We start from the raw sequence: 144179 nt of genomic DNA on the forward strand, positions 1-144179 counted from the left end.
TGATTCAACATTTTGTTCATTAGAGCCAATATCGTCTCTCACAACTGCCCTGATATCATCCTTTATTATCAGAGCTACCTCACCTCCTTTCCCTTCTTGTCTATCTTTCCGAATTGTCAGATACCCCTGTATGTTTAATTCCCAGTCTTGGCCACCCTGCAACCACGTTTCTGTAATGGCCACCAAATCATACCCATTTGTAATGATTTGTGCCGTCAAATCATTTACTTTATTTCGAATGCTGTGTGCGTTTAGGTAGAGTGTTTTAATACTAGTTTTTAAACCATGATTTTTAGTTCTGACCCCTCCTGCAGCCCGTTTATATTCATACATATTGCCCCTTCCTATTACCTTGTGGTTTACACTTACCCCAGTGCTACACTGCTCTGTTGCCTCCTGCCTTTTGCATTCTTTATTGGGGTCCTGTTCATCTGAGCTCTCACCCACTCTAACTAGCTCAGAGCCCTCTCCTGGGTTCCGAATACTCCTCGCATTGAGGCACCGAGCTTTCATGCTTGCCTTTTTATTACACTTTGACCCTTTAGAATTTTGATGTACAGTGGCCCTTTTTGTTTTTTGCCTTGGGTTTCTCTGCCCTCCACTTTTACTCATCTCCTTTCTGTCATTTGCTTTTGTCTCCATTTTGTTTCCCTCTGTCTCCCTGCATTGGTTCCCATCCCCCTGCCATATTAGTTTAACTCCTCCCCAACAGGACTAGCAAACACTCCCCCTAGGACATTGGTTCCGGTCCTGCCTAGGTGCAGACCATCCGGTTTGTACTGGTCCCACCTCCCCCAGAACCGGTTCCAATGCCCCAGGAATTTGAATCCCTCCCTGCTGCACCACTGCTCAAGCATGTCAATCGCAGAGAGTGAAGAGGCTATTCACGACAAAAGGAAACATTGTTTGTGAGGCTATGGGGAAAGAGCAGGGGAGTGGGATTAATTGGATAGCTCTTTCAAAGAGTTGGCACAAGCATGATGGTCCAAATGGCCTCATTCAGTGCTCTTTGATTCTATGACTCAGGTCAAGATCAATGAAGGTTTGACAACTCAGGATGCAGTTTGAGTGACTGGAAGAACCCACCAAATTGAGCAATATGTTATATGACACAAGATAAACCTGCATGATTTCTTCAGGTAGAAATGAAAATTTAGCCCTGAAAAATATAAATCCTGTACCTGAGCTAAGTATTATATAATCAGTTGGCTCACATATGCTTCTCAATAACACTGACATCAACTAAAAGTTTCTTCTTAAAGAGGACTACATTTCTCTTTCAGTCACTAGAGATGAAATGGAAGAACGGGGATATACTTGACATTGTACCTAGCCATTTGAGTAATCACAAATGATTGTACATGTCAAATCCATTCTGCAAACAACATCACAAGAGATTGCCTGCAAAAAAGAACTGTAAATCTATGCAAGCAACATGCCAACCATAATGTTTAGCAGGATAACAATAGTTGCGGCAAACCTATACACATGACTGCACGATGACTTGAGCAAAGGAATAAGAAACAGGTAAGAAACAGGTCACAGTAATTCAAAGGATGGATAATTAGGTAATACAATGGACCGATGTACTTCACTTTTGAAATATAACTCCTCTGATGTACAATGCACTCTGGTTAAAGTTTAAAAAAAATCAATGTTGCTATACTGGGTACTGAGCAGATTGCGGGAAGAAGGTGCTAGTGTTGTCACTGAGGCTTACATAAAAACTGTCAAAAAAAGTTTTGTGTGCCTAATTACTTAACCTTCTTGTTTTAGTGGGCTACAGTGTCAGCTTAGCAACAATGGGTTGTAGACCATTAACCTGAACTAGCAAAGGGTTTTGAAAACAAGATCTGAAGTATTCGAGCTAAATACTGCCGTGGGTGATTCAATACTGCCACTTACTAGCTTAGACTATTAAAGGTCATTGTGCATGGTGATCTTATTACTAAAGCTAACAAAAACTGGTAGATAACAGTTTTGCTGAGAGTTAAATTCTCAGGTTGACATTGCATTCTCTAATGTAGCAAAAGTATGGGCACATTGAGCTGGAAGTCCATAGATTGATAGAGATCAGAGGGTTTAAATATCAGGTGAAAGGGGATAAACAAAATTCATCAATTTGATTAAATGGTCTTCAACTAAAAGGTGCATATCTGCATGTAATTGCCACTCATATGTTTAAAATTAATGATGAAACCCGTCTATAATGTCCATTACAGTTATTAACATTAGATATTAGAACTAACATTAGATAATCATTTAGTTATGTGCCATTTGACTCTTCACAATTTGTTAGACAGGTTTCATTATAGTTTGTAACTTATTAGACCCAAAGTGATCCAAAACTTATTGGAATCACTGGATCATATACCTTAAAGCTACTGATTTAATATGGAAGTTAGGCTCATCAGACCAGGGAAATCAGAGTTGGAAACATAGCCAATAAATTGGTAGGAAAATTAGATAAATGGATGCAATGTCACTGGAGCACCAAGGAGATTGAGTTTTCAGGTTCAAAGCCAAGGACGTCATATGGACAAAAGCAGAAAATGTAATCTAAGAAGAAAAAAATGCACAATCTACCTGATAGTCACCTCAGTTACAGCCGGGATACCAGAAGTATGTTCGATGAGGCACTGCACAACTTTTTAGGTGCACCACTGAATAAAAGACAAATGAAACTCAAGATTATGCCAAGAGGGAAGCATTTTCTTAAAGACATTGACACAGAATCTAAAAATTCCTAACTGACCCTGAAATTTACATTTAAGCTCACAAGTCCAGTTGAACTGGTTCAGTTTGGGACCTTTCAGATTTTCTATTCAGTATGATGCATGGCTGAGTCTTGGAAACAAAAATTATGCTCAAATGCTGCCAGATTGTCCCAAGGATGCTGCTAAGAAATTAGGCAGTAGATCAGCTCAACAGAAAGTAGTGTACATCAAGCACAGGCACTGGATGGTGTGTAGCGAGGCAAACGACAAAACCTGGCACAGTATATAAAGTTAGTGTGAGCCAGAAATGGAAGATTACCTCTCCTGAAGGACACACGAGCAAGAGAGCACTTACCTGTGGATTCCACCTTCGGAGCAAGGGAGACATTTATCTCTTTTATCTTTCTCAAGGAATGTGTTATTCTGCTACTGGACAGGGCACTCTTTTCCCAGGTACCTTATTGCCTCTGAACTTTCAGTCATGTCGGCAATCAGGAAAGCTGAGTCTAGTTGTAAAAATGTGATCAATAATAATTCATATTGTGTGTGTGTCAGTAGTAGAGGGTTGATGTTCTCACAATATGATGAGCTTCACGGCACCACTTTAAATATCAGCACAGTTCAGCAATTAGCAGACAAATCATAAGGTGGAAACCCTGTCTCATTTGAATGCACAATATCGATGCTCAGCAAATTCCCTACAGCCCTGTACAGTAATACTTCACTTGGTGAATACTCTGTAAGCACTAATTTACAGCAAAGCATTTTTGCAAACACTGCACTAAAAGTTTGCTGAAATATTCAAATTTCCAGCTCTGATCAAGTTCAGTGGCAGTAATGGTCTTAAGATTAATTGGAAAAACAGTAGATATAAAAACTGCACTAGGCTGGCTGATATATTATATGTTACAGAATAAACCCCCAAATTACAACACAAGAATAACAAGGCTACGGTGTTACCGACCTAAATACGGAAAATAATGTTTTGCGGACAAAATAATTTTTACTCTTGTCAGAATTGATGGTTTCTCATTATCATTTTCAGCTGGAAATCAAAAGACAGGACACAGATGGCGTGTCCTAAAAATTGACAAGAGTGTATGCTTAAAACAAGGCTATTATTTCCATGATTTACTGCACTGTCGCTACAGTATAAATCTGTTTACAAGCTCTTGTACCAAATCCTTTTAAAAATGTTTTTGGTGGCATGTTTGCATAATTAACAAAGAACTGACTTCTATCAGGGGGGGAATTTTTCTTCAAACCACACAGACCACAGCACAGAAAAGCAGTAGCTTAATTGATGGGGGTGAATGTAGGAAAAGAAATACTTCCTTTTTGCATTTGTGTTTATGCAGCTGTTGTTAAAAGCTAAAAAAAGATAATTAAATCGAAAGTCCAGGAGAAACCCAGTCTTCAAAGCAAAAGCTGGTATTCTCAGGACACTGGGCTTCAGCAGAGACTGTGGGTAAGGTAGAAAGCATTGATGTCATAGGTCACATTCCTGTATTTCATTGGGCAAATCTCCTGCACACTTTGGTGATTGCTGACTAAGGATATTGACGCAAAATGAAATGAGTGAAAATGCCTTTGAGTTGTGTAAGTGATGGCAGGGAGAGCAGAGGCGGTGGCAGGGAAAGTGAGCTGACCCACTGCTGACACTTATTTCGAAGAATTTTTAAGAGTATACGCTAACCTGAATCTGACATCTGCTCATAGTCAGTTATGCATAGCAGGACTTAATGAATGTTATAGTTTGTCCCTGCATTTAACAGAAGTAGGGCTGGCTCAGCAGACTGGAGAAGGATGTATTTTCTGTATTATATCCAGAAAAAAAAATCTTTCATTGGAAAGAATAGGATTAGCTTTTTTTTTTGACTGCTGGTGGGAGAGCGGAGTAAGACTCACAGATCTTCATTCCACATATGCTCATACATACACCACCATGTCAGCATGTTTATGACCTTATTAGCAAATATCTATTTACTATTTGCTTGAGGATGGAGTCTCCAACACCGATTGAGTGGAGCTAAATTATAGAACAAATGGGAATCTTTTCAACCTTCCCCGCCTCTAGGCCAGATCCAAGGTCGTCCTATCCTCTATCATTGAATTACAGTAGGCAGACACTGCTTGCGTCTGCACACACTTGGAGGCTGAACTCCAAGCCATCGTCAACACCTTCACCGAGGTGTATGAGAGCATGTGCCTTACACTAAACATCCGTAAGACAAAGGTCCTCCACCAACCTGAACCCGCCACACAGCACTGCCCCACCGGTTATCAAAATCCACGACGAGGCCTTGGACAACGTGGACCACTTTCCATACCTCGGGAGCCTACTGTCAACAAGGGCAGACATCGACAAAGAGGTCCAACACTGCCTTCAGTTTGCCAGTACAGCCTTTGGTCGCCCGAGCAAGAGAGTGTTTGAAGACCAAGACCTCAAACCCAGCACCAAGCTTATGGCCTACAAGGCAGTAGTGATACCCGCCCTCCTATATGGCTCAGAGACATGGAATATGTACAGAAGACACCTCAAAACACTGGAGATGTACCACTAGTGCTGCCTCCGCAAGATCATGCAAATTCATTGGCAGGATAGGTGCACCAATGTCAGTGTTCTCGCTCAGGCATTGACTACGCTCCATCAGTTCCGTTGGGTGGGACACATCGTCCACATGCCTGACACAAGACTCCCAAAACAAGCACTGTACTTGAAGCTTTGATGCGGCAAATGAGCCCCGGGGGGGGTGGGGGGGGGGGGGGCGGGGGGGGCAAAGGAAAAGCTTCAAGGACACCCTCAAAGCCTCCTTGAAAAAGTGCAATATCCCCACCGACACCTGGGAATCCCTGGCCCAGGACCACCTAAACTAGACGAAGAGCATCTGGGAAGGCACTGAGCACCTCGAGTTTCATCGCCGAGAGCAAGCTGAAGCAAAACATAGACAGCGGAAGGAGCATGCGGCAACCCAGCCTTCCCACCCACCCGTCCCTTCAACCAGAGTCTGCCCCTCCTGTGACAGAGACTGTAGGTCCCGCATTGAACTCTTCAGTCGCCTCAGAATTCATTTTTAGTGAGGAAGCAAGTCATCCTCGACTACGAGGGACTGCCTAAGAAGAAAACTATGTGCTTGAGAGAAGCAACTCTCCATTTTCACATGAAAGACTCTTCTTTCTCTCTGCAGGTACCTAACGTGGGTGTGTCCAATGCTTGGATTGCACTGGGGATTGCTATTTTGTCCCCATCATTCTTTTTCTTCCTCTATTTTATTTTTCTTCCTTCCTCTTCCAAAGGCATTGACTTTTGTTGGATTACAGTTCCATGGGCGCCAGCTGCCCTCGTGTACAATGCCTATATGTTCACTATTTATCTGTGAGCCTTGAGAGTGAGCATCGGCATGGGAGATGGTGGCTGGGGCGGGGGGTGCGGGGGGGGGGATCTGTTTGACTATGTCACAGATCACAGCCAACTATGATCCTGTCCCCACCCAACATCCACATGCACGCACACTTTCCAACAGAAATCACTGGAAAAGTATCAGGAGAAGGAGCCCTTACCGACCTTTTGTTACCCGAGGGGTACAGTTATATCCCTACCACACCCGGGCTAGGATGAACTAACTCAGCAGAGACTAGGGATTGAACCTGGGACTTCCATTAGTGTGGACTGCTCAGTTCCACATTGGCCAGAGAATTTACTAACTGAGCCAGCGGCAGATTTCATTCTGGACCATTCTTGCACATCTCATTGTATCTGAGTTCAGAGCAAACTGCTGGAGGTCTCAGACGAGGTAGCTCTCCCACCACCAACCACTCCCCCACCCCCCCCCCCCACCCCTCCCCTTCTTGGCTGTAGATGTGAGGTACAGGAAAAATTTCTCACTCTGAAAAAAACTACAGTTATGCCCAAACAAAATTGTTCCTTCGAACGAGGATGACTTGCTTCCACGAGTTCACAGGTGTTTCGATGAAGGACCTGATGTTCCAGTCCTGAACTCCAATTGAGGGGGTGCAACATGCCTGTACGTGGATTTTTTTTAGCGTGCAGTGACCATTGCACACCAGCTACCACATGGGCTTGACAGAGCTAGGTCTTGGTCCAATGGCAAGGGTTAACCAAGACGACTGGAGACCTGCTCTGCTGCATGGACCTAGCACGCACACAGTGTGGGCTAACCCGGGCTGCCCCTGGGCCCTCGGCTCTTCTGGGCCCCGTACCCTCATCTGTCGCACCTCCGCCACAAACACTCGCCGCTCCTCTGCCCCGACCTTCCCACTCCTTTGTACCTGGGCCCTGCCAATGTTCCTGCCCATGTTCCAAAATGGAGACCAGGGTTTTGATGACGTCACCCAGCCGCCCATCTCAAAATCCTTGGAGCAGTTCGCGCTGGATGTTAAAGTGGTATGCCACTCCAGCTCTTTTATAGCCCGATCTGCGAAGCTGTTCTCTCGCATCTTAGAAGACATGAGAGGGAGGTACGTTTATGCTTGAGGATGTCCTGCTGTAGACCGAGGGACACCCACCTGGACATGTCAGAGGAGATTTCTCCACCTAGGTGGCAGTTGCAGAAATGTGCCAACTCCTGAGTCAGATCTTCAAGACAAGTTTCACGGCAGGGACAACTCTGCCAGTGGTTGTCAAGATGATCATAGCCGTAAACATTTATGCTACTAGAGTCTTTCAAGTAATAGAAGTGGATATATGCCAAATTTGGCAAGCACCAGTGCGTGGCTGCAGAAAGTAACTGCCTTGATCAGGAGGGTAAATTTCTTCATCACTTCTTCCATGCAAAGAAGCCAGAATCACAAAAAAACAGTGCAAGTTTTCCATATGATGTCCATAGAGTGCAGAACATTATTGATACCACACCTGGTCATATGAGCCCTTACCTCAATCCCACAGCTTTCATGAACAGAAAGTGACTCCATTCCATTCATCTGAAGTTTGTAATCATAGCCACAAAACCTATCCATGTGAACACCTTCTATCCTAGTAGCAGTTGTCACACCTTCAGTTTGCACCAATGTATGGTGCCAGCATAGCAGTAGAAAGAATAATTTTTTTAGGACCAGTGATGTATTCTTCATCCTCTGCTCAGAATAGCAATGTAATGAGGCACATGCAGCCATCATGTTCATGTTGGAACTTTATCTAAAACAAATAGATATTTGGACACATTAAAGTGCTGCTTGTGAAATTTGGTATGTAGCCCATAAAGGTGGCAAAGAAAACTATAGTGTGTTGTATATTGCACAACCTCTCCATATAAAGACACATTACCATGGAGCAATTGTAAATGGATCCCAGTCACAACCATTGACACCAAATCCTGAGACAAAGTCTGAAGACATGCCGGATGAACTCCAGTTGCAGAAAGGAAAAGTCTTAATGCTGAATTTAAATGGTAAGGCATTCAGCCCTGTCTACATGTGGCTAATAAAATGGGTCAGTATATTATTCCCACCATAGTCTCTGCTCTTTCTTAATTACTATGGATACAATCCATTCAACTGCTGTCATCTTATTCCATCCCATATCAGGTGAATTCCCAGGCACGGGTGAACTGAAACCCATTCTGTTGCTGCTTGTGGGAGCTTGTCGTGTGCAGATTGGCTGCTGTGTTTCTTACATGACAACAGTCTTTCTTTCTCTCGCTCTTACACTTTATTTTTCTTTCTTTCTTTCTCTCTTTCTCTCTTTCTTTCTTTCTTTTGTTCTTTCTTCCTTTCTTTCGTAAGGCCTTCTCTAAACCTAATCTAAAGGATGTTAGACATAGCTGCTGAATAATCTGCTCTAATCCCTCTTGAACAAAACGGAGCCCATTATTTTTCAAAAATACATCATCTGGAAGTTGTACGAGACACTGCAAAGAACAGTATTGACAAGGATCCTGTTAAAGTTTATATATGCAGCTATTTTATTTATATATGTTCTTCTCAATCATTTGGATTTAATTTTCTGCATACAATACAAGTTCAGTACAGCATCCATCAACTGGCTTTGCTGCAAAGGTCCCAAATGGATGATCGCAGCTGAGATCCCTGGTCTGTTCAGATGTAGCTGACCTCTGCAGGGCAGCAGTAGGGGTACTACAATGGGCCTAAGAGCTCCTGTGGAACAGCCACTCCTGATTGCTCATCAGTGACCCCTGCTGGAGAATGTGTACGTGTTGCAACGAGGAGAAGACAGGTTGGGCTTGACGATGCTGTCCCCTCTCATAGTTGAATAGCGTGCCAACACTCAGTGAAGATGAACCACTTGGATGCAGTACTTGACACTGGTGCTGACACCAGTAGAACCCCTCCCAGTGAGCAGTCAGCGCGTTCAACAGAAGAATGGACAAAATTGACTGACTGAAAATGTTTAAAGGACACTTGTGCTCGTGGAAATGTGTCATTCGCAATGTGGAGGATGAGCATTTATTTTTATGTGAATGCTTTCTCTCTGGCATAAGTTGAGCACCTGCTTCCATCCTGACAGCAGAAGTGCCAAGTCAGTTTTGGTCTGGTTTCCTCCCATTCTTATGTATGCATGCTTGTATTGTTATATGATGTCTGTAACACTGAATGTACTCTTACACTGTACACACTTACTGTACACCAGAGGGTGCTGCTGCTGGAGACCTAAGGGTTAGCTACACACTGAGGGTAACCCAGTATAAAAGGGAGCTCACAGCTTGGTATCCTCACTCGAGGAGCTGCAAATAAAGGACTACAGTCTACACACAAGTACCATACCCTGCCTCGTAGAGTCATTACCAAAGATACACAACAACTGGCAACGAGGTCACGAACTACATGCTCAGCATGTCGAATCTCAGCAACTTTCAGCAATTTACCGATGGGGAAGATTGGGATGCTTTTGTAGAAAGATTGGAACATTTCTTCATAGCCAACGACCTGGATGGGGACACACCGACTACACGACCGAACAAGTGCAGGGCCATCCTGTTTAGCAGTTGTGGGCCTACCATTCATTGTCTTGTCAGGGACTTGCTAGCCCCGGAGGAGACAACCACCAAGAGCTATGAGGAACTTGTAACACTAATACAGGAGCAACTAAAACCAAAAGAAAGCATCGTCACAGCCAGGTACCGGTTCTACACTAACCGGCGACCCGAAGGCCAAGAAATTACTAAGTAAATTGCAACATTGAAGAAGACTAGCTGCACTGTGTGATCTTGGAGACCACCTTAATGAAGCACTAAGGGACATATTTGTCATCGGAATCGGCCACGAGGGCCTCCTACACAAATTGCTCTCTGCAGTCATCACAGTCACCCTGCAGAAAGAATTCAAGTGAGCCAGGCCTACATGGTTTCGGTTGGCGACTCCAGGCGAATACTGATCCAGGACTCTAAACCGGCGAACGCAATGCACCACATGGCTACTTCTAAAGGCAGAAATGCTGCCCTGAGTCCCGCAACCCTGAGTCTGCCACATGGGGCAAACCGAATGGCCCCGTGCTGACGCTGTGGAGGAAATCACAGGACCCACCAGTGCCGCCACAAAGACTATACATGCAAAGGCTGCAAAGAAAAAGGGCACCTTCAGAGAACGTGCAGAAAAAGCTTTACTCACCGCATCACTGAAGAGTTGGCTGATCACCGAGGCTCTGACACAGATGAAGATGAAGCTGCTCAACCCCTGGAAGAAGAGTATGGAGTTTATATCTGCTCCACCAAAAGTTCTCCGTGGACGAAGGAAGTAGATATCGACGGGGTCCCAGTTTCCATGGAGATCAACACAGGGGCGAGCCAATCTTGATGAACCAAACGACCTTTGAAAAAATTTGGATGAATCCCGCCACTCGACCAAAACTGTCTCCTATCCAGGTGCATTGCTCACCTACACCAAAGGTAAAATCCAAATCGTTGGCAGCATGGACTTCCAGGTCTCCCAGGGCGGCATGTTGAACAAACCCCCCTGTGGATTGTTGCCGGAGATGGTGCCACGCTGCTGGGAAGCAATTGGATGAACCCGATCCAAATCAGTCGAAGTGGTAATGGTCTCCGGGCTCCAGCAATCAACATCGAACATGGATCTATCGCTGCAACTAGAGATCCCACTGTCCAGTTCGACTTCGCGGCAAAATCTCCAGGACCACACCACGGTGAAATCTCCCGGACCGAAAACCCAAACTCCACCTTCCGGGCCGGGGTAGGACTCCAAGAGGCGAACATCATCAAAAGAAGTGGATTCCTGACGTCCATGGCTGAACCTGAGGAAGAAAAGGTCACCACAGTCTACCTGAAGGAGAGCCAGAAGATGGTGGCTGCACCACGAGTAGAAGAACCTAAAATCAAAATGGCCGTGACCAGATCACGAAGGGCAGCATTGCAGGAGCGACACATGACACCGAGCGGCCAATCAGATTGGAAGGCTCCCTTAAAGGAGACCGGTAACAAAAAAAAATTAAAGGGACAGTTTCAACTTAAAGATGACAGGGACTTTAAAGCTAAAAATGCAGTAAAAGGGTGCAAGTATGATAATGTAACCATGAATTGTGATGCTGGTGTAACTAATGTGAAAAATGAAATGAATGCTTGTGTAAGTAAGGTTAAGAACAAGCTTATTATGTGTGATTATGACAGAGTTTGAAATGCCTAATGAAATCAAAATCTGGTGAGACCATGATACCAAAAAGTGATGCAAATGCTGTTATTAACAATGTAAAGGCAGTCAATAATATAGACTCGACTATGTATGACCAGAGCCGTAGGGTCATGTATACAGGTAGAACACTGTTAAAGGACACTGGGTTCTACAGGGACCATGCAAATGCTAGAGGAATCCCCCTGTGGGAGATCCCCAGGTCCAGCTGGCTACCAGACCATGTAGCCTGTACCTTTGGAACTAGTGTGATGCCCCAGGAAGGACACACACATACCCAGTGGGAGCAGACCCACTACAGGGACAGTGGTTAATGGGCAGCACAGCCACCACCACTGGAAACCTGCCCTACACCCCCTGGCCACAAGGGCCAACACCAGGAGCGAGAGGCCAATACCCTCCAGCTTTCCTGGAAAACCCTGGGATGACCAGACTCTCATCCCAATTAGAGGACAAGGAGCCCACAAAGTCCTGTGACCCTGCCCACCACCACACAACTACCAACATCACAGAGTATGCACCCTACCCACTGCTGCAATGGCTACCCTACTGAGGGATCCCACAACAGTGGCACCCACATGGTCTGTGTGTGAAGTGGGGGGGAAATGTATGAGGCCAGCCTCAAGTACAGGGATCACACTTGGCACCCACACAACCCTCACCACAACCTCCTATAGCTCCCCACTGATCACCTATCCAGGTCATTACAATAAGGACTTGAAAAATGCTTAGGGGGGGAGTGTTGTTATGTATGCAGGCTTGTATTGTTATATGATGTCTGTAACACTGAATGTACCTTACACTGTACACACCTTACCTGTACATCAGAGGGTTCTGCTGCTGGAGACCTAAGGTTTACCTACATACTGGGGGTAACCCAGCATCAAAGGGAGCTCACAGCTTGGTGTCCTCATGCGAGGAACTGCAAATAAAGGACTACAGTCTACACAGTTTAAGTATCATACCTTGCCTAGTGGAGTCATTACCAAAGGTGCCTGCATACACTACACCCATTACCCCCACCGTTTCCCCCCCAACCCCCGCCCCCTGATCCCCCCTCCCCACCCCCAAGTTCTGTAGCTGTTCTCACAATCTCACTGAAAACATTCAAAATCTGATATTGTGCTTTCCAAAATCAAAAACGATGATGCAGCAATTACATTTCCTTTACAAGTACAAAATATCACAATAGCAACTTTATACAAACAGAAATTTTATCTTGCTGTTTTTTTCTGCTGTAATTGGGTATTTACGGGGCCGGGGGGGTGGGGGGGTGGGGGCAGGAAGGGGCAGTGCTAACTCAAGGCTTTGAGCCATCTAACTCTATAATTTCTCCAAAATTTATTACTGGAACTTGGCAGCCCCGTGATAGAAACTTAAAGCAATTGGAGTTGGTCTTTGAAGGTACAGTAAGTCCTTGGCTGCAGTTCCCTGTAAATTTCATAAGGTGTTGTGCCTGGAACACAGGGCCTGCTTGATTTAGTGAGTCCCTCACTCATTTTCCACACGGGGGGAAAAAAACGCTAAAATAAATAGAGAATGCCGAGCAGTTACACAACAAAGCACAGGCTGCTGCTGTGAACAGGTCAGGTTTCTTTGCTCTTTTGAGTCATGGTCCATCGTCGCAGAGGAAGAATTTCCATGCAAAGGTTTAAATTTAATTTATTAAAATTCTTCTCTATTACAAGATAAAGATGCACTTTAAAATATAGTTTATGTATACAAGTGTAACTGCATTTTAATGGCTGACTCTATTGCCTAGAAATTACTGTCAGTGATATCAACAGAACCAGGACATTTATCTGTCTGTTCATAGAATCATAGAATGATACAGCACAGAAGAAGACCATTCAGCCCATCATGCCTATGCCGGCTCTTTGAAAGAGCTATCCAATTAGTCCCACTCCCCTGCTCTTACCCCATAGCCCTGTAAATTTTCCTCTTCAAATATTTATCCAATTCTCTTTTGAAAGTTATTATTGAATCTGATTCTACCATCCTTTCAGGCAGTGCATTCCAGACCATAACAACATGCTGTGTAATTTTCTTTTCCTCAGATCTCCTCTCTTTTTTTTTTGCCAATTTACTGAAATCTGTATCCTCTGGTTACCGATCCTTCTGCCACTAGAAGCAGTTTCTCCTTGTTTACTCTATCAAAACCCCTCATGATTTTGAACACCTTTCTCAAATTTCCCCTTAACCTTCTCTGTGCTAAGGAGAACAACCTCAGTTTCTCTAGTCTTCATCCCTGGTACCATCCCAGTAAATCTCCTCTGCACCCTCTGCAAAGCCTTGACATCTTTTGCTAAAATATGGTGCCCAAAGTCGGCCATAATGCTCCAGCTGCAGCCTAACCCATGTTTTACAAAGGTTTAACATAACCATTGCTTTTGTACTCGATGACTCTACTTATACAGCCAAGGATCCCATATGCCTTTTTAATAGCTTTCTCAATTTATCCTGCCACCTTTAAAGATTTGTGTTCGTACACCCCCAGGACTCTCTGTTCCTGCACCCCATTTTAAAATTGTACCATTTCATTTATATTGCCTGTCCTCATTCTTCCTACCAAATGAATCACTTCACACTTCATTACATTAAATTTCATCTGCCATGTGTCTGTTATTTTAATAGAGTCGCTAACCTAGTAACTAAGCTCTTTTAAATAACTTGGGGATGACGAGAGTAGTACGGAAATGCAAAGGATCATCTTGGTGTCAGTAGAGGGATCGTCTGCCACACGTGGTTCACTGCAAGCCCAGCTCTCAGATGTTGCTGGAACTAAAATTTAGGGCTCACTGTGAAACCCCCTTTCAGCTTTTTCATGGTCGTCTTAAGTTCATGTATTAATGAAGAAAATATGCCATCTTTGACCGTTTTGTGTACTTTTTTTTTCTTGCCACCTACAGAGATTACTTCTGAGAATGATTCCATGGTTCATATAAGGCCATACAGCAGGTGTTATAAGGTATCTAAACAATTATGTACAGTTAAATAGCACTACACATGGACAAGGGCCTGGATTTTCCTCCAATTGCTTGCTGTTTTGGGATGGATTTGGAGCAATAAATGGAGTAAAACACATTCTGAGGTAACTACCTCAAATTTCTGACAAAGGCTATATTACATGACTGAATGATTCTCCCCCAAAAAGCACCGTTCCCCTCCATTACCCAACAGGAAGCCAATGTGCCCCATGGAAGAAGATGCCACTAGCCACTCTGACCCATTTCTCCCAGTCTCCTCCTCTTGTGCTATGACGAGGCAGGTGGGGATATGGAAGAGGCAAGACTGGAGGCTTTTAGATTGAGCTATAACAGAAGATGTCTCTTCCCTACATGCTCATACCCATTCACAAGGCTCTACATGGCAAGAAGGTCTTATTTAGACTTTTATGACCATTAGTGCTATTGGGGAAACGTGTCAACTGCTGGGTTTCTACAGGTACATGGAGCAATTGGTTGAACATGTGGCACTCAAAGCTCCATTTGACACCCACCCCTCAATTTTATGATAGGAAGGCTTTCATCCTAATAATATCCAGCTAGTGTGTGATGCTAATCATCTTACCCTGCCAGACACCCAAGAGGCTCCCATGACGCTTTCCCCGTGTGGCAATCTACCGTACCAACCCTCATGTCTCAGAGCCAAGTATCCAGATGATTCATTGGTGATCAGGGCTGTCCAGAAGGATAATTCTGGTGAAGTCCTTACGTGAGTCTCAAGAACGGTTGTAGCTTGCTGCGTTCTGCATCATCTTGCACTGAAGAAAGGTTTTCTCTTTCCAGAATTTGAAGGCAATAATGGAGAAGAGGGAATGGAAGGACCCACTTCCCATAGGAAGGAGAGAACATGGGGTAAGATGGACGGCAGCCAGACAAAAGGAGGGCTCAACTGATAGCCCAGAGCTTTCAATAACCAAATAAAGTCCCTCACTGTCAGATACTTTTGCCAAGTTCTTCATAAGACAGAAGCCCACATTACCATTGCCATCCTTAAAACCCCCAACAAGAGAAAGCTTACGCATAAATGATCACAGAGCTTTATGTGCTCAAGTCGTGTCTATTTCACAGAACACCATATTCTCCAAAAAATGTCATTAATTCCATTCACTCTATCTAAAATGACTTCGTAACACACTGTTTAGCCTCTGTTGTAGCTAACTTACTTGCTCATACTGTTAATTACTACTCCTATGAGATGGTCCCTGAGTGAGATGAGGTTGAGCGATAGGTGGCTGGGATAATCAGTCTGAAGCCATAGAAGACTGGAGCGACTCACGTCTCAGGGAAGCAGGTGTCTTAGAAGGATCAGCTTCCAGCAGCTTTTCTCTTCCCATGGCACGGGGTGCCGGGCCATGTATGCAGTTTTCTCATGTTAACCTTTAAGGCACAGATTCAATATCACTCTCTTGGAGGCCCGGTAAAAAAAAGTCCTGTTCAAAACATGTATGGCAGAAATGTTAGCTGCCATTCCAGGGGCCACTAATGTGGGGAGAAGCTGTTCCTAGTCTTGACGCCACAGAAATCTCTGAGGTTGAAACAGTCTGCAGGTTGTGGGAAATTGTACGCAATTTGTTGCAGATGCAGGGAGTGGACTCCTCCCATTTGTTCATCATCTCAACCACATGTGTGGAAACCATCACCGCTGCCTCCACATGAGATGGAGGCTCCTGCTTTGTTTTCTGTAGAAGCCAAGAATGGTTGTTTCTCCATCCTCCTTGAAGGAATGGCCCTCTCCACCTCTTCTGCTTCCCGGTGCTCATTCTCACTCGCGCTCAGTGCTTCACCCAGTAACAGCATCTTTGGACTCACTAACTTTGTCCCCTGAATGGGAGTTTCTGTGTCAGTGGAAAATCTGCCAATACCAAATGCGCTGCCTGTGGGCAGCTTGTCAATCCGGGGGGTGTACACGCCAGTAGGTCTGCCAATTTTGAAGGGCAGGCCGCAGCACCTTGAAATGGAGGGGTGGAAGTATTGGGAGTGAAAGGAAGTTTTGAAGAGGAGGCAACATCTTGGAAGCACATCACAGTAGCAAGGATATTCATTGTGGAAGCCTTTAAGTCTCAATGTACACTCAAAATGGCCACCCACATTGGGTGGGTGGGAGCAGGAACTGGCGGTAATCTAAAGGGCAGAAATTAAAATGCAACGGAGATCATAACTACCCCAGATAACATATAGTTATGAGGCTCATGCCTGTGGCAGCTCAGGCAACCTAAATCGTCATCGGCCAAAAATTATAACAGGCAGGAACCCAGTAGTAAGTTAGAGCTTCAACCGGTCGTGCTATTTTTGACCAGTTCTGCCTCATTCATGAGCTCAAAAAGGGAGGCGAATATAACCACCCTCCAGTCCGCACCCCACCCATGTGTGGAATGCTTTAAGAACTGAGGACACATCCTGAGAGTGAGAAGAAGCTGTGACTGCAGAGCAGATTGTGAAAGAGTAGCTTGAATGGTGATCTTCCAGCTACGGACCACCAGGAACTAAGGGCCCAAAATTCCACATTGCTGTTTTTTGCCGTTATTTGAGATTAACGGCCATTTTTTTAGTCCAAAATAACAGCAAAAAAAAGTCCAAAGTTTCGCCAAAATTATGTTTCATTTTGGCGCAACGCAGAAACACCTCTGGTTTTGAGGGTGGAGTTAATCTTTTGCGCTGAAAAAGTGAGGACCCCGTTCTGCGCATGCCCAAGCATTTAGGTTTCCAGGTTAATGCGAGGCACAATGGGAGGGAACGAGCTGTCTCTCTCCGGTTCCTGGGTGTGGGATGAAGCAAATGTGGGCTGAGGGCTGCTTTTATATAATTGTATAGAGGGAGCTTACTCTGAAGGAGCTAACCCATCCTGTACCTGCTCTGGGAGGTACAGGTTTTGATGCTGAAACAACTGGCCCTGCCACGGCCGCCCCTATCCCTGGCCAAATGGCCCGCTGAGTGTTTGATCACAGTAAATATTAAGTCCTAAAAATAAAATAACTTTCTTTTATAAAAAAGTAATTCAAAGACAATATTACCCAGCTGGGTAGCTCAGAATGTGGATTCGCCCCTCAGGAGTCGGTTTTAATAAAAAGTCCACTTTTCACACCTACTTTGGTTTCTCTCATGTGGGGACTTCCCTTTTTAATGTTTTTGAATGCATTTCCATCAACGGCAAAGTAAACCTCACAATTTAAACCATTATACCACCCCTGATGCTGCTCATATTCTGTCCAATGTCTGATTTTGGATTTTGTTTTTCAAAAATGTGTCAAGAGATAGTGCAGTGAATCTGGAAAAAAAACATTTCCTTCTTTTCTTTACCACCATTTCAAATGTAGTTTCCTTTCTTTTCAGATTACCCTATCTCACACGTCATATCCCCTCTGAGAATGCAGGGCATTTGCTAATGGTACTCTTGAATCACTCACTATTCTTCTTCTTCATAGGCAGGCCCCCGGAATCGAGGATGACTTACTTCCACACTAATATGAGTTCTCAGGTGACTGAAGAGTCCAATGCAGGACCTACAGTCTCTGTCACAGGAGGGGCAGACGGTGGTTGAAGGGACGGGTGGGTGGGGTGCTTGGGTTGTCGTGTGCTCCTTCTGCTCTTTGCGCTTGGCTTCTGCGTGTTCCCGGTGAAGCCTCGAGGTGTTCGGCACCTTCGCGGATGCTTCTCCTTCACTTTGAGCGGTCTTGGGCCAGGGATTCCAAGAGACGGTGGGGATATTACATTTTTTCAAGGAGGTTTTGAGGGTGTCCTTGAAACATTTTCTCCGCCTTCCAGGGGCCCACCTGCTGTGACGTAGCTCAGAGTAGAGTACTTATTTCGGGAGTCTATTATCGGGCATGCATAGCCATCTATCGGAACTGATTGAGCATGGTCAATGCCTTGATGCTGGGGCTGTTGGCGTGAGCGAGAACACTGACGTTGGTGCGCCTATCCTGCCAATGAATTTGCAGGATTTTGTGGAGGCTGCGTTGGTGGTACTTCTCCATTGCTTTGAGGTGCCTACTGTACATAATCCATGTCTCTGAAGCATACAGGAGGGCGGGTACAAATACTGCTCTGTAGACGGTGAGCTTGGTGCCGGGTTTGAGATCCTGGTCTTTGAACACTCTTTTCCTCAGGCGACCGAAGGCTGCACTGGCACACTGAAGGCGGTGTTGGACTTCATCATCGAAGTCTGCCCTTGTTGACAGTAGGCTCCCTAGGTATGGGAAGTGGTCCACAATGTCCAAGGTCTCGTCATGGATCTTGATAATTGGGGAGCAGTGCTGTGTGGCGGGTGCAGGTTGGTAGAGAACCTTTATCTTACAGATGTTTAATGTAAGGCCCAGACTCTCATATGCTTCAGTGAGGGTGTCAACGATGGTTTGGAGTTCGGACTCCGAGTGTACACAAATGCAAGCATCATCTGCATGTTGTAATTCAATGACAGTGGTTGGTACAACCTTGGATCTGGACTGAAGCATCGGAGGTTGTACAATTTCCCGCTTGTCTTGTAGATTAACTTGTTAAAGATGAGGTGACGCATTGCAGCGAGGAAGGTTGAGAAGAGCGTTGGTGCAATGACACAGCTTTGATTGACCCTGGTCTGTACTTGTATTGGATCTGTGCTGGATCAGTTGGTAAGAATCATGGTTTACATGTCTTTGTGAAGCAGGTGGAGGATGGTAACAAATTTTTGAGGGCAGCCGAATTTGAGAAGGGCACTCCATAATCCCTCGTGGTTGACAGAGCCGAAGGCCTTGGTGAGGTCAAAGAAAGCCATGTACAGAGGTTGATGATGCTTCCTACATTTTTCTTGGATTTGTCGCATGGTGAAGATCATGTCCATTGTGCCCCTTAGTGGGCGAATCCGCATTGTGACTCTGGGAGGAGCTCTTCAGCCACAGTGAGGAGACGATTGAGGAGGATTCTTGTGATGATTTTCCATGCAGCAGATAGCAGGGAAACTCCTCTGTAATTACTGCAGTCGGACTTGTCACCTTTCTTGAATATGGTCACAATTACGGCATCTCTGAGATCCCCTGGCATGCTCTCCTCTTTCCAGATAAGAGAGATGAGGTCATCGATTCACGCCAAGAGTACTCCTCTGCCATGCTTTAGTACTTCGGCAAAGATTCCATCTGCTCCTGAGACCTTGTTGTTCTTCAACCTCCTGCTGGGCTGGGATTGTGCCAAGGTGGTGACAGGTAACATGCTGTGGGATGGAGTCAAGGACACTCACATCAAAATCAGAGTCTAGGTTGAGGAGATCTTCAAAGTGCTTCTTCCAGCGGGCACTGACTGCCTCTCTATCCTTGATGAGCACCTTTCCACTCTTGGCCAGCAGTGGGGTAGTGCCTTGGGTGCTTGGGTCCAAGGTGATTTTGACTGTGCTAAAAAAATTCACGTATGCCATGATTGTCGGCTAGTTGCTGGATCTTCTGCGTTTTTCCCCCACCATCTGTTCTTTAGGTCCAGAGTTTTATGTTGGACCTAGGCCTTCAGTTGTCTGTCTTTCACTTGAGTGGTGGTGTTGTTTCAATTCAAGAATGCCTTGCATTTGTGGTTTATTAGCTCCTGTCGAACCAGTCTATGGGCCAGACTTTCAGCTTCATTGTTACCGATTTTCTCGGCGTTACAGCTGGTTTTTCGCCTGGCGAGAGTTTCCACATAAGTTTTTTAACGTTGTCGCCCACATCTGAAGTCGCCCTCCAGGACCAAACGTGCAGTGCCGAGAACAACCGCCAGGCTGTAAGTTTGGCCTCAACCGCCGACATCCAGATCGCCGAGAGACCCGCCCTGTAAAAGCTGCTTAAACAGGGCGATAAGGGGAACCCTGCAAATAAAGGTAAGTTAAAGGTTATTTAATTATTTAAAAAAAAATTTAACACAGCAATTAGGGTTAAAACTGTCTTAGGAGTGCTTTGTAAGTGTTTTTTTTCATGAAAATTGTTTTTAAAGTTTTCCCCCTCCATAGGCCCAACCGCAGCCTCAGTCTAAATTTCATTACTTATCATCCATTCTGGTAACGACCACCCATTTGTCTAACTTTGCACTTACCCACTGAGAATGAGTGTGCAATGCTTAAAAAGGGAGTTAGATGAAGTCCTTACTACTCGGGGGATCAAGGGGTATGGCGTGAAAGCAGGAAGGGGGTACTGAAGTTTCATGTTCAGCCATGAACTCATTGAATGGCGGTGCAGGCTAGAAGGGCTGAATGGCCTGCTCCTGCACCTATTTTCTATGTTTCTATGCTCATTTTCTCACCGGGCGATCAGTTCTATTTACTTTTACCTTCAAAATGGAAATTCTCGCCAGCTTTTTTCGGCGAACGTTAGCAATCCTTCTCAGCAGGCAATCAGGCGTTGAGGGCCTTTATGTTTTCTGGCAGCGTGACCAAGAGTCTAATTATGGTGGACTTAAGGGCAGAACAAGCACTGTGGACACTCTGCAGCTCCGGTTCATTGGAAGTTGTCAGGTTGGCTGTGAGGCGTTGCTGAGTAGGATTTTCTTTGCAGGGTCTTTGAGTGCTTCAACATTAATTTTTTTGAGGCAGCATTTCTGTTGCCCCCACCATTTTGAGGCTACGTTGATGGAGATAACAGAGCGCATTAGGCGGTGGTCAGTCCAGCAGTCGTCAGCTCCCGTTATGGCGTGGGTGATGTGGACATCTTTGCGGTCTCTCGCTCAGACGATGACGTAGTCTAGCAGATGCCAATGCCTGGACCAAGGGTGTTGTCTCTTTGGTGAAACAAGCTGTTGGTTATGATAAGACCATGTTCTGAGCATTTTGCCAGGAGGAGGAGAGCTTCCAGGGTTTGGGACGCATGCACTGATGATTGTAGCATACTGGTTCCGGGTTAGAGTGAGCCGAAGGGTCATGAGGTGTTCGTTTATCCTGTAGGGGGAATCTCTAAGATGCCAAATTGACTCATTTCTTCTTCTGGTTTGCCTTTCCAGAAGAAGGTACATCCACTACCTTGTTTCTTGAGCTGGCCTTCCCCTGCCCACCATGTTATGCTCAGGGCGGCGATGTCGATGTCGAAGCATCTGAGTTCCTTGGCAATGATAGCTGAATGACTTTCCGGTCTGTCAATATTGGGGTTGTCCATAAGGATCCTGATGTTGCAGGTCCCGAACTGCATTTTAAAGGGTGAAAGATGCCTGTGCGTGAATTTGTTTAACTTGGGGTGACCGTTGCACACCAGCTACCACACGAACTTGACAGAGCAAAGTCTTGGTCCAATGGCAAGGGGATCCAAGACGATTGGTGTACAGGTGATGCAGATTAACCTATCTCATATCCCCTCTGAGAATGCAGTTAGATGACTCACTCTCGGACATTTGCTGGTGCCACTCTTGAATCACTCACTGTTCTAGAGCAACAGTAATGAACTGCTCTCCTTTTCTCTTCCCTCTTCCTCTTTCTCTCTCACTCACCCAAACAGCAGGTTGTGGTCGTGTTTCCTGATCGAGATATTTTAATCCCCTTCCCCCTAACCCACCGATTCTCTTCCACCCATTGGGAGGGGAGGGGGATTAAAATCGAGGCCATAGAGGTCGTTGGGAATAGCATAGTGACGTGAATCTAGCATGTGGTTTTTCACTGTCGTATTTCCAGTCACATAACTGTCCTATCAATGCTTGGGCCATTTCTCATTCGTGTGGGGTGCTTAAACATATTATGCTGTTATTAAACCTGAACTTGTCATTGAATTTATGCTTCACTGTAGCACCAATTCATATAATGACACCACCATGTTACAGGAGTTCAATGCAGGAATGATGTGAGAAAGTTGTACATGCAGCAGAAGTACTGAACTGGCAACCGATTCGATCTGCATCAGCCGAAGTAAAACATACGTCGTTAACAAAGCTCGATTATAATAGAATCCATAGTTTCTAAAACTCCAGAATATTAATCCAACCTGCACTACTCAACCCTGGCTTGGTGCTCCCCACAGGTGACCCTCATCCTAACCACTCCACCCAGAGGTGACCCTCACCCTAACCACTACAGCCACAGGCAACCCCACCCTAACCACTACAGCCACAGGCAACCCCCGACCCTACTCACTCCACCCATAGTTGACCCCCACCCTAACCACGACAGCCATAGGTAACCCCCACCCTAACCACTCCACCCACGGGTGACCTCCCACCCTAACCACGACAGCCACAGGCGACCCCCACCCTAACCACTCCACTCATGGGTGACCTCCCACCCTAACCACTCCACCCACAGGCGAACCCCACCCTAACCACTACATTCACAGGCGACCCCCACCCTAACCAGTTCACCCAAGGTGACCCCCACCCTAACCACTACAGCCACAGGCAACCCCCACCCTAACCACTACAGTCACAGACAACCCCCACCCTAACCACTCCACCCATAGGCGACACCCACCCTAACCACTCCACCCACAGTTGACCCCCACCCTAACCACTACAGCCGCAGGCAACCTCCACCCTAACCACCCCACCTGCAGGCAACCCCCACCCTATTCACTCCACACACAGGCGACCCCACCCTAACCACTCCACCCATAGGCGACACCCACCCTAACCACTCCACCCACAGGTGACCCCCACCCTAACCACTCCACCCACAGTTGACCCCCACCCTAACCACTACAGCCGCAGGCAACCTCCACCCTAACCACCCCACCTGCAGGCAACCCCCACCCTATTCACTCCACACACAGGCGACCCCACCCTAACCAGTACAGCCACATGTGACCCCCACCCTAACCACTCCACCCACAGGCGACTCCCACCTTAACCACTCCAGCCACAGAAGCAGAGGATCTGTACGTGCCTGCGTGATCCCAGAGTGGAAACGTGTGGTGTCAACTGGTTTGCTTCAAGTGTTTGCGTCTGGTGGACACTGCTGGACATATACTGGTTTTCGTTGACTGTCAGAACAGAATAATATTCTAAATCTGCATGCATTGTTAGTTTGTTGTGACCCAATAGTAATAGTGGAGCCCTCCTTGTGAAGGGAAGGGAGTGTGGCAGGGTACTTGTCAGAAATTAATGTTTATTTGTGACAAATGCCACTTACTGATTCAAACAATATAAAACAGAGGAATCGCCATGGTACATCTAGTGTTTGAGCATTGTGATCTATATCTGTCCCTATATCCTGTCAAAGAAAAAGAAACAAAGAATTGCATTTATAGAACACCTTTCCCAATCTCTGGTCATCCAATTATGTACATTTTGAATTGTAGGCCGGAATTTTGCGGGGTGGTAGTGGGCGCGGTTGATGGCAGGTCGGGTAGGAAAGTTGCTATTTTTGACAACCGGTCGGGAACCTGCTGTCATCTCGGAGTGACCTGATTGGCAGCAGCGGGCGACCCAATTGAAATCATTATTAAGTAGTTTACGGGCACTTAAGAGCCTTTTTCCTTTTACATTTTAAATTTCCTTGCATAGCCACGGGATTCACGCAGCTCAGGAAGCACGTCTGTCAATCTGAGGCGGACGTTCCGTGGCCATTGCTTTAGCTGATTATGTGACACCATCAAAAGTGGAGTAAAAGCTCCCATCTGATAGATGATTACTTTCCTCAGGCAGAAGCTGCTACTCAGTCCATTTCCAGCAGAGATTCTGCTGGCTGCAAGTCTATCCCGCAAAGTCAACATCCAGTGTCACCTAATTGGAAGCACTCTCTTACCACTGACAGATCGCTTTTGTCATCTCTACTTCACCTGCCATCTATTCCATCAACATGGGTGCCATTTATACTCTCACCTTGTTCTTCAGAATCGCACCACGATGAGCTGCAACACCAGCAGCACCAGGCACACTCGCTGCACAAACAACAACACCACCAACCATCTCCGCAATCACCTGATGCTGCACAGGACACAGGGCATCAGTACCCGACCACACTGCTGCTCGGGAGGCCAGGGATGGCCTCACCATGGCCACATTTACTTCACATGATGCGTCAGGTTGACACCAACCCACACCAACACCTTAACACATCCCAAGGCTTTCCTTTCACACTCATCACCATTGTGGAGGGTACTGTTATATCTCACCATTCACTGCAACTCAATAAGTCACTTCCAAAGGTGTACATAAATCTGTCCAAGTCCGGAAGTTGTTGAAATGATGTGATTGGGATTACGGAGACGTGGCTCCAGGATGAGCAGGGCTGGGAACTCAACATCCAGGGGTATTCAACATTCAGGAAGGATAGAATAAAAGGAAAAGGAGGTGGGGTAGCATTGCTGGTTAAGGAGGAGATTAAGGCAATAGTTAGGAAGGACATTAGCTTGGATGATGTGGAATCTATATGGGTAGAGCTGCAGAACACCAAAGGGCAAAAAACGTTAGTGGGAGTTGTGTACAGACCTCCAAACAGTAGTAGTGATGTTGGGGAGGGCATCAAACAGGAAATTAGGGGTGCGTGCAATAAAGGTGCAGCAGTTATAATGGGTGACTTTAATATGCACATAGATTGGGCTAACCAAACTGGAAGCAATACGGTGGAGGAGGATTTTCTGGAGTGCATAAGGGATGGTTTTTTAGACCAATATGTCGAGGAACCAACTAGGGGGGAGGCCATCTTAGACTGGGTGTTATGTAATGAGAAAGGATTAATTAGCAATCTCGTTGTGCGAGGCCCCTTGGGGAAGAGTGACCATAATATGGTGGAATTCTGCATTAGGATGGAGAATGAAACAGTTAATTCAGAGACCATGGTCCAGAACTTAAAGAAGGCTAACTTTGAAGGTATGAGGCGTGAATTGGCTGAGATGGATTGGCGAATGATACTTAAGGGGTTGACTGTGGATGGGCAATGGCAGACATTTAGAGACCGCATGGATGAACTACAACAATTGTACATTCCTGTCTGGCATAGAAATAAAAAAGGGAAGGTGGCTCAACCGTGGCTATCAAGGGAAATCAGGGATAGTATTAAAGCCAAGGAAGTGGCATACAAATTGGCCAGAAATAGCAGCGAACCTGGGGACTGGGAGAAATTTAGAACTCAGCAGAGGAGGACAAAGGGTTTGATTAGGGCAGGGAAAATGGAGTATGAGAAGAAGCTTGCAGGGAACATTAAGACGGATTGCAAAAGTTTCTATAGATATGTAAAGAGAAAAAGGTTAGTAAAGACAAACGTAAGTCCCCTGCAGTCAGAATCAGGGGAAGTCATAACGGGGAACAAAGAAATGGCGGACCAATTGAACAAGTACTTTGGTTCGGTATTCACGAAGGAGGACACGAACAACCTTCCGGTTATAAAAGGGGTCGGGGGGTCTAGTAAGGAGGAGGAACTGAGGGAAATCCTTATTAGCCGGGAAATTGTGTTGGGGAAATTGATGGGATTGAAGGCCGATAAATCCCCAGGGCCTGATGGACTGCATCCCAGAGTACTTAAGGAGGTGGCCTTGGAAATAGTGAATGCGTTGACAGTCATTTTCCAACATTCCATTGACTCTGGATCAGTTCCTATGGAGTGGAGGGTAGCCAATGTAACCCCACTTTTTAAAAAAGGAGGGAGAGAGAAAACAGGGAATTATAGACCAGTCAGCCTGACATCGGTAGTGGGTAAAATGATGGAATCAATTATTAAGGATGTCATAGCAGTGCATTTGGAAAGAGGTGACATGATAGGTCCAAGTCAGCATGGATTTGTGAAAGGGAAATCATGCTTGACAAATCTTCTGGAATTTTTTGAGGATGTTTCCAGTAGAGTGGATAAGGGAGAACCAGTTGATGTGGTATATTTGGACTTTCAGAAGGCGTTCGACAAGGTCCCACACAAGAGATTGATGTGCAAAGTTAGAGCACATGGGATTGGGGGTAGTGTACTGACATGGATTGAGAACTGGTTGTCAGACAGGAAGCAAAGAGTAGGAGTAAATGGGTACTTTTCAGAATGGCAGGCAGTGACTAGTGGGGTACCGCAAGGTTCTGTGCTGGGGCCCCAGCTGTTTACACTGTACATTAATGATTTAGATGAGGGGATTAAATGTAGTATCTCCAAATTTGCGGATGACACTAAGTTGGGTGGCAGTGTGAGCTGCGAGGAGGATGCTGTGAGGCTGCAGAGCGACTTGGATAGGTTAGGTGAGTGGGCAAATGCATGGCAGATGAAGTATAATGTGGATAAATGTGAGGTTATCCACTTTGGTGGTAAAAACAGAGAGACAGACTATTATCTGAATGGTGACAGATTAGGAAAAGGGGAGGTGCAAAGAGACCTGGGTGTCATGGTACATCAGTCATTGAAGGTTGGCATGCAGGTGCAGCAGGCGGTTAAGAAAGCAAATGGCATGTTGGCCTTCATAGCAAGGGGATTTGAGTACAGGGGCAGGGAGGTGTTGCTACAGTTGTACAGGGCATTGGTGAGGCCACACCTGGAGTATTGTGTACAGTTTTGGTCTCCTAACCTGAGGAAGGACATTCTTGCTATTGAGGGAGTGCAGCGAAGGTTCACCAGACTGATTCCCGGGATGGCGGGACTGACCTATCAAGAAAGACTGGATCAACTGGGCTTGTATTCACTGGAGTTCAGAAGAATGAGAGGGGACCTCATAGAAACATATAAAATTCTGACGGGGTTAGACAGGTTAGATGCAGGAAGAATGTTCCCAATGTTGGGGAAGTCCAGAACCAGGGGTCACAGTCTAAGGATAAGGGGTAAGCCATTTAGGACCGAGATGCGGAGGAACTTCTTCACCCAGAGAGTGGTGAACCTGTGGAATTCTCTACCACAGAAAGTTGTTGAGGCCAATTCACTAAATATATTCAAAAAGGAGTTAGATGAGGTCCTTACTGCTAGGGGGATCAAGGGGTATGGCGAGAAAGCAGGAATGGGGTACTGAAGTTGAATGTTCAGCCATGAACTCATTGAATGGCGGTGCAGGCTAGAAGGGCCGAATGGCCTACTCCTGCACCTATTTTCTATGTTTCTATGTTTCTATGTTTCTATGAAAATAAAGATTTTTTAATTTGACATCTCATTAACAGAAATTTTACATAAACATTGGATAAAACACCCAAGTGGCTACCGTTGTGTGTTGCTAGTTAGTTTGATTGCACTCGGATGAGGGTGAGTGTGAGGGGTGCCTAGTGAGATGGGGATATGATAAAGTAGCTAGAGAGAAAGGGAGGGATGGGTGAAGGTGCAAAGTATGTTGGTGTGAGTAAGAGTGTTCAGGAGTAGGGTAGGAAAGGCAGAATGATGGGGATGTGATGAGAGGCACAGCAGGATGAAGTTGAGTGTGGCTTTGTAGTAATATTTCCTGATGTAATGAGATCATTGAAACATTAGCACACTGCACTCAGGTCCTCCTGAACACATCCCTGCTTGTGACCAACTCTGCAATCTGTAACCAGGCTGTTTTGGTCTCCTGGAGAGGTCTCTTCCGTCCTTCGGAAGGGAAGAGGACCTCGCTGCATGATTTGACTCCTCCATATACTCATCGGAGAACCTAGGGGCAGCCCTCTGCCTCTGTGCAGCCATGGTCTGGGGGCGGGGGGGGGGGGAGGGGGGAGCGGTGGGGGGGCGGCAGGCAGAAATGCAGGACCTCAGCTAGCTGAAGGAGACAGTCCTGCAGATCATTGGGCAGCACATCGTGGAAGCCTTGGCAACCAGCGAGGTGGAACCCCTCAGGGACAATAACAGTATGCTCATTCCTAATCCTGCTTCTTACATCCTACTTCCCCCTCATCCCACAATCTCTTCTCATTTTCAAGCTTCTGATGCTGCATGCACAGATATTTGGCTCGCCCCACCCGCCCCCCCCCCCTCAACTGCCCACCCCACCCCTCCCCTCGCCATAATCTGATTCTTGTGCCTTTCTGCTTTCAGATAATCAACAACAAGCACTGGACCAGCCTGGTCCTGAGGTGATGCAAGAGAGCGAGGAAGGAGAAGAAGAGGACACTGCAGCCGGAATTTTATGGGGTGGTAGCGGGTGGGAATGGAGGTGGGTGGGTGGGAAATTTGAAAAAATTGGGAACAGGTCGGGAACCCGCCATCATCCCGCCCCCACACGCCTTTCCCACGGACACATTTACCGGTGCGGCAGCGACCCGACCGGCAGAGGCAGGCGACCTAATTGAAATCATTATCAGGTAGTTTACAGGCAATTAGGAGCCTTTACCCCTTCACATTTGAAACTTCACTGCATGGCAATGGGATTCACTCAGCTCAGGAAGCACGTCTGTCAAACTGAGGTGGGAGTTGACTGGTCATTGCTCCAGCTGATTACTTGACAGCATCAAATGTACAGTAAAAGCTCCCATCTGACAGATTATCACTTTCCTTAGGCAGAATCTGTTGCTCAGCCCATTTCCAGCACAGATTCTGCAGGCTGCAGGTCTTTCCAACAAAGGGGCTGATATTGCCCCGTTCCTTAAGGCCTCTTAACACCAGAAAGCGGCGGCCATGCTGTGGAGTGCAATGGCCGAGTTTTCGTGTAATGGTCGCCATTATCATAATTCCACTCCCGTGTTATTATCCTGGCAGTGACCTGCTCCCCCTCCTACTGCTCCGCTGCTGCCGATCCGTGTTCAGTCCGTCATCACCGTGCACATTGCCCATCTACCCCCCGACGGCGAAATTCTGCCATGAAAATCTTCGGCCTGCCCGGTGGTGCCAAAACCTGCTTTTTCCCGGTGGTCGAGTGAGGCTGAGGCCTTCTGCATTGGTGGTGCGGCGCCCCTTAAAGGGGAGGACCTACTGCCGCTGCCGCCATGTTTTTTTTGTCAGCCGACTGCCATGTTGGGTTGACAATTATGCCCCCAGGTTTGACCGGGCTGCCAATCGGCAGCCTGGCACCTCCTCTTGGGTGTCAGGCCATTGACCTGGCCGAAACCCTCCCTGGTGGCCCAGTGGACCGAAGTTTCAAAATCGCGGAGGCTCTCCCCTTTAAGTGAAGGGAGAGCCGTGGTGATGCGGCACCGTGATAATGTCATCGCGATGGCCACTCCGCACCGCCCCCAACTTCCACCCCTCTAGTGTTGCCACTGCCACATAATCGCCCCATTAACCTCTGATTCCGAATTTAAAAAATCAACAAAGAGCAGAATTTCGCTCAAGAGACAACCTCAACCACAGCTGCCATAAAAACCATTAAAACGGGGTGCGTGCGCCTTGTTTTGGGCAGGGGGGGGCGCAATTTCGGCCTCAAAGTCTCCATCCAGTCTCACCTCACTGGAAGAACTCACTCACCATTGATAGAATGCTTCTGTCATCTGTACTTCACCTGCCATCGATTCCATCAACATGGATGCCATTTATACTGTCTCAACTTGGTCCTCAGAATCAGACCACAATGAGTCCCAACACCAGCAGCACCAGGCACACCCGCTGCACCAACAACAACACCCCCAACCATCTCCGCAATCACCTGATGCTGCACAGGACACAGAGCATCAGTACCCGACCACATTGCTGCCCGGGAGGCCAGGGATAGCCTCACCATGGCCAGATTTACTTGACGCTGTACACCCTGGCTGCTACATGATGTGCCAGATTGTCACCACCCCACACCAACACCGTAAAGCATCCCTACAATGACCAAGCCATTCCTTTCACACTCATCACCATTGCAGGGGGGAATGCTTATGTCTCACCATTCACTGCAACTCACTAAGCCACTTCCAAAGATGCACACAAATCTGTCCAAGACCATAAAGTGTTGAAAATAAAGATTTTTATGTTTGACATCACATTAACAGAAACTTTACATAAAAATTAGATACAACATTCAAGTGGCTACCTTTGTGCGTTGTTAGTTGGTCTGATTGCACTCGGATGAGGGTGCGTGTGAGGGGTGACTAGTGAGATAGGGATGTGTAATGTAGATATAGAGAGAGGGATGGGTGGAGGTGCAATGTTGGTGTGAGTAAAGATGTGCTGGAGTAGGGTTGGGAAGGCAGAGTGATGGGAATGTGATGAGAGGCACAGCAGGATGAAGTTGAGTGTGGCTTTGCACTAACGTTTCCTGAGATCACTGAAACATTTGCCGAAATACAACCCTGCTTGTGACCTTCTCTGCCGTCAGCAACCAGTCTGTTTTGGTCTCCTGGGGAAGTCTCTTCCAACCATTGGAAGGGAAGAGAACCTCCCTGCGTGCTCTGACTCTCTCCATAAGCATATGGAGGGAGTCATTGACGAACCTGGGTGCAGCCCTCTGAATCTGTGCAGTTATTGTCAGTGTTCGTAGCACTCCAATGCTGTAGTGCACTGACAGCACTATGTTAACTATGTTAGATGAAACTTCAACTCTAATGTGTCCATGGTCCCATTAAAGATCCCGGCTGAAAGCACGTCATGAATGACGGCACCAGACCCGCCCCGTCTAATTGAGCCGAGTAACACACTCGGCAGGGCTAATAGGCTCCATTAAGGTAAGTTTATTTTCAACAGCGGGATGGAGCCAGCAGCAGAGTTGCGACCCACCACCTGCACCGGACCCGCTGAAGTAGGAAAATTTCCGGCCGTAATCACTTTTATACCATAGGAAACGCAGCAGCAAGCTCCCACAAACAACAGTGAGTTAAATGACCAGATAATCTTTTTTAGCTGTTGATTGAGGGATAAATGTTGGCCAGGACAGTGGAGAACTCCCCTGCTCTCATCAAATATTGCCGTGGGATTTTCTACTTCCACCTCAGAGGACAGATGGGGCCTCAGTTTAACATCTCATCCGAAAGACCGCACCTCCGACAGAGCAGCACTTCCTCAGTACTGTACTGAAGCACCAGACTAGATTTTGCTGTGCTCAAGTCTCTTACAGATATCAAACTGTTTTTTTTATCCAGCTCCTGTTTTGCTTTTCATGCCCAATTCTCTGCACAGTAACCTTTGGCAAGTTAGCGAGATCAGGCAGGTGGAGAGTGACGCACTCTGATAGACCATGATTGGTGCATTAGGAAACACAAGGAAAAGTCCAGGGTAAAATCAGGGAACCCAACCTCGGCCTGACTTGTAAAATTGAATTAACATCGTATTTCAGTGCTCAGCACTAAGAGACGTAAATCAGGATGAAATCCTTCAAATTGCCTTTATGCAGCCTCTGGCGACATATCACTTTCACCCCAATGTCTCCTCGCTGTAAACACTCAGGAGGTATGAAAAGCAGCAGTTGGTATCCTGCCATTCCGCTTTTTGAAAATGGAAAATATTTATGTATTTGACACACATATATACACAATATCACACACAAGCAAGCCAGCTTATTGGACTCAGGGTGTACCTATAAACAAATGAGTTGGCCCTGCAATGAATTTAGTGAAGGGCTGGTCCTGGTTCTATCGCAGTTATAAGCAAACACCAATATTTGACATTATGTAAATGAATGCGTACAAAAATATACAACTTTTCATTAAACAGCGGGGTATTTATTGTAATGTAAAACATGTCGAAACAGAGCTTACATCAAAAGGTCATTGGGTCAGCACTCTGTTTTCATCAAATCTTTTGTGGAAATATCCCTTCCTTTAGTCAACCTGCAGCTTTATCCTTTATCAAGGAAGCTTAATAACGTGTGAAACTGGCCTTTGAGGAAACAAAGGAGTGATAAATACACTTCATCCCCATTATCTCTTGGGTTTGTCCAAATGGCATCAGTAAGGTTAACAGTTTAACTGGGGAGCCAGCACAAATCACAATGCAGTGATAAGAATGACTAAATGGGATCTTTGATAAAACTCAGCTGTGTTGATAACCAACACTGAAATGGAGCCCAAAATATGCACCTGCAAAAACATACTAGCCCTTGCTTTAAAGATGTAGACCTCTGGTTAATGGATATCAAACAGAAGTGCCTTCATGTTCATAGCCTTCTACCAAAAAGTAGTCAGTCACTGACCATGATAAATCATCGTTGTTAAAAGGGCACCATCTACATGGAACATTCTTTGGAGAAACTTCCATTTGTTTGAACACAGAGAAAGATCAAGCATTGCTTTAATTACAATGAAGTCCATTACATGTGATGTGATGTGATGTTTTCTTGGCCAGGTTTGTCGTCGCTTTGCAAAAGAAAATAAAAGAAATCCAACGCAAATATGGTATTCCTTAAGTTTTATTGTAGATAAAAAATGTTAATTGTACAAAACAGAAACATTATTGACAGGGGGATGAAATGTTTAAGCCTTAATCTCGCTGATTTCAAAGTATTAGCAGCAGAAAATAAATCATGCGCAGCGATTCAATGGTGACAATCGTTCTTGGTCAGGAGCTGGTCCATACAGGCTCGCAAAATGGTACCTGCAGAGCTGGCCTCTACAAGGTGGAATCAGTGCTCGACCCATCCATGGCTAGAAGAACATTTTGGCCAGGCTCCTCAGACAGCTGAAGACACTGGTCACAATTACTGGTAGCACCTTCTCCCTTTCCTACATTACAACAATGACCATGTTTCAAAAGTACTTTGTTGGCTGTAAAGCACATTGGGGTATCCTGGGCGGAGGTGCGGGGGGAGGTGAAATGCTCCATATAAATGTAAATCTTTCTTTCATAGTGATACAGAGGCAAAAAACACCTCTAAAGATAGTATCTCACTAACGACACTTCAATTATTCAATAGCATTGCCTCTGAATTCAGGACTGCTGGCAGCAGCAGCTCTTTAATATAAATCAGCATTGTTTGCAATATCTATACTGATGGAATTCAAATTTTAAAAAGAGTGATTTCCTTATACATAGAATGTACATTACATAAACAGACCATTCAGCCTGATGGTCTATGCCGGTGGGGACATTTTCAACCCAGAAATGGAAATGCACAGTGATTTCCATTCCCAGCAGTTTTCCCGGTTATTCTATTAGGTGGTGCAGACTCCTTTTTTTATTTTTATGGTCTGGCTAGGACCTTGCAGTATCTGCTCACATGTCCAAATGCAGGAATGTCACAGGAATAGATTCACTCAACGTGCTTAGCTGGTCACTCAACCACTTGCACAGCCAAGCGACCCCTTAGATCTGCTGTCTACTGCATAAGTAGTGTACACTCTACAAAACACGATGATGGTTCAAGTACAGAGTACTGGGGCCCAATCCAAGAACAATAATGCCAGATCTGCACAAGTGGGATGGAGTATGGGAGGCGGAGGGTTGGCCATTGTTGTCGGAAGCTGATCAGCAGCAATAATAGGCCAAAAATTCCGGCCTCATCGGGTACGTACGATGTGCGGACGGACCCGGCGAGGCCTCGCAAAAGCCGGTTTTCGGGGTGCGATGCGAATGTGCCGAAATCCAGCTTTTCCGATCTGTCAAGATTTCTCTTGATCTTCCGCATCCCCACGAGAAGAACATCCGTGCAGGAGAGATTGGGCTATTTGCCCAACTCATGCCCAGCGAATGTCCTTCAGACTCTTACGCCTGGTAAAAGCAGGTGCATAGCTTACTTTTACCAGCATAAGAGTTTTAAAACATATAAGAAATAAATTAAAACATTCATGTTTATATTAAAAATCCTGGCCATTAAGGCAAGTTTATTTTTAACACTATTAAAACACATTAAAAAAAATAATTTTTTGAAACATTTAATTACATTTAATTTCAATTAATTTTAAATATGTGAGGTGTTTTATTTATATATTATGCTGTGTTTATGGGTTTTTTCTCATTGATAGTAATGGGAGCTCGTACAAACAGAGCTCCCATTTTTGTCAATGAGAATACTGCATAGTGATTGGGGTCCAGACCCACCTGACTCCAGCATGTATGTACGTACCTGAAAGACATCTTCCCATGCACTGTGCAGCGAATGTAGGCCTCCGACCGGAATCATAGGTTGCTCCGGAACCACCAGGACTTTCGTAGATTTTTTTGGGGTCGGAGGCATTTCTACGAAGGAAACCACCGATTGCAATTTTCACCCCAATATGCGCTGCTCCATTCCTTGGGCAGAGAACAGGCTGTAATTTGCCAGTTTTCAGTTCAGAATCTTTTATAAGGGGAATTTTAACTACTTGGGTTCTACTGCCAGATTTACAATGCAAGGATTGCATATGGGACGAAAATTATTCAACCTGAATTATTCACACAATTCAAACTGAAACAGATGATGAGCTAGAAATTTTTTAGCACCTCGAAGCACGACCCCTGTGCCCGAACAGGTCGGCCTGAGTCCTGATCGATATTGGCCTTCAACAACAACAACAACAAAAACTTGTATTTATATAACGCCTTTAATATAGTGAAACGTGCCAAGGTGTTTCACAGGAATATTATGAGACAAAAAAATTTGACGCTGAGCCACATACGAAGAAATTAGGGCAGATGACCAAAAGCTTGGTCAAAGAGGTAGGTTTCAAGGAGAGTCTTGTCTTGAAGGAGGAAACAGAGGTAGAGAGGTGGAGGTTTAGGTAGGGAGTTCCAGAACTTGGGGCCTAGGCAACAGAAGGCTCGGCCACCAGTGGTTGAGTGATTATAATCAAGGATGCTCAAGAAGGCAGAATTAGAGGAGCACAGACATCTCGAGGGGATTACAGTGATAGGGAAGGGCGAGGCTTTGGAGGGATTTGAAAACAAGGATAAGAATTTTGAAATCAAGGTGTTGCTTAACCAGGAGCCCAGGGGTGATGGGTGAATGGGATTTGGTGCGAGTTAGGACACGGATAGCCGAGTTTTGGATCAACTCTCGTTTATGTAGGGTAGAATGTGGGAGGCCAGCCAGGAATGCATTGGAATAGTCAGGGATAGAGGTAACAAAGGCATGCATGAGGGCTTCAGCAGCAGATGAGCTGAGGCAAGACGGAGATGGGCAATGTTATGGAGGTGGAAATAGGCAGTCTTAGTTATGCTGCCGATATGTGGTCGAAAGCTCATTTCAGGGTCAAATATGACACCAAGGTTTCAAACAGTCTGGTTCAGCCTCAGACAGAAGTTGGGGAGAGGGATGGAGTCAATGGCTAGGGAACAGAGTTTGTGGCTGGGACCAAAAACTATGGCTTCAGTCTTCACAATATTTAACTGGAGAAAATTTCTGCTCATCCAGAACTGGATGTTGGAGAAGCAGTCTGACACCTTGGAGACTGTGGTGGGGTCGAGAGAAGTGGTAGTGAGGTGTCGGCAGCGTACATGTGGAAACTGATGCTGCGTTTTCGGATGATGTCACCAATGGGCAACATGTAGATAAGAAATAGGAGGGGGCCAAGGATAGATCCTTAGGGGACACCAAGAGAAGCGTTGCAGGTGATTCTCTGGCTATGACTAGGTAGATAATCTATCCCTTTGAGCCTCATTTTAATGTGTGCTGAGCTGCTGATGCCGACACAGCTAGCCGGTGAGGCAGAGGTCAACTTCAGGCCACGGCAACACTGCCACCAGGTAAGTGCTGGGAGTAGTGAGGATGGGGGCGGAGGTGGTGGTGGTGGGGGGGGAGGAGGCGAACAGGAGGGGGGTGACTGTGAGACAGTAGCAGCCCTCAGGAGTACTATGGAGCCAGCTGGAGTACTCCGGCCCCTCCTGACTCCACATGAGGGTTTCTTTTACAAAAAGAAAGCCTTACCTTTTCAGTGGCAGCCATTTGTTAGGCTGCATCTGCTCCTGGAAAATCTGAGGCCCAGTGATTGCTACACTCAAAGTTAGCCCAGTCTTAGAAAGGTGGCCTTAAATGAGCAGTTAGCCCCTCATTAGCCTGTTTTAGGCAGATGCCAGGGGCACCGCTACAGTGCACGAACTAAAATGGCATCAGATGCAATACCATGCTGCTCAGACACAGGAAGTTGGCCCCCTAACTTGACCTGCTGCCCTCATTTTCCACCGAGAAAACAGACACAATGAGGTCCCACTTCGATCCCAATGTGTCATTTTAGTATTTCCATGGGTATGGACAGAATTGTCCCCAAAACACTCTCCATTCCTTGCTCGGACATTTCAAAGAATCTCATTGCATTCCTATGTTTGTTATACTTCATTGTCACTGAAATTTGGAAATGTCGCAATCTGCAGATTTTTCCAATAGGAAGAATTAAAAACGAATCTTTTGATATAACCAATTTAAATAACAGTCAGATAGTCAGGCCTATATTTATTCCCCGAGTTTTTAATTGGCTAATTAGTGGTGGCAGAATCGCAATATGTGCAATTCTATTGTCCAAAGGATACAGCTCCCTGTGAGGATGCCTGGAACATATGTGCATTGCGGAAAGTCCTGTGCGTAACATTAAGACACTTTCAGTGGTGAATACTCCTAAACAGCACACATTTACTACTGAGCCATTACAAAGATATTTTCTACATTCTTGCAGGCCACTGTACACCCAATGGTACATGAAGTAACCAGATTAGACCAGAGTTTCAACAGTTATTGTAAGTAACTTTACAGAAATAAGATCATTCATCGCTACCAGCTACTGTGTGGTATTACCAAATTCCCTCAGCTTCAGAAAATGATTAACCAACAAATAAAGGGAGTGATTGCGGGCCAGTAGCAAAGATGAATTATACCCCTCGTCCTGCAATGGCTTCTCTTCCTGCCCCCACACCGTTACCTCTGGTGTCCCTCAAGGATCTATCCTTGGCCCCCTCCTATTTCTCATCTACATGTTGCCCCTTGGCGACACCCTCCGAAATACAATGTCAGTTTCCATGTGTCCGCTGCCGACACCCAGCTCTACCACATCATCATCTCTCTCGACCTGCATCGAAATTGTCAGATTGCTTGTCCAACATCCAATACTCGATAAGCACTGATTTCCTCCAACTAAATATTGGGAAGACCAAAGCCATTGTTCTCGGTCCTCGCCACAAACTCCATTCCCTAGTCACTGACTCCATCCCTCGCCCTGGCAACTGTCTGAGGCTGAACCACACTGTTCGCAAATTAATGTCACACTTGACCCCGATCTACTGACCACACATCCGCGCCATCACTAAGACCGCCTATTTCCACGTCCTTAATGTCGCCTGTCTCTGTCCTTGCTGCAGCTCATCCACTGCTGAAATCCTCATCTATGCTTTATTACCTCTAGACTTGACTATGCCAACACACTCCTGGCTGACCTCCCACTTTCTACCCTCCGTAAACCTGAGGTCATCGAAAACTGCTACCCATGTCATAACTCGCACCAAGTCCTGTTCACCCATCATTGACCCACATTGGCTCCCGTTTAAGCAACACCTCGATTTTAAAATTCTCATCCTTATTTTCAAATCCTCTATGGCCTCACCCCTCCCTATTTCTGTAATCTCCTCCAGTCCAACATCCATCCGAGATATCTGCACTCCTCTAATTCTGGCCTTTTGAACATTTAATCGCTCAACCATTGTCAGCAGTGCATTCAGCTGCCAAGGACATAAGCTCTGGAATTCCTTCCTTAAACCTCTCCACCTCTCTACCTGTTTTTTATCCATTAAGATGCTCCTTAAAACCTACCTCTTTGACCAAGCCTGCCCGAATATCTCCTTATGTGGCCCGGAGTCAAATTTTGTTTCATAATGCTCCTGCAATGAATCTTTGGACATTTTGCTGTGTGAAAGGCGCTATATAACTACAAATTATTGTTGTTGTTGTTGAAATTGGACATGGTCTGAAGTCCACTGACTTCAATGTAACCGAGTATTGGGCGTAATGTTAAACGGGTGGCAAAAGTGATATCACCTGTTTGTGTCCCCTCCCATTTCCAATTTCACCCCTAAAGGCTTTGGAAGCTAATGTTGATTGAGTTAGAGATAGATAACATACACCAAAGAAAACTTACCCTATGATACTTGAGAAGAATGTTGACGGCCAATTCCAGTGCATAATGCAAGGCATGGGAGAAGGATACGGGCCTAGAAAATCCATGGGCTGCGATCGAGGCAGTTATGCCAGGATAACGCCCACCAGTGCCCTCTGGTGCTGACTCTGCTGGATTATGTGGAGTCAGTGGGAGGAGACCTAACGTACTCCTTGCCTTCCTGGTGCCCGCCTACCCCATGCTGCTGGAATCTGACTGCCATCGGGGGCACAAGGGTGCCGGGCCCTTTCCTCAGAGAAGCATGTGGTCTCTCTCCTTGGACCACTGTGTAAGGGGCCGATAGAATTACATCAAAAAAAAACTCGTCCATCTTCAGGGATCCAGGCCACTTTTCTGCCCCAGAACCCACGCCCCTTGCCCACCCTGTTCGGGCCCCTTGTGCCTTTCCAGAGGTGGGTCAGCCTCATCTCACTGGGCATACTGGCCTGCTGTTTTATGCCAGCCTCGGACCAGGGCCATCCCCTGCCCCAGCTCTACTCACAGACACTACTGCTGTTGTTAGGGGTGGCAAGGCCTAATGGAACAATCGGTGTATCTGGGTCCTAGCTGAATGGGCCCTTCTATTATATTCTTGCCGATGTTCTCTTCAGGAGAATGCAAGAAGGGATGAGCAATTTTGGCTCCATAGCCTCTAGACTGCAGGAAAGGAATGGATTAAACTAGAGGAAACATTTTAATAATGATAAGGTGACAGTCAGTGAGAAGATGGTGTTCAGCTATTGGAGGAAGAATGCCTAACATGAAGATGCTTGCACCTGTTGAGGTGTATAGGAGGTATTAGAGGCTATGAAATTGGTGAGATTGGCACTGATTGTGATAAAATCTCTATTGGAGTTAATATAACAATTTGAAGTCCATATAAAAATCAACGCAGAATGACACTTTCTTTGCCCTAAGTTTTTCTCCTTTCTCAGGGCACTGATGTGCTGGCTCACACTGCCATGGGCACCAACAGTTCTCCAGTATTTTACCTATTCATGCCCATGCTTCGTGTTTGAGTAAGAGTCGGCACACTGCCTGGATGTGAAGCCTCATACTATCCTCCTGCCACATCCACACATATCGACTTTCTGGAGTGGTCAGAGGTTAACAATCAAGACTGAGATGGCAATTTGCAGGCTTATGGGGAACGAGCAGTGGATTGGGACTAATTGGATAGCTCTTTTAAAGATCCAGCACAGTCTCGAGGGGCCAAATAGCCTCCTTCGGTGTTGCATGATGCTATAATTCTACCTCAGAGGTGTGGAGCCCAATTATACTGCTGCCCTGATCAGCTCAACTAACTCAGCACAGACATGTGGCCAAACATTTTCTTATCTTTTTACCCTTGATTATTGTGACTCTCATATCTTAGCTCAGGCATTTGTGTCAATCCCCAATTTCCCCAAACCTTTGGGTGTCTTTGGTAATTGGTTTCTTCTCCATAAGATCTCAGTCTGGTCTTGAAGGCGAAGGAGCATCACACCAGATCTCCAATTATTTTACAAAATATCAACAGGCATATAGTAACAGTCAGTATAATCATTTTATAAACCTCGATCAAATCATCCCTAAGCTTACACATCTCTAAAGTATAGAAATCCAGGGCTAGAAATATGATGTATTTGCGGCCTCCTGTTAGCGCCCTCCGGGGGGAGCTAACGCACAAATGACTTACCGGGTGGGCGCGAGGCTGGAAACAACTCCCACCATATTCGACGGGAGTTTAGCAGCGGCGCTACGATGATGCACTCCAATCTCCTGCGCCTCGTTAGCGGCCAGCCCAGAAAATGACTTTCGCCCCCTGGAGCAGCGCGGGGCAATAACAGCGACAGCTTCAAGGGACGTGTATTGGGCGGCCGGTGAAAATTAACTTTTCCTTGCCGCTCCTCATACGGTTTCTTCGCGGGATCGTGGCTGCGATCGCTCAGCCCAGCACTCTGCTTGAGTGCCTGGCTGATCGCGCAGCATCCCAGCTCCCCGATGGTCCAGGTAGGTGCCTTTTCTTTCTGCAGAGTCGGCAGTGTGGGCCCTTCCCTTTAATTGAGGGAAGAGCCCCTCAGGCCTGGCAGCGCTACGCGGCCAAGTGCGTACCGCTGCTGAGGCGCCTGCCCTGTTACCGCCCCAGGAAGGAAGCGGAGTGCTTGATTTCGTGCTCCACTTCCTTCTGGAGGTGGTAACCCGAATTTATTGAGTGGGGTGGGACTTCCGCGCCTGGTGCTAATTTCTGCCCCTCCCGGATGTTACCGCCCCCAAACGGGGTGATAATGAATTTCATCCCCCCCCACCCCCCCCAGTCTATCTGGGTAAGTAAGATGCTTTAGCTTGGGAATAAACTTGTGGCTCTCCGCTGCACCCTCTCCAAAGCCTCAATATGACCCACCATGTGAGGAGACCAAAAATAGAGGCCTAGTCAAGGTCTTGTACAAGGTCAAATTAGTATACTTTATTTTGTAGTGAATTGTCTTCTAAATACACACTAGCACTCAATTCGTTTTAATTATGGCTTCACTTTAGAGAACGATGCCCAGATATGCTTATAAAATGACATAGAGATTCTTCCATTTAACTCCTTGAGTGAACAAAATAATAAAAAGATTGCAACTCTAAGAATTAAGCTCTTTGTAACCATTCTTAAATAATAGTGTTTCCTTTCCTTGAATTTCTTATCATTGTGGTAGCCTGCTTAAGCTACATTGTCTGTTGGAAATTCAAACCAATTTTTTGCTCTTTCAGCAGTTTCAAACTGATCTTTTCTTTTCAATCTGCCTCCTCTCTGACTTCTCTGATTTGAACATGACAAATTTATTTTTACATCGCAAAAACAGTGTTACTGGGACTCCCTCGATTTTGAATATACCACCATTCAGATTTAAAACGGAACTGTTAGTCATGTACAAACTAAACCGATCACACATCACTCTTTAAGTTTATACATGCAATCCTGTTGCATCAATATGAACAATCATCATTATAGTCAGTCCCTCGGAATCGAGGAAGACTTGCTTCCACTCCTGAAGTGAGTTCTGAACAGTCCAATACGAGAGCCACAGACTCTGTCACAGGTGGGACAGACAGTCGATGACGGAAGGGGTGGGTGGGACTAGTTCGCTGCACGCTCTTTCCGCTGTCTGCGCTTGATTTCTGCATGCTCTCGGTGTTGAGACTCGAGGTGCTCAGCGCCCTCTCGGATGCACTTCCTCCACTTAGGGTGGTTTTGGGCCAGGGACTCCCAGGAATACAAACAATAATAGACAATGATGGACAGGTCCATCGAGCCTGTCCCTAACAATTGCGATAGTTTGTGTATCACAATATATACTCCCCACAACCCCTGAAGCCATGTGATCTCCAGGGAGAGGCGAAAAACCAGATTTTTAAAATCCAGGCCAATTTGGGGGAAAACAAATCTGGGAAATTCATCTCTGACCCATCTAGGCGATCGAAGCTAGTCCAGGAGATCACGCTGGCCCTGAATTCCCTACAGTACCTACCTTCTGTAAGAAGTGATCTCCGCCCTATCCAGAAACAGGTCCAGCTCTCGCTTGAAGGAATTCAGCAAATCAGCATCCACCGCACGAGATAGCAGCCTGTTCCAGAAGTCCACTGTTCTCTGGGAAAAGAACCATGTCCTGACATCTAAACTAGATCTGGCCTTTTACACCATAAAGTTGTGACCCCGTGGTCCTCCCTAACCATTGGAACCATTTCTCTCTTCAGCCTGTATGAAACCTGCAGCAGTGGGATTGATTTTCATCTTACAGCCCGGGTGTAAAACTGTCTGTCCATTACTGACTACAATGAAAGTGAAAATCAGGCAGTATCTGTAATGGGCAGGCGATACGCAATGCCAGCTTAATGCTTCGGCATTAAGTTTAAAATCTATCCTGTTGCATCAATACAAGTGTGGCACAGGGACCTGAACTACAGGTTTTTTTTTCAAACTGCTAATGTACAATGACTGAATTTAAAGGGACAGCCACTAAAAGTGCCTTGTTTTGCTTGTCACAGACCTTTTGGTCTGCATGGCTTAGCTCCACATCAGACAGTGCATTTACTCGCTGAGCTGACAGAGTGCCATTTTCAATCATAGTTTTTATTCTGAATGCTGCATCCATGGTCAATCACCACATTCAAATATCAAAACTATCAAGAAACAAGCTAATTGGCCGCTGTTATATTCATGTGGAACTTTCATATGCTTGGCCTGCCACTGTATAATCGGCACCTCACCTCCCTCCACTTGGCATGCTCCCCTGACGACATGATTGAGATCAGTCAATATGGGCAATTCTGAGTACCTAACTCCCATGCTTAGCACTCCATGGTCCAATAGGTTAGAGCACCAACATTGCACAGCGAGTAAGTAAACGTTATATAATTTTTTTTTTATCCTTAATCAGAAAAAAATGCAGACGGCACTTGGTTAAACAACTCTCGTCAATGAGAAGAAAAAAGTTGGGTAAAAGAATAGTGAAGTAATTGATACTTCTGGACAGACTCAATCTTGACTCTCACTTTTTCTTTCCATTAATTTTTTCCCTACTCATATTTTCCTCTACGTTTTTTTTCTTCCATTGACTTCTGACGGATTTTTTTCGACTGGAAACTAAATATGCCTTAGTTATTGGGCCTCGCTTGGAATATTTTGATGTATAAACAATATCCTATATATAGAAGTGGAAGGTAAAGGATGCATTGTGAAGGTGCATGTGGGCCTGATGCTCATTCTGAGACAGTTTGTAATCCAAGAGTGACGCAGCCACAAGTTAGCATATAAGCCCAAAGTCAACAATACACAGAAGGCATACATTTTAATAATCCGTCTTTTTCCAACCTGTCTTTTCTACCCTACACTTTCCTGATGTGTAGACTGCATGAGTGAGTAAGTTTATAATAAGATTTATAATTAGGATACATGGCGTCAAAGGTGTTATGGTAGTGAACTCCTTTGTGGCTCAGTTGCTAAATGCACTACCTGATGTGGTAGTGAGCCATTCCGATTAGGAAGGCCCCAGGTTTAGTTTGTGCTGAATTAGATGATCGCAACCAGGTTGGCAGTGAGGGTGTTACAGCTGGCCCAAGTGACCCAGGATTCGGGAGCTGAAAGGCTGCCACTGGATGTGTGGGCATCAGCTGAGGACAGGGGTTGGGCTGCGATTACCCTCATGGTCAAATAACCTGCTTGCCCCACTGGATGTGCTCACACATGGAGAAAGGCCACAGGGGTGAGGTACTGGAGTGGGAGGTGTTCAAAAAAGTGTACGATAGAAAACAAGATTTGGGCAAGAGTTCTACTTGTGTAATAAAAGTAAAAGAAAGGGCTTGTAGATATCCCATGGACTGGGAGAAATATAAAGAACAACAAAGGGATATACAGAAAGTGGTAAGAGCTGCAAAAAGGGAATACGAGAAAATGCTTGCAAAGGATATCAAGAACAACACTAAAACCTTTCCTTTTATTCATTCCAGGATGTAGGCATTGTTGGCAAGACCAGCATTTATTGTCCATCCCTAACTGCCCTTGAGAAGGTGGTGGTGAGCCACCTTCTTGAACTACTGCAGTCTTTATGGTGAAAGTGCTCCCAAAGTGCTTTTAGGGGGGGAAGTTCCAGGATTTTGATCCAGCGACGATGAAGGAATAACAATATGTTTCCAAGTCAGGATGGTGTGCAACTTGGAGGGGAACTTGGAGATGGTGGTGTTCCCATGCGCCTGCTGCCCTTGCCCATCTAGGTGGTAGAGATCCACGGGTTTGGGAGGTGCTGCCGAAGAAGCCATGGCGAGTTTTACAAATATATTAAGAGAAAGAAGATGGCTAAGAATAATGTTGGCTCCTTAATGACTGCCGCAGGTGATATTATAGTTGGAAATCAGGAAAAAGTAGACATATTATATCAGTACTTTGTATCAGATTTGACAGAAGAGGATGAGGATAAAATACCATAGGTAGAAGGAAAACTAAAAATAAATCAAGGGGAGTAACTAACTAGATTCAAAATAACTATAAAAATGTGGTGATGTGGAAACTAATGAGATTAAAGATACACAAATCCCCAGGACCTGATGGTTTCCATCCCTGGGTAAAGAAGTAGGTGAGGAAATTGTTGATGCGTTCGTTGTGATCTTCCAAAATGCTCCTGATTCAGGAATTATCCCCCTGGGTTGGAAAATTGCCAATGTCACTTCACTATTTAAGTAGGGTAAGTGAGATAAAGAAGGAAATTATCAGTCTATTAGTCCAATGTCAGTTGTGGGAAAGTTGCTAGAATCTGTTATTAGTGACAGAGTGACTGAGCATTTGGACAAATTTGAGCTGATCAGAGACAGCCAGCATGGATTTGTAATGGGTAAGTCATGTCTAATCAACCTTATTGAATTTTCTGAAGAGGTAATAAACATGGTAGATAAGGGATTGTCTATGGATATTGACTTCCAGAATGCATTCGACAAGGTTCCACATGAGAGACTGTTAATAAAAATGAGAGTGTATTGCATTGGAGGCACCTATTGGCTTGTTTAGGGAATTGGTTAGAAGGTAGGAGACATAGAGTAGGAATAGTGGTTATACAATCAAATTGGCAGAATTTGACTAGTAGTGTCCCAGGAATCTGCACAGGGGTCGCAGCTTTTCACTATATTTATAAATGACTTGGATCAAGGAATAGAGAGCCCTATATCTAAGTTTTCTTCTGATACTAGGTTAGATGACATAGTAAATAGACAGGGTTATATGGTAAAGGATCCTCTGGAGAAGAATGATCATAATATGATAGAATTTCATATTAAGTTGTGGTGATGTGGTTAAGTCCGAAACTAGGGTCTTAAATTTAAACAAAGCCAATTACGGAGGTATGAGGGATGAGTTGACTGACATAAATTGGGAAATTAGATTAAAAGGTATGATGGTAGATAAGCAATGGCAAACATTTAAAGAAATAATTCACAATTCTCAACAAATATACATTTCCTTGAGGAATAAAAACTCCATTGGAAAAGTGGTATTGCCATGGCTAACTAGAGAAGTTAAAGATAGTATTATATTAAAAAAAGAAGCTTACAATGTTGTCAAAAAGAATAGTCAGCCTGAGGGTTGAGAGGGTTTCAAAAATCAGCAAAGATGACCAAGAAATTGATAAAGTAGAATATGAGAGTAAACTAGCAAGAAATATAAAAACATATTGTAAGAGCTTTAACAAGTATGTAAAAGGAAGAGATTAGTAAAAGTAATCATGGGTCCATTAGAGGCAGATACAGGAGAAATTATAGTGGGGAATAAGGAAATGGCAGAGAAGTTAAACAAATATTTTGTATCAGTCGTCACAGTAGAGAACAAAAAGGACATACCAGAAATTGTGATGAAACAAAGGTCTAATGAAAGTGAGAATTTAAAGTAATTAATATTAGTAAAGAAAAAGTACTGGAAAAATTAATAGGACTAAAAGCTGACAAATCCCCTGGACCTGCTGGACTACAACCTAGGATTTTGAAAGAGGTTGCTGCAGAGAAAACAGATGAATTGGTTTTGATCTTCCAGAATTCCCTAGATTCTAGAACGGTCCCCGTGGATTGGAAGATTGCAAATGCAACCCTGCTGTTCAAGAAAGAAGGGAGAGAGAAAACAGGGAACTATAGGTCAGTTAGCCTGACATCAGTAGTAGGGAAAATGTTAGAATCTATTATTACGCACGTGGTAACAGGGCACTTGGAAAATCACAATATTATTAGTTAGAGTCAAGACGGTTTATGAAAGGGAAATCGTGTTTGGCAAATCTATTAGAGTAGTAATGAAGAACCAATGGATGTAGTATATTTATATTTTCAGAAGGCATTTGATAAGGTGCCACACAGGAGGTTGTTATACAAGATTAGGACTCATGAGATTTGAGGTAATATATTAGCATGGATTGAGGATTAGTTAACTGACAGAAAACAGAGAGTAGGTATAAATGGGTCATTTTTGGGATGACAGCGTATGACTAGTGGAGTGTCCCAAAGATTAATGCTTGGACCTCACCTATTTACAATCTATATCAATGGCTTAGATAAAGGGACCGAGTTGTAATATATCCAAGTTTTCTGACGATACAAAGCTAAGTGGGAAAGTAAGTTGTGAGGAGGATGCAAAGAGGCTGAAAATGGATATAGACCGGTTAAGTGATAGAGCAAGAAGGTGGCAGATGCAGTATAATGTGGGAATGTGCAAAATGATCCACTTTGGTGGGAAGAATGGAAAACAGATATTTTTTTAAGGTGAGAGACTAGAAAATGTTGGTATTCAGAGGGATCTTGGGCTCCTTGTACACGAATTAGAAAAAGTTAACGTACAGGTACGGAAAGTAATTCGGAAGGCAAATGGCATGTTAGCCTTTATTGCAAAGGGGTTGGAGCATAAGTGTAAGGAGGTCTTGCTGCAATTATATAGGGCTTTAGTGAGAACACACCTGGAGTATTGTGTACAGTTTTGGGGGCTGCAATTGCGTATCGTCCCTTTTGTGGGCGGTAAACTTGGCGAGGCGGGACTTCCTTCACCTGGCACAGATGTCCCACCCTGGCAATGAAATTAGGGTTACCGCCCCCGAGAGAAAGTGGATCGCAATGTTGGACGCTCCACTTCCTCTCGGTGGTGGTAATGGGGCGGTAAGCGTGTGAATGTTACAGCGCCACATGGCCTCTCCGCGTAGTGCTGATGCAAGCACAGGGCCCTCCCCTTCCATTAAAGTGGAGGGCACGCTGTGAGCTCTGCAGTGATGCGAGGGTCCTCCACTTGGCCACCGGGGATGTGGAGTGCTGTGACCGCAGCCCGGCACAGATGTGGAGTGCTGGACTGCACCATCGCTGCACGGTCCCCATGAAAAAAATAATGGCTGACAGGACAAAATGGCGCCATGCACCTCCCCTTTAAACTTCTCCCCTCAAGCAGAGTGCGGCCCAGTTTGTGACCAGTGAGGCTAGTGCTGACATCGCCCACAGTGACCTCATGGGGCGCTGTACAAATTCCGCCATGGGGCAAAAACGGGGCGCTGTGCACATTGATGATATCATTGCCGGAGGCACAGCGGCCCAGGCCACTACCAGTTTTGTGCCTGGACTAACTCCTACGCAATCAACGGAGAGGAGAAACTTTCACACCAGAGATCTAGGCTGTGTTTGGATGCAGATCCCATCAGTGAAAGGGTAGTGTATGAACAGATGCTGAAATCGTACCAGCTCTGCAAGTGCAAGTTTGGAGGTGGGCCTGCTGTCAAAATGGCCGTGATTGACAGTCCGCTCTGAACCCGCCTCCTTGTGAATTTTCACTGCCTGCGGTTTACAGACCCGGCAATAAGCAGTGTGTCAGGCAATTGGGATAGTTAAGAAGCTGCTTAAGTTTTTTTACGAGGTTCCCATCCCTTGGGGATCACGTCAGATAAGTGAGTTCTCAACAACTCTGGATTGGTTTGACTCGTTGACAGATGCAGAAGTGGTATCAAAGCTGCCATTTCACAGCTGTTAAATTTCCAATCTTAGAAGCTGGAGCCTTCAGGATTTGAAATACTTTTTTCAGCTTTATGGAGGTTTGAAGTGTTTGCAGTGAACTCTCTATCCAGTGTTACCTCCTTGAAGCAACCTCTCTCACCATTGACAGATCGCTTCTGTCATCTCAAATTCAGCTGCCGTCTATTCCATCAGCATTGGTGCCTTTGGTCCTCAGAATCCCACCACGATCAGCCCCAACACTAACATAAGTAAACACACCAGCATCACCAGGCACACCAGCATCACCAACAAAAACACCAACCTTCTCCGCAATCACTTGATGCTGCACAGGACATAGGACATCAGCACCCAACCACATTGCTGCCCAGGATACCAGGGATGGCCTCACCATAGCCAGATTGACTTCACTTGACGCTGTGCACCCTGACTGCTACATGATGCGCCAGGTTGGCACCACCTCACACCAGCTCCATAAAACATCCCTACAATGTCCATGCCATTCCTTGCACACTCATCACCATTAGCATGGAGGTTACCGTTATGTCTCACCATTCACTGCAACTCACTGAGCAAAGTGTTGAAAATAAAGATTTCAATGTCTGACAACACATGAACAGAAACTTTACATGAACATTGAATAAAAGAGCCTAGTGCCTACCCTTGTGTGCTGTTAGTTGGTATGATTGGACAAGGATGGGAATGAGTTTGAGGGGTGGCAATGAGATGGGGATGTGATAATGTCGATAGAGAGAGAGGGATGGGTGGAGATGCAAGGTAAGTTGGTGTGAGTAAGAATGTGCAGGAGTAGAGTAGGGAAGACAGAGTGATGGGGATGTGATGAGTGGCACAGCAGGATGAGGTTGAGTGTGGCTTTGCAGTAATGTTTCGTGATGCACTGAGATCATTGAAAAGTTAGCACCACTGCAGCCAGGTCCTCCTGACATCATCCCTGCTTGTGCCCTCCTGTGCAATGTGCAACCAGGCTGTGTTGGTGTCCTGGGGCGGTCGCTTCCGCCCATGGGAAGGGAAGAGAACCTCCCTGCATGCTGTGACTCCCTCCATAAGCATATGGAGGAGTCATGGGAGGGCCTAGTGCAGCCGTGCACCTTTGTGCAATGCTTGCCAGTGTTTGCAGCACCTCAATACTGCAGAACACTGACAGCACAACTGTCAAAAGGTATGTGGACATGGTCCCTTCAAGGAAACCAGCTGATGACGTGTCATCAGATAACATCATCAGACCCGCTTCCTTTTAATTGGCCAGAAACCTCACTGGGCGGGCTTAACAAGGCCAATCTAGGGAAAATTGTGGGGGAAGCTGACAGGGAGCCAGGAGCGGGGTAAAAGCCCGCCCTGGATGTCGCTCGCCTCTCTTCTGCCTCTGTAGGAAAAATTGAGCCCAGGACGTCTAAGGTTACACAGGTAAGCTTAGATTTTCTGATCAGGGTTATTTCAATACTGATGTTAACCCATGTATTTTTGTACAGGATATGGGTTTCGCTAGCAAGGCTGGCATTTATTACCCATCCCTGGTTGCCCTGAGAAGGTGGGCTGTTTTTTTGATACAATTGACTGGCTTGCTAGGCCGCTTCAGAGGGAAGTTCCGAGTTCATCAGATTGTGTGGGACTGGAGTCACATATAGGCCAGACCGGGTAAGAGCGACAGATTTCTTTCCTTAAAGGACATTACATCTGTGTTAAAACTGCCCAATCGCAACATCTAGATTGTGGTCGCTGGGCAGATTTCACTGCACTAGAATTGGTGTGGATTGCACTCCCGGCACTAATGATTAAAGCAGAGACCATAGTCCTTAAACCATAGACCACAATCTAAACCGCAGGGCATGGGGTGCATTCGGGTCACACTGCCTGATTTTACTCTCCATGGACAGGGTATAAAATGGGATGTCCGGCCCTGATTCACCCTGTTACCGCCAGGCGGATTAGGTTAAAATCGGGGCTCATATCAACAATTGAGAATAGGTTATTTAAGTGGTTAATGGAGGGTGAGATAAAGGGATGTGAGAAGAGAGTGGGCAGATGGTATTCAGATCCTTGTGTAAAGGACAAACACCAACAGGGACCAAGAATGAGGCCTGTTTCCGTCTGATCATTTCTCTGTAATTCTATGTAAATTTCCATATTTTGATCTCCACAAAGTTTTGGAAAATAAATTACATCAACTGTACTATTTTGCAAGGAATGAGTTCATCTTGCATCACTTTCCCAGACTTATTTATTGGTAAATACACAGTGATGGAGTTCTGTGCAGTCTGACACATTTATTTCACTGCTACACAATTATTAAAATGTAAACCAGATGATTATTTTTTCAACGGAATATTTTTCAGATCACATCACATAACCTTAGGTCATCGTGACCTTGAGTGACTCTTCATAAAGGACATTCATTCAGATATTCAATTTTCTTTTTAAACACTGCACCCGTGTGCATCTTATGTTATGACTGTTCTGAGTTATGGTTTCCTTTTTTTTCTAAGCTGCTCCTCTCTTGAATTACAGTTCCACAGGCAGTAGCTCACCCCAGTGACTATTCGTCATGGCAGGGAAATGGGATTAGAAACGCTAGCTCCAGTTGAAGAGCTTGCACTGGCACTGGTAAGATGGGTCGAATGGCCTTCTTCTCTGTTGTCATTTCTGATTATGTATTGGGCCCAGACAATAAGTCTTGACAGGTCATTCAACCATGGAAGGCATCACAGCCATGCTTGATCCCATCCTTAGTTAGCATCCACACATTTGCACTTTCCTGGAGGTGACTCTGCTTACTGAACAGGAGTGAAAACTGTGGGTAATTTCCCTTTCAAGCCAGGGAGCCGAGACCAATTGTAATGGCCCCACCATCCCCTTGTCTAAGTTCAATTCACTCAACCGGTGTCCCAAATGTCAGTATATGTCATATAATATCGTGGACCACCCCGACCTGCGAGGCAACACCACCGCAGGTCGGGAGTATAAAGAGCTGGAGCATACCACTACAACTTTCAGAGAGCGGCGTCCCAAGTGTGCGATGACTTCGAGGTGGGCGACTGGGTGACATCATCAAGGCCCAGGTCGCCGGTTAGAGCGTGGGCAGGAACATCGGTGGGGCCCAGGTACAGCGGAGGAGCAGCAAGGTCGGGGCGGATGAATGGCAAGAGATCGTGGCGGAGGTGCAGTGAATGATTGAGGCGGAGGAGCGGTGAGAGATCGTGGCTGAGATGTAACAAGAGATGAGCAGTGAGAGATCGTGGCAGAGGTGCGGCAAATGTTTGGTGCAGAGGTGCGGTGAGAGACCATGGCAGAGGTGCGGCGGATGTTTCGTGGTGGAGGAGCAGCGAGAGATTGTGGCGGAGGAGCGGTGAGAGATCAACGGCGAGAGATCATGGTGGAGGAACAGTGAGAGATTGTAGCGGAGGTGCGGCGAGTGTTTGTGGCGGAGGTGCGGCAAATGAGGGTGCGGGACCCAGAAGAGTCGAGGGCCCAGGGGCAGTACAGGCCAGCCCACACTGCGATATGTGTGTGCACTAGGTCCGTGCAGCAGAGCAGGTCTCCAGGCTTCCTGATTTACCCTTGCCACTGGATAAAGGCCTAGCTCTGTCAAGCCCGTGTGGTGACTGATGTGCAATGGTCACCACACGTTAAAAAAATCCACGCACAGGTATCTTCCACCCCTGGTGTTCAGGACTGGAATATCAGGTCCTCCATTGAAACATCAATGAACTCATCCCTTTTGGTGTGGAAGCAAGTGATCCTCATTCAAGGGTCCGCCTATGATGATGTTATGCCATGAGACTCTGCTTTAATCACTGTGGCAGCTCTTGTTTCCAAGTGAAAGTTCTGTTCTCATGATTCATCATGGCAAAGAGGATCAACTGTATAAAATAAAATAATAAAAGATGTTTCATAATTTTGATGCTGCAAATATTTCAAATCTGATCTTTGTTCCTGAATAGAACTGTTTTCTTCTTTACACCCAATGATCACACACTTCAGTGACGTAGGTTGGATGCAACACCAAATTCCCCCCTGTTGCCCTGACAATGTGCCTAAATGTTGACTTCCATGCTGCATCACTATCTCATTTTCATAAATGCCAAGGGCAGTTTGGTGCTGTGAACTTCTGTCAACTCCCTTGTGTTTGAGAATGTGCAAAATTAACTTGCTTAGGATCATTAAGTCGTACACCTAAGATAAATCTGAGCCCAGGTCTCAGAGATGGAAGAACAGTATTTAATACTACTCAGTGCAGTACTGAGGCAGCGCTGCACTGTCGGTGCTACCGTCTTTCGGATGAGATGGTAAACCGTGACCCTGTCTGACCTCTCAAATGGACGTAAAAGATCCCGCGGTGCTAGTTTGAAGAACAGCAGGGGAGCTCCCCTCAGTCGTTATGGTCAATTTTTGTCCCTCATCCAATATCAATAAAACAGATAATCTGGTTATTATCTCAGTGCTGTTTGTGGGATCATGCTTTGCGCAAAGTGTTGTGCTGCTCTACATTACAACACTGACTACACTTCAAAAGTACATCACTGGCTGTAAAGTGCTCTGGGGCATCCTGACATTATGAAAGGCACTATATAAATGTAAATTCTTCTTTAATCCCTTCGGCTATGGATGCGTGTGTTACTTGAAGTGAGAGCAGCCCTGCCCATAGCAACCACACAACACAGAAACGTTTTCTTGATTTTACGATCATAAGCTCATAACTGCTTCCTCACAAGCAGAAACCGCCTGACCTTCCCCATATCCAATCTGTTTTAATAGCAACAAATTACCTGCATCTGGCACAATGGTAAATAGCACTCCGCCCTACCAAGGGAATGATGTAAGCACCATGGTACAAGTTTGTAATATATTATCTCTCAGTGAGCCTGGACACATCAGCCTACTTAGTCACCGTGGTTGGGCCTGGGCAGAGATACCCTGTGCATGACTATGGGTCTACAGAAATGCAATGAGCTCGAAATATTCCAGAACAAAATATATGCTGTAATAACAGCTAAGAACTCTTGCTATGCACCCCACCCTGTAACCATACCACAACTTTCTCAATTATATGCATCAATTTTACAACATCATACAGTGTGAAATTATATGGCAACCGTGTGATTCATAATTAAAGAATTATAATACGGCTTGTCAATAATTATGTGAGAAACAGAAGCTAGTGGTAAACAAGCCCTAAGAAACAGCGACTTAAAACACAACTTTTACCCATATCCTCTTTCCTTCATTTTGCCGCAAACTCTTGATTGTTTACATTTTAATCTTTGCATCAACAAAAAATCATAAACATGATGGTTTTTTAAAAATACATTTCCCCTCCCCCGCTCCCTAGAAGTGATGACTCAGGCGAAGGGGCAGGGCTGTGGTTGGGGGGCGGGAGGAGCGGTGGCAGTGGGGGTGGACAGCCTGTGTATGAACCTAAGTAATGGATATTGCCAAGCAATCCCCCATGGGTAGTAGCACAGTTGAGTCCATCCTGTTCAGGGACATTCATGTTAATTGTCCATTGTTCGTCCTTTGGCATCGAAGAAGACAGCCAGAGTATCATCTAATTTTCTGCATTGAACTCTTTTGGTTGATTGATGAAATTATTTTTGCTTGGAATGAGCATCCACAGATTGATCAGTGGATACCATATACACCAGGTTAGGAATCTTGATTTCACAGACGAGATTTCCTTTTACATTCAGCATCAGCAACATTGATTCCGGACTCCAGGAAGTCTTATGGCTTTAGGTCAAGCATGGGCAAGGAAGCCTCCTGCTGATTAAACATTCACTCCCTCCACCACCGGCGCACCGTGGCTGCAGCGTGTACCATCTACAAGATGCACTGCAGCAACTCACCAAGGCTTCTTCAGTAGCACCTCCCAAACCCGCGACCTCTATCACCTAGAAGGACAAAGGCAGCAGGCACATGGGAACACCACCACATCCAAGTTCCTTTCCAAGTTACACACCATGCTGACTTGGAACTATATCACTGTTCCTTCATCGTGTCTGTGAAAAAATTCTGGATCTCCCTCCCTAACAGCACTGTGGGAGTACCTTCAACTTCACCACACAGACTGCAGCGGTTCAAGAAGGCAGCTTACCACCACCTTCTCAAGGGCAATTAGGGGTGGGCAATAAATGCTGGCCTCGCCAGTGCCGCCCACATCCCAAGAACGAATAAAAAAAATTTAAAATGCGATGAACCTCATAGTAGGAGGCATCTCCGTGGTTGGTTTTCTGCCATTCTTTCTTAACTTGAGCAAGTTGATCCCACTTATGGACGTCTATTTTGCACTGTATTAGAGTCGCTTTTAAGTAGTCTTCGCTTATCTCTGTTGCTGGCCACCACAAAATGGCTAATTGTAGCACCCCCATCAGTATCTCACTGAGCTATACCAGTTATGAACAGAAGTTTCAGTTTTTTTCTCTATCTTCAAACATTAACTTGTCATCTAATCAGATAGTCTCGTCAGATAGTTTTGTTGTATTTCATGAGAAAGCTGTTGGTGCTTTTCTGTCTCTGTTATTATTGGGTCTTGGGGTGTCCTCTCTATAATCCTGATAACTGTCAAGAAAGGCTGAACACGCTGAGGTTTGCTTCTCTAGAAGAGGGAAAGCCATAGAGGGTGAACCAATAGAGGTATTTAAAATTATGAAGGGGTTTAATAGGCTGGACATAGAGAAAAAAATCCACTTGTAGGGGAATCCAATACCAGGGGCCATAAATATGTCGCAAATAAATCCAATGAGGAATTCAGGATAAACTTCTTTACTCAGAGAGGAGTGAGAATGTGGAACTTGCTAGCACATGGAATAGTTGAAGCGAATCGCATAGAGGCATTTAACGCTAAGTACATGAGGGAGAAAGTAACATAAGATTATGCTGATAGGGTTAGATAAAGTAGAGTGGGAGGAGGCTCGTGTGGAGCATAAACACCGGCATGGACCAAATGGACTGTTCCTATACTGTACATTCTGTGTAATTCAATAGGGATCTTGTGCTGGAGTAAGTTTGGCATTCTGGTGGAAACTGATCAGAATAAGAAATAACATATAAGTCGTTATAAATCACGACATCACTTATTCGGCAGGAACATTCAGCTCCTGGGAAGATGCGTATCAGAATACTGAGACTTGCAGTGTACACGTGCACTGTCTAATACCTTCACACTCAGTCCATTCATGAGCTTCAGACAGAACCTAATTATGAGAACTCCAGAGGCAGACACAAATTGAATTCATATGTTCATCTATTATTTATTTATAACCTTAAAAGTCTATTATTCATTTATAACTTAGAAAGACTGCACAACCAGATATTAAATAGGGAATCAAAGATAGCAGGGACTGCCTTGCATGGCTACAGCCCAGTTGCGATGTTCTGCTGCTGCTCTAAATCAATGGGAGCTGTTTGCAAACTGGCAGAACCCCATTGATTGTATTGTAGTCTGCATCACACTCCCAGGCAACTTAGCAGCTTTCCACGATGACTCAGTGGGTAAGTAAACATCCCGGTGTGGTTCTGAACCCCATAGTCCCTCGCCTGTACTCGGTTAACACTGCAGGTGGTCTCAGTGACCCCCAAGGGAGAATAGAATTAACCAAGGTTGCTGTTTCTGATTGTGATATAGGGGTAGATTTTGTCCAAGCCTGCTTTTCGACACACTTACCTGAGTTGCAACGCTTAAGTAGGTCTGGAGATGCTCTGGAAAAAAATGTTGCCACTTTGGCCGCTGTCTGGCCTCTTCACTTCAGCCACGCAGCGTGGCCAGTTGACTCGGGGGATGGAGCCTGCGTTCTGTGCTCGAAAATATGCCGGGACGTCTGCACATGTGCAACGGAGAATGGTGATGTCCACGCATGCGCAGTAGTGCTGCGCGTTGGCAATCAGCCATTACAGATCGGGCACTGTTCTGAAAACAATAGCCAGTTCCTCCCATGAGGAAGGTTATTGAGGCACAGCACTGAACAGATAAAGACTTTCAATAAGGAGCAGTCGGATGAAATGAGTTTTGTCTTTACCCAGCAATTCTTCCGCTGCCAAATGACATCAAGGAAAAATACAAGCTTTTTATATTCCATTTAACTTTGCTAATCCTCATCTGGCAGTGCTTTTTTCTGACACTGGATGCCCAAAATGTAAAAGTTTTGTTCCCTTTCCCAGCACCAAGTAGTAAATAAGGTGGATTTTAATGATAACATTTTGAAGGCTTGATACTGCCCCAATGCTGGCCAGTTCGATCGCTCCCACCCCTAGCCCAGGCCGAGTGGCCGCCCGGTGCGATCTCAGTTCTTCTGCCTGCCGGTGAGTTCTGTGAGTTCTCCTGCGTGTGTTGTGTGAGTCCCGGGCCAAGTGCTGAAGGTAGGACTTTAATTTGTTATTTGTTATTATTTTAATTGTGCGAAGGAAGGATGGTTTTGCAAGTCTGTTCTCTAAAGCTTGGTTGGTTCGGATACAGGTCCTCTCCGCTTCCCGCCCCTATCCCAGGCCGAATGGCCTCCGATGTATTTACCTGCGCCGATTTCTTTAACTCTCCGCAAGGGTTTTCTCATGTGGCCACATACGCTGGCCTAAGTAGAAATGGAGTAAGTATTAGCTGGCCAAAGTTGCCTAAATGGCCAGAACTGGCATAGGTGGCTCACCCCCTTTTGAGAAACAAAAACTAACCTAAAAGAAATGTAACTAAGTGAGTTACGCTGGTGCAAATTGATTGGGGAAACTGGGGACTTTTAACTTAGGCCAGAAAAAGCAGCCTACTCAAAAAAAAACGGAGCAACTCCTGGCCAAAATTGAGCCCATGGTGAGGCTGTGTTGGAACATGAACCCCATAGGGGAAGAATTCCCCAATCACCGCAAGTAGCAGCATTTTCAAAGTGTTTGTTCTTTGAGAATGGGCTCGCGAGCTCATTCGATGAAAACGGACAGAGAATTTTTCACAAACGCATTTATGATGTCACTGCACACGGTGACTGCTCATGGAGGAATTCTTACCCCAGCTGGTGGGCAGAATTGGGTTCAGCTGCGGTGAGTGTCAGCATTCCCCAGATTACTAGCAGTCATAGATTGCACCCATGTTGTCATAGAATCATAGACATTTACAGCACAGAATTTCGGCCCGTCATCAATTCCATCAACTACAGAGGGAGTCTGGCTTAGAAACTCACCTTGTGCTTGGGTAGCACAAAATGGGCAATAGCGAATTGGCAGTCCATTTTGTCCTCCGCCTCATTTTTTATTCCATATAAACACTCTTCCAATTCACTCATTTTGTGCTGCAGCCAAAGACAAATTTCTGCTTCTCTGACTTTTGACATCCTAAAAGGGGAAGACAACCCTAACAATGGAGAAAGTAACCACAGGCAGTGGCAACCTCCAGACTTTCACCCCCTAGGAGACAGAGTTGGAGACGGAGTTGGAGACGGCGAGGTCAAAGGGCGGGTGCCAGCTGCAGGCCAATGATGACACTTTGTTTCTCTTCCTCCTCTTATGATTGGACCACATGCAACCTGTCACCAAACTGTATCATGAACCTCCCATGAAAAAGATGGTACGCGATGATGCCTGTCCTTTCAAGCTGTTGCAGGTATTTAAAACTTGCTGTAGCTCACCATTTCCTGCCGTTTTCCCCCTCCCCAGCACCCCATCCACTCCCAGTGGGAGCCTACCTGCCTTCATTATTCAGATTAAGCTGACCATAGAAAAGCCAAAGTTGCAGTCGGGCAGGTAAAATATAACAGGGCTGTCAATTCATCACAGATAACTTCTGCGATTAACACATTAATCTTTTTGGCGATTGATTGTTCTTTATAACCGGATGTTAATTGCGAAAGTTATGCATGCTGAGTTTATATCTCTGTGAAAGGTGCAAGCTTGCTTTTTGAAGGGGATGGGGCAGCCAGGATGCTTACCTCGGAGGCAGCTGTGAACATTCCTGTCAATCCACTCATCGCTTGTTTCCTGAATGAGTTCCTGTTTAAGCAATATCGAAGCGGGACCTTCCCGTCATATGGGTACTGCAAGAACACAACGCTCTCTCAGAACTTATAATGTGACTGCATCTAGAACTCTTATTCCTGGCATGGGGACAACAGCTCCAAGCTCATCTCTATCAGTTTATCAATCTTAATATTCCTTTCCTCCTATCACTCGGACCATTCAACTTGTTATGTATTGTCCATGTACATTAAATGTATGCGCCACAAGGGGCACTGTGGTGGGAGACCCGAAAGTACCTGTGAGACAGAGTATAAAAGGCTGCTCACCACACCTGAGGGGCACTCTGGAGTTACACAATAAAGGACCAAGGTCACAGCAGTTACTACAACACCAGACTGTGTGGAGTCAGTGATTTGAATGCTACATACATCACACAACTAACATCAAGCAAGTTTAGGGCAAGTGATCTGCTCTTGGGTTTCAGCCAATATTCCAAGCCAGTCTCTGTGAGATGTGTGAGCGCAGTGTATTGGTGACTTTCTTTTCCATTCTCTCTCAAGCTCTGGGGAGATACATGGCTTCGGCTTAGCATTTTCAGAACTTCATCTTTGAGATTGGGAATTCAATAGTTTGACAAGGAGGGTGCGCAGCGGCAAATCCCAGGTCTGAACGCACTTCCTCAACACTCCATAGCACCTTGCCTCCTGATGTGGCACCAGGCCTCCTGGCAAGGAAGGCTTTTTGAAAACTAAGCATTTGCACAATACTATTTGCACAGGGTAGTTTCAAGGCCTCGTTGAATTGAACTTTTAACCCTTTATAATGCTGAGAACTAACACTTTTCACTGGCGAGTGGGAAGATGTGGATTACATGCCCCTGATACCAGAAGTGGTGAATTCCCAAGCTGTCAGAGGGATGAAAATAATGGGACTAAAGGCGGACAAGTCCTCTGGCTTACATCCTAGGGACTTAAAAGAAGCAGCTGCAGAGATAGTGGATGCATTGGTTGTAATCTACCAACATTTCCTGGATTCTGGGGCGGTCCCAGCGGATTGGAAAACCACAAATGTAATGCCCCTATTTAAAAAAGGAGGCAGACAAAAAGCAGGAAACTATAGACCAGTTAGCCTAACATCTGTAGTTGGGAAAATGCTGGAGTCCAGTATTAAGGAAGCAGTAGTGGGACATTATGGAAAGGCATGATTCAATCAAGCAGAGTCAGCATGGTTTTATGAAAGGGAAATCATGTTTGACAAATTTGCTGGAGTTCTTTGAGGATGTAATGAGCAGGGTGGATAAGGGGGAATCAGTGGATGTGGTGTATTTGGATTTCCAGAAGGCATTTGATAAAGTGCCATGTAAGAGGTTAGCGCACAAGATAAAAGTTCATGCGGTTGGGGGTAATATATTAGCATGGATAGAGGATTGGCTAACCAACAGAAAACAGAGAGTTAGGATAGATGGATCATTTTCCGGTTGCAAACAGTGACTAGTGGGGTGCCGCAGGGATCGGTGCTGGTTCCTCAACTATTTACAATCTATGTTAATGACTTGGATGAAGGGACTGAGTGTAATGTAGCCAAATTTGCTGATGATACAAAGATGGGTGGGAAAGCAAATTGGGAGGAGGACACAAAAAATCTGCAAAGCGATATAGACAGGCTAAATGAGTGGGCAAAAATTTGGCAGATGGAGTATAATGTGGGAAAATGTGAGGTTATCCAATTTGGCAGAAATGATAGAAAAGCAAATTATAATTTAAATGGAGAAAAATTGCAAAGTGCTGCAGTACAGAGGGACCTGGGGGTCCTTGTGCATGAAATGCAAAAAGTTAGCATGCAGGTACAGCAAATAATCAGGAAGGCAAATGGAATATTGGCCTTTATTGCAAGAGGGATAGAGTATAAAAGCAGAGAAGTCCTGCTACAACTGTACCTCATAGGCAGTCGCTGGGAATCGAGGAAGACTTGCTTCCACTCTAAAAATGAGTCCTTATGTGACTGAACAGTCCAATACGAGAACCACAGTCCCTGTCACAGTTGAGGGAAAGGGTGAGTGGGATTGCTTTGCCACACGCTCTTTCCGCTGCCTGCGTTTGATTTCTGCATGCTCTTGGCAATGAGACTTGAGGTGCTCAGCGCCCTCCCGGATGCACTTCCTCCACTTGGCCAGGGACTCCCAGGTGTCAGTGGGGATGTTGCACTTTATCAGGGAAGCTTTGAGGATGCCCTTGTAATGTTTCCTCTGCCCACCTTTGGCTCGTTTGCTGTGAAGGAGTTCCGAGTAGAGTGCTTGCTTTGGGAGTATCGTGTCTGGCAGCGGCCTATGTGGCCTGCCCAGTGGAGCTGATTGAGTGTGGTCAGTGCTTCAATGCTGGGGATGTTGGCCTGGTCGAGGATGCTAACGTTGGTGTGTCTGTCCTCCCAGGGGATTTGCAGGATCTTGCAGAGACATCGTTGGTGGTATTTCTCCAGCAACTTGAGGTGTCTACTGTACATGGTCCATGTCTCTGAGCCATACAGGAGGGTGGATATTACTACAGCCCTGTAGACCATGAGCTTGGTGGCAGATTTGAAGGCCTGGCCTTCGAACACTCTTTTCCTCAGGCGGCTGAAGGCTGCACTGGCGCACTGGAGGTGGTGTTGAATCCCATCATCAATGTCTGCTCTTGTTGATAAGAGGCTCCCAAGGTATGGGAAATGGTCCACATTGTCCAGGGCCGCGCCGTAGATCTTGATGACTGGGGGGCAGTGCTGTGGAGTGGGGACAGTTTGGTGGAGGATCTTTGTCTTACGGATGTTTAGCGTAAGGCCCATGCTTTTGTACACCTCATTAAATACGTTAACTATGACTTGGAGTTCGGCCTCTGTATGTGCACAGACGCTGGCGTCGTCCGGGTACTGTAGCTCGATGACAGATGTTGGGGTGGTCTTGGACCTGTCCTGGAGATGACAGAGGTTGAACAGGTTCCCACTGGTTCTGTAGTTTAGTTCCACTTCAGCAGGGATCTTTTTGAATGTGAGTTAGAGCATGGCAGCGAGGAAGATTGAGAAGAGGGTTGGCACGATGGCGCAGCCCTGTTTGACCCTGGTCCCGACGTGGATTGAGTCTGTAATGAATCCGTTGGTAAGGATCATGGTCTGCATGTTGTCGTGGAGCAGGCGGAGGATGGTGACAAACATTTGGGGGCATCCAAAACAGAGGAGGACGCTCTATAGAACCTCGTGGTTGACAGTGTCAAAGGCCTTCATAAGGTCAAAGAAGGCCATGTATAAGGGCTGTTGCTGTTCCCTGCATTTTTCCTTCAGCTGTCGCACTGTAAAAATCATGTCCTTTGTGCCCCGTAGGGGATGAAATCAGCACTGTGACTCCGGGAGGAGCTCCTCAGCTACGGGGAGAAGACAGTTGAGGAGGATTCTAGTGACGACTTTCCCAGTGGCTGACAACAGGGTATTGATGAGACCACACCTGGAGTACTGCGTACAGTTTTTGTCTCCGTATTTAAGGAAGGATATACTTGCATTGGCGGTTCAGAGAAGGTTCACTAGGTTGATTCTGGAGATGAGGGGTTTGACTTATGAGGATAGGTTGAGTTAATTGGGCCTATACTCATTGGAGTTCAGAAGAATGAGAGGTGATCTTATTGAAACTTATAAGATAATAAGGGGGCTCGGCAAGGTGGACGCAGAGAGGATATTTCCACTCATAGGGGAAACTACAACTAGGAGACATGGTCTCAGAATAAGGGGCTGCCCATTTAACACTGAGATGATGAGAAATTTCTTCTCTCAGAGGGTTGTAAATCTATGGCATTCTCTGCCCCAGAGAGCTGTGGAGGCCGGGTCATTGAATATATTTAAGGCGGAGATAAACGGATTTTTGAGCGATAAGGGAGTAAAGGGTTATGGGGAGCGGGCAGGGAAGTGAAGCTAAGCCCATGATCAGATCAGCAATGATATTATTGAATGGTGGAGCAGGCTCGAGGGACCAAAGGCCTAATCCTGTTCCTATTTCTTATGTTCCTTATGTTCCTTATGAATCAATGGACACAAACCAACCCTCAGGGCTAGAAATTGGTCTTTTGGCGATAGCGCTATTTTTTCGGCATTTTTTTCCAAAAATACCATTAAAAATACTGTTATTTTTTAAAGGCATAAAATTGAAAAAAAAATGCACCCGACAGTAAAAATCAGCATTGCACAAAGATTCGCAGTGGAAACCGTGGTCCTCACCAACTTTAGTCCGAGGCTGATTACCGATAAAAAGAGGGGGGGAAACACACAAAAAAAATTGCAAAAATACAAAAAAATAAAAAAATCACAAAGCATTCACAAGACACTTATCCAGCAAATCGATGAAAAAGAATTTAAAAATAAAAACTTTAACTTATCTTTTTTGCAGATCTTCATACTTACCACTGTTTCTGAGGTTGCAACGCAGACTTTTCTCGGGCGTTTTTCTCTTGCGGGTGTGCCGACCGGCCAATTTAAAGCGATATCGCTTTTTTTCATCTTGCACAACGGCGGTCCGCTTTTCAGCGGTATTTCAAAACCGCCAGTGCACAACTTTGGCCAATTTCTAGCCGTCAGTGTTTCATGCTGACAGTTTGTCAGTGTTTGCTGATAAGAATCAGCACAGAATTTAAACTCCCTGCACCATCCTGTCTTGATGTCCCTCACTAGAATGCTGCAGACTAGAGCTCTACTGTCCATACGCTGGTCTTCAGTGCAATGGCAGCCACATAATCAGGTGGCTGTGACTTGTGAGCACGTACGGAGCATCCAGCATAAAATACGATATACTTTAGTGTGTTAGAAGTACAGGTTTATTGAATCCAGAAACAGGAAAACAGGGTTTTTATGCGGGGCTGATTTTCCGATGATAACAATCACATCAGCAATAAAACAAAACTTGAAAGAGATCGATGAAGTAACTGTATCAATTTCATCTGCGATTAAAACCAAGATTAACTGAGATTTAACAATTTAATTGCAAGATTATATGCGATTAATTTTTTAATTGCTAGACAGCTCTAAAATATAGGTTATTATTGACTAGACTCATGTTCCAGAAAATGTATAGGAGAGTTGCTGGTACCTGTGACATCATACCAAGCATGTGCCAGCAGCTTCAGGAGGAAGGCAGAAGAGGAGGATTTAAAAAAAATTTATATTCTTACTTGAATTTGCCATTCTACTTTTGTTCTTTGAGTTTGTATCCTATATTCATGCTGTCCTTATATCCAGTGAGTCTTGTAACAAGATTTCACATATCATGATTTATGAGAGAGTAATTACAGACATGTGGGGTTAAATTGGATAGCCGCCGGAAATGGCTGCAGGGATTGCGATGCGTGATCAACCCACACCCGTTGATTGCAATGCAGGCAGGACGCCAACTTCGTGCTGCCTGCTTATTTCCTACTACTACTAGGCAGTCCTTCATGACGAGAATTACGCTCTTCATACCAAAAAAAGATAGGTTCACCTTATTTCCATGAGTTCCACGTGCAGCCAGCGCTCCCCACGCTGCTCAATGGCTGCACGCATCAGCAGGGACCCAATATCGTGAGTGCTTAGCACTACTTAAAGCTAACCTGCACTACTTAAAGCTAGTTTGCACTACTTAAAGCTAGCCTGCACCTCTTAAAGGGAAGGTGCCTTGTGGCTGGTGGTGGTGCTGAGATCATTCTGAAAATGTGCTGTAGAAGAATCAATAATGGCAGACCATGGGAGAGAGCATGCACTAAGGTTTTGGACATTGCACTGGAGGTCTGGAAAGAAGGAGAGATGGCCTGTGTCCTGTGGGAGGCCCACCAAACACATACTCAGAAGGCAATGGCCAGAGATAGCAGTGGAGGTCATTGCCAGGAGTGTAGCTCTAAGGACCTGGATGCAGCGCAGGAAGAAGGTTAATGATTTCACATGGATTGTCAAGGTCAGTGAGTGCGTCTTCAAATGCCATTTCATAACAAATGCACCACCAGCTCAGTTACTGCTCAATTCACTACTCCTCCATCACTTACCTACCAACAATCTCTATCAATCAGGACTCATACCTAACATTCAAAGTTTTACCTCACCCTCACACACTTAGCATCGCACCCACATTTCAAAGCTTGCACACACTGGCAGCTATTCAGCCATGACATCCACATTAGACAAACATATTGCACCACACTCACTGACACACTTCACCATTTCTTGCAGGAGAAGGTGGTGCACAACAAGAGGCACAGGAATTAATGAGGGGAGAAGCATGTCTGCATGTTCTAACCCCCATGGAGGACACAGTACTGGTCATTAAGAAGCCATTGCTGAGGTTGTGGCCATCAGCAGGGCTGAAGCCATTGAAGATGAGGGTATCCTCATACCTAATCCTCCTTCTTTCTTACTTCTCATTCATCCCTCAATTTATTCTGACTTACAAACTGCAGATGGTGTAATCATGCACTTCTTATTTTCTCCTCTCCCCTCACCACAACCTAATCCTTGTCCTTTTTTCATTTAAGATACTCAGAACTGGAACCTGCCCGGGCAGTGGAGGAAGACCAAGAAGACAGTGAAGATGAAGGCACACCATCACTCGATTACACACTCGCAGCCAGCAGCTCAGATACTGACTGCGCATAACTTAGAAACATAGAAACATAGAAAATAGGTGCAGGAGTAGGCCATTCGGCCCTTCTAGCCTGCACCGCCATTCAATGAGTTCATGGCTGAACATTCAACTTCAGTACCCCATTCCTGCTTTCTCGCCATACCCCTTGATCCCCCGAGTAGTAAGGACCTCATCTAACTCCTTTTTGAATATATTTAGTGAATTGGCCTCAACAACTTTCTGTGGTAGAGAATTCCACAGGTTCACCACTCTCTGGGTGAAGAAGTTCCTCCGCATCTCGGTCCTAAATGGCTTACCCCTTATCCTTAGACTGTGACCTCTGGTTCTGGACTTCCCCAACATTGGGAACATTCTTCCTGCATCTAACCTGTCTAACCCCGTCAGAATTTTAAATGTTTCTATGAGGTCCCCTCTCATTCTTTTGAACTCCAGTGAATACAAGCCCAGTTGATCCAGTCTTTCTTGATAGGTCAGTCCCGCCATCCCGGGAATCAGTCTGGTGAACCTTCGCTGCACTCCCTCAATAGCAAGAATGTCCTTCCTCAGGTTAAGAGACCAAAACTGTACACAATACTTTGAATACAAAGATTGAATAGAAGTAGGATCTGCACGTAGTGAGACACCAGGCACAAGTGCAATGTAGCCAGAGCTGGAGGAAAGGATAGTGCAGGTGCCAGCTCGCCGGAAGGTGAGGTGCACACTCCAGTTATGCTGCAGAAGACTTAGATAAGGACTTCGATGGCTACTGAAAAATATGGCTATACATCTAGCTGCTTGGTACCAGAAAGCCTACGCTCAATTAAGCCCATCATCCAATTAATCCCACTCCCCTGCTCTTTCCCCGTAGCCCTGCCAATGTTTCCTTTTCAAGTATATATCCATTCCCTTTTGAAAGTTACTGTTGAATCTGCCTCAGGAGAAGCCAGAGCTTTTCCAGGTCCAAACCAATGTGATGGAAGCAAAACCAAGTCTGACTTCTCACTTTAAATTTTCTTTATTATATCTTTTTCCTGTGAAATTTTGGAAAGGCCAATATATTGTGAATTTAAAATTAAGCTCTGTTAGCTGCTTGCTGGAAAGAATTCTTTGTGTGGTTCACAAATCTATATTGAGAGAAATATAAGCTTCGGAGGGGGGGGTGGGGGCAGATGGGGGAGGAGGTGGGGGGCAGGCAAGGGTGGGGGGGGGGGAAATCAGCCAATGCCCCTCACTGCTGTTAATGGCCCATGCTCACAATTCAATTAATACTCTCATGTTTTTCGTAAATTAATCCACAGGAGCTTGCAGTCTTCTATGTGAGGATATTTTTGCAATTGCAATGTAAGTTAAGTGCCAAAAGCAATCAACCCACCAGAATACCAAAAGTGCATTCCAATATCCTGGCCTGGCCAATTTGTGTGGCCAAGGCATCTTACTAGTGCAGGCTGGTCCCCTGTCAGAGCTTGGTGCTGGGAATGGGGGTACAGAAGCAGGAACACAGCTGGAGGTTTGAGAGGCTTGCAGCCAGCATCGGGAGATTCTAGCTGCTTCTGGAGAACCGCAGACGGAAGGCCTGAAGATGAAGCAGTAAGAATGGAGAATTGTCCGTCCTGCTGTCATCTTTCAGCTGCTCCTTTGACCGCAAGCCCTCCAGTCTGCAGAGGGTGCCAACCCAAGTTGCACTGCCAGCATTTTGGGGCACCCTTCCGGTTGCATGCCCCGCAAGCAGATGAAGCAGAAAGTGTGGTGGGAATGTTGGGAATGCCGACCTTCTGTCTCATCTATATGCATACAGCTGGGCATCTGTATGGGCTAGTACCTCCTGCAGACACAGGCCTAGTCACACCCACTGAGGTAACCCCAGGTAATCCCAAAGATGTAGAGACAGATACCAAATATAACAGGGCTCCCCCTCCATTTCCCCTTCATTGCGTCTGGAAACTGAGCATTCCTCAGGTACAACAAAGAGGAAAATTTGCTGTCAGATGTCTGTAGTAAACCTGAATAGCAAAATTGATTAATAACAAGAAAGGACTTGCATTTAGTCTTTCACCACCTGAGGATGTTCCAAATGTGTTACAGCAAATGAAGTAGTTCTGAAGTGTAGCTACTTTTGTAATGTCGGAAGCACGGCAGCCAATTTATGCACAGCAAGATCCCACAAGCAGGAACGAGTAAGATGATGACCAAATAATCTGTTTTAGTGATGTTTAGGGCAGAACTCAGCTGTCTTCGTTAAAATAATGCCTTGGGATTTTTTTTCCCCATACATTTGAGAGGGCAGATGGACCTCAGTTAAATGTCTCAATCAAAATACCGGATCTCTGACAGTGCTGAAATACTGTGCTGAAGTGTCAGTCTGGATTATGTGTTCAAGTTTCTGGAGTGGGGCCTGTGACCACAAGCTGAGAGCTACCCACTGAACCATGACTAACACCTTGTAATAGTAACATTGTTGCCTATCTCGGGGGAGTGATCTGCTTGGATCTGGGGTGTTGAAAGCCTGCTTGGAATGGCATAAATCTGCTGGTGTCTTTCATTCTTGTAAAGCACACTTCAAATGTGTCTTTCCATGTTGCAGTGATAAAACAGGACTAAGGAGTGAAGAAGCACCCATGTTATATTCATCAGAGCCTCAATTAAAAGATTCTGAAAAGAATTCTAAGACCTTGAGTGGTTCGTTAGTTTTGAGAGTTGGGTGAATTATCACTGTTACCGTGGGGCGGAAATCAGTCAGTAGCAGTTGGGCCACCCGTTTTATACTCCACCCAATATTGTTTCCATTGAAGCCAAAACTGAGCAGTGTGCAAAACTAGTGGCAGGTCTGCTACTCCCAGGTGGTAAATAATTCACCTCGGTATTTAGTAAGTCAAGCGTATATGCTGGTTATCCGCCTCATCCCTTTGATTGAGTATAATTGAGAATCACGCAAGTAAATTTGTCTTCTGGTTTTAGCCCGATTCTGTGGTGTTTTCTACCTTTTGGCATGGATGTGAGTGCATAATGGGCCGCTCATGGAATTTTTGTATGTGAAATATCACGGTTCAAGGTGATTACTAATGGCTCTCATTTACTGCAAGCATAAGGTGTAAATTCCAGATCATAGGAGCAGTGGAAACTGAGCTGTGCTGTAAAGACGAAAGAAAAGAGAGCGGAAAGAATCTAAGTGTAACAATTGGTAGCGGCTAAAGTGGATAAATATCACCTGCAGACCCAATGTTTAAATGAAACTAAATTATCAAAAGCAGACTATTCGAGGTCAGGTTAGAATTGGCCCATCTGGCAGCAGAGGATAAGCAAAGTCAGTGCCTATGTGAAGCTGAAACTTATGGACTGGTTATGGAAGAGGGGTAAGAAATGTTCACGTTTGAGGAAGAAAAAAAGGAGTGTGAGCAACAACATAAGGAGGACTAGTGTTGACAAGAGGTGCAGTAAAGTGAGTGCTTGAACTGGCAGAGAAAGAATTAACAATTACAAGATTGATGACACTGTGTGGAATAGTTTTGAAAATGTAGTCTTATTCCAAATTTAAAAAAAGGGAATGGCATAAATGGTTTCTTAAGAGTTTTTGAATTGTTAGTAAATGAAAATAAGTGGGGTAAAGCTGACGCAGTTTATGTTTCCTTCTGTCTCTTGTACTCTGGTTCTGTCTTCTTTCCTCTTCTCTTTGCTTCTTTCTTCTTAACTCTCCTTTCTGCTTCCCACTTTTCTTTCCTTTTCTTTCAGTTGGGAGGTGATGGGTGACATGGTTTGGTGTGGCGAAGAAGGAGCCACCAATGGCTGGAGACTTTAATTGGGTCCAAGATTGTGAGGAAAATGTGGCCCTCAATGGCTTCCATCTTATCCCCTTCCACAATTGCTCATGCTCCTCCCTACCCCCTTACTCTCTACCCTTTCTCCTCAGGAACATAGGTAGACCTTTCAATCCCTCGAGACTGTTCTGAAAATTATTTAGATCATGGCTGATCTGTATCTTGTTCCATTTAGCCACCTTTCTTTTGCATCCCTTGATACCCTTACCTAATAAAATTTTATCGATCTCCATTGACCCAGCATCCACAGACCTTTGAGAGAGATAGTTCCTATCCTTTGTGTGAAAAAACTGCCTCCTGATGTCACTCCTCGATGGCTTAGCTCTAATTTTAAGATTATACCCTCTTGTTTCTCTGGAGTTATCCTATCAAACCCTGTTAAAATTTTAGAGTCCTTGATTAGGTCTCCCCTCAACCTTCTAAACTCAAGAGAATACAAACCAATTTTATGCAACTTGCTCTCATAATTCAACCCTTTAAGATCCAGTATAATTCTGGTGAATCTGTGCAAATATATCTTTCCTTGAGTGTGGCGCATATAAATGAGCACAATAGTCCAGATGGGGTGTGACTCTATCACTTGACTTGTTTTACTGTATAATTTGACGTATGTTGATGTTGCGTTTCACTGCATTTTTCACTGGGACTTTTGCGGCGCATTGTACATAGGAATGGTATAACCTGCATATATTATACAGAGAGTGAGATAAATAACAAAAAAAGCGCAATTACATATCACCATACGTTACGCAAAACTTTGTGTTCTAGAGGTTGACGTAGAGAAACTGTTTCCATTTGTGGGGGTGTCCAAAGCTAGAGGTCATAGATATGAGATAGTCACTAATATACCTGATTGGGTAAAGAAGTTTCTCCTGAATTCCCTAAGAGTGCTAAGAAAATGGAATGTGCTACCACAAGGAATAGTTGAGGTGAATCCCATAGATGCATTGGAGTAACAGGTATTGCAGGTACTTATAATGAATATTCAATGAATCGCATGGCTCACCAACTAAATTTACCATATGATAGAAATAATAAGTACCTGCAGGCTAGATTTTGGTGGTTCTTGCCAGTTTTGTGAGATGCATTGACCCAGGAAATGTGTTCTGTCCTTCAAAAGATTTAAAACCTAAAGGGAGTTTGGAGCTTTTCCAGGTGCAGTTTTTTGATTATTATGCTTCCTCCACTGTTTTGTGTTTTCAGTTATATTTTACTTTGCATTTTGAATATTTTGGTCTAGTTTTTCTAATCTGCAGCCTGACAACTGCAAATTCTGTTGCTGCAATCGAAATTCAGAACATGGTCTTCCCTTTGGGTAATTCCTTTCTCTTTCTCGCTGTCGCTTCCTCTCGGAATCTGTGCTTCGAAGGAGAAACACCAGGAACTGAGGAAGGCCCTTACCCAAGCAGCCATGTAAACAGATCCAGACACAGCTACTTGAGTATGTCTGAGGAGATCTGCCTTCACTAGGGAGGCTCTGGCGGTTCTGCAATATCCATATGCCTGAACTTCAGACAAGCTTGACCACAGGATTCTCTGCCATTAGCTGGGAAGGCAACCACAGCATAGCACTTTTATGCCTTCCAGTTCATTTCAAACCGCCACTAGGGATATGTGCCAACTCATTCAGTCAATCTGCCGTACACCCATGCACTCACAGGTGGCAGATGCGTTGTTGCCAGGACTAACTCATTCATGACTTTACTCATGGAAAGCAAATAGTTGCACAAGAGACGTCTGTACTTTTCTCATGTGGCATGGTTCCTCAAACGTCATGCATTACTGACGGCAAATATGTGGTAGCTATGGGACTATCCAAGTCTATACATCTTAGCTCATGGCCTTCATGAACTACAAGGGCTTCCATTTCATCAACGTGCGGGCGGCCAGTGATCAGCAAAACAGCAGCTTGCACATCAATGCCCTCTTTCCAGGCGGTAGTCGTGCTTGCTTCATCTTAAGGCAATTTTCCGTGTTTGAGTTATTCGAAGGAGAAGACAGTCTGGAAGGACGGCTGCTAGGAGACAAATGGTGTCCTCTTCATCCCTGTCCTATGATTCCATTGAGACAGTCAAAAACATAAGGTTAGTTGTGATAAATGCACTACCTGAAAGGGTGGTGGAAGCAGATTCAATAATAACTTTCAAAAAGGAACTGTATATATAACCAGAAAAGAAAAAATTTTCAGGGCTATGGGGAAAGAGCAGGGCGTGGGACTAATTGGATAGCGCCTTCAAGTTGCTGGTACAGGCACGATGGGCCGAATGGCCCCTTTCTGTGCTCTATGATTCTATGAACAGTTAACATTGTAAATTGCTATGTTATCATTTCGCATTCAATTTTGCTAAATCATCTGTTATTTGGTGTAGTTATGTATTAGCTATGGCTCCGTCTTAGCATTCTCACTCTGAGACAGAATGTTGTGGGTTCAAGTCCCACTGCAGAGACTTGAGCACAAAATCTAGGCCGATGGAATGCTGCACTCTCGAACATGTCATGTTTTGGATGATGGTAAGCTGAGGCTCCGTCTGCTCTCTCAGGTGGACGTAAAAGATCCCATGAACTATTTGAAGAAGAGCAGGGGAGTTTTCCCTGGTGTCCTAGCCAATATTTATCCCACAACAAACATTACTAAAACAGATTATCGGGTCATTATCATATTGCTGTTTGTGGGAGCTTGCTGTGTGCAAATTGGCTGCTACATTTCCTACATTACAAGAGTGACTACACTTCAAAATTACTTAATTGGCTTTGTAAAGAGCTTTGGGATGTCTTGAGGTCGTGAAGGGCACTATATAAATGAAAGTCTTGCTTTCTTTCTTTCTTTACGCACTCTGGCCATTAGATGGCTCTGTGAGTTCCTGCAGATGCTCTCCAAACTCCGTCACCTTCTAGGACATGGAAAAACCTATGTTCATCCACTGACCCTGGGCGATACCACAGGCCATTTACTAAATATATGGAATAGATTTTCCAATGATGCACACTGGATGGAAAATCCATGCTTGATTTCAGAATGTGTGCTCCCACTGGGCAAAACTGTGGGCTGGGAGCAAAACAATTGGAAAATTTAACCTCACTATTTTATTGATGCAAGCAAGCTTGGCATCTCATATTGGTGCAAAGAACACAGTTTGTTTGAGAACAACCAAGCTATTTGATATGAAAGTCGGGTATCAAAAGCAATCAACCCACAAGAAGACCGGGCATCTGAAATCTACTTGAATAGTAAAATCATTAAATAAAAGTTGCCTATATGGTGGGAAAGAACTGCTTTGATCTTGCGTCAGAAGCCTACTCGGAGTAGTAGAACAGCTGTTGGCTTTCCCTATTCTGGAAAACCCTGCTTCATCTGTGCGTTTTCTCAGCAGTAAGACAAAGAGAAGAAATGCTCAAGTATTATTCATCAGAATCTCATGTAAAAGATTCTGACAGGAACTGAGATTTCAGTTACCATGGGCCCTATATTCGTTAGCATGTGCCAAATAATCAGCGCAATGGACGTGTTCAAGAAGAGAGAGGCCCAAGGACCACCCTAAATTTTGGTCCGGGCCCAGACGCCATGCCAGCCCAAGGAGGGGGGCAAATGGGAGGCTGGGAGGAGGGGATGGGGCATGAACATGGGCCAACATTAACAAGCAGTATGGAGGCAGGAGGAGCACTCATGTCTCCACATTAATGTAAGTTTTTTAAAAAGTTATGTGCCGTTTAATTCAGAGGCTTTCTGTGGCCCTGTTAAGGACCGCTGGTTAGGCCGCTGTAGAGTCTGAGAAACTAGCTTCAATAAATTTAGTAAACAGGTCCTGAAATGGGTGCAAGGCCCTCACTGTAATACGGAAATGGGGCCTGTGCTGGTATCAAACGGATGCCAGAGCTGCCTAAGTAAACAGGCACTGACGAATTTAGCGGTGGCCTGAACATACAAGATATTATTCACACTATCCTACAGACCCATTAGGAGGGGAAGGAGGGCTTTGCCTCTCTTTTGAAAATGCATTGTCTTGACTACCATCCATACCATGCACCTGCTCAGCTTCATGGATAAGAGTAAAATGGAGGGACGTGCCTGCCCTCGAGCTCTGTAAGCTGGCTGAATATGCAATCTCTGGGATAAAAAAAGGGAATAGATTTAAATCTGCTTCTTTCAAAATGATGGAGGTGAAATTGGATGTGGGCGGCAACGTAAACCAGACAAATTGCATTGGTCATCTGTTATCCCACCCCATATTCAGTTCCATCTGCGTTGTTAGAACTCAATATTAGACGTCTCGTATAACGGACGACAAGTGCAATTCGCCCTATTTTGCATCCCTGCCCATTTCCAATTTCACGCCTCATGTGTTTGTGGAGCCCTGACGCCCCACACTGAGGGAGCAGTAAAGCGCAGCCATGTAGCTGGCACAAGAGGGCCATGTTCAAGCACTTTCCTACAACAAAGAAGGTGAGGCGGAAGCACCCTGTGGTGCTGCCCTCACCCACGTAGGTCCAGGTGGGTGGCTGGGATCGCCATGGGCTGGGTGCCCTAGCTGCAGGCCACTTGTCCATTCTTTCGGCTACACGTGGTGCTTGAATGGGGAAAAAGGGAAGACATTCGGTTGAAAATAAAAACTGGAGTCACCACTCCCATAGATATAAAACATTTTAAACAGGCTCATTCAAACTGGTCTCAGATATTATCCAAAGTGGGCTTATTTCTTAACTAGTTCTACATTTAAGGTTCAGTGTAACAGTGCTGAGTTCCAAGTCAGTTGTTAATCTGTAACAAAAGTTTGTTGAAACTGCATTCTTGCTCTATTTGTTTTACCTTGCAGAATTGCTTTGTTTTACCCTTGCTCCGTCCATTGCCCACTTGTTCTTTGCACTCTTGGATTTGGCGGTGAATATAAATGATTACTTTTTCAAATCTATTTTTAAAGCCAGTGAAACTACGCACTTCAACACATTGGTTAATCTGTTGTGAATATTTATAGTAAAGTGGAAGTCCATTTCTCAGTATAAAAGAAACTCCTCCTCGTGGACCATGATCCCTATTTAAAGTTTGCAATCACAGAAAATCATTTATCTCAGGTCTATCAATAAGTAACAATGGGTAAATGAGGCATTGATGTAACGCTATACAGTAAACTCCCCACCACCACCTATTTCAGGCTTCGAAGGTCCCCTTTATAGTGGCAAATGGAATCTAAAATTCAAAGAGATTAGACAAGTCCAGTTTTTACTACTTAGAAATTGTTTGTATTATGAGCGCTGAATGTGCATCAGTGTAAAGCCGACCCATTTCAGGTATAGGTCTCATCGACAATGCCAGTTCAGACACAACCGAGAAAGATCTATCAGCGTATTCACAATGCAGCCTCTCACCACTGTCTCTATACCTGCGGACATATTCCTCCTCTCTCCTGGTTCTCACATCCTTATACGTTACCCATCACATCGTGCATGTATTGGTCACCTTTGTGTCTTACCAGTATTCTAAAGTCCATTGAGAAAAAAATGTAATTTGAGTAGAAAAAGTCATATGCCATATTAGTCGCACTGATGTAAAAATCACAGATTGTTGACAAGCAGCACAGTTCACTCACCATCGAGTATATGTGTGCATTGCCACCCTCCTCCTGACTGAAGCCTGAACACATACAATTTCCCACTCAACGATGGCTTCATCTGTTGGCGATGCTGAGCTTTCACAACAGCTGCTCGGCTCTCTGCACTCCAACCAGGGCAACGGCTGTACCAAGCCTCCAAGTTCCCTCATCAGATGTGCAACAACCGCCAGTCGTCAGGGTGGTGGAAGGGTTTGGGCAGGGCAGGTGGTAATGCGCTAAGCATCTTGATGTTTTAGACGTCCCAATTCCACTGCCACGTACCCAGATTTACTCATCATCAAATGGTTAACACAGGTCTTCATGTGAGGGGCTTTGGCACAGAAACATACCCACTGTCTAATGTAACCTTGTATTTTTCTAAAGGTTGCTTGATCAGATTGCAGACCTTATAAAGGGCAACGACAGTGTCACTCTAATTATCCAACCCATGCTCCTATTGAATAAGGCTTCCCGTTGAGAATGTGGGATGGCTGAATTTACTCTATAGGGCATCCCTTTATAGGGCACCCCTTCTTTTATGAAGCACTCTTGTTTGGCTCTCATGCTCTAATGCTATGGAGGATGAGAGGTGGGTGTGTTCTGCAGCTTTAGGTACACTGGTGGTAAATGTGAGACTTAAATTAACCAATTTAGTTAACGCGGAAATTATTCCTTTCAGAAAATAAATTTCAGAAGTAATTTTCATTTTGAGTTTTTTTTCAATTTTACGAAAAAAATAATGGATGAGCGCAGAAACAATTGTATTTATGTCTTAGAAACAACATATGTTTAAATTTGTAGTGATTTAGGGCTTTCTTTGACATAGATGCTAAAACATGCAAATGTTCCAGTAATTTCAAAGCAGCATTAGCCCACATTATAGAGACATCGGACTGGAACTTGCTGGGCAGGGCATCTCATAGTGTGCCCAGTTAGTTCGAATTTTTACCACACCCTTTAGCTCAAATATCTTTTGCCCATACAGTTACTGCAAGTGCGAGTTGTTAAAGGTGCAGCGAGGGCTACAGGGTATCTGGCCCTTGGTGAACAAAGGGACCAATAATGGATCTCCTCAGCCAATGAATTTTAAGAATTTAGAAATAAACAGAGGTAGGACAGAGAAGAAGGATGAATTAGAAAAAGATTGGTTTAAGAGAGAGAGAAAAAAAAAGAGACAGAAAGGAAAAGTAAGAAAACAAATTTAAAAAATGTAAAATTTTACATTTTTAAAACCTCCGAAAACAATTCACAACCTGAAGGAATGAGACTCCACGTATTTAATTGTTCACTTTCTGGGCAGTAGAGGTTGATTGGCAGTAATTAACAATTATCGCGTTGTGAAAAGGGTACTTGCATTATCAATTACTAGACTTAACTTTCTGTGGCGAGTTTAGTGGGCAATTAATGTGCAAATGCAGCAACTTCCATGAAATGCTCAGGGAGGTTAAGGCCAAGGCACTGTTTTTGTGAAGCTAACCGTGTAACGATTGACAATTCACAGGGTGGTGCTTGTTCACCACAAGTTGCTGGCCGATTTGCACATTAATAACGGCTTGCGTCATTGACACGCCATTATTTTTCAACAAATTCCGGCCCAGTATAAAAATGCAAGTCTTTTTTCTGAAATTGGACCTCAAACACATGAAATAATCTGTCATGCTTAAGGAGTCGGAAATGTTATGATTTTATGTTCTCAGTTGGGAGCTTCACCCTGCCGCACCCCCCGCCCCACCACCAACCCACCCCCCGCCCCCCCCCCCCGAGAGGATTGCATATTGGAAATGTAGAGGTGCCTTGTGCACGATTTCCTCGGCAACCTCTGGTGTCCTCCCAGCAGGTGAGGCTTCCTGTCCAGAACACGAAGTCTGACCATTATTCCTCTTGCTGCTACAGGTATTACAAACACTTAAAGGGTTGTGTGGGATACCACCAAAATGACATTGCTTTTTATATATCAGCCGAATGAAAGGGCGACCAATCCTGAATTATAATTGCAGTTAATCCTAAAGATCCCTCACCACATTGTCCTTTTTTTATTCGTCCTCTGCCCACTTGAGTCATCCAGTTGGCACACCCTATGCAGCTTTTCAAAGGCAAGGGGATCGCTCCAGTGCATATCTCCTATTGAAGTAATGATGCCGCTACGGACAATTACAGGGTATGAAAATGGCCAAAATTCACTTGCAGGCAAACCAATGTACTTTACAAGCAAACTGATGTGGTGGACATTCAACCAAAATACTTCAAAAGAGGCAATAAATGGCTGTTTTCAAAAAGCAGCATATGAACCACCTCTCCCATCCCAAAAGGGGAAATCTTGTATATTAGAAAAAGAAACATTTATTTTAGGCACAGTTGAGGTAATGGAAAAGGGAAGAAAAAACAGCTGCAGCAGGAATTTTCTCTTTAACTGCATTAATCTTGAAAATGAAAAATCGCAATGGCTCCCACTTGGCTTTGAAAACTTGTGTAGGTTGTGGGCTGTTTTCAACACTGCCAGAACTGTACAGCTTAAACACTAGTTACAAAACAAAAAAAAAAACACCACGACAGATGATATAACAGCTCATTCCTACTAATGATTGGTTCATTATTATAATTAAAGTTCAGCTCCCTTGACAACTTAGAGGTAAAAGACACGGGGGGTCGATTTTGACCTTTGGGCGACAGGCCAGCAGAGGGCGCTGGACAGCTGCCCGTTGCGGCGGCGTAGCGACCCCTGCGATTTTGATGTCTCGGCCTCATTTAAACTTGCCAAGCGAGCTACAGGGCGCCAAACAGGCATCACGATGCAGCTCGCCAGAGTGAGACCTTAAGATTGGGCCAGAGCTGCCACCAGCAAGGTAAGTTGCTGAGTGGGGAGGGGAGGGGGGTGGGGTGCGGACTGCCAATCGTGGTCCTGAGCGGCCGAGATTATTTTTGTGGGCCCTGAACATGTACTCCTGCTCCTCTGGGGCCCCACAAAAATAATTCAACATTTAACCTTTAGCTGGCCTCTTGTCTTCCATCACCCATGGAACTGATCAAAGCCTTCACTGCAAACCTACGACCAGTTGCAACCTAAAATGGCATTCGAGATCCTATTTACATCTTGGAACCGCAATTGCTATTTTAGGTCAGAATCAGATGGGTCCTTTGGACACTCCACCAGCAAACCCCTTTTAAAATGGAGCCAGCCACATCGCTGGTGTTACCGACCCCATTTTGAGGCCATTACTGCCCCGTTAACATTAGCAAGGACACTAAAAACTGACTCCACTGTCTCTAAACCATACAGACCGGGAAGATCTCTGATTATAACGCTATCAGTGATGAGTTAGCTGTTCCCACTTCGGGCAGTGGCCATTGGAATTGTCCACAGCATCCATGGATTTGGAAAAGGAAAATCAATCAGGGTTCCCACTCCTATCCCTTGGCCCCTGTTGGAATTGTGCATGTGGGGGTATCAGGTGAGGGCAGAATCAGTTTGCTCGCAATGCCCCCCGAGGTTGAGAAGCCTGTTAGTTCTCACTGCCAAGGCTCACATGTGAATAAGGCACCAGAGGGTAACTGCCATTCCATACTTCAGCAAAGAGTCAATACCGTCAGGAGAGGCGGAAATTTGAAAAATAAATCCATATATAATTATATATATAACTTGAGTTCATCTAGCTATTAAAGTACATTGATCAATGTTGGACTAATTATGCCATAAACCTCCTTAATCTGAATTGGTTCTAATTAAAAGTCTTGAAGCTGATGGTATTACACCACTTCAAAACCAGCAGCAGTGATTTCTGATTATATGTTCCTAAAATGGCATTACCACAAACATGCTAACATATGTTCACATATGTTGGTGCATCTGTCGCAAAGGGTGTATTGTGTATACATCAAAATGCAGCGAAACATAAATGAAGTCATATATTGACTGATTTATTGGGGTGTCAGAATCCTTTCGTAAACATTTCGTAAAATAATATCAACATCATTTTAAAAACACTGCAATAAATCAGTACGTGGGATTAGAAACAAGAGATTTTTGAATGTATAGGCTCAAACAGCTGTTAGAAAATCCTATCGTGCATTGTTGACGTTTAAAACAACAAAAAATATCTGATATCTCACTTATTTAGCACATGGTTATGTAATGGTCATTATTTCAAAAAAAATATTATGCTAGTAAATCATTAAAAACCCCCACATCGACAGCTCAGTAGGTTCATTTGCTGCCCGCAGTGAAACTGAGCCGTATAAACCAGGAAGCTCATCGGGGTGACTCCTGGTCTGCGCTGTTATTTAATTGAACTCATCCAGGGTAGCAGTGGGGTGTCAGAGCTGGCCTCAGTGTCCCTCAGATAGTCTGGGGAAAAATCAACCAGGGTCTCCAATCCTGATCACTTTCTGGCATACATGCCACCTAGCAGGGGTTCCTGCTGGTTGTCAGCGTGTCTCATTCCTACACCTTAAGTTACAAAGTCCATCTAACTAGATTTTTCTACATATTGTAGGCTGATACTCAGAGCTATTCTTGAGTTGCCTTTGTTTAATGACAAAAGTCAGTATGAATCAAGCCTCTCTCCCCACTCCCCTATCCTCTATCTTCCCCATTCTATCCTCTCCTCTCAGGTGTGACAGACAGTCATTGAAAGAAATGGTGGGTGGGGAGTCTGGTTTGCCGCACGCTCCTTCCACTGCCTGAGCTTGTTTTCTGCATGCTCGAGGTGCTCAACGCCCTCCTGGCTGCTCTTCATCCACTTAGGGCGGTCTTTGGCCAGGGACTCCCAGGTGTCGGTGGGGATGTTACACTTTATCAAGGAGGCTTTGAGGGTGTCCCTGAAACATTTCATCTGCCCACCTGGGGCTCGCTTGCCATGTAGGAGTTCTAAGTAGAGAGCTTGCTTTGGGAGTCTCGTGTCTGACATGGGGACGATGTGGCCCGCCCAACGGAGCTGGTCGAGTGTGGTCAGTGCTTCGATGAGAACATTCTCTCATTGTTCCTCTCCCCTCTCTCCTTTCCCCTCCCCTCTCTCCTCTTCCCTCTTTCTTCTTCCCTTACCTCTCCCCTCCCCATCCTCTACCTCTTGCCGCTCTCCTCTCTCCTAAGGTAATATTTCCATTCATGGAAATTATTCCAGTCATTGCATACAGTAAACAGACATTCTCACAGAACAGGAGTTTGTACCTACCATTTGCAGCAATCAGCATTCCAATCTATTTACAGCAGCACGCAGGCAGAAGTGACGCTGAGTGAAGTGGGATAGCAATGAAGAGGAAAGGGATGGGAGGGTAGAACTTTAAAAAAAGTAGAAGAGCTAAGAGACTTAAGCATTTAGGTACACAAATCTTTAAAAGTGGGTGGACAAATTGATAAAGTTGCAGCAAAAACATATGGGATCCCAGGTTTTATAAATGGGTCATTGACTTTAAAAGCAAAGAGGTAATGCTATATCTGTATAAATCATTGGTTTGGCCACAGATAGAGCATTGTTCCCATTTTTGAGTGCCCTTCAGGATGTCAAGGCCATGGACAGGGTGAAGAAGAGATACAATAAGATGATAACAGGGAAGATAGGCTCCGTTTAAGAAGGGTGACTACTGAAAATGGAGCTATTTTCTTTCGAGCAAAGAAAGTTAAGAGGAGATCGAATAGAGGTGTCCATAATTGTGAAGGTTTTGATAAGGTCGATAGGGAAAATCTATTTCCACTAGTCAACCAGTTGGTTATTAGAGGCATAAATACAAGATCATCATCGGAAGACTGTGGGGAGAGATTCAGAAAACGATTTTCATCAGAGGATTAGGATGTGGAGCAAAAATAGTGTTGGAAGCACAGTCCATAGTCAGCTTTAAAAGAGAAGAGGATAATTACTTGAAAAATAACTATTTACAAGGAGATGGGAAAGTGGATAAAGGGTGGGGATTAGGTCTGGGGAGGCTACAGTGCTTCTGTAAATTAGGCAGAGGGGTTGGATGTGGGAGAGATGTTCAGGTGACTTTTAGGGAAGTGATGGTCTGGTTGGTCTGTTGAAATTCCAATTGTGAACTGGAATTAAATTAAAATAAAAATCAGGAGCGATGTAAAACAGGCTGGCAGTTCGCTGTCATCTGCTTTGCACTATTGCAGTAAATGTCGAAATTCAAGAGATATCTTGTTGGATATTACACAGTGCCTAATCAGTTGCTCTGATGATATTCAGACTCTAGTTGGAATGAAAAAAGATTCTTAAACCATACTCATAAGAACATAAGCAATAGGAGCAGGAGCAGGCCATTTGGCCCCTCGAGCCTGCTCCGCCATTCAATAAGATCATGGCTGATCTGCTAGAAAGAAAGGACACGTCTTTCATGACAGGCCTTCATTTTCAGCACATAATAAGCAGTATTGTTTTTTTTTGTTTGAAGTTCCCAAAAGCTATTTTCAATAATATTTATGATTGGCAACACTAGTAGAAGTCTATAATAATGATAAATCTGCATCTATTTCAAGGACACAGTTACTCCTGTTCCTACTTCTGTGCAACATTTGTTAAAGCATTTCCAGAAGTATTAGATTCCTGTTTCAGAGCCCTAATGGACAAACTTAACTGCCCTCAACAAGCACGTTTGATCGATTCATCAGTTCTTGGCTGGAAAGATCAGCGCTACCACACAAGAGCACGTCTAGTCTTTGTCTGTCATGGCATTGATGAGGCCTATTGAGAGATCTGCTATCCCAACCGCAGTGAAGAAAGAAACATGCAGAAAAAAGAACAGGAGAGCATGGAAAGTGCAAATTGTTAAAATGCTGCCTTTAGAATTCAAAGAATCCAGCTCAAAAAGTTTCTTGAAAATCTCTCATATGACTATTAAGGTTCTTGAAGTGAAATCAGCTTAGGGTAGTCTGAATCTGTTGCACACAAACCCCGTCACATCAAAAATTGTCATTGGAAAAAACATTTGAACATCCAGGTTTTTCAACAATACAACGGCAAAGTAGGAAATGGCTGAAGGAAAGGGGCATAAGTAAACAATCAAGGGTGGGGCTGGGGAGAGATTACACAATTAAGAAACCACTGGGTCCTCCAGCATAATAGCTTTTGGGAATTTCAAACAAACAAACAATTATCAGCTGGTGTGGTACTTTCCATTAATGGTAGCTGAAAATTCAACACAATATGATCTTATCGAATAGTACTGAGATGCAGCGTAAACACAAATATTGTCTTGCCGTTTTGTGTATGATAAAATAGTTTTCCAATGTCCATCTAATCTGGGTGTGGTGCTCAATGGTTCATTAGACAGTAGGGGTTAAACTCTTACTTAAACTGCCAAACTTAAATTAGTTAAATGGGTTGTTAAAGACAAGCGTAGCAATCTTAAATATGGTCTAAACAGCCGGAGCGTGCTCCTGCTCATCAAAACATGTTGTTTGAAATTCTTCATCTGTAAAACATGTGTTAATGATTAATAATATTTAAGCACTAAAAGATAAGTGCATCATAAACTGCTTCTAAAATTAACACTTAGAGGCAATCTGTCTGGAACCTCCAGTCTGGGGTTCTTAGGTCAGAAATAATAGCACAACCCAATTTGTTTCCTTACATAATGAATCGCAGACATGCATTTCAGTAATATGAAAGCCTCAAAAAAACACTGAAATGTGGCTACTGTTAAAGTTCAAATTTACATAAGCAAATAGTGAGTTATTATTTTCATTCAACCAGTTGACTGCAACTAAGCAATCTGATTTGCTTTAATTTTCATTGCACGTTACATAGGTTAGATCAGACAGAATTAACAAGGAGTGAGATAAGAAGAGGTGAAGTAAGGTCAGGGAGGAGACTCAGGAGAACTTTTCTTGAATTAGTCGGATTACAATAGTAACATGTCAAGCTTTCTCCTTCACTATTTCCTTACATTATTGAGTGTTGCTATTGATTGGACATACATTATCTCAATAGTGAGACATACCTGATAGTGAATTACGAAGTGTTTGCCGGAGGTTGAATAAATAGTATCTCACTGTTGTAGAAAATTACTGTTGCCAATGTTATTGCACAAACACTTAACACGCCCATATCAAATTACTTTTTGATATTTTAGTAGAGGCGGCAACCTGTTGAAAATAAAACAGCCTAATGCCTCCCTTAAATTAGTGTTGAGTAGAATGTTTTACAGGCGCATTAATTTGTCGTACAAACTCTGTGAAAATAGAGGAACTTGGTTCAAATGCATTAAACATGAATGAAAACATTGCAACAGCAATTTCTAGATTTATGTGTCTTACATAATCCCAGTACATTACATTTAGATGTTTATAAGGACTCATGTTTCAACTCCTGGTCTGTCTATTGGTGAATGAAATATAGCACTGGTGACTGCAATGCTTACGTTGCTTCTTGGTGGCAGAAATGTTATCAACAATTATCCTATTTAGAGGAATAATTTGTGCACATCAGTGGAACAAAGGGATACATCGTCAGTCATTTCTAACACATTATTTTAGTGAACTAGTGCCTCAGTGAGAAAGACTTCACAAGTCATGCCGTTACAACAAGGAAAAAACACAGGGTGATGGTCAGTGAAACCAGCACAGACTATCTCTTGCTTTGACATTTCTTATACCGGTCTCACCTGCACATATACTATAAAAGGTATGACAAGGATTATCTTAAAGGAACAGTGCCTTCTTGAATAAAGGGTTTGGCAAACCTACTTTTGTTTCAGAAAGGTGAGTCGAAAGAGCTGCAGGTCACATTCTACTTGATGACATAATACATAAATGACATGATTATACATTGCAGCATGATTTACGATCACTAAGATGGGTATGTGTTAGTAAACAAATTAATAAAAGTTTGCCAAACATTTTTTTGTGAAGTGTGCCCATGTAGCAAAACTATTGGAATGCCGGATGGAGATGAGAACTGTATGAAAGCTTTTGGAACAGTGCCTTCTCATCTTGCTGACTGAAACAGAGTACTAACTTGTGATGATCAAAATCAGTCACCTTTTATGCAGCAGGGTGTCTTTTAAGCTCAGCCAGCGGCATAATTGTCTTAAACCAAAGGTCTAATAGTCAATATTTAACAGAAAGATTATCACTTCGAGTTAAAAAGGCTTGTTTCAACCAACATCACTAAAATAGATTATCTGGTCATTATCATATTGCTGTTTGTGGGAGCTTTCTGTGTGCAAATTGGCTGCAGCATTTCTTACATTACAACAGAGTACATTTCAAAAGTATTTAATTGGCTGTAATGTGCTTTGGGATGTCCTGAGGTCATGAAAGGTGTTATGTAAATGCAAGTACTTCCTTTATTTTTCTTTATTATTTACCTGCAGATGACGTTAATTTCTTGACAACGAAGTAATGATATTCCAAAAGGGGCTGGCATTCTTATATTACATGTGATTGCGGTTACATCTCGGAAACTCTTTTAACCAGAACCAGAAGTGACAGCTTTCAATTGCCAGATGGCAAGTGCTGCCATTGATAAAAGAACAAATGTAATGTAAAAAGAACAAATTTTTCACCAGGAAGAAACAAAAACACTTTTTCTACAAACATTGGGCCAAAAATTGCGGTCGGAGGCTTCCCGTGGGCAAAAGAATCCCACAGAATTTGTTTTTACAAAAGTACCTGGTGGTCCCGGAGGAACGAGTACTTGCGTTCCGAGACCTAGCTGCGCAGCCCTCGCAGAGGCCCACGTATTCCAGGGCGTATGAGCATCCTGGGATCACATGGGCCTGGATCACCAATCACAATGCAGTATTCTCATTCAGAGTAATGGGAGCTCCGAGCTATCAATGAGAATCTCCCTAAAATCAAATAAAACACAAACATAATTTTTTTTAAACTTCACATTTTTTAAATTAATAAAAATTACATAAACGTTTTCGAGAAAAAATTATTTTTTCGAAATAAAAAAAAAATATTTTACTCGTGTTAAAAATAAACTTACCTTCATAGACAGGGTTTTTAATACAAAACTAAGTGATAACATGAATTTTTTATATCTATTAAAACTCTCCTGCTTTTAGCAGGCGTAAGATGAAGGACATTCACTGGACAGGAGTTGGGCAAATAACCCAAATCTCCGTCCACAAAGGCCCTTCTCCCGGGGATGGGTGCAATCTAACAAAAGACATTTTGTAAAATCGCTACTGCTGAGTTCAGGCACATGCGCTTCACACACCTAAAGCCAGAACTTGTGGGGTTTCTTCATGCACGTGTGCACATTATACATCGGAGAGGCCACAATTTCAAGGCCATTATTCTCTGTGTGGACAATTCAATGAGGAATGTATAGGGATTCATGCATAAATTAAACCTGGCATCACCCTACAGAGAGCAACGATCAAACCCATTAACATCCCACAACAAAGCAGGGAAAGATCCCAAATGCTCCTTTCTAAACAACCTCTTATTAGTAATGACTGCAGTTAGACATCTTCAAATACTAGGCTAATCCATTTACATGGTATTATTGTCCTCTCTACCACTCACCCCTCATTTAAGACGCTTCTTAAAACCTACCTCTTTGACCAAACTTTTGCTCACTTGTGAAAATAGCCCTTTATGTGGACCAGTATCAATTTTTGTCTGATAATGCTCTTGTAAAGTAGCTTGAGATGTCTTGCTATGTTAAAGGCACTATATAAATGCAAGTTGTTGTTGTGAAGTTAACAGGTGGAGCCTAATCATCTTAAATCATTAACTGTTCCTATGACAATGTTGTTATATATGTAACCCTTGGCAACCTGTATCACACCACCACCAGCGGGCCTACCTCTTGGAGTCCCAAGGGATCCCAGCATCCCTTGGGAGCAAGGTATATAAGCAGGTCTCCCACGCTGTACCGGCACTCTGGAGTTTAATTAAAGAAGCTAAGGTCACACTTACTCATTGCATACAGTAGTCAGTTGTATCATTTATTATGAGTGGACCAATTGGCGAGGAGGTAACGAACAACCACGCGAAAATGCAAAGAACTGTTGGTATCCTGGAGAAATTCTCAGAAGGGGACGATTGGGAGGCCTTCGTGGAGAGACTCGACCAATACTTTGTGGCCAACGAGCTGGAAAGGGACAAGAACGCTGCCAAACGAAGGGCGATCCTCCTTACCGTCTGTGGGGCAACAACCTATGGCCTCATGAAGAATCTTCTAGCTCCAGTGAAACCAACAACCAAAACCTATGAAGAACTGTGCATGCTGGTCCGGGAGCATCTAAATCCGAAGGAAAGCATTTTGATGGTGAGGTATCGGTTCTACACGTGTCAACGATCGGAGGGCAAGGAAGTGGTGAGCTATGTCGCTGAATTAAGGCGCCTTGCAGGACATTGTGAATTCGATGGATTCCTAGAACAGACTTTTTTGTGCTTGGCATTGGCCATGAGGTTATCCTTTGCAAACTGTTGACTGTTGAAACACCGAATCTGAGCAAAGCCATAATGATAGCCCAGGCATTTATGTCCACCAGTGATAACACCAAACAAATTTCGCAGCACAAAGAGGTTTCGGCTAGTACTGTACACAAAGTAACGTCGTTTTCAAGCAGGAATGCATAAGGAAGAACGTACACACCAGCACCTGCATGACCTCAGATGACCCAGAAGCCGCCAGCAATCGTTAATGCGAGGCAGTTAACACCTTGTTGGCACTGTGAAGGTGATCATCAGGCCCATCAATGCGGCTTCAAACACTATGCGTGCAAAGACTGCAGAACAATGGGACACCTCCAGCGAATGTGCAGACGAAATTTTCCAACCGAACATGGAGAGCCTGCTAAAGTTGGTTGTGCGCATTATGGTCTTCCAGGACGACATACTGGTCACAGGTCGGGACACCATCGAACACTTGAAGAATCTGGAAGAGGTTCAAAGTTGGCTAGACTCAGGTTGAAACGCTCAAAGTGTGTTTTCCTGGCACCAGAGGTCAAGTTCTTAGGAAGAAGAATCGCGGTAGACGGCATCAGACCTACCGACGCCAAGACGGAGGCCATCAAGAACGTGCCGAGACCACAGAACATGATGGAGCTGTGGTCATTCCTGGGACCCCTCAACTATTTTGGTAATTTCCTACCCAGGTTAAGAACCCCTACATGTGCTACTGTGCAAGGGAGACGACTGGGTATGGGGGAAATCACAAGAGGCTGCTTTTGAGAAAGCCAGAAATTTGTTATGTTCCAACAAACTGCTTGTTCTGTATAACCTATGTAAACGGTTGGTGCTAGCTTGTGATGCGTCGTCATATGGGGTCGGGTGTGTGATACAACAGGCTAACGAATCGGGAACATTGCAACTGATCGCCTATGCGTTCAGGAGTTTGTCCAAGGCCGAAAGGGCCTACAGCATGATTGAAAAAGAATCTCTGGCATGCGTTTACGGGGTGAAAAAAATGCACCAGTATCTGTTTGGTCTCAAGTTTGAGCTAGAAACTGACCATAAGCCGCTCATATCGTTATTTTCAGAGAGCAAAGGGATTAACACCAATGCCTCTGCCCGCACTCAAAGATGGGCGCCAACGCTGTCGGCATACAACTATGTAATCAGCCACAGACCGGGCACAGAGAACTGCGCTGATGCTCTCAGTCAGCTATCATTGCCCACCAACGGGGTGGAAATGGCACAGCCTGCAGACTTGCTCTTGGTGATGGATGTATTCGAAAACAAAATGTCACCCGTTATGGCCCACCAGATCAGGACCTGGACAAGCCAGGATCCTTTATTGTCCCTGGTAAAAAAACTGTGTCCTCCATGGGAGCTAGTCCAGCGTCCCAGCGGAGAAGCAGTAAGAGATCAAGCCATTCCAGAGGCGCAAAGACGAATTGTCCATACAGGCGGACTGTCTTTTGTGGGGTAATCGCGTGGTTTTGCCTAAGAAAAGCAGGGAAACGTTTATATGCGACTTACATAGTACCCACCCAGGCATAGTAATGATGAAAGCTATAGCCAGATCCCATGTGTGGTGGCCCGGCATCGACTCAGATTTAGAGCCGTGCGTGTGCCAATATAACACTTGCTCTCAACTGAGCAATGCACCCAGAGAGGCACCGCTAAATTTGTGGTCATGGCCCTCTAAACCGTGGTCGAGGGTCCACATTGACTTTGCGGGCCCCTTCCTCGGCAAAATGTTTTTGGTAGTTCTGGATGCTTATTCAAAATGGATTGAATGTGTAATAATGTCTGTAAGCACGTCCACTGCCACCATCGAAAGCCTACGAGCCATGTTTGCCACGCACGGACTGCCCGATGTCCTTGTCAGCGACAATGGGCCGTGCTTCACCAGTGCTGAACTCAAGGAATTCATGACCCACAATGCGATCAAGCACGTCACATCTGCCACGTTCAAGCCCGCATCCAATGGTCAGGCAGAACAGGCAGTCCAGACCATCAAGCAAAGCTTGAAATGCGTGTCGGAAGGCTTCTTGCAGACCCGCCTTTCCCAAGTCCTGCTCAGCTACCGCACCAGACCCCACTCACTCACCGGGGATCCCCCAGCCGAGCTGCTCATGAAAAGGGAGCTCAAACCAAGGCTCTCTCATGTCCACCCTGATCTCCATGATCATGTTGAGGGCAGGCGGCATCAACAAAGCATGTCCCATGATCGCGCAAACATGTCACGCGATATTGAAGTCAATGACCCTGTATTTGTACTCAACTATGGACATGGTCCCAAATGGCTTGCTGGCACGGTCATAGCCAAAGAAGGGAGTAGGATGTTTCAGGTCAAATTGACCAATGGATTAACGTACAGAAAGCATGTGGACCAAACCAAATTGCGGTTCACAAACAGCCACGAGCAACCCGAAGAGGACACCTCCAACTTTGACCCTCCAACACACATAAAAGTGACAACCGACATCATGGTTGACCACAAAGCTGAACTCACCATCCCCAGCAGTCCGGCAAGGCCAGCTGCCGAGCAGCCTAGCGAAGAACCAAACAACTCACCCACACCTGCATTTGTACCGAGACGATCGACAAGGGCGCGAAAAACCCCAGCTCATCTCACCCTGTAAATAAGTGTACCATTGACTTTGGGAGGGAGTGATGTTATGTATGTAACCCTTGACAACCTGTATCACACCACCACCAGAGGGCCTACCTGTTGGAGTCCAAAGGGATCCCAACATCTCTTGGGAGCAAGGTATATAAGCAGGCCTCCCACGCTGTACCAGCACTCTGGAGTTTGATTAAAGGAGCTAAGGTCACACTTACTCATTGCATACAGTACTCTGTTGTGTCACTTTATTATGAGCATAACAGATGTCTAACACAACATGATAATGGCCTAGAAATCCAGGCTCCCAGAGGTCCATACGGAGTGTGTACCGACCCGGGAAGGCATCGCAAAAGCCAGTTTTCAGCGCACTATGCGCATGCTCTGAAAACCGGCTTTTCCGATCTGTCAAGCTCTGGCTTGACAGATCCTTCATATCCCCACAGCCAGGACATTCGCATGGGCAAGATTGCGGTATCTCTTGCCCAATGGATGTCCTGAAAACTCTTGTGCCTGATAAAAGTAGACGCGTAGCCTAGTTTTATAGGCGTAAGAGTTTTAAAACATACAAAAACATTGTAAAATAAAATTTAAAAAACACATTTTAACGTTAAAAACCATGCCCACTAAAGTAAGTTTATTTTAAACCCTAATTAAAATCGGGAAAATATATATTTTTTATAAGACATTTATTAACTTTAATTTAAATTAATCTTAAATATGCGGTGGATTTTTTCTATTTTTTATTCATGCTTGGGTGTTTGATGGGGGTATTTCTCAATCATGGTAATGAGAACTCCTACTTACGGAGTTCCCATTATTATGAATGAGAAAATACTGTACCTGGATTGCCCAGAGCCATGTGACTCCAGCTCCAGCATATGGACATCCCGATGTGCACGCGCTCCGATGCGCAGGGAGTGGCGGCCTCAGGACCAGGACCGCTGGTGGGCACAGCAAGATAAGGTAGATGAGCATCTTTTTTTACCTCTTGCTGTCGAGCACCCGCGGGAAGTAGAGGGCCGGGATGTCTAGGCCAATGTGATCTACATTATGAAAATGCAATTAAGTTTGTTTTGTGTCATTAGGAGACTTACACATGAGCCCAGAGTTTCTCCAGGTTACAATCACTGGAATGGGGAATGACTGCAGCTCGCCTAAGAACAGTAGTCCTGACCCATCCAAATTTCCAGGGTTAGCTTAACCTGCGCTTTTGGGTGAGCTCCCAGTAGCATCAGAAACATTGGTTTAAGGTGGAAATCTGTAATTCATTGGTAACAATACATGTTTGATTAGCTGTCCTCTAATTGGTTGTTTTATTCCCTATGGCAGTTCTATAGATTCTGATGGTATAAATTTGAGCTTGAACTGCAAGGGCTCGACTTGAGCTGTGAGATGCCCATTGGGACTTAAGGTGCCATTGACCAGGATATTTTTGTCTTTTTTCTAGAACTAATACTTGTGTGAAGTGAGTAAGTGGAGTTTGATTCTTGTGAGGGTTTGGTGTTAGTCAAGGCTAACACTGCATTCTTTTTAAGTTAGACACGAAGGGCTGTCAGTGCAGGGAACGCTTGCAATGTGTGTAGAGTGTGACATCTGGGCGATCGTGCATCTTCGTTGTGTCCAGGAACAGCACGCTTGCACTTAAATGACACTTCTGAAGTAGGGGATCTGTGAGCTTGAGTAGCAATTGGCTACAGCCTGCAGTATCAGACAGCTTGAGGGGTTTCTGAAATGTTCCTTCCAGCAGTGCTAGACAGCTCAGAACATGGAGATAGTTTATAAAGAGAGAAATGGGTGACCATCCATAGGCACAGCAGAGGGAGACAGGACTCATCTGTGCAAGGTGTCCCTGATTTACTGGAACTGTCCTGTCGATATTTTGTGATGGACAAGTATGAGGTGACACTAACTCAGAAGGGTGGTCCTTAGTAACACTGCAGCAGAGTGGAGCAAGAGACGGCCCAAGGGATTAAGAGGCAGGCAGTTACAAGAATAGGAGAGGGGTATGAGTGGGGGATTCTATTACCAGAGGTATAGATAGTTTTATTTGCAGTTGGTACTGGGAGAAGCAAATGTTACATTGTCTCTCTGGAGCCAGGGTGAAAGACATCACGGAGTGACTTCTGGAAAAGGAGGGAGAGCAGACAAATGTTGTGGTCCATGAAGGAACGAATGACAGGAATAAATGTATGTTTTAGGTCTTGCAAAGGAAGTTTAAGGAGTTAAGCACTGGATTGAAAAACAAGTCCTCAAAGATGGTAATCTCCAGATTGCTACCTATGGCACGTGCTGGACAGGTTGAAGAGAAGAAGATTAGAAAGGTCAAAGTGTGGCAGCAGGCCTGGTACACTAAGGAATCGTTCACATTCTTGCGGCACTGGAGAGATATCTGGAACAAGGGAAGGCTATATTGAAAGGACAACCTTCATCACAATCAATGTCCTTGTGGAGGGGTTAAAAAGAGCAGGGGGATGGCGAAAGCCTACAATTTTGAGACTAGAGAGGAAGAGCACAATTATTAAAGCTTTTAGAATAGAAGCAAAAAAATAAATAAATAATGAGGAAATACTATAAAAGCAGAAAGAGAAAGAAAGGCTATGAGGTAGTGAGGGATAAAAACACATATTGTTATACAAGGGGAAAGAATGTTAAAAATATTAAATGAGAAAACCAAGAAAAGGAATATGGGTCAATGTTCCAAAATATTGGAATCAGATTTGAATGATATGTATATAAATCCATAAACATTCAAAACAAAATTTGAGACTTAGAATAACTAAGGAGAGATACGATATTGTAGCTGCGATGGAGATGTGGCTTAGATTTGGACAGGACTAAGAACTTTATATTTCTAGTTATAACCTTTTCTGGAGAGATAGGGAAGGAAAAAAGCTGGTTGAGGTGGGAGTGTTAGTGAAGAATTCTATCATAACACTAAGGATGTCCAAGGGATTGTGTTAAGACAGACACCATCTGGGTAGAGTAATGTATGCATGCACCTGTGAGTATGCTCACAGGTTTGCAGAACTGTTGGTATTTATTGGGGACTTGGCCTGGAGGGTGTTGCATGGAGCAGTCCCGTGCAATAAATTTTTAAGTCGGTCCACGGACTCCCAAGCCTCCTGCAATTTCTGCAGTCTGGAGGAATCCGTGTTCCATGTATATGTCGAATGTGTGAGGTTGCAGCCCCATTCCATTATTTGAAGGGGCTGCTCCTCAAATTCTGGTTGCACTTCAGTTCCACACTCCTGATCTTTGGAAACCCTGTGCAGAGGGGAGCGAGCAGGTTGGAAGGCCTCCTCGTAGGATTGCTCCTGGGCAGGGCCAAGGTGGCCATCAACCGGTCCAGGCAGCGGACGGTCAAGGGGGTTGTTCAGCCCGACTGCCTGCCTTTTCCGCGGTTACATCCGAGCCAGGGTATCCCTGGAGATGGAGCACGCAGTGTCCACCGGTACGCTCATGGCCTTCCATGAGAGGTGGGCGCCGGAGGGACTGGAGTGCCCCCGGCAACTAAATTTTAATTTGACCGTTTTAAGTTTAAAGTTTAATTTGTTTAAAGTGTCGGTTTTAGTGCCCTTTTAATAAGGAGGCATTTGATTTACATTTGTTTTACAGATACAACAAAAATAGTTGCAGTGTTGCTGAATTGGGAGTGGCTTAGCTAGTTATGTGATGTTCACAAGACTCAATAAAGCCCCAGCCAGTTGGGTTCAGGGGATCCATAATGAGGCAACTGGTTGTGAGCCTGGTGGATGAACTGATGTATAGTGTGATTGTTAAACCTTTGCTAATAAACCAGCTAGTTCTTAAGAGCAATGTGTTGCTATGAATTCTTAAGCAAAGAACCCATGAGGCAAATGCATTACAGGTAGAGTTAAGAAATAGGATGAAAAATGGTACAAATCTCAATGAGCATTGCAAACCAACAAACAGTGGAGGTGAAATAGAAGGGGAGATCTACAGACAGTTCAGGGATAAGTAAGAGCCACAGGGCGATAATAATGAGTGATTATCACTATCCCAAGATAGACTGGAACTAAAATAAAACATGTGGTCAAAGTGGGGAATTCATTTTAAAATGCATCCAGAACTGCTTCCTAGGTCAGTATGTTTCCAGTCCAACAAGGACAGAAGCATTGCTTGATTTAGTTCTGGGAAATTATTAGGACAAGTAATTAATGTGAGAGTAGGAGAACAATTGGGAATATTGACCACAACATAGTTAGATTCAATGTAAAAATAGAAAAAGATAATGTAGAGTCAAAGATAAGGATGCTGGATTGGAATAAAGGAAGCTGGACCAAATGAACTGGACAGAAAGGATGGCAAAGTCGATGAATCAGCAGAGGGAACTCTTCAAATATGGGATGCATAAATACAAAATAAATATATTCCTAAATTGTGAAAAAGGGCTGCATCAAAGTATAGAGTTCTGTGAAAAAATAGTTTAAAATTGAACAGAAACTTAAAGATGAGGGCTCTCAGTATTATATAGAAAATGCAGCAGGGAGGTGAAATATTAGGTTAGAAAGGAATATCAAAACAGATAATAAAAAGGAAATAGTAAGGGCTTTTAAAAGCATATGCACAGTAAAAGAATAAAGAGAGAGTAGAACCATTCAGATGAAGGAGAGCATCAAATTGTGAAGGATACAAATATGGTGGAGAAATTAAAAAATATTTTGCATCAGTTTCTATAAAAGTTGGTGGATGTGCAAACATCTGAGAATAGGGACTACAGAAAGATATGGAACAACTGATAGAACTAACTGTAGAAAAATAATTTGTTCTGAAATCAGTAGCAGAACGTAAGGCGGATAAATTAGCCTAAGCTGTTGAAAGAAATTAGAAAAGAGATAGCAGAGGCTCTGACCACAACTTTTCAAACCTCCTTAAATATGCAAATTATGCTATGGAACTAGGGAATAGCTGATGTAACACCCTTGTTTAAGGGTAAACTGAGTAACTATAGACTAGTTAGCCTAACATCAGGTGTAGGCAAACTCATATGGGGAGAAATTCAGGGCATTTGCGCCTTCCGGGCACATAACTGGTACTGCCCCGCTCCAACCAGTAGTGCCCGCTCTGCTGTGCAGCGACTCATTTTTGCCCCAGAGCGAAAATTCAGTAGTGCCCCCTGAAGCTGCAGTGGGCGATGCAGGTTTAGGGGGTGTGTACCAGGCTGTAGGCTGCTCGCAGGACGAAAACTAAAGGGGAGGTGCCGAGTTCAACATTAAAAAAATGGCCAACATACCATTCGCGACTTTCTTCCTGATGGATTGCGGAGTCTGGTGGCAAATAACTGGGGCATATCTCATGCTTTTGCTAATGCAGTTATTAACTTTTGATACCTCTAAGCAGAATATTGATGCAGAAAGACCATGAAAAGCATATTAAGTCTTTTATTTCAATGGGACGTACTAGGCTTTTGATCCTGAAGCCTCAGGATCCAGTATGTGAAGTGAACCTAATGGCTATAATATGTGGCAGTCTGCTAAACTTGTCTACCACCCACACACTTATTACTCGCCACCACACATACAGTTCGTTCCATGTGTTAAATACAGGTGATTTTAATATTCCCAACTATAATCATGTTTGTCAGTCTAGGTCATTCTTTGTGTAAATTAACAGGTCTGCAGACTATAGCATGCTTGTGGCTTGTTTTAAAGTTCAACGAACCAGTGGCTTGACGTATTAGCCCTGCCTGCAAATGCCTTGGTCAGCAACTAGCACTAAACATACGTAAGGTTGAGCTTTGTCGTAATTTGATGTCGGTTATCGCACTGTGGATTGCTGAATAAGCAGCTTTTTTTTTGTCTTTGCTAATTTATGAACTTTGTTCACAGAGCCCGTTTTATTAATCAGCAACATATGCCTGTGATTGACCTCAAGGCACAAATACTTTGTTTTGCTTACATGGCACATGTGTACTAATGGCACCTGGATGTCCATTTGCTCGTCTTATTTATGTGCTCATTTAGGATTCTTAACACACTGGTACAATCACCACTCCAGGACGTGGGCCTATAACCTAGGCCAGCACTCCAGCGCTGTACTGAGGGAATGCGGCATTATCGGAGGTGCCGTATTTCAGGCAAGGCTTTAAGCTGAGGCTCCCGTCTGCCATTTAGGGTGGACAGAAAAGGTACTTTGTTCCAGTGTCCCAGCCAATGCTCATCCCTCAACCCAACCATCACAATCAAAACGCATTTACTGGCCATTTGTTGTTTGTGGGAACTTGCTGCGAGCAAGTTGGCTGCAATGTTTGCCTACAAAACCTTGACTACACTTGCCAAAATTAGCTGGGTGGCAAGTGCTTTTGGACAACATTATGATGTAAGAGCCATTATATAAAAGCAAGTTTTTTTTTATAATCCAAATAAAAACCACAATTGCATAGTAGTCTCAAGCACTCAGACACATGTTTCTGTGGTATTAAAGGTGCAGTCCTACATTACAATAGCGACTACACTTCAAAAATACTTCACTGGCTGTAAAACACATTGGGACATCCTGAGGTCTTGAAAAGCATTATATAAATGCAAGTCATTCTTTTTCCTTTTCCCATACCATAGAAACTCAGGATCCTCAGGATGTCCTAAAATTAGAATCATCAAATCATACAGCACAGAAGGAGTCCATTTAGCCCATCATGCCTGTGCTGGCTCTCTGAAAGAGCTATCCAATTAGACCCATTACCTTGCCTTGCAGGCAGATCAAACAAAAAGAACAACTGGGTTCATAATGCAATATTGTTTCAAGGCAGTATTCCACTGTTATAATTTTTCAATAGCCAACAAGTGAAAAGCAACCTCTGTGGCCCGTGTGGATGAGCTAATATGCTTAAGTGCACTGGCGGACAGTAAACATGGCTGCCCCCCCCCCCCTTCTCTAGTAGCAGTGTTATGTTGCCATCAGGGGTGGCATTGCCTCCAGACATACCCACAGTAATTAGCTCTTTTAGTCTTATATCCATTATGAGGTAAACATAGCATAACCGCAAAAATAAAGTTTACATAGCTACAAAGTATAAAATGGGGGCTGAATGTATTTAATCATTCCAGCAGATTCCTGCTGTAACTCTGCCAGGATACACTGGGTGCCGGTCCTAGCTGGGAGTTCCCGGTTAGGCTTGTAAGGTGCACGGCCTCTGCCTGTTACAGGCTGTCTTGGTTTTGAATTTCTATCACCAGTTATGTCAACTTGGAGCCACTTCAAGTCCAAACGACTCCCACTTACCTCTCCTTGTGAAATGGAGATAAGCACCAGAAGGTTCCTTTTCATGCTGAAAGAGGGAAGTCTACCGAACGGTTAGAAAAACTAAAAGCAAAAAAGAGCAGGTGCTGGAAATCAAAGAAAAACAGAAAATGCTGTGGGGAGAAAAGATAAGTTCACGTTTCAGGTGTAGACTCTTCAAAGGTAACTGAGCAGTCAGGTTGCTAAGCAGGCAGTGGAGAGAGTCTGCTGGGGGGGCGAGGTGAGGTGAGGCAAGACATCACTAGTGCATGAGATAAATATGCCTGAGGTGCAGGATGCTTGAGATGTTACTGTGACTAAACCTTGATTAACAAGTTTTCTCTATTAACCATCAACTAATAAGGCAAGGAAAAAGCTAATGTACATAGAATGGCATAGAATATACAGCTCAGAAACCTGCCTTTCAGTACAACCGATCCATGCTGGAGTTTAGCTTCACTCGAACCTCCTCCCATCTTTCCTTATCTAACTCTTATCAGCATAACCCTCTATTCCCTTCTCCCCCATATGCTTAGCTAGCTTCCCCTTAAATGCATCTATACTATACGCCTCAACTACTCCCTGTGTAGCACGTTCCACATTCTCATCAGTCTCTGGGTAAAGAAGTTTCTTCTGAATTCCCTAATTGATTTCTTGGTGACTATCTTATAATGATATCATCCCTTAGCCTCATCTTTCCAAGAAGAAAGAGACCCAGCTTGTTCATCCTTTCCTGGGAGTGCTTGGAGTGCTTGTTCACAGATCCCTGAAAGTAGCAGGCCAGGTGGATATGGTGGTTAACAAGGCATGCGGATTGCTTGCCTTTATTGGCCGAGGCATAGAATGTAAGAGCAGGGAGGTTATGCTTAAATTGTATAATACTTTGGTTAGGCCACAGCTGGAGTATTGCATGCAGTTCTGGCTGTATTGTAGGAAGGACGTGATTGCACTAGACAGGGTGCAGAGGAGATTTACCAGGATGCTGCCTGGAATGGAGAATCTTAGTTATGAGGACAGATTGGATAGGCTGGGCTTGTTCTCATTGGAACAGAGGAGGTTGAGAGGAGACCTCATTGAGGTGTAAAAGGTAAAAATATTGAGGGGCCTGGACATAGTGGATAGTAAGGGTCTATTTCCATTGGTGGAGGGGGCTATTATGAGGGGGCATAGTTTTAACATGTTGGTGAAAGGTTTAGAGGGGATTTGAGGGGTGGGGCTTCTTTACGCAGGGGGTTATAGGGATCTGGAACTCGCTGTCTGAAAGAGTGATGGATGCAGTAACCCTCACCACTTTTAAGAGATGGTTGGATGGGGCACTTAAAGTACCGTAACCTGCAGGGTTATGGACCTAGAGCTGGTAATTGGGATTAGACTGGAGGACCTTTTGTTGGACAGGGAATAGAATACGGCCAGGGTGATCTCCTGGACTAGTTTCGATTGACTGGATGAGTCGGAAAGTAATTTTCCCATATTTATTCTCCCTAAATTGGCCTGGGTTTTTATCTGGTTTTTGCCTCTCCCACGAGATCACATGGCTCCAGTTGGGATGGAGTGTAGAATGTTTTATTATAAGGGGGTCGCAGTTGTGGTGAGGCGGACTGGTTGGACTGGGTGCTCTTTGCCTTTCCGTCATTGTTCATGGGTTTATATTTAACCTTTAGGGCTGCTGACCAAGGGCCGTGTGGCTCTTTGCCGGCCAGCGCAGACACAATGGGCTGGAATGGCCCCCTTCTGCGCTGCAAATTTCTATGTTTCTATGTTTCTATGATATGTATATCTTCGCATTTCTGGTATCATCCTTATAAGTCTTCTCTGCACCCTCTCCAGTGCCTCTATATCATTTTTATAATATGGTGACCAGAACTGCTCACATACTCCAAGGGTTAGAATTTCAGGTTTTAGTGATTTCGCCCATTCTCGGGCGATAATCACGGGGACATTTTTTTTTTAACCGCTGGGTTACTGTTACCGCTAGAGTTTGCAAAATTCAGCAAATGGTCAAGAATGTTAGCGATAGTGATAAATCCGGCATTGCACAACTGAATTTGTGCGCCGGAGCCAAAAGAAAAGCTGGACTTTTTGCATATGCACAAATTTTTTTCTTTTGCAATTTTTTTTCTTCTTCCTGCGCTTCTGGTCAGCTGTTGGGGAGCGCCCGTGCATGCACAGTACACCCAGGGCTGAATCAGCCATTTTTAGATTTAATTCACGATGGAAGGAGATCGAAGCAAGCAGAGAGCCGGAAAGTTCAACAGTGAGGCAAACGTGGCCCTTGTCACTGCTGTTGAAAGGAGATGGGCAGAATTAGAGGGGTGTAAGTAGACCCCTCCCAGCGGTTTTTCATAGAATTTGGACCAGCATAACTGAGGAGGTCTCCTATATCTACACCATCCGAAGGACCCACACACAGTGCCGGAAGAGGTTTAATGACCATTGCAGGGTCATTAGAGTGAGTAATATTTTTATTGATGCACTCCTTCATTACTTAAATTATAAATCTGACACACTATTTCTTTTCATGCTGTTGGTATCGGTAGGCTTAGTGTTGCACCTTATAGAAACATAGAAACATAGAAAATAGGTGCAGGAGTAGGCCATTCGGCCCTTCTATGCACCGCCATTCAATGAGTTCATGGCTGAACATGCAACTTCAGTACCCCATTCCTGCTTTCTCTCCATACCCCTTGATCCCCCTAGTAGTAAGGACTTCATCTAACTCCTTTTTGAATATATTTAGTGAATTGGCCTCAACAACTTTCTGTGGTAGAGAATTCCACAGGTTCACCACTCTCTGGGTGAAGAAATTCCTCCTCATCTCGGTCCTAAATGGCTTACCCCTTATCCTTAGACTGTGTCCCCTGGTTCTGGACTTCCCCAACATTGGGAACATTCTTCCTGCATCTAACCTGTCTAACCCCGTCAGAATTTTAAACGTTTCTATGAGGTCCCCTCTCATTCTTCTGAACTCCAGTGAATACAAGCCCAGTTGATCCAGTCTTTCTTGATAGGTCAGTCCCGCCATCCCGGAATCAGTCTGGTGAATCTTCGCTGCACTCCCTCAATAGCAAGAATGTCTTCCTCAGGTTAGGAGACCAAAACTGTACACAATACTCCAGGTGTGGCCTCACCAAGGCCCTGTACAACTGTAGCAACACCCCCCTGCCCCTGCACTCAAATCCCCTCGCTATGAAGGCCAACATGCCAATTGCTTTCTTAACCGCCTGCTGTACCTGCATGCCAACCTTCAATGACTGATGTACCATCACACCCAGGTCTCTTTGCACCTCCCCTTTTCCTAATCTGTCACCATTCAGATAATAGTCTGTCTCTCTGTTTTTACCACCAAAGTGGATAACCTCACATTTATCCACATTATACTTCATCTGCCATGCATTTGCCCACTCACCTAACCTATCCAAGTCGCTCTGCAGCCTCATAGCATCCTCCTCGCAGCTCACACTGCCACCCAACTTAGTGCCATCCGCAAATTTGGAGACACTACATTTAATCCCCTCGTCTAAATCATTAATGTACAATGTAAACAGCTGGGGCCCCAGCACAGAACCTTGCGGTACCCCACTAGTCACTGCCTGCCATTCTGAAAAGTACCCATTTACTCCTACTCTTTGCTTCCTGTCTGCCAACCAGCTCTCTATCCACGTCAGCACACTACCCCCAATCCCATGTGCTTTAACTTTGCACATTAATCTCTTGTGTGGGCCCTTGTCGAAAGCCTTCTGAAAGTCCAAATACACCACATCAACTGGTTCTCCCTTGTCCACTCTACTGGAGATACTACATTTAATCCCCTCGTCTAAATCATTAATGTACAGTGTAAACAGCTGGGGCCCCAGCACAGAACCTTGCGGTACCCCACTATTTGCCAAGAATGATCGTTACACATTATTAAGGTTGCTTTCTGAGATCTTAAAAGTTGTTTCTGCACTTAGAAGGCAAGTGCCGCAGTCACCGTCACCTTGACGGGCGGTACAGCCCTGTTGCCGCTGGTAGGCTGTAGGTCTGCCTTTATGAGCTGGCATATCTCTGTGACCACCTCTTCTCGGAAGTGCAGCCTTCTAATGCACTCTGCCTCAGAGAGCTGCAGGTATGAGTGATGTTGCCTGTAAACTCGTGGGGGCTAAGGCTTCCTCCCATACCTCTTTGAAAATGTTCATCAATAAGCCTTCTTCCAGCTCGACGCTGCCTAGAAAAAGCAGCCAGGAATAATGCCTGACATAGTGTAGCCCCCATTTTTTAAATGTCCTTAAATATCCTTTAAAACAAACTATAAATTCACATAAAACTTCACTGGGTAAAACGCAGCCTTCTTCTCCAAATTGTTTTATGCACTGAACTTTTGCTCCACTTTTAAAATTGGCGCTGTTAGCACCGGGTGCACCCTGGATCCGACTGATTTTTTTCTGGAGGGTTCCTGAGCGGGTAGTAAATTGGACGATATTACCGAATTTTCCGCCCAGGGCAATAGCGCAGTGTTGCACGCCAATTGATGTCATCCAAATGGTGAAAACATTGGGCGGGCGCTAAGTTTTAGCCCCGCGGCAAAACCATTGCTGAAATTTCCATCCGGGCGCGAAATGTTGTGCGACTCGCTTAGCGCTCAGGCGAAAAAACGGTCGCAAACCTAGCCCCAAGTGTGGTCTAGCCAAGGTTTTCCATACAAGTTTAGCACACCTTCTCTGCTTTTCAATTCTATTCCTATTGAAATAAACCTTAGTGCTTGGTTTTGTTTTGTTATAGCCTTATTGACCTGCGTCACAACCTTTAGTGATTTGTGTGGTTGTAGTCCCAGATTCCTTTGCTCCTCTACCCCATTTAGACTTTTTGCATTAAAATTTCCCAATTTATTTCCCAATTTTTATTTCCATTGAAGTCAAATCTATTGTTGATTCGTTATCGCCTGCTTTTCACCCACATGGTGTCTGAATATTCTTGGCAAGTGAGGTGGTATTGGGAAGTATGAGAACAGAGGGAACTCTGCATCAGGAGTTTAAAAAGTGAACTAAGAGCACCAATGTGTTCCAATATTATAGAGTGATTACTTATCATCAATAACTTCTAGCTACATCAATTACTAATTAGGGAACTTCCTAAAATTCCTTTGTCTCCTAATTATCACCACAAAAGAGAAACAATTAAGGTGATTAATTAAGGACAACTCATATGTTTCCCTCTGTAAAAGCAAAAAAGACAAGAATCAAATATGTACAGAGAAATGGGTGTATGTTAATGAAAAGATCTCATCCTCTCAGGAGTTCCCCTTTTTCTTCTTCAGTGCTGTGATAAAAGATATTGAAAGAGAATTAAAGGACAGAGGGCAAAGTCTCATACAATTAAATCTGTTTAATTTTATTTGTTTGTGTGAACGATTTGGTGAGAAAACCATGGCGTTTATTATATTTTTTCTTCTCTAAATGTTCTTTCATTTTGACTGAGGTAGTACAGGTTGAACCTCGCTTACCCGGAACCCTCAGGACCTGGTCTGTTCTAGATAAGGAAGGTTCAACCTGTATTTATAGACATTGCTCTTTCCAAAGCAAGCTGTGTCAGGAGATCCCCCAATGGTGTCGATATTATATGTGAATGCCTAATTAACCATTATGCTGGTGATTTTTCAGAAGCACCCCATCACAGCTTGTCACACTTTAAGTGGCACTGCCGGAAATAAGTCAGGATTGTCCTTCCTTGCCCCATCTGAGTCGGCACTGACTCTTGGCACTAATTATGGAAATGAGCTTCCAGCAGAGATTTGAGTGCTATTTGCTCTTAACCTTTTGGGTGCAATTTGCACTAGGTTTTATCTTTGGAGCCATTTGCTGGGTGTGGTTCCAAGGGGGTTTACAGTCCTCCAGTACCTCATGCAATTGGCTATTCTACATATCTTGGTCTGGTCAATGAGTGGTGGCAAGCTGCCGGGACATCACTGCACGATTTGGCTTTGTTTTCTTTTCATTAATGTAGTGCAGGGACACTGAGCTCAGTTGTGATGCACTGATTGTCACCCTGATTGATAATTAGTTAACTCAGCATAAACCAGTGATAAAACCTCCCTAGTATGTAAAGCTCAGTAAAACAAAAACATTTACTCATGAAGCCACCAGGGTAGGGACTAAATGTAAATTTTATTTTTATGACCTGAATTTAATAATAGAAGCACAGAAATCTCCAGAAAATTTTGAGACATAACACCTTACAAAATTATTGCTGGCACTGCAATTGTAGTCACATGGACCAAGTAAATGGTGGTCGTTACTGATCTTTGTTGAAGTGACTGTCTTCTGTCTTACTCAAAGATTCGGTTTGTCAGGTGTGTGAGGTGTATGGCTAGAACAAATGTGGGTGTATGAGCAAGAAATAACTTGCATTTATACCATACTGTATCACGGCTCAGAAACTTTTCAAAGCATTTCCCCACAATCCTCCTCCACTTTATCAATTATTTACCTGCTTCTGAAAGATTTTTTTTGGATGACATGTGGTATATTCTTGCAGAAGCTCTCGTTAGTCTAGCACTCTACCAGGAAGTGTTTGTCCCATTGTCAAGGCTCCAATGAGAAGCACTTAAGCAGTTAGTTATTCAGTGAGCTTGGCTGACTGACTGAGCCTTGTTGCAATATCTGAGATCATCACCGAAACATCTCAAAAACCTCCCCCTTATGGCTTCAGGAGAAAGATCAATATCGCTTGGTGGCACAACAAAGTAATCCTTTATGCAGAAACTTTACTAAGTGGCTTAATCTGTATAAAAAAACAGGGAAAAATTAATTCTCTTATACATTTGATTTTTTTTCTGCTGTTCAAATGTCATTGTTTTCACTCTATACTCTGGGTAATTGTCTCTGTCTCTGTTTCTTGTCCCTGTCTCTCATAGACAGAATTTGTTCCCAGCAGCTGAGGGCCAGGTAAAAATTCCAACTGGAGTTCCAGACTCCACAATGGACCACAGGCCAGTGTAGGAGAAATATCTTTCGGGCGTTTCTAACGTTACGTGACTGATTTTGTGGGTAAGTTCAGTGATTTCATTTCTGTTATTTTACAATCTCTATTAACGACTTGGAGGAAGGGATTGAGTGTAATATAGCCAAGTTTGCTGATGATACAAAGATGGGAGGAAAAGCAATGTGTGAAGAGGACACACAAAATCTGCAAAAGGACATAGACAGGCTAAGTGAGTGGGCAAAAATTTGGCAGATGGAGTATAATGTTGGAAAGTGTGAGGTCATGCACTTTGGCAGAAAAAATTCACAGAGCAAGTTATTATTTAAATGGAGAAAGATTGCAAAGAGCTGCAGTACAGCGGGACTTGGGGTACTTGTGCATGAAACACAAAAGGTTAGTATGCAGGTACAGCAAGTAATCAGGAAGGCCAATGGAATCTTGGTATTTATTGGGGAATGGAGTATAAAAGCAGAGAAGTCTTGCTACAGTTGTACAGGGTATTGGTGAGGCCACACCTGGAATACTGCGTACAGTTTTGGTTTCCATATTTACGAAAGGATATACTTGCTTTGGAGGCAGTTCAGAGAAGGTTCACAAGGTTGATTCCAGAGATGAGGGGATTGACTTATGAGGAAAGGTTGAGTAGGTTGGGCTTCAGAAGAATGAGAGGTGATCTTATCGAAATGTATAAGATTATGAGGTGGCTTGACAAGGTGGATGCAGAAAGGATGTTTCTGCTGATAGGTGAGACTAGAACTAGAGGGCATAATCTTAGAATAAGGGGCCGCCCATTTAAAACTGAGATGAGGAGAAATTTCTTCTCTCAGAAGGTTGTGGATCTGTGGAATTCACTGCCTCAGAGAGCTGTGGAAGCTGGGACATTGAATAAATTTAAGACAGAAGTAGACAGTTTCTTGAACGATAAGGGAATAAGGGGTTCTGGAGATCAAGCAGGGAAGTGGACCTGAGTCCATGATCAGATCAGCCATGATCTTATTAAATAGCGGAGCAGGCTCAAGGGGCCATATGGCCTTCCCCTGCTCCTGTTTCTTATGTTCTTACGTTCTTATAAACTGGTTCCACTGGCAAAAGGATCAGTAACCATAAGATACAGATGTAAGATAATTGGCAAATGAAACAGGCAGGAGATGAGAGAAATTATGCAGCGAGTTGTTATGATCTGGAAAGGGTGGTGAAAGCAGATTCAATAGTAACTTTCAAAAGGAAATTGGATAAATACTTGAAAAGGAAACATTTGCAGGCCTTTGGGGAAAGAGTAGATGAATGGGACAAATTGGACTCTTTCAAAGAGCTGGCACAGGCACGATGGGCTGAATGGTCTCCTTCTGTGCTGTAAGAGTATATGAAAAGATAGTTTTATCTATTTGCTCTACCTGAATGAAGAAGGAAAATGGTGGCTGAAAACAATGTGAAGAGAATATTGGATTGGTTAGTTTTGGGCTATTTGCTAGTTAAGAATGATTGCCTTAAAATAAAATGATATTTGATTGCTTGGTTTTCCACTGGAGTCATTTCCCAGTGATACTTTTTTGTTACTTTTAATTACAAATATGTGCCTTGTACCTCTTACAGTTAAATGCTTATTTGAGAAGTCATGATGTTTTTTCTCAGACAGATGTTTGATGCTTCAAGACTTGTAGTGGGTTAAATTGGTTAGCCCCCGAAAACAGGAGGAGGTGGAGCACAACCGGAGACAGCAGGAACTAACCAGTGGGGGACAGTCGCCTGCATATCCTAACCCCCATGGAGGCCCAGTGCTGGCCATTATTGCAATGGCCATTACTGAGGCTGTGGTCAGCAGCGGGGCTGAAACATTGAAGATGAGGGCATCCTCATACCTAATCCTCTTTCTCACATCCCACTTCGCCCTCAACCCACAATGTCTTCTGATTTACAAGCTACAAATGGTGTAATCATGAGCCTCCTGCTTTCCCTCCTCTCCTCACCACAATGTTATCCTTTTGCCTGTCTCATTTCAGATACCCAAAACCTGGCCAGGCAGTGGAGGAACAGCAAGAAGACAATGATGAAAAGACACATCCTCACTTGACCTCAGCTCAGATCCTGACACTGCACGTAATTTAGAGGATCGCATAGAGGCAGGATGTGTGCGTTGTGAGACACTGGGCACGAGAGGCCTGCAGTCAGAGCAGGGGGCAAGGGTAGCGCAGGTGCCAGCTCCCCAGAGGGTGAGATTGCACATGAGTTCTCCTGCAAAGGACTCAGATGAGCACTTCGATGGGGCAGGTTACAGAAGAACGCTGATGGGTATGCACAACGCATTGCTTGGTGCATTGGCAGGCCTGCCAGAAAGCCTGCGAGCGATGCCAAGGAGCATGGAGGAGTCCGGTGCCAACCTTCCACAGGGCTTTGCGCAAAGCTTGGAGCCCATCCTTTCCAGCATGGAAGTGATGGGAAACTCCATCAGCTCACTAGTGGACCCAGCCATGATGCAGCGTCTGATGGCCGATGTCTCAGCTTCCATTGCAGCACAAGCAGAAGCCACCCAATGTCTGGGTGCTGCAGTGGAAGCTCAGGCTGCTGTCATACAAGGTCAGCTTGCTGACACGCAAGCTCAGGCTGTTGCCATCATGGCTGCGGATACCAGTGTTCAAAGGGGCTTGCAGGGTTTCACAGCGGTCCAGCACACTCTCCTCCAACAGAGCTGCAGTGATCAAGAGTGTGTGTCAAGATTCGTGGTGGTGTGCTGCATGCCGCACAACCTCGCCAGCATGGGAGCACAACCCTGGTCACCTCGCCCGCCGGGGAGCTGGCACCTGCGCTACCCTTGCCCCCTGCTCTGACTGCAGGCCTCTTGTGCCCGGTGTCTCACCACACGCACATCCTGCCTCTATGTGATCCTCTGACAGAGCACAAACCTGTTGTTCCCTCTCAGGATGACAGCATTTGTCCTCCCACCACTGCCACTCCGCCAGCACCCTTGCTTTTGCCTGTCAGCCAGCTAGCCCAATTTATTGCCATCCACGCTGAGGCTGTGCAGTCCGCAACCAGGCCTTCTAAGGCCCGAAATACTCGAGGTCGCCCTCCAAGGCCGTCTGCATTGGCCTCCACTGAAAGTCAGCAGCCTTTCGCCAGCAATGCTGCACTAACTGGCGTAATACTGTGTAGGAGAACTAACACAGGCAAAGGCACACAGAAGTCAGGCACTGAGGGAATACACAAGGGTGATTAGTTGATGTTTGTAAGCAAACGGCAGGATTTGATTGAAAAATTTGGTTTGAACTGTTTATTTTATGGTAACTTTTATTTTTGCATTGTGATCAAGCGGAGGCCGCGATGATCAGTGACAGAGGGGAGGTAAGGTGTGGGACTGTTGGTGAATGGGGAATGGGGATTACGGTGACTGACATCACACTCAAATTAGTTCTTCACAGACAGCCTGGCCAGAAAGGGGCTGTCTCAGTTGACACTTGCCATTCTCTTCCTCATGGTCCTGCTCCTCAGTTGCTCACCGTATAACTAGTGACCAGGGTTGTGCTCTCATGATGGCGAGGTTGTGCGGCATGCAGCAGACCACCACGCCTTGACACATGCTCTACCAAATACCGCAGGGCTTCTCCAGAGTGGTCCAGGCAGTGGAAGCGTTGGTTCAGCATGCCAATAGTCTGCTCAATCACATTTTGTGTGGCAGCAAGGCTTTCATTGTATGCATACTGTCAATGTGTGCATGGGTTGCACACCGAAGTCATGAGCTGTATCGTTAGCAGATAACCCTTATCGCTCAGTAGCCATCCTTTCGATTGTCGTGGTGGTTCAAATGCAGATGGCACTACGGACAGCCGCAGAATGAAAGCATCTTGACTGCTTCTAGGATACCGGGCATTGACCCGTTTGATTCGTTGCCTATGGTCGCACACCAGCTGGGCGTTGAGGAAGTGGAATCCCTTTCGGTTCCGGTATATGGCAGAGTTGATATGCAGTGCCCATAAAGTGATGTGCGTAGTCAATGACGCCTTGCACCATGGAGAAGCCTGCAATCCTTGCAAAGTCGTGTGCTCGCTCTGCCTGTTGGTCTCTGGCAAGAGAGAATGAAATGTAGTTAGCTCTCTTTGCATAGAGAGCCTTGGTGACCTCCCTTACATAACAGTGGATGGCAAACTGTGAGATGTTGCAAGTAACTGCAGCCCCAGCCTCAAAGGATCCAAATGCATGAAAGTTCATCATCACGGTCACCTTCACAGCCTGACAATGCGATCCTTGCCCTGCTCTAAAGTTGCTGTTGTGGCTGCAGCAAGTGGCAGATTTCAGTGAGGGCATCTCACACATTGTTCCTCGCTGAAGTTCAGATAGGAGAATTGCTCCCTGAACATCCTGGGTGGATATGGCCACCAGCTGAGAGCCCTTCTTTCCCCCTTCCTCCTCCTCCCTCTTCTAGCAGCTTGTCCTGCTCTGCATGACCTCTGCTCATTCTCCCGGTCATGCTGTATTCCAAGGGGAATGCCTACTAATGCAGCCATGTATGGCAGCAACTGGTATGTACAGAAGCCTTGAAGTTAGGAAAAAGTCCTTCAGCACATGCCACACCACTCCCTGTTGACTTTTGCAACTTAAAAGAAGTAGAAAAAGTGCCAAACACTTGTAGACCAGTTAGAAGAAATCAACTAGCAATTAACCTGAAAATAGTTGATGATCCCTTTAAGTAGCACAGGTGGGGGGTCCTTCATGTTGCTGAACACATGTTCAGCTGTGCGAGGTTAAGAAAGGGCATTGGCTGGAGTGTTGTGCTCCAAAATAGCAACGCTCATGTCAAATCAGCATTGCACACTGATTGACGGCATAATTTGCCGGCGCTGCATACTTTCGGCGGACGTTAGCTGTGTGCGCGCTAACACCCTCACCAATATGGCGGCCAGCGCGATTCGCAGCAGAAGTGCACACGCACACATCGGATGCTCCTTTTGTACCGAAACAGCATTCATAGTGCCCAAACAATATGTTATGTATGCATGCCAATGATGTAATGATGTACTGTAATACAAGACCTGAATGTACCTTCACCCTGTATATACCCTACCTGTACACCAGAGGGCGCTGCTGCTGGAGACCTAAGGGCCACCTGTACAGTGCAGGTAACCCAGTATAAAAGGGAGCTCATCTCTTGGTGTCCTCACTCTAGGAGCTGCAATAAAGGACTACGGTCTGTACAGTTCAAGTGCCATACCCCTGCCTCGTGGAGTCATTAACAGAGTGTTTACATACACAATAACTGGCGACGAGGTTATGAATTCCATGCACAACATGTCTAATCTCAGCAACTTACAACAATTCACCGATGGGGAAGCTTGGGACGCCTTCATGGAAAGGTTAGAAAACTTCTTCATTGCCAATGACCTGGATGGGGACTCACCGGCCACACTGTTGAACAAGCGCAGGGCCATCCTGGTCAGCAATTGTGGGCCCACTATCCACGGCCCTGTCAGGGACCTACTAGCCCCAGCGAAGGCAACAACCAAGAGCTATGAGGAGCTCGTAACCCTAATACAGAAGCAACTGAAACCCAAAGAGAGCATCCTCACAGCCAGGCACCGGTTTTACACTCACCAGTGACCCGAAGGCCAAGAAATTGCTAAGTATGCTGCAGATTTCAGAAAGTTGGCTGCACCATGTGATTTTGGCGACCACCTCACCGAAGCACTAATGGACATATTTGTCATTGGAATTGGCCACGAGGGCTTCCTCCACAAACTGCTCTCTGCAGACACCACAGTCACCCTGCAGAAGGCAATTAAAGTGAGCCAGGCCTTCATGATTTCGGTCTGTGACTCCAAATGAATGATGACCCACACCCAGGACTCTAAACCAACGAGTGCAGTGAACAGAATGGCAACTTTCAAACGCAGAAATGCTGCCCCAAGTCCCACAACCCTGAGTCCGCCACATGGGGCCAACCGGCTAGCCCCGTGCTGGCGCTGTGGAGGAAACCACAGGGCCCACCAGTGCTGCTACCAGGACTATACCTGCAAAGGCTGCAACGCGAAAGGTCACCTTCAGAGAATGTGCAGAAAAAGCTTTACTCACCGCGTCGCTGAAGAGTTGGCTGATCACCTGAGTTCCGACATTGATGAAGACGAAGCTGCTCAACCCCTGGAAGAAGAATATGGAATTTATACCTGCTCCACCGAGAGTTCCCCGTGGAAGATAGAAGTGGACATCGATGGAGTTCCAGTTTCGATGGAGATCGACACAGGGGTGAGCCAGTCTTTGATGAGCCAGATGATCTTCGAAAAACTTTGGAACAATCCCGCCGAACGACCAAAACTGTCTCCTATTCAGGCAAAGCTGCTCACCTACACCAAAGGCACCATCCCAGTCATTGGCAATGTGGACGTCCAGGTCTCCCAGGGCTGCGTGATGAACAAGCTTCCCCTGTGGATTGTTGCTGGCAATGGTCCAACGCTGCTGGGAAGAAGTTGGATGAAGCAGGTCCAAGCCGGTCAAAGCAACGATGGCCTCTGGACCCCAGCGATCAACATCCCACGCAGCCCCGAACTTAGATCCATTGCTGCACCTAGAAATCCTACAGACCAGCTCGACTGCGTGGCGACGACTACATAACACCGTGGCGAGATCACCCAACCTGAATGTCCAGACCTCACCTTCCGGGCTGTGGCAGGACTCCGAGGGAAGAAGATTGGTGAAAGAGGTGGATTCTGTGGCTGAACCTGAAAAGAAAAAGATCACTACAGCCTACCTCGAGGAGAGCGAGAAGATGCTGACATCACCACGAGGCGAAGAACCTAGAATCAAAATGGCCGCGACCAGACCACGAGGGGCAGCATTGGAGGAGCGACACGTGGCACCGAGCGGTGAACCAGATTGGAAGGCCCCCTTAAAGGAGACTGGTAACCCAAAGAAATTAAAGGGACAGTTTCACTCTAGGCACAGTGATGCCAAGGACTTTAAAGTTAAAAGTGCAGTAAGCAAATGTAGCGTTAAATTGTGATGCCGGATTAATTGACGAAAAAAAAGTAATGTATGCTTATGAAAATGATGTTAGCAACAAGTTTGCACTGTTAAATGATTATGCTAGAAATATTAATATGATAAATGTAACCCTGTATGGAGACACCAAAACACAAAGTGTTGTAAGTGCTAAATATGACAATGTAAAGAAAGATAACTGTGTAGAATCGACTATTTGTGATCGGAGCCAATGTGTCATGCATGCAGAAAGTAGACTGTTAAAGGACACAGGGTTCTACAGGGACAATGTAAATGCCAGAGGCATCCCCCCGTGGGAGACCCCCAGGTCCAGCGGGCGACCTGACCATGTAGCCTGTGTTTTTGGGACAAATGTGATGCCCCAGGAAGGGCTCACACACACCCAGTGGGGGCAGACCCACTGCAGGGACAATGGTCAATGGGCAGCACAGCCACCACCACTGGCAACCTGCCCCAGATCGGCCCTACACCCCCTGGCCACCAGGGCCAGCACTGGAAGCGAGAGGCCAGTACCCTCCAGCTTTCCTGGCGGACCCTGGGATAACCAGACTTCCACCACGAATGGAGAACAAGGAGCCCACACAGTCATGTGGCCCTGCCCACCACCAAACACCACCTCTTACCCACTCAACAGAGTATGTACTCTACCCATTGCACTGGCTCTACCACTGAGGAATCCTCCAACAGTGACACCCACATGGTCTGTGTGTGAAGGAGGGAAATGTATGAGGCCAGCCTCAAGCACAGGGATCACACCTGGCACCCACACAATCCTCACCACAACCTCCCACAGCCCACTACTGATCACCTCGCCAGGACATGGCAATAAGGACTTGAGAAAGGCTTAGGTAGGGGGGGGGGGGGGTGTTGTTATGTATGCATGCCAATGATGTAATGATGTACTGTAACACTAGACCTGAATGTACCTTCACCTTGTATATACCCTACCTGTACACCAGAGGGTGCTGCTGCTGGAGACCTAAGGGTCACCTGTACACTGCAGGTAACCCAGTATAAAAGGGAGCTTACCTCTTGGTGTCCTCACTCTAGGAGCTGCAATAAAGGACTACAGTCTGTACAGTTCAAGTGCCATACCCCTGCCTTGTGAAGTCATTAACAGAGTGCCTACATACACAATATAATGGATTCTACCGATCCCAAATTTGTGCCCGATGTCTCTGTGGGAACCCTGTTAGGTGTTATGCATGGTGTAATGGACACAAAACTTGTATATGGACCGTTGTTGAAAACAGACTCATGCCCTCAGTCAGAGTAAATGGGATGAAGCGTTCCAGTCCACATCTCGTAGTTAGTTAAGAATGTGTTATGCAGAAATTGGAAGCATTATATATTCGTGAGGGTCGTGGGCCAAATGGGATACATACTAGAATCTGTAAGGAATTTAAGCAGGAAATTAGTCATGCTTTGGTGGATATTTTTCAGACCTTCATAAATACTGGAGAAGTACCCGCGAACTGAAGGATGGCAAATGTAGCTCCAATATTCAAAGGAGGAATAAAGCATGAACCTAGTAATTACAGGCCAATTAGTCTCCCATAGCGGTGCAAAAATGCTTGAGGGTATTCTGCAGAATGCTATAAATGAGCTTCTAAAGAGTATGGGTATCACAGGGAGCAATCAGCATGGTTTTAGCAGTGATCAGTCATGCATTACATACCTACTGTAATTGTTTGAGGAGGGAACTAAGCTAGTAGATGAGAGTCCCCCATGAGATGTGTTTACCAGGGTTTACAAAAGGTGTTCGGTAAAGTTTCTCCTGTGAGGCTGATAAGGAAGCTCAGGGCTCACGCAATCGTTGACTCATTGAGGTGAATTTTAACTCCCAAAAGTGGGTGGGTTGGAGTCAGATTCGATGTTAACATTTTAAAAATCTCAAACCTGACCCCAACCCGCCTCCAACCTGTCCACTTCCATGTTTAACGGAGGTGGGACAGGGGGCGGGCAGCCAATCTGTAGGTTTTCAACTAAAGCTAAAAATCAATGCGACATCTCAAATCAACAGCGCAATATTTTGGAGCGGTTAGTAAGTAGCTGTTGCTCTCTGTTAATTTTTGATTCCTAATTTTTTTTAACTTAAGTTGTTTTCATTCCTGATTGGTCCAGCACTGATTGGTCAAGCACTTATTTCATTTTCTAGGTGTCAGCCAAGGCTCATTGGTAACACACTCACCTCTGAGTCAGAAGGTTGTGGGTTCAAGTCCCACTCCAGAAACTTGACCACATATTCTAGGCTGACACCTCAGTGCAGTACTGAGGGAGTGCTGCACTCCCACAGTTGCTGCCTTTTAGATGAGGCATTAAACTGAAGCTCCATCTGCCCACTCAGGTGGACGTAAAGGACCCTATTGCATTATTCGTAGAAGAGTAGGGGAGTTCTCCTCCCTAGTGTCCTGGTCAATATCTATTCCTCAACTAACATTAAAACAGATTATCTGGTCATTATTGTTATTGGGACCTTGCTGTGGTCAAATTGGTTGCTGTGTTTTCTACATTATAAAAGTGACTACACTTTAGAAGTACTTCATAGGCTGTAAAGTGCTTAGTGACATCCTGAAGTTATAAAAGACACTATATAAATGCAACTCTTCCTTTAAAATAAATCGAGCCTATCATATATTAAAAACACTGTGCAAGAAGGAGTGTTGTAAAATGTAACTAGGATTGGGGGTCCGAGAATGCAGTAGCCCTGGGGGGGGAGTGCAGGGCTTTAGTAGTATGGGGTACAGGGGTTCCTGGGCTTTGGCATCAATAAAGAGCTTGGTCCTGGAGACTGGGATAATTGAAAGTTGGAACAACTGGGATTTAGCAGCACTCCTGAGGAAATGTACGTATCCTTGCAGCACAGGTGAGGAGGTGTGGGAAAACCGGAGATTGATGCAGTAGCATGAGGGTGAGAGAGTTGGCAGTCAGAGGAGAAGCATGAAATCAATGGAATGAAAACCAGGCTGATGCTATAAAGGGTGGACAATCTGTTCTGCCAGATTACCGCACAGGCGGTGAAGGTGAACCTCTACCCCATAGTGCTGAGACGCTGCACACAGGTTGAGGGTGGAGAAAACTGATGGGGAACAGGTTAGGCCGGAGAGGACTATCGGCTGAAGGCGACTTGACAGAAGTCGAACGCTTTGGCTTCGGGATGATGGTAGGGTAATTCAAGTAGGCTAAGTCAGGAAGGACCCAGGTTGCTGGGGACTCAGTGTTTGGTCTCCTTTTATTGGTGGGCTCTCCTGACTAGTCTTTGTTTTTTTTTAAGTCTTCAGTAATCTCTCATTGGTAGTTTTCTAGTTAATTTCCTCAATTTTATTTGATTTATAACTTTCTTTACCTCCCTCAGCTCTGATTTGCTGTGGCTGGTTTATCTTGAGCCAATAAAGCATTACGTGTGATGTACGATGGACAGGAGGTGGGGTGGATGCACAACTTTTATAATATAACATAATATTCGTATGTAGCAAAAGTAAGGATTTTGTGTTTATTTGCAGATATACAATAATGATTTTGAATTGAAAATACTCCGCTTATGAAGATCTGATTACTCCATGCAGCACCTGATATTCAAGCATGTATACATTTCTGTGTATAAAAATTCATCACTTGTCACATACCACACTTCGAAGTGTCAAAAATATTTTTGTTAACCAGTAGTTTCCTCCTAGTTTCTTTTGATCTTGATAAGTTAGATTTTTCGAAAAGGAAACAACCAGAGATTTAGAAGCAGTTGTCAACCTACAGAAACTTCCTGCAGCAATTAACCTCTAATTGGCCTCACAATGTGGGTATTTCGATCACTTCCCCAAAGGGTGTACTTGAGTAATGGCCTTAAAGGGACAGGCCAGGTTAAATGCAGCTCTGTCTTACCATCTAAACAATCCTCCAACCCCCAGACTATCTGTGAGCAATGCCATGTAAGATCAGTTACTACTAAATAACTCAATTGTACAATGTGGGCACAGATGTCAAGTAGAGATTATGGAATGGATGAGGAACCCTATTTGGAGTCCAACATGTAACTTTGCAATTTCATTGATTTATAATGCCTTTAATATGGGTGCAATAATGTTCATTTGAACAATTATTGTTTAAACTGGAACTTCAGCAGAGAAACTCCCTATTAAGTTACCTGGGACCACTTTCCTAATGAACTTATTCCTACGTAAGCAGGCCTTATATTACGTTGCTGCAACAGATCTCTATTTGCTGTTTTTTTCCCTCATTCAGAGTACTTTCGTTCCCTATCAACATCTTTCACCAGCATTGAGAAGTGATAGGGAATTCCTCTGAATCTTGGTCTGGATTCAACATACATCTTTCCCAAAGAATAGATTGTTATATTCAATCTTTCCAATGGTTTTGTTAAATATGACCCCAATTAAAGTGCAGAGTTTTAAAACCAAAATTAATTGCAATTTTAAAAAGGATATCCTATTATTTTCAAGGAGATAAATGATCATCTTTAAGTACTCCCCATATTTTTCTTTCTAAAGTTACCCCAAATTTATAGAAACTCCAAACTAAATATTGATATGGGAATGATTTGATCTGCAGTTTCTACGAACATGTGAGCAGATTTCCATGATCTTATGCGCCATATAAATCACTCAATTTTTTCCTTAAATGTTCTTCCCTTCTCTCCTGAAGGTGCACACTTGTGTCTGCATATGGTTCAATGGGTTTTAGAAGCTTTTTGGTACCTCACTCCCAAGGTGGAATAGTCTGCTAACCCTCATATGAAGAATGATCACTCAGGTGAGGTGCCCGAAAGAAAGAACGGTTTGCATTTATATAGCGCCTTTCATGATCACTGGACATCCCAAAGAGCTTTACAGGCAATGAAATACTTTTAAAGTGTAGTTACTGTCATAATGTAGGAATCACAACAGCTGATTTGTGCACAGTTAGGTCCCACAAACAGCAATGAGATAATGACAAGATAATTGGGTTTTGTTTAACTGATGTTGGGTGAGGGATAAATATTAGCCAGCATTTCGGGGAGAAATCCCCTGCTCTTCTTCGAAATAGTACCGTGGAATCTTTTACATTCATTTGAGAAAGTATATAGGTCCTCGATTTAACATCTCATCCAAAAGATGGCACCTCTGACACTGCAGCACTCCTTTAGTGCTGCACTGGTGTGTCAGCCTAGGTTTCCTGCTCAAGTCTCTGGAGTGAGACTTGAACCCACAACCTGCTGACTCAGAGACTGCCAGAACCCATGAAACATTTGCTAGCATGCTTGGAGAAAGCACGGATTTATATGGGATGGCGCATAGAATCATGAAAATCCTCAACTAAGATAAGAATATCAGAAAATCCGGTATAACTAAGGAAATGAGAATACCAACTCAAAGTCGAACCTGAATTGATGAAACAATAAATTGGATAAATTAACTATGTTTTCCATGCACATTTAAATTGTACTGTAATCTATTAATCTGGATAGAAAACAATTATATTTAATATGAATAAGTTAAAAAAAACTTACATTTACATAGCACTTGATCATATCTCCCAAATCTCTGTAAAACACTTCAGATACAATGAATTACTTTGACATGCAACAACTTATAATGTAGGCAAACACAGCACTCATTTAAATGATTCTAAAAGAAAGCAAATGTTGAGTCACCATTTAAATGAAGGCATATTTGACATTTCCAGCTAGTTTGTGCACAGCATATGTTACAAGCATCCGCAGTATTTTGCTTTTGTTTTTGTTACATCAGGATTGGATCGAGAAGAGTGAGTCAATCAAAATGGCTTGAGGCAGGATGTAAAAGAATTAACTGCCCATAGCTATCCCTATATCCTCCAATCCTGTTCCTCAACTCCTCCAATCTTGTTCCCAAAATGTCGATGGGCTGCTTGGAAATTTTGTTTTCCTGTTCCATGCCAATTGGACAGTGGGTTTTGACAGGTAAAGTGTTTAATTGGCCCAAAATGTGCCATGCCAAGTAAGCTGCTTTTCAAAATTTTCCAATGCCTGTTCACTAATGATCAGAAAATATTAACTGGTCGATAAAAATATTTTTAAGGCAATTCTCAAAATCAAAAAAGAAAAGAAGGCACAAAACAACCCAGCAAGTGAGTCATTTACTGACATAAGGGAAGGGATAGTATGATTCTGGGGGATATCATGGGAGTTAAATTAGGTAAACTCTGAAAACGGGCGTGGGGATTATGACATGTGATTGACCTGCGCCTGTTCACTATGTTGCAGGCAGCATGTTAAATTGGTGATGCCTGCTGTTCTATATGATGCTGTGTGCAGCCAGTGTTACCCGCGCTGCTCATTGGCTACATGCATCAGAAGGGACTCGAGATCGCAGGTGGCTAGTACGACTTAAAGGCAACCTGCACCCCTTAAAGAGGAAATAGCAGAGGCCTTGACCATCATTTTCCAGTCATCTTTGGATCTGGGCATAGTGCTGGAGGATTAGAGGAATGCTAATGTAGTACCCTTGTTTAAGAAGGGAGAAAGGGATAGGCCGAGTAATTACAGGCCTGTCAGCCTAACCTCAGTGGTGGGAAAATTATTGGAAAAAATCCTGAAAGGTAGGATAAATCTGCATTTGGAAAGGCAAGGATTAATTAGGAACAGCCAGCATGGATTTTTTAAGGGAAGGTCGTGTTTGACTAACCTGATTGAATTTTTTGAGGAGGTAACCAAGAGGGTCGCTGAGGGTAGTGTGTACGATGTAGTATATATGGACTTTAGCAAGGCTTTTGATAAGGTCCCACATGGTAGACTGGTCATGAAGGTTAAAGTCCATGGGATACAGGGCAAAGTGGCAAGTTGGATCCAAAATTGGCTTGGAAGTAGGAAGCAAAGGGTAATGATTGATGGATATTTCGTGACTGGAAGGATGTTTCCAGTGGGCTTCTGCAGGGCTCAGTCCTGGGTCCCTTGCTTTTTATGATATATATCAATGATTTAGATTTGAATATAGGGAGTGTTGTGTTTCTGTAAAGCATGCACTCCCATGTTTCGCCACCAGGGAGCGCATCCCCTGAAATCCCAAGGGATTCCAGCATCCCTTGGGATCACTGTATATAAGCCGGCCCCTAAGGCCTGTTCCTCACTCTGGAGTGTCTTAATAAAGACTGAGCTCACTGTTACTTTAACCTCTCTGTGTGCAGCCTCAACTGTGTTAGGAACACAATAACTGGCGACAAGTATACAAATCCAATGCAAAGATGCAGCAAACTGTGGGCATCCTGGAGAAGTTCTCGGAGGGTGAGGACTGGGAAGCCTATGTCGAACGGCTAGACCAGTACTTTGTAGCCAATGAGCTGGATGGAGAAGGATGCGCTGCAAAAAGGAGAGCGGTCCTCCTCACGGTCTGCAGGGCACTGACCTACAGCCACATGAAGAATCTTCTGGCTCTGGTGAAACCCACAGATAAGTCATATGAGGAGCTGTGTACACTGGTTCGGGAGCATCTTAACCCAAGGGAGAGCATGCTGATGGCGAGGTATCCGTTCTACACGTGCCGGTGATCTGAAGGTCAGAGCTATATCGCCAAGCTAAGGCGACTTGCAGGACAATGTGAGTTTGATGGCTACCTTGAGCAAATGCTCAGAGCTTTTTTGTACTGGTCATTGGCCACGAGACCATCCTATGAAAACTTTTGACTGTAAAGAACCGACCCTCAGCAAGGGCATTGCGATAGCACAGGCGTTTATGTCCACCAGTGATAACACCAAACAAATCTCTCAGCACACAAGTGCTAGCAATGTTCATAAATTAACTGGAACTGCGTTTGCGAGCAGAAATGTACAGGGCAGAAACCACGAGTCTGCAACTGCCAGCAGGCCTCAGGTGACCCAGACGACTCAGAGTCCGCAACAAAGGATGAATGCAAGGCAATTCACACCTTGTTGGTGTTGTGGAGGCTTCCATACAGCCCATTCATGCCGCTTCAAAGGGTATGTTTGCAAGAGCTGTGGAACAATGGGGCACCTCCAACGAGCTTGTATTCGAGCTGCAAGCTCTGCAAAACCTGCTAACCGAGGAAGATCCGTCCATGGTGGATCAAAGCAATTTCGAGCCTCAGAGAGAGGAGGCAGATACTGAAGTACACGGGATGCACACATTTTCGACGAAATGTCCACCTATAATGCTAAATGTAAAATTGAATGGCTTACCCGTAGCCATGAAATGGGACACTGGGGCTAGCCAATCCATCATGAGTAAAAATATGTTTGAGAGACTGTGGTGCAACAAGGCACTCAGACCAGTCCTGAGCCCCATCCACATGAAACTGAGAAGGTACACCAAAGAGCTTATCACCGTCCTGGGCAGCGCCATGGTCAAGGTCACTTATGAGGGCACGGTGCATGAACTGCCACTCTGGATTGTCCCGGACGATGGCCCCACACTGCTTGGAAGGAGCTGGCTGGGCAAAATCCTCTGGAACTGGGATGACATCCGAGCGCTATCACATGTCGGTGAGGTCTCATGTACTCAGGTTCTTAACAAATTTCCCTCCTTTTTGAGCCAGGCATTGGAAACTTTTCCAGGGCAAGGGTGCGGATCCACTTGGACCCAGAGGCACGACCCATCCACCACAAGGCGCGAGCGGTACCTCACATGATGAGGGAGAGAGTGGAAATCGAGCTGGACAGGTTGCAATGCGAGGGCATCATCTCCCCAGTGAAATTCAGTGAGTGGGCCAGCCCGATTGTTCCAGTACTCAAAAGTGATGGCATGGTCAGGATTTGCAGCGATTATAAAGTAACTATTCATCGTTTCTTGCTACAGGAACAATACCCACTACCGAAGGCAGATGACCTATTTGCTACGCTGGCAGGAGGCAAGACATTCACCAAGCTCGACCTGACTTCGGCCTACATGACACAGGAGCTGGAGGAGTCTTCGAAGGGCCTCACCTGCATTAACACGCACAAGGGACTGTTCATCTACAACAGATGCCCATTTGGAATTCGGTTGGCTGCAGCGATCTTCCAGAGAAACATGGAGAGCCTACTCAAGTCGGTACCACGCACGGTGGATTTTCAGGACGACATATTGGTCATGGGTCGGGACACGGTCAAGCATCTACAAAACCTGGAGGAGGTCCTCCAGCGACTGGATCAAGTAGGGCTGCGACTGAAGAGGTCGAAATGCGTCTTCATGGCAACAGAAGTGGAGTATTTGGGGAGAAAGTTCACAGCGGACGGCATTCGGCCCACAGACGCCAAGACAGAGGCTATCAGGAACGCGCCCAGGCCACAGAACGTCACGGAGCTGCAGTCGTTCCTGGGACTCCTCAACTATTTTGGTAACTTCCTATAGGGGTTAAGCACCCTCTTTGAGCCCCTACATGTGTTATTGCGGAAAGGTGAGAACTGGGTATGGGGAAAAAAACTAAGTAGTTGCTTTTGAGAAAGCCAGAAACATTTTATGCTCCAACAAGCTGCTTCTACTGTATAACCCATGTAAAAGACTTATGCTAGCATGTGATCCGTCGTCGTACGGAGTCAGGTGCGTATTACAACAAACTAACGTTGCGGGGAAATTGCAACCTGTCGCCTATGCCTCCAGGAGCTTGTCTAAGGCCAGGAGGGCCTACAGCATGATTGAGAAAGAGGCATTAGCTTGTGTGTTCGGGGTAAAGAAAATGCATCAGTAGCTGTTTGGCCTCAAATTTGAGCTGGAAACCGATCACAAACCCCTCATATCCCTGTTCGCTGAAAACAAGGGGATAAATACTAATGCTTCAGCCTGCATACAAAGGTGGGCACTCGCGTTATCAGCGTATAACTATACTATCCGCCACAGGCCAGGCATTGAGAACTGTGCGGATGCTCTCAGTCGACTACCATTGCCCACCACGGGGGTGGAAATGGCGCAGCCTGCAAACTTGTTGATGGTGGAGCAGCCCGCAGACTTGTTGATGGTCATGGAAGCGTTTGAAAATGATAAATCACCTGTCACGGCCCGCCAAATTAGGACTTGGAGCAACCAAGATCCTCTGCTGTCCCTAGTAAAAAACTGTGTACTGCATGGGAGCTGGGCCAGTATCCCCGTTGAAATGCAAGAGCTAATCAAGCCGTTCCAGTGGCGAAAGGACGAGCTGTCCATTCAGGCAGACTGCCTGTTGGGGTAACCGCGTAGTGCTACCCAAAAAGGGCAGGGAGACGTTCATTTCAGATCTCCACAGCACACACCCGGGTATAGTAATGATGAAAGTGATAGCTAGATCCCACGTGTGGTAGCCCGGTATCGACTCTGACTTAGAGTCCTGTGTATGGCAATGCAGTGTGTGTGCTCAGTTGAGCAACGTGCCCAGAGAGGCACCACTAAGTTTGTGGTCCTGGCCCTCCAAACCATGGTCGAGGATCCATGTTGACTATGCGGGCCCATTTGTCGGTAAAATGTTCCTGGTGGTGATGGATGCTTTTTCAAAATGGATTGAATGAGAAATAATTTTGGGAAGCACCGCCACCGCCACCATTGAAAGCCTGAGGGCCATGATTGCCACCCACGGCCTGCCTGACATACTGGTCAGTGACAACAGGCAATGTTTCATCAGTGCCGAATTTAAAGAATTCATGACCCGCAATGGGATCAAACATGTCACCCCGGCCCCGTTTAAACCAGCCTCCAATGGGCAGGCAGAGCAGGCAGTACAAACAATCAAACAGAGCCTTAAACGAGTCACAGAAGGCTCACTCCAAACCCACCTGTCCCAAGTACTGCTCAGCTACCGCACGAGACCCCACTCGCTCACAGGGGTGCCCCCGGCTGAGCTACTCATGAAAAGGACACTTAAAACCAGACTCTCGCTGGTTCACCCCAACCTGCATGATCAGGTAGAGAGCAGGCGGCAGCAACAAAATGTAAACGATGGTTGCGCCACTGTGTCACGGGAAATTGATCTGAATGACCCTGTGTATGTGCTAAACTATGGACATGGTCCCAAGTGGATCGCGGGCATGGTGATAGCTAAAGAAGAGAGTAGGGTGTTTGTAGTCAATGGACAAACTCGCAGAAAGCACCTGGAGCAAGCAAGGCTGCGGTTCACAGACTGCCCTGAACAACTCGCAGCAGACACCATCTTTTTCGAGCCCACAACACACACCCAAAGGATCAACAACACCACCCTGGACCAGGAAATCGAACCCATCATGCCCAACAGCCCAGCAAGGCCAGGCTCGCCCAGCAGCCCTGCAGAGCCAACAAAACGCCCCCCAGCGAGGGCACAGCCAACACAGCAGAACAGACATTTGTACCGAGGCGATCCACCAGGGAAAGAAAAGCTCCCAACTGCCTCACCTTGTAAATAGTTTTCACTTTGACTTTGGCGGGGGAGTGATGTTGTGTATCTGTAAAGCATGCACTCCCATGTTCCGCCACCAAGGAGCGCATCCCCTGAAGTCCCAAGGGATCCCAGCATCCCTTGGAAGCACTGTATATAAGCCAGCCCCTAAGGCCTGTTCCTCACTCTGGAGTGTCTTAATAAAGACTGAGGTCACTGTTACTTTAACCTCCCTGTGTGCAGTCTCATCTGTGTTAGGAACACAATAGGGAGTATGATTAAGAGGTTTGCAGACGACACTAAAATTGGCTGTGTGGTTGATAATGAAGAGGAAAGTCATGGGCAGCAGGAGGATATCAATCTACTGGTCCGGTGGGCAGAGCAGTGGCAAATGGAATTTAGTTCAGAGAAGTGTGAGGTGATGCACTTTGGGAGGGCTAATAATGAAAGAGCATACACATTAAGCGGTAGGCCACTTAATAGTGTAGATGAACACAGGGACCTTGGAGTGCTTGTCCACAGATCCCTGAAAGTAGTAGGCCAGCTGGATAAGCTGGTTAAGAAGGCATATGGAATGCTTGCCTTTATTGGCTGAGAGATAGAATATAAGAGCAGGGAGGTTATGCTTAAATTGTATAATACTTTGGTTAGACCACAGCTGGAGTACTGTGTGCAGTTCTGGTCGCTGTATTATAGGAAGGATGTGATTGCATGAGAGAGGGTGCAGAGGAGATTTACTAGGATACTACCTGGAATGGAGAATTTTAGTTATGAGGACAGACTGGATAGGCTGTGTTTGTTCCCATTGGAACAGAGGAGGTTGAGAGGAGACCTCATTGAGGTGTACAAAATATTGAGGGACCTGGACATAGTGGATAGTAAAGGCCTATTTCTATTGGTGGATGGATCTATTATGAGGGGGCATAGTTTTAAGGTGGTTGATGGAAGGTTCAGAGGGGTTTTGAGGGGTGGGGCTTCTTTATGCAGAGGGTTATGGGGATCTGGAACTTGCTGCCTGGAAGAGTGGTGGATGCAGAAACCCTCAACACTTTTAAGAGATGGTTGGATGGGCACTTAAAGTACAGTAACCTGCAGGGTTACGGACCTAGAGCTGGTAATTGGGATTAGACTGGATGACCTTTTGTTGGACGGCGCAGATATAATGGTAAGTACTGCAGGGAATAGAATACAGCCAGGGTGATCTCCTGGACTAGCTTCGATTGCCTTGCTGGGTCAGAGAGGAATTTTCTCAGATTTTTTCTCCCTAAATTGGCCTGGGTTTTTATCTGGTTTTTGCCTCTCCCAGGAGATCACATGGCTCCGGTTGGGGTGGAGTGTTGAATGCTTCAGTATAAGGGGTGTCGCAGTTGTGTGAGGCGGCCTGGTTAGGCTGGATGCTCTTTGCCTTTTCATCATTGTTCATAGGTTTATATGTAACCTTTAGGGCTGCTGAACAAGGGCCGTGCGGCTCCTTGTCGACTGGCGCGGACACGATGGGCCAAAATGGCCTCCTTCTGCGCTGTAAATTTCTATGTTTTCTATGTTTCTATGTTTAAAGGGGAAGTGAATTGTGACTGCAAGAAGTGGTGGGAATCCTTTGTGCACTAACACTGTACTGTAAATGTTCGAAGAATGGTTGAATGGGAGAAAGGTTTTCTGATAATGCACTGGAGGCCTTGGTGCAAGACAAGGGCACATAATCTTAAAATGAGAGTCAGGCAATTCAGGAGAGAAATTAGGAAATACTTGTTCATGCAAAGGGTGGTAGAAGTGTGAAATTCTCTCCCACAAAAAGCAGTAGATTCTAGCTCAATTAATAAATTAAAATCTGAGATCGCTAAATGTTTTCTAGATGAGGGTATAAAAGGATATGGTGCCAAGGCAGCTGAATGGAATTAATTTGAATGGCGGAACAGGCTCAAGGGGCTGAATGGCCTACTCCTGTTCCTATATACCTATGTTAATGAGTGAATTTATAAAATTGGATTTGACTTTGCATTTCCTGGTAGTTTTAATTTTTGTGTTGTCAGGAAGACGATATTGTGATGGTCAGTGATAGATGAAAGGGAAGGAATGTGGGACTGCTGGTGAATGGGGGCAGCTACAATTGATGTTACTAGTGTTGCTCCTGAATAATCTGGTCACATAGAGCCCAGGTTGACAGGGGCCGGCAATGTTGTAGCCTCCCCTCCTCTTCTTCCTCCCCTTCCTCGTGCTCCTGTGCCCCAGCTTCTTACTTGATAGGTATTGGTAAGATCTGTTCCCTCATAATTGCCACATTGAACTCTCGTTCACATCATCACCTTGCTGTTGTGCATGTTGTCGTTAGGCACACTCGCACAAATCCCTTTACCAAGATGGTGTCCTGCGCATTTCCCTTCCGAAGTATGCGCATGCATCTCAGACTTAATTTTTGAGTCTTATTTGGCCGCATAGCACCTAAAAAAAGGTGCTGCATGGCCAAACTGAGCCCACCCATGTACCTCATCACCGGAATAGTTTTAATTTGCTACTTTCTATCCAACAGTGCATGCTCCGTACTAGTGTGACACTAATTTTAATACACCTTTTTTTAAATGGTTACTTTCAGATGAGATGTTGAACCAATGTCTGCCCTCTCAGATGGGCGTAAATGATCCAATGGCTCTATTGGAAGAATAGCGTGTGTCCTGGTCAATATTTATCTTTCAATGAATATCTTTAAAAGCAGATTAACTGGTCATTATCACATTGTTATTTGTGGGAACTTGTTGTGCGCAAATTGGCTGCAATGTTTCCTAAATTACAACAATGACTACACTTCAGAAGTATTTAATCAGCTATAAAATGCTTTGGGATGAGGGCATGTAAAGCACTGTATAAATGCAAGTCTTTTTTTCTTTTTAACCACTTGCAACAAAACTAAATACAAACAAATATACTAAACCTAAGTAATCCATCACAAATTCTATCTTAACTACAGTTTATAGCTTCATAAAATAAAGTGTTGTACTATGACCAATGTAATGAAATAAGGAAGAGTGCCTATATGTTAGGCATTGTAGAAAGACTCTTTGTTTGCATGTAACTGCTACTAATTTTCCTCTTTTAGCCCATACATTAAAACACTCACCAAATAATGTAAATAGTTTTTTTTTAGTTGCATTAAGCTTCTCTTTGCAACCAGCTGACCTGCCTTGCATCAGCACACGCTGACCCTTGTGCCTGCACGACAAGCCTGTCATTCCAAAGGTAGTTTGGTGCTATGATATTACTGAACTCTGTACAGCACACTTAGAGACAGGAGGTTAAGCGCCGATTGTGTAAGTTTGTCAAACAGGACGGTGATGCTTCCGTGTGCAGATGGCACTTAGACGATGATTGCTCTTGGCTGCGATGATCAGCCCAGACAAAGGTTTATTTAATTCTGATCTTCCTCCCCAATATTTGTAATATAAGTCTGGAAATTGCAGCTGGCAAAAGTGCTTTCCTGACAGACACTGTTTAAGTGTGGGTTGGGAAGTCATCAATACAGGAACTCATTCGCTTTTAACTTGTTCTGAGTTTTGCATTAATTTCCTCATCTAGTTGTGTGCCAGCAGTACATTCTTACACTGGATGCGCAACAGCTTCATTTTACATTCAAGTGCAATGGAGCTCAGGTGTTGATGACAGAGCCTCTGAAACTCCTGACATCTCATTCAGAAGATATCAAGCCTTTCTTTAAGGTGATCCAGCCCATTCTGAGTCCTGATGCCCAGGCATCAGAAAGAAAGAAAGACTTTCACAATCACTTTTCACAATCACCAGACATCCCAAAGCGCTTTACAGCCAATGAAGTGCTTTTTGAAGTGTAGTCACTGTTGTAATGTAGGAAACGCAGCAGCCAATTAGCGCTCAGCGAGGTCCCACAAACAGCAATGTGGTCAGGACCAGATAATTTGTTTTTGTTATGTTGATTGAGGGATAAATATTGGCCAGGACACTGGGGAAATACTCCCCTGCTCTTCTTCAAAATAATGCCATGGGATCTTTTAAATCCACCTGAGAGAGCAGATGGGGCCTCGGTTTAATAAATCCTCCGAAAGATGGCACCGCCAACAGTGCAGCATTCTTTCAGTACTGCACTGGAGTGTCAGCTTAGATTTTGGTGCTCAAGTCTCTAGAGTGGGACTTGAACTCACAACCTTCTGCCTCAGCGGCGAGAGTGCTACCCACTGATCTATTGGCTGACGCTGCTGCCTCCAGTGTCTTCACACATCAAATTAGAAGTGGCTCATTTCTACAATGTTATTGTTGTCATATTACTATATAAAGAAACATTGCAACTCAGGAAGAAGTACAAGGATTTCCAGATGAAGTAATTGGCTTGTTTTAGTCCACATGTGGTAACTGTCTAACGTAGACTTAAAACAACATCAGATAATGTCATTCAGCATTAATATTGCCTAAATAAAAAAAAATACTTGTATTTATATAGTGTCTTTCGTGTCTTCAGGATGCCCCAAAGAGCTTCTTAGCCAAGTGAAGTCACTGGCCTGGAGTTTCTGCTTGGTTGTGCTGTTTTTTCAGCACAATTCGCCCTAAATCAGTCAAACCAGCGCAAAAGAATCGCAGAATTTGAAGTGCAAATTACATCCAGCGCAAATCAAGTTTCTGCGATCCACTGCACTAGTTTAAAACCATCATGCTGGAAGCTGCCCTTGCCCACAAAACTGTCCATGCCCCCAGATCAAGTTAATCATCCTGAGGAGTTTCCGCTAATTGCATCCATTTACAGGCCTTTGCTGAGGCTCTTGAAATTAAGTGGGCTTTGTTAGGGGCAAGGATACTAATAGGCACATTGTAAAAGCTTTTAAATATTAAAAAATATTTAATTTACTCTGATTCTGACTACTGTACTCCAATGAAACTGTACAGTTTTTTAAAGTCATTTTCAATTATTTAAAATTGATTACCTGCAGGTGGTTGACTAGACACTCTGATTAAAAATGCTTATTTTTTGCGATTAAACCCATTTCCAGCAGTATTAATCAAACTGCACCAGGTTACCACACTTAAATATATCAAGGAATATTTTTTAATGCAAATTAAAATAAAAAGAAATTACGTTCTAAAACATTGCCCGATTGTGCTGATTCATGAAAGATTTTACATGCAGATGTGTTTCAGTGGAAATTTGAACAAAAAATAAATCACTTCTGAAAACTAGCACAATTTGTGCCCAGATTGCCGACTGCCCAAAGTGGAAACTCTTTGCCACTGTTATTTTACTGTAAGCAACTGCAGCAGCCATGTGCACACAGCAAGATCCTACAAACAGTAATGAGATGAACGACCACTTGTTTGGTGGTGATGGATAAGAGATGAATGTTGGCCAGGACTCCGGGAGAATTCTCTGTTCTGCTTTTCTGTCCATTTGAACAGGCATATAGGGCCTTAACTTCCCATCTCATCTAAAAGATGGCACCTCCAACAATGCAGGACTTCCACGATACTTCACTGAAGTGTCAGTTTATGTTATATGCTCAAGTCCTTTTCACTCAGAGATGATACTGCTACCACTGAGCCAAGTAGACAAACTGCAAGCCAAGATGGGCATTATTACCGAGTCTATTGTTTCACAGATGGTGCAAAATCTCATCAAAATTGCTGACTCTCTGCCTTTCCCCGACTCTCACAACCAAGGTGGTGCTGAATTAAAAGTTTTAACAGGGGCTGTCCAGCCATTCAAATTCATGTATTCCAACAATTGCTCAAGCCATCTTTATGAGGTAAAACTGCAATAACTAGCATGGTGTTGGCAGGCTGGATAAGGGGGAACCAGTGGATGTGGTGTATTTGAATTTTCAGAAGGCATTCGATAAGGTGCCATAAAAAAGCCTGTGGCTCTCGCATTGGACTGTTCAGCCTCCAAAGAACTCACTTCAGGAGTGGAAGCAAGGCTTCCTCGATTCCGAGGGACTACCTATAATGATGATGACATAAAAGGTTACTGCACAAGATAAAAGTTCATGGGGATGGAGGTAATATATTAGCATGGATAGAAGATTGGTTAACTAACAGAAAACAGAGAGTCAGGATAAATGGGTAATTTTCCGGTTGGCAAACAGTAACTAGTGCGGTGCCACAGGGATCGATGCTGGGACCTCAACAATTTACAATTTATATTAATGACTTGGATGAAGAGACCAAGTGTAATGTAGCCAAGTTTGCTGATGATACAAAGATGGGTGTGAAAGCAAATTGTGAGGAGGACACAAAAAATTTGCAAGGTGATATAGGCAGGCTAAATAAGTGGGCAAAAAATTGGCAGATGGAGTATAAGGTGAGAAAATGTGAGGTTATTCACTTTGGCAGAAATAATAGAAGAACAAATTATAATTTAAATGGAGAAAAATTGCAAATTGCTGCAGTGCAGATGGATCTGGGGGTCCTTGTGCATGAAACAGAAAAAGTTAGTATGCACGTACAGCAAATAATCAGGAAGGCAAATGGAATATTGGCCTTTATTGCAAGGGGGATAGAGTATAAAAGCAGAGAAGTCCTGTTACAACTGTACAGGGTGTTGGTGAGATCACATCTGGAGTACTGCATACAGTTTTGGTTTCCTTATTTAAGGAAGGATAAACTTGCAGTGGAGACTGTTCAGAGAAGGTTCACTTAGTTGGTTTCGGAGATGAGGGGGTTGACTTATGAAGATAGGTTGAGTAGGTTGGGCATATACTCATTGGAGTTCAGAAAAATGAGAGGTGATCTTAGCGAAACATATAAGATAATGAGAGGGCTCGACAAGGTGGATGCAGAGAGGATATTTCCACTCATAGGAGACACTAAAACTAGGGGACATAGTCTCAGAATAAGGGGCCGCCCATTTAAAACTGAGATGAGGAGGAATTTCTTCTCTCAGAAGATTGTAAATCTGTGGAATTCTCTGCCCCAGGGAGCTGTGGAAGCTGGGTCATTGAATATATTTAAGGCAGAGATATATAGATTTTTGAGCAATAAGGGAATAAAGAGTTATGGGGAAGTGGAGCTGAGTCCGTGATCAGAACAGCCATGATCTTATTGAATGGCGGAGCAGGCTCGAGGGATCAAATGGCCTACTCCTGCTCCTATTTCTTATGTTCTTATAAGGCAGCTCTGTCATCTGTAAAGGATTAACGAGCAGTAAGCTATGAATTAAGGAGTGGTTGAATGTTTTGGAAATAATGAGGGAAGAATTGCCCTGGCTGCTTCAGGTAGTGACAGTGTAAACAGTGAGATTGCCTCTGGACAATATTTCTAGTGAAAAGGTAAACACTTAAAAAATAAAAAGCATTAGAGACCAATTTGACTTTGGGGAGCGCTGGGCTTTGTGATCTCAGCACCGACCTGATGTTTCTGGTGCGAGGTCTCAGCCAGTCATCTGCAATCTGCTGGCGAGCTACGAGTGCTGAACAAGCACTCACAGGCAGCTGGCTATTCAGGGGAGGGGGCGAGAAATCCGACAGATCCTCCATTGAACCCTAGCCGAAAGGGGGGAGAGGCAATGACGTGGTTGGGTGTGGTTGGGGCCATACAGTTGGGTTGGAAGCAGCCAAACAATTCTTGTGGGACCAGGAGAAACGTTCGTGGTTAGGTAAAACAGAAACCTACCTGGTTTCGGAGTGGCCTGCATGCTCAGTCCATACCTGAAAATTGCGCTATGATCCTATTATAAATAGCAGGTCCTGCCAGAAACAAATGGGCAGCCTAGGCACTCATGGGGAGGCCCAACAAATGAAGGCAGTAGTAGTTCCTGCCTGGTAGAGGCGGTGAAAATTGGACCCTTAGTGTCCAGAGCAGTTCTTCACTAAGGTCTCCATTCTCAAATTCCAGTGCGAGTGCTGGAATATCTGAGGGGGACAAACAATTTTCTCAAGCTGTAAATTGTCTGAGTGTCCCTCAGCCTCCGAAATAATAGATATACTTGCAACATCTTAAAGGAACTGGACAGGAATTTAAAATCAGGGAGCAAGGATTTGAATTGTGCCACAGAAATATGTCTGAGGATGCTATAGTCGCCCCCAAGTTCATGGACTCCCCTGCAGAAGTTTTATTGTCCCAAATAAGGGAAAGCAGAGAGCACATATTTGGAAATGAGAGAAGGATGCCAACTCCACTCCATAGACTTGAGCACAAAAGTCTAGGTTAAAGCTCCGGTGCAGTGCTGAGGGAATGTTGCACTGTCGGAGGTGCCAGCTTTCAGATGAGATGTTTTGCTCTCTCAGGTGAATGTAAAAGATCCCATGGCACTATTTCGAAGAAGAGCAGGGGAGTTATCCCTGGTGTCCCAGCCAATATTTATCCCTCAATCAACATCACTAATAGATATTGGGCTGGAAATTGGCCAGCCTTGTGCCAGTTTTTTCAGCGATATTGTGCTGTTTTTGGCGGAAAAAGTTGATCAGCTAAGTTGGCCAAAGTCTTGTGTCGGCGGTTTTCAAATATCGCTGAAAAGCGGACCACCGGCATACAAGATGAAAAAAAGCACTATCGCTTTAAATTGACCATTTGGCACACCCGTATTCTGGGTGAAAAAATCTGTCTGAGAAAAGCCTGTGTTGCAGCCCCAGAAACAGCAGTATGTATGAAGACCTGCAAAATAGGTAAGTTCAAGTTTTTATTTTTTAATTCTTTTGCAGCGATTCGCTAGAAAAGTGTCTTGTGAATGTTTTGTAATTTTTTGGGGGAAAACATTTTGGGGGTGTTTTCCCCCCTCCTGAGACCCAACTCGCAACGGTATTGGCCTCGCAGAAACGTTGCAGAAAATTCGCGGGTTGCACCGAGAATCTTCGTGCAATGACGATTTTTACTGCTGGGCATATTTTTTCCCAAATGTTAGGCCTTTAAAAAATGATTAATGGTATTTTTGGCAAAAAATGCCAGAAAAAATCGCTATGACCAAAAAATGAATTTCTAGCTCAATCTGGTCATTATCACATTGCTGTTGTGGGAGCTTGCTGTGTGCAAATTGGCTGCCCCATTTGCTATATTACAACAATGACTTCACTTCAAAAAGCATTTCATTAGCTTTAAAGCGTTTTGGGACATCCGGTGGTCGTGAAAGGCGCTATATAAATCCAAGTCTTTCTTTCTAAATCAGAATATCAGGATGGCTGTTCTTGTGGGTGCAGATACACATTTTGAGTCTCAGCCCAATTTTGTCCTCCCGCTCAAGCATAAAGCTGAAGAAGACCCGAAATTCAATACAATGGAGTCAAATCGAGTTTTTGCATGGTGTTTGGGATTTTTGCCAATGCTTTGGGATTGGATTTTCTACCTCTGTCCGTTATTCTCTGAGAATGGCGAATATATGGGCTTTCATTTTATACATATTCCTTTACCTGTCTGTATTTCATTTTTTATCCTTTATAATTTCTGAAACTAAGCGTAAGATGGCATGGAAGATTTACTAATCGGATGTAGATACCGACCGCTTATTTAGCAATACTGGGGAGGGGTGTCTGTCATGTTTGAAATGGTTGACAGAAATTCTTTCAGAAAGTGTTTTGAATAATTTGATTGGTTTACCTTTTAGTCTTTTGATAGTTTCTCCTCACTAGTTATTCAGCAATGGTTGTTTTCACAAACCTTTAGGAGTCGAACATAGGCAGCTTTCCAGCAGTTTTTCATACTTCTGATTCATATGTTCCAACCTCTTCAATGGTGCTTGGCTCAAACTAAAACAGCAGCACCTGTACGAAGGTTTGATGGAAAAAGTCTGACAGTAGTGTGACAGACAGGAAATGTGTGCTGTATTTTTTGTAACTTACTAGTAGCTCTCCCGTGGCATTGCTTGTGAGGAGTCAGAGGATCCACTATGTCATAGCAATAGGGGTGTGTATGCCAAGTAAGTGTTGCATCAAGGCCACTGATTCACAGTGACTGAATAAGTAAAATTCCATTTGCCCCACCCTGGTTCTATCGCAAGTCCCTGGGAGGTTGTCATTTCAATAGCCAGTAGATGTCCCATAGTGATGCTCACCCACAGGACGTGGCAAAATGTTAGGGGGATATTTGCCACTCCACGACAGGAATCGACAGGCTAAAGAACTAAAGATCTTTCAAACTCGTTTGTGACTGAAGAATTAAAACTCTTTCAAACTCTTCAGCTCCATTGATGGCAGGGCACGGGTTCTAATGACAACGGAGCCCAGGCACACCTTAAAGTGCAGAGGGTAATGCGGAAGTAGTGTCACAGTCAGAAATTGTCATGGTCGCTGTAAGGGGGTAGAACTCCAGCAGAGCTGGGCTCCAGCACAATTTCTGCCTCCTATGCTGCAGCAAGAAGGAGTTGAAAGTTCCAGGCTCTGGTAATTAGCATTACTAGTTAGGGGCAACAAGGTTTGGCTACACTTTAGGGCAGGCCTGGCTTTTGGTCGGACTGAAGTTTAGTTTGTGGCTTTGGTGGCACTGAGGATGCTGCTGGAGTTTGGCAGGATTGCAGTTGTGCTGCTGGAACTTGGCAGCATGGGGAGTGCTTTGACCTGGCATCAGAATGGATCTGCCTCTTTGTTTATGTCTCTCTGTGTGCCGGTGTGTGTTTCTTGCTTTCACCTGACATATCCAAGCACTAGTCTAATTTGTAGCACCTGCCAGATGACCACCACAGTTGCAGTAAGAGTTGACTTGGCCTGGAGGATGTTGCACGGGACAGTCCTGTGCAAATTTTTAAGTCAGTTCATGGGCTTCCAGTCCGCCTGCAATTTCTACGGTCTGCAGGAGTCTGTGTTCCACATCTATGTTCAATGTGTGAGGTTGCAGCCCCTATTCCATTATCTAAAGGGGCGGCTCCTTGATTTTTGTCTGCACTTCAGTCCCACGCTTCTGATCTTTGGGCACCCGGTGTGGAGGGGAGCGGGCAGGTCAGAGGGTCTCCTCGGAGGGCTGCTCCTTGGATTGGCCAAGGTGGCTATTAACAGGTCCAGGCAGAGGGCGGTCGAAGGGGTCGTTCAGCCCGACTGCCTGACTCTCTTCCACGGTTAAATTCAAGCCAGGGTGTCCCTGGAGATGGTGCATGCGGTGTCCACCGGTATGTTCGCGGCCTTCCACGAGAGATGGGCACCAGAGGGACTGGAGTACATCATCGCCCCCAACAACCAAATTTGAATTTGACAGTAGTTTCAAAAATTTTTATTTGTTAATTTGTCGGTTCTAGTGCATCTTTAATAAGGGCGCACTTGTATTAACGTTACTTAAAATAGTTGCAGTAAGAGTTGACTTGGCCTGGAGGATGTTGCATGTGGCAGTCCTGTGCAATAAATGTTTAAATCAGTTCACGGACTCCCAGGCCACCTAACAATTCTGTGGTGTGGAGGAGTCCGTGTTCCATGTTTTTATGGAGTGTGCGAGGTTGCAGCCCCTCTTCCATAATATGAAGGGGCTGCTCCTCTATTTCTGGCTGCACTTTAGTCCCATGCTCCTGATCTTTGGGCACCCGGTGCAAAGGGGAGCGGGCAGGTCGGAGGGCCTCTTCATAGGATGACTCCTGGGTCTGGTCAAGGTAGCAATTAACAGGACCAGGCAGAGGGCGATCGAGGGGGTCATTCAGCCCAACTGTCTGCCTCTCTTCCACGGCTATGTTCGCACCAAGGTGCCCCTGGAGATGGAGCACGCGGTGTGCTTGAGGTCTTCCGCGATAGGTGGGCACCGGAGGGACTGGAATGCATCATTACAACAGGGAACAGAATTTTAATTTGATTTGTTAAAGTTCCCTATAATGTTTACTTGATAATGTATGGGTTCTTGTTGTGCCCCTTTACCAAAGGGGCACTTGGCTTAACGTTATAGACGGCTAAGTGAGTGGGCAAAGATTTGGCAGATGGAGTACAATGTTGGAAAGTATGAGGTCATGCACTTTGGCAGAAAAAATCAAAGAGCAAGTTATTATTTAAATGGAGAAAAATTGCAAAGTGCTGCAGTACAGCGGGACCTGGGGGTGTTTATGCATGAAACATAAAAGGTTAGTATGCAGGTGCAGCAAATGATCAGGAAGGCCATTAGAATCTTGGCCTTTATTGCAAAGGGAATGGAGTATAAAAGCAGGGAAGTCTTCCTACAGCTATACAGGGTATTGGTGAGGCCACACCTGGAATACTGCGTACAGTTTTGGTTTCCATATTTATGAAAGGATATACTTGCTTTGGAGGCAGTTCAGAGAAGGTTCACGAGGTTAATTCCGGAGATGAGGAGGTTGACTTATGAGGAAAGGTTGAGTAGATTGGGCCTCTACTCATTGGAATTCAGAAATATGAGAGGTGATTTTATCGAAACGTATAAGATTATGAGGGGCTTGACAAGGTGGATGCAGAGAGGATATTTCCACTGATAGGGGGAGACTAGAACTATAGGGCATAATCTTAGAATAAGGGGCCGCCCATTTAAAACTGAGATGAGGAGGAATTTCTTCTCTCAGAAGGTTGTAAATCTGTGGAATTCGCTGCCTCAGAGAAGCCGGGACATTGAATAAATTTAAGGCAGAGATAGACAGTTTCTTAACCGATAAGGGAATAAGGGGTTATGGGGAGCGGGCAGGGAAGTGGAGCTGAGTCCATGATCGGATCAGCCATGATCGTATTAAATGGTGGAGCAGGCTCGAGGGGCCATATGGTCTACTCCTGCTCCTATTTCGTATTTTCATAAGTACGTATGTTCGCATGTAAAGGAGTTGCAGTAGGAGTTGAAAAGGCTGCAGATTTTCAGCCCCAAAATGCTTATATTTTCTAAATGTCAACATAACAGAAAGTTAATCAGGTGATAATCAGAGACCTTTTAAATTCAACTAATTTGTTTTGTTTTAATGAACTCAATAGAATGGGGAAAAACATTCTGTCCCCCCCTCCGCTTAATGAACTTTCTGAAATGTATAGAACACGACACAAAAACAGCAACAGGTCTGTTAGCAGTTATCTGTTCCATCTTTTTAAATTTGTTTCTCTTTTTCTCTTTGTCTCTTTTTCATTCTCTTTCTTTCGCATACACATTGCATGTGTTTAAAAACTCAGTATAAACACAAGTTGAATTCACCTAACACTGTCACAGCTCTGAGCAAAGAAATATTAGGTCTGAGCCCAGGCTTTCAGGAGTAGCTAAGGCCTTGAAGCTAAAACTTAATGATGGCATTAAAAAGCACAAAATACAATTAAATGGATAAATAAAACCTGTTATTGTAAAACATGTTATTTTTTTTGTATTAGAAATTTCAGTTACTGAGAAAAAATGGCAGCTGAAAATTTTTCAAAAAGAATTTTGAATAGTTTTGGGGGGGAAATTAATACAGTGTCACCTAGTGGCCAAAGCCTGCAAATGCATATTGAAAACTCTCAAGATTTCTGGTGCTGCAGCTTGAGCATTACAAGACAGTGATCATATTAACATTGGAAATCGTTGGGCAGCATCAACGAACATCACAGGGACTGGCTATCAGTAAAGGGGAGCACATATATGTGACATTTTAACCTGAAAATGTCCATAGGAATGTTTACATAGGATTTTTCAATGGAACATATAATACATGTTCCAATTTTAATAAAGTAGATATTTGGATAGTTATAATGATACACCTCCTCAGCTTACCAAACATAAGCCATAAGAATTTCCACCTCACATAAGGAGTGTCAGATTATCTCAGATGTAGCACTTTTGCCTCTCACACAGGTGGTCATGGGTCCAAGCCCAAATCCAGTGCTGTACCAAGGAAGGCTACATTATCCAGATGTCCAGTGCTTCAAACGAGCTATTCAACCAAAGTCTTGATTGAGATGGAGCTTCAAGATCCCATAACACTATGCAAAAAAGAGCATGAAGTCTCCTGGAGCCCTGGATAGTATTTTTTCTTCAAACAAAATCAAAAGAAACAGGCCATTTCTTTGTGGGAGACATAAGGTGATGTATAAAGTTAACCATTTAAAAAAAATTGGAAGTACATAACTTGAAACTTGCTTTTCCAATCTCAGGTGACTAAAACCTGAAAATGGATCGATCTTGCGAGCATATTTTGAACCGCAAATGAAAAATCTTAAATGTGAGCTGTCAAACCGACAAAAAGTGAAGTTGGGAAAAAGATAGAGAGAGAGAGAGACATGCCCCAATTTTAACTCTCGGTGGATTTGCCGCTCAGGCCTAAGTTAAAATTACAGTTGGGTCTCAATGACATCATCGGGCCGCAACATGAATATAAAGAAGGACACTGTTGCCTCCGGCCGTGTATCCTTGCTTCCTGCTCAGGAGAACAGGTTAAAATTGCAGATCTTACGATCATGGCGGCTTTCGGACAGTTAAGAGCCAGAGCGATTTTAACTGCCCACCCGCCAAGTTTCTGCTGAGCGAGTAATCACCTCCATTGTGTCGATAATGTGTAACACAGCACAAATTCAAACGTTACCTAGCCCGTTGAAAATCATGCATAAATAACTACAATGCATGCTCCAAATCTGAAAACAGTCAAAATCAAGTGCCTGCAAAAGTAAGGTACTATGTGAAGTTTTTGATTCGGCAATATCTTGTAGATTGAATTCACTGATCCCGCACACCCAGTGAGATGCATGTTTGCAGGGAGCACAGACCAGAGATAGGGTTACAACGCTGTACCCACAACCCATGTTCGGCCCAGTGCCCGGAGTGCAGGATTAGTGAATTCACCCTTTTATTTATTATCTCTTTCAGATGTGAAGGGCCTGCTGCGCATTTCAGTACTTTCTGTTCTTACTTCAGATTTCAGCCTTTAGGTTTTTTTTCCATTTCTATTCACATTTGCATGTCTCTATTTATCATTTAAAGTTAGTCAGGAATGCTTCCTTTCTAGTCCAACGGAACCAAACTGATTTGAAACAGAATCGTCTCATCAGAAAATCTCATGTAACTAAAACTGCACAGCCTGATTCATGTACACTGAAAATCAGAGAGTCATAGGCCCCCACCCTGCTGAATGCACACCCTCCGCCCCCCGCCCCCACCTCCCCCCCCCCCCCCCTCCCCGCCCCCATGAATCATAATCTCATTAACCAGTGTCAATATGACACAAAAGCATGCGCTTGGACAGGGAAAGAAAAATATGTTTATAAATTGTTTAATTGTTTAAATTACTTCTTTGCTTCTGGTGACAGTAAGACTAAAACAATCAAGTTGAAGGACTTGTCATCCATCATCCAAGGGCAAGGTCAATTCACACAGTCACTTCTCCTTAATTAGGTCATTGAATGCAGCTGCTGCAGTGGCAGTAAGAACTCCAGAGGCGAACATTATAGACTAGGTATACTGGGCATTTTACATCAGTGTAAATCAATTGTAGCTTCAGCTTGTATACAAGCATTTATGTGCAGCGCAACACTTTTCCTGGGCAGGAGGTGATGCGTAGCCAGTAGTATAACTCTGATTTTCTCCTGTCAGGACTGGTGGGTTGCTGTACTTTGCCAGAATCTTCTCTCTATGTTTCAAACCTGCTTCAATTTCAAACCTGAACCCCAGTTTTCCATCTCTCCCATTTTCTTGCCTTGTCCGTAGGCTGCCCATTGCCTCAGCAATTCACATGCCCTATATTTCCATAATATCATTGATTTATTCAAAGTTCCATTCTATTACTTGACTGAGATTATCGATTATTTCACAGGATATATCTTCTCTGTACTTGTTTATCTGTTCCTTCCCTGCTCTCTTTCTCTGATTTGATTAACACACCTGCTTGTCCCTTATTTTTCAGTTTTAGTGAAAGATACAATCCCTAAATGTCAACTACTTGTTCTCTCCACAGAAGCTGACTGACCTACTCTGTGCTTCTAACTTTTTCTGTTTTTGGTTCCGATTGCCAGCATTTTGCACTATAGGCCCATCCACTTATTAGCGGATGCGTTGGTGCTAATGTAATTTTCATGTTATACACAGTAGACGGTTTATACTTCCACGTTCCGTTTAAAGCCTGGTAATATCTTCTGTCGCTGACTATACCTGAATTACCCTGTCCTGATCAGCTGCCTGCGGGGATGGATCTTGGCGCTCAATAATTCTGGCCCACTTATACCTTTCTCTGGAGCAATGTACGCCGTAGTTCTTGTGTAACGTCCAACATGATTCTTATACTGACAGGTTGTGGCAAAGAAGCATGAACGCCTCACCTGCGCTTCCATACTGACATGAACCACAGAGATCAGTCAACCTCGCCCCAATCTCTTCAGCTCAATCCCCCACGTGGCTCCATAACTGAGAAATATAACAGATATAATAGCCTTAACGAGATGTGAACTGTTCACTGGTGTGATATCTTCGGTATGACCTCACAAACACACAGGCTTTAAGATGGCTGATAACGTCAGGAACCTGTCAGGTGACCTGTTCCCTCTTTATTGTTGTAAACAGCAATAGCTGCATTATCACAGTAGTCCACTGGGTGGAGCTATATATATTACACTTCTCCCTCCTTAATGAAGAGATCATTATCACAAACAATCATCATACATAACTTGCATGGTTATACATAACAAAGGATATGGACTTATTTTGCCATATTTACAAATCAAGCTTAACCACTTCTTTTCTGTTTCGAAGAGGATACCTTCGCTCTCGAACAGAACTTCCCAAACATGGTATCGAACTTAGACTCATTCTAGGCTGATCCTGAGGAAAGTTTTCCTCCAAGGGATGCCCTTGATTTATATTTGAACTCTCTACAACTTCAGACTGTTTGTCTGCCTGACTCGGACTCAGACTTAAATTCTGACTTATTCTTGGACTTATTTCTAATACATTTTATGTAGGATTTGCTACTGGTACTGTACTTGTAATAAGACTATCTGATGAGTCAGAAATAATCAAATCATTCCAACCTTCAACTCCTTCCACATCTGTAGGTAAAATATGATCAATGTGAACAAACCTAAGTGTCCATGATCAAACATCTTGACCAAATATGTGCAAGGACCACATATCTTCACCACTCTTCCTGGTAACCATTTTAACCATTTATGATAATGGTTCTTCACTCTCACCTTCTGATTTAATTTCACATTTCTCTCTTTTACTCTATCTCTATTATGATTCTCTTCCTGTCTTAATTGTTTCTTTTCTATGGACTGTGCCAAGTTTGGTTTTAACAACGAGAATCTGGTTCGTGGCTGTTGTTTGAGAAACAATTCTGCTGGTGTTCTACCAGTAGTTGTATGAGGAGTATTACGATACTTAATTAGCCAATTTGTGGTCCAATGACAACTATCGTTTCTTTGGATTTGGATCCAACATCTATTTGATGAGGGCATGTTTTACAATTTGTACTCTGCGCTCTGCTGCACCATTTGAAGCAGGGTGGTACGGTGCAATCTTGGTATGTTTCACATCATTTTTGCTTGTGAATTGTGTAAATTCTTCTGAACAAAATTGTGGTCCATTATCAGAAATAATTTCTTCTGGGAGGGTATATGAAGTAAATAATCTTCGCAAAATATCTAATGTTTTACTTGTTATTTTCCGCATTGGAAACACCTCTACCCACTTCGAATTGCTATCAATCACAATGAACAATTGCTGTCCTTCTAGCTCAGCAAAATCGATATGTAACCTTTGCCACACCCCGGGAGGCCATTTCCATGGCTGTAATGGTACTGATGGTGGTTTCTTGCTTACCGATTGACATGTTGTACACTGACTAACGATATACTCTATATCTTTATCTAGACCTGGCCACCATAAGTAACTGCGTGCAAAAGTCTTGGTCAAGCACATTCCCAGATGCTGGTAATGAAAACTTCCTAATAATTTGGACCTGAATTTATTTGGTATAACCACTCGTGCACCCCACATGATACAATCTTTATTGACTGGTAATTCATTCCTATGAATGAAGAATGGATGAATATCTTCCTCTAATACCTGGTTTGACCAGCCATTTGTAATATACTCATACACCTTTGACATAACTGGGTCACGTTTGGTTGCTCTACCAATCTCTTCAGCTGTGACTGGCAGTTCATCAATGTATGAAAAATAAAACACTTCTTCCCTATCAGGTGTAACTTGTGATGGGGGAAGGCAACCTAAACATTACATCAGCATTACTGTGATCAGCTGATTGTCTATATTTAATATCATATGTATATGCTGACAAAATCAAAGCCCATCTCTGCATTCCGGCTGCAGCTAATGTTGGAACGGCGGTCTTTGGATGGAGGATTGCTGTCAGGAGCTTATGGTCTGTAACAATGGTAAACTTACAGGTTTTGTGGAACTTCTTGACCCAAAAAATATGCCAAAGCTTCCTTTTCGATTTGCGTATAATTACGCTCACTGGCACTGAGAGTGCGTGAAGCAAAAGCAATTGTTCTCTTCTCCCCACTATGTAGTACATGAGAGATTACTGCCTCAACTCCATATGTAGAGGCGTCACATGCTAGCTTGATCTCCTTAGATCATCATCATCATAGGCAGTCCCTCGGAATCGACGAAGACTTGCTTCCACTAGTGAAGTGAGTTCTTTGGTGGCTGAACAGTCCAATACGATAGCCACAGACTTTGTCACAGGTGGGACTGATAGTCGTTGATGGGAGAGGTGGGTGGGACTGGTTTGCCGCATGCTCTTTCCGCTGCCTACACTTGATTTCTGCATGCTCTCGGCATTGAGACTCGGAAGTGCTCAGCGCCCTCCCGGATGCAATTCCTCCTCTTAGGGCGATCTTTGGCCAGGAACTCCCAGGTGTCAGTGAGGATGTCGCACTTTATCAGGGAGGTTTTGAGGGTGTTCTTGTAACGTTTCTGCTGCCCACCTTTGGCTCATTTGCTGTGAAGGAGCTCTGAGTAGAGCACTTATTTTGGGAGTCTCGTGTCTGGCATGTGAACTATGTGCCCAGCGGAGCTGATCGAGTGTAGTCAGTGTTTCAATGCTGGAGATGTTAGCCTGGACAAGGACACTGATGTTGGTGTGTCTGTCCTCCCAGGGGATTTGTAGGATCTTGCGGAGACATCGTTGGTGATATTTTTCCAGCGACTTGAGGTGTCTACTGTACATGGTCCATGTCTCTGAGCCATACAGGAGGGCGTGTATTACTACAGCCCTGTAGGCTATGTGCCTGCTTTTATCAGGCGCATGAGTTTTGTGGACATTTACTGGGCAAGATATGGGTAAATACCGCAATCTTGCCCGTGCAAATGTACTCACTCCCGATCTGCAGATCATCTGTCAAGGTCCAGCTTTACAGATCAGAAAAGCTGGTTTTCAGCGCATCCGCATTGAGTGCTGAAAATCGGCTTTTCCGATGCCTTCCCGGGTCCGTAGAAACTTCGTACGGGCCCAGGATGTCAGAATTTCTGCCCCATGGTGATTCTGGTATTATGCTCACCGATGCACCAGTGTCGATTTTCATGGTTATCTTGGTTCCTGCAACATCTCCGTGGATAATGATACTTTTTGTTAGAGACCCTCGTGCTCCTGATGATGTGTATCTCTTCGTCCTGTTGCTTTTCTTCCATACTATGCAGTCTCTGGGGATTTCTACCTATAGCCTTGAAAGTTGCTTTACTCTTTCGTTGGCATGTCTTCGTAAGATGCCCAGTTTTCTTGCAGAAGAAACACTCTGTCTTCACATATGGACAACATTGAGCAATGTGTTATCCCAGGCACCAATAGCATGACTTTAATGTATTGTTACCCTGGCCACTTTCTGAGGCCTTGGGGCCCAACTGCCTTTTAACCTGCAGATGATTCACCTCAGTTGTCTGATGACTGGAAATGGTACGAAATTCTCGGGAATATTGGTCGGCCATATCCATTGACATAGCTGTCTGATAAGCCAAATCAAAAGCCAAGTTAAGAGTTGTCAACAACTTTCTTCTGATTGCTTCATTTTCCATCCCACAAACAAAGCGGTCACACAATGCTCAGTTCTGAAAGTTTCCGAGATGACAGTGAATGGATAGCTTTTTTAATGCTACAACGTACTCACTGATACTTCCATCGGTTATCTCGTATTCTGAAACGATAACATTCAGCAATTTCCAGGGGCTCAGGACTGTAGTGCTGTTCTAACTCTGCTTAAGTCATGTGTCCTTTGGCTTGACAGGCACAAGCAAATTTTTCAGGGTTTCATATACCTCGGGCCCTGCTTCAGTTAAGAAAACAGCCTGTTTTCTTTCCAACACCACTCGGTTACGGTTTTCATCATCGGGGACTTCGATTATCCTATTCAGTGAAAAACATTTCGAGCCACTCCACATATGCTCCAAAAGTCTCATGGTCGCGTTGAAACTCACCCAAGTGCCCTACTATTCCCATAGGCACGGCCATCTGGACTCTGGCAGTTCAGTCAAGTGTGCTTGTAATTTACCTTGGATTTTTAGCTGTTAATCAAAACAAAGAAGCTCTCAAAGTCTCTCTGTTGGTTGGCTGAATCATCCACCAACAAAAATTTCAGCTAGGTCATGCAGAAATCCCATCCTCGTTGCCAATGTGATATCTTCGGTACGACCTCACAAACACACAGGCTTTAAGATGGCTGATAACTTCAGGAACCTGTCAGGTGACCTGTTCCCTCTTTATTGTTGTAAACAGCAATGGCTGCATTACCACAGTAGTCCACTGGGTGGAGCTATATATTACAACTGGACACCCGTTTCTGCCTGAACTAGCCGTCATGCTTAGCACGCTGCAAATGGCCACTTTGTAATTGATAATCATGGTGATGACAAATGGTTTGCACTATTTGCCCGATTTAAACAGAGCGGTTGAAGTAATGGGGATTGTATTTTGCTATTTATTTGTATAACCCAGTGCTGCTGGTTCTGTGTTGCTCCAAGCAGATGCCAACCTAACTCTACAGTAAGATGGCATTTTTAAGATGTGCTCCATTTTTCCCTGTTGTAATAGTGACTGCTTTACAAAAGTAATTTGTTGTACAGGACGTTTTGGGATACTTAGGAAAGGATAATCAAAGAAGAATGAGATCTAGAGGTGCAGCTGCACAGATCTTTAAAGCTGTAGGTAGAGAATATCAAAGATCAATGGGTTTCTGACTTTTATATATAGGGGCATTGAATACAAAAGCATGGCGATGATGTTGAATTTGTATAAGACATGAGTTAAGCAACATCTGGAATATCGCGTGCAGTTTTGATCATCCTCTGGTAATGGTACAGCGAAGTTATGCTAGATACCAGGAATTAGAGGTTATAGTTATGAAGAAAGGCTCAAATAAATTGGAACTTCTGTCACTAACTGAGAAGATTAAGGGGCATCAAAATTATGAAAGGCTATGAGAGAGTAAGTAGTGAAAGATTGTTTCCACTGGCTTGTGAATCAGTAACAATTTGACCAAGACTCAGATTATCACTAGAAGAATGTGGGGGAAGTTTGTAGAAATGTTTTCACACACACAGTTATTAGAACATGGAATGTTTTACCATATGTGGCACTGAAATAGAAAGTATAACATCATTTTAAAAGACAATTGTAAAATGATTTGAAAAGAAAGCATATGAAAGGATACAGCAAATGGGATTTGAGTGCGTAGATCCAGTTGAAGAGCCAGCACTGCCACAATAGGTTGAATGGCCTCATTCTGCACTGTAAGTTCAATGATTGAGATATTTTGATAAGCTGCTTTAGAGCAATAACAGCTGAGTGGGAAACCACTGTCTATAATTTACTCAGCCTGAAAGCTCTCCACTTTTATGAAGCTATGTGACAATCAGGGCTGACAGCATTTTTTTCAAAAAGTGGGCCACATCTGCACACACTGGGAACTTGATTGGGTAATCTAAATAGGCCAATCAGTAACTAAACATTCACTGTGTCAGACTAAGTACAGGAGTCACTGCAGGGCAAGAGGGAGGATGTGTGGCTATCTTTGTGAAAGAGAACCTAACTGTTCTTAGTTTCACGGGGTACAGCTGAAGCTGAAGCTATTCGGGTTGAGGTGGATTAAGCTATTGGATCAAAATTGATCATTGGTTTCTAGTATAGGCCTCCAGGATAAGGGGCCATTATGATCAGGCACTTTGAGCATAAATCACAAGGGCAACTGAATTTCATCTGCAACTGAATTAGAACTATTTTTAATTTGGACCATTTACGGGTACTGGGCAAACCCAATGCCACTCGATGAAATTACACACTACATGTGCCCTCCTCAAGAAGAGGACATCACTAGTCTGAATGGTCCATTCAAACCATAAGGTATCGGTTAAAACACAATCTGGTTTTCTTAGTCAATAAAACAGTTCATATCCAACGGTGTCCACCAGTCCCGGAAGGCTTTAAGCACACCAGTAAACACCCTATACTCTCTCTAACCTCACATAAAGACACACAAGGGCTTGAAAGAGCAGCAAGCTGTTGGAGCAACCCTTGATGTTGATCTTACACATCCTAGATTTGTGGAGCAACTGAGTCACGATTATTTTGAAATGGTCCAATATCTTGACACTTGACAGAGTCCAATCTCACCAGTACAAATTATACACTTTAACAGCCCAACCCAAGAGCAGAGCACCACTCATGTAAATGGTTCATACTCCTTTGTCAATTAAGCAAACTGTATTCAGTGGCACCCACTTATCACAGATTGCTTTACGCATAATGGTGAACAGCACATGCTCTCTCTCTGTAGCAACAACAACTTTTATTTATATAGCGGCTCTAACAAATTAAAATTGACACTACGCCACATAAGGAGAAATTAAGGCAGGTGACCAAAAGCTTGGTCAAAGAGGTAGGTTTTAAGGAGCGTCTTAAAGGAGGAAAGAGAGGTAGAGAAGCAGAGAGGTTTAGGCAGGGAAGACCAGAGCTTAGGGCCTAGGCAACAGAAGGTACGGCCACCAATGGTGAAGTGATGAAAATCGGGGATGTGTAAGAGGTCAGAATTTGAGGAGCGCAGAGATCATGGAGGGTTGTGAGGCTGGAGGTGGTTACAGAGATAGGGGGGCTGAAGCAATGGAGGGATTTGTAAGCAAGGATGAGAATTTTTAAATCGAGGCCCAAGCGCAAGGCCTTGAAGAGCTGCAAGCAGTTGGAGCAACTCTCCCGGCAAATCCTATGCATCCTGGACAATTAAATCAGGACTATTTTGAGGTAGAGCAGAAAGAGTGGCACTGGGTTACCTCTGACCAACAATACCTCTGCAAGTGCCCAGATCAACAGGAGAGACAAGGTCCATTCAAACTGAGACATATACAAATAAAGGTAAAAACTAAATCATAATTTGGTTTGCCTCATCAATTATACATTTGACATCTGCGGTGTTCAAAGAAATAGGAACTGTCCTCTGCAAACCCTTTGCTCATATAATTAATAGCTCGCAAAACTCTAGAATTGTTGCTATAGACTGGAGGGAGACCCATGTGTTGCCAATATTTTAAAAAGTACAATAAGTTAGTAGCAGGAAATTACAGGCCCATTAGCTTGACTGAACATTAGACAAGTTGCTAGACAAGATCATTAGAAATGCATTGTTTGACCACCTTGACAAAGAAGGGGTTATCAGAGAGTCCCAATATGGCTTCTGGAAGAAAAGATCCTGTCTCACCAACCTAGTTAATTTTTATGAGGAAGCTACTAGGTTGGTAGGTGGCTTGGTTGACATTGCATACTTTGGTTTAAAAAAATCTTTGACACAAATGCCATAAAATGACTACTTAATAAGATAGAATCCCTAGAGATAGGGATTAATGGCAGTGGTTCTGCATGGGGACCGGATAATAGTGGAGTCCCACAAGGAGGGATGTTGGGGTCAATGCTCTTCATCATCTTTATTAATGATCTGAATGAAAGCATCAATGGAACTGTCCGCAAGTTTGAGGATAATACAAAGATTTGTGCCGGTGTTAGGACCTTAGATGCAAAACCTAGATTCAAAGCAGATGCGATGGGGCTCATGTCTAGAAGATGTACTTTAATATAAATAAATGTAATGTTACGCATGTGGGTAGTGTCAGCAACAAGCATGTGTACACCATGTAGGTCTGCAAACTTAACACTGCAGAGTGGGAGAGAGGCATGTGTTATTGTATATCAATCTCTGACAGTGCATAACCAGTGCCACAAAGCTGTTGCATAAGCAATAGAGTGCTAGGATGATTAAATACAAAACAGAACTACTATTCTTTCCTTGTATAAAGCCTAGGTTCAAAGGCCTCATTTACAATACTGTGTCTAAGTTGGGTCCCCTCAGAATGGAGGATGATATAGGGGCCCTAGAAAAGTTTCACAGGAGGGTCATTTGATTGATATCTAATTTAAAGGCTTATAGCTACAACGATTGGCTTAATAAGCTGGGGTTTTTCCACTTTAGAAAGATGTAGACGTCAAGGAGATTTGATTGAAGTCTTTAAAATAATG

This window comes from Pristiophorus japonicus, chromosome 14, assembly GCF_044704955.1.
Source record: "Pristiophorus japonicus isolate sPriJap1 chromosome 14, sPriJap1.hap1, whole genome shotgun sequence".
Classification (NCBI taxonomy): domain Eukaryota; kingdom Metazoa; phylum Chordata; class Chondrichthyes; family Pristiophoridae; genus Pristiophorus; species Pristiophorus japonicus.